This window comes from Schistocerca nitens, chromosome 3, assembly GCF_023898315.1.
Source record: "Schistocerca nitens isolate TAMUIC-IGC-003100 chromosome 3, iqSchNite1.1, whole genome shotgun sequence".
In the NCBI taxonomy this organism is placed as follows: Eukaryota; Metazoa; Arthropoda; class Insecta; order Orthoptera; family Acrididae; genus Schistocerca; species Schistocerca nitens.
This window is the reverse complement of record NC_064616.1, coordinates 860,668,766-860,812,944: the sequence shown is the minus strand read 5'-3', so window position 1 is coordinate 860,812,944 and position 144,179 is coordinate 860,668,766. Positions and strand designations below refer to the sequence as shown.

Sequence of the window (144,179 nt, the reverse complement as noted above, 5' to 3'; positions counted from 1 at the left end):
CACTGCTGCGGGCAAATTCTAAAGAATGGAGCACGTCTTCTTTACCTTCCTTTCGCCATAGTATTAATGATATTCTCTGAGTAGTAAATTTTGACTAGGATCGATAGGTATGCCTATGACCTTTCAACGTTGTTGCCCCTGATGATGCGGCTTTAAGGCTCGAAACTGGTTGTGTTTTAATAAACTACAATTTTAGCAGCTTTCAACAGAGTTCTTCCTAACATCATGCCTTTCAATTGCCCGGAATATAAAATACTTTGTGAATACATGTTGAGATAGGGGCCTATTTATCCTCTCGGTCTCATCTGCTGTTACACACAAGGAGACACTATGGGCAGTGCTGCATATACACTCCTGTAAATGGAAAAAAGAACACATTGACACCGGTGTGTCAGACCCACCATACTTGCTCCGGACACTGCGAGAGGGCTGTACAAGCAATGATCACACGCACGGCACAGCGGACACACCAGGAACCGCGGTGTTGGCCGTCGAATGGCGCTAGCTGCGCAGCATTTGTGCACCGCCGCCGTCAGTGTCAGCCAGTTTGCCGTGGCATACGGAGCTCCATCGCAGTCTTTAACACTGGTAGCATGCCGCGACAAGTGGACGTGAACCGTATGTGCAGTTGACGGACTTTGAGCGAGGGCGTATAGTGGGCATGCGGGAGGCCGGGTGGACGTACCGCCGAATTGCTCAACACGTGGGGCGTGAGGTCTCCACGGTACATCGATGTTGTCGCCAGTGGTCGGCGGAAGGTGCACGTGCCCGTCGACCTGGGACCGGACCGCAGCGACGCACGGATGCACGCCAAGACCGTAGGATCCTACGCAGTGCCGTAGGGGACCGCACCGCCACTTCCCAGCAAATTAGGGACACTGTTGCTCCTGGGGTATCGGCGAGGACCATTCGCAACCGTCTCCATGAAGCTGGGCTACGGTCCCGCACACCGTTAGGCCGTCTTCCGCTCACGCCCCAACATCGTGCAGCCCGCCTCCAGTGGTGTCGCGACAGGCGTGAATGGAGGGACGAATGGAGACGTGTCGTCTTCAGCGATGAGAGTCGCTTCTGCCTTGGTGCCAATGATGGTCGTATGCGTGTTTGGCGCCGTGCAGGTGAGCGCCACAATCAGGACTGCATACGACCGAGGCACACAGGGCCAACACCCGGCATCATGGTGTGGGGAGCGATCTCCTACACTGGCCGTACACCACTGGTGATCGTCGAGGGGACACTGAATAGTGCACGGTACATCCAAACCGTCATCGAACCCATCGTTCTACCATTCCTAGACCGGCAAGGGAACTTGCTGTTCCAACAGGACAATGCACGTCCGCATGTATCCCGTGCCACCCAACGTGCTCTAGAAGGTGTAAGTCAACTACCCTGGCCAGCAAGATCTCCGGATCTGTCCCCCATTGAGCATGTTTGGGACTGGATGAAGCGTCGTCTCACGCGGTCTGCACGTCCAGCACGAACGCTGGTCCAACTGAGGCGCCAGGTGGAAATGGCATGGCAAGCCGTTCCACAGGACTACATCCAGCATCTCTACGATCGTCTCCATGGGAGAATAGCAGCCTGCATTGCTGCGAAAGGTGGATATACACTGTACTAGTGCCGACATTGTGCATGCTCTGTTGCCTGTGTCTATGTGCCTGTGGTTCTGTCAGTGTGATCATGTGATGTATCTGACCCCAGGAATGTGTCAATAAAGTTTCCCCTTCCTGGGACAATGAATTCACGGTGTTCTTATTTCAATTTCCAGGAGTGTAGTTATCACGCATCCTGACACATCCTTCAACCTTTCTTCGCAGTGAACCCGCAATCTTTCGAATACAACTGGTTTCATCCGGACCGTGTCAGATGCATTGATCACAAGCTCATGTAAGGTCTCAACACTGCCATATGTTTGGAACAGATCAATGCAATTAAATGTCCCCATAGCCAGAAACCCAAATGGTTTAGATATGCTGAACGGAGAAGCCATGCTACCGGAGATGAAGGGTTGAGGTGAGGTGCTGTCACTCGATCCGTAGGAGTTGGAGTTGTGCAATAACCACAGTCTTTGTCTTTGTGCAAAGGTAAACGTTCTCCACTATCGCTGGTAATTCATCTCGCAGAAACCGGTTATACACCGCACCTGTTAATTCTTTTGGCTAACTGTATGGCCACTAGAGTCTGTCATCGACAATTCCTGCCCATACTAAAGCAATGTGATACCTCGCCTCCATGAGTGTTCGAGGATTTGCATCTTCCCACAGCGTCGTATTGTAGTAATTTCCTGTATTATCTTTTCTGAACAGTAAGACAACCTACAACACCTAATACTACACAGTAATCTTCACAAGTAAAATTCTCCATATTTCAGCGGGTGTTCGTTTCCGAACATATAATTATAGGCTTTTCTTCTACTTTTGACCAACAATACATCCTGCGGGAAAATTTGACATTTTTTAAACACAATGTATACACTTTAGTCCCAAACTGAAATATTGGTAATAAATCACGGAAAACAGTAAAAACCATAAAATATGAAGGAGTATCCGCCACGAACTAATTAAACAGACTCTACAACATAAAACTTTTTGTAGGAAAAGCAGATGAAAGACTGAGATTCATTCGAAAAATCGTAAGCAAATGTGACACATCCTGAGAGAACTGCCTCTCAGAATCATTGTTTGACCAACACTTGAGTTTTGCCCGTCACTCTGGAAGCCTTACCAAGTACAATTCATAGAGGAAATTGAGAAGATCCAGAAAAGAGCGGCGTGTTTCAGCACTTGTTCGCTTAGTAAGCGCGGAGCGTTACAGAGATGTTCATAAAACTACAGTGTCAGGTGCTAAAAGAGAGGCGTTGTGCGTCGCGGAAAGCCGTACTGCTGAAATTCTAAGAGCGTACGTTAACAGAAGTGTCAAGCAACACATTGCTTTCATCCATACGCAGGGGACGGACAAAAATCTACATCTACATCCATACTCCGCAAGCCACCTGACGGTATGTGGCGGGGCGTACTTTGAGTACCTCTATCGGTTCTCCCTTCTATTCCAGTCTCGTATTGTTCGTGGAAAGAAATATTGTCGGTATGCCTCTGTGTGCGCTCTAATCTCTCTGATTTTATCCTCATGGCCTCTTCGCGAGATATACGTAGGAGGGAGAAATGACCGGCCGCGGTGGTCTCGCGGTTCTAGGCGCTCAGTCCGGAACCGCGCGACTGCTACGGTCGCAGGTTCGAATCCTGCCTCGTGCATGGGTGTGTGTGATGTCCTTAGGTTAGTTAGGTTTAGGTAGTTCTACGTTCTAGAGGACTGCTGACCTCAGATGTTTAGTCCCATAGTGCTCAGAGCCATTTGAACCATTTGAGGGAGCAATATGCTGCTTCACTCCTCCGTGAAGGTACGTTCTCGAAACTTCAACAAAAGCCCGTACCGAGCTTCTGAGCGTCTCTCCTGCAGAGTCTTCCACTGGAGTTTATCTATCATCTCCGTATCGCTTTCGCGATTACTAAATGATCATGTAACGAAGCGCGCTGCTCTCCATTGGATCTTCTCTATCTCTTCTATCAACCCTATCTGGTACGCATCCCACATCGGTGAGCAGTATTCAAGCAGTGGGCGAACAAGTGTACTGTAACCTACTTCCTTCCAATGAATCTCAGTCTGGCATCTGCTTTACCGACGATCAACTTTATATGGTCATTCCATTTTAAATCACTACTAATGCCTACCCCCAGATAATTTATGGAATTAACTGCTTCCAGTTGCTGACCTGATATATTGTAGCTAAATGATAAAGGATCTTTCTTTCTGCCGGCCGCGGTGGCCGAGCGGTTCTAGGCGCTCAGTCCGGAACCGTGAGACTGCTACAGTCGCAGGTTGGAATCCTGCCTCGTGCATGGGTGTGTGTGATGTCCTTATGTTAGTTAGGTTTAAGTAGTTCTACGTTCTAGGGGACTGCTGACCTCAGATGTTAAGTCCCATAGTGCTCAGAGCCATTTGAGTCATCTTTCTTTCTATGTATTCGCAGAACATTATACAGGGTTATTACAAATGATTGAAGCGATTTCACAGCTCTACAATAACTTTATTATTTGAGATATTTTCTCAATGCTTTGCACACACACAAAAAAACTCAAAAAGTTTTTTTAGGCATTCACAAATGTTCGATATGTGCCCCTTTAGTGATTCGGGAGACATCAAACCGATAATCAAGTTCCTCCCACACTCGGCGCAGCATGCCCCCATCAATGAGTTCGAAAGCATCGTTGATGCGAGCTCGCAGTTCTGGCACGTTTCTTGGTAGAGGAGGTTTAAACACTGAATCTTTCACATAACCCCACAGAAAGAAATCGCATAGGGTTAAGTCGGGAGAGCGTGGAGGCCATGACATGAATTGCTGATCATGATCTCCACCACGACCGATCCATCGGTTTTCCAATCTCCTGTTTAAGAAATGCCGATGGAAGTGCGGTGGAGCACCATCCTGTTGAAAGATGAAGTCGGCGCTGTCGGTCTCCAGCTGTGGCATGAGCCAATTTTCCAGCATGTCCAGATACACGTGTCCTGTAACGTTTTTTTCGCAGAAGAAAAAGGGGCCGTAAACTTTAAACCGTGACATTGCGCAAAACACGTGAACTTTTGGTGAATTGCGAATTAGCTGCACGAATGCGTGAGGATTCTCTACCGCCCAGATTCGCACATTGTGTCTGTTCACTTCACCATTAAGAAAAAATGTTGCTTCATCACTGAAAACAAGTTTCGCACTGAACCCATCCTCTTCTATGAGCAGTTGCAACCGCGCCGAAAATTAAAAGCGTTTGACTTTGTCATCGGGTGTCAGGGCTTGTAGCAATTGTAAACGGTAAGGCTTCTGCTTTAGCCTTTTCCGTAAGATTTTCCAAACCGTCGGCTGTGGTACGTTTAGCTCCCTGCTTGCTTTATTCGTCGACTTCCGCGGGCTACGCGTGAAACTTGCCCGCACGCGTTCAACCGTTTCTTCGCTCACTGCAGGCCGACCCGTTGATTTCCCTTTACAGAGGCATCCAGAAGCTATAAACTGCGCATACCATCGCCGAATGGAGTTAGCAGTTGGTGGATCTTTGTTGAACTTCGTCCTGAAGTGTCGTTGCACTGTTATGACTGACTGATGTGAGTGCATTTCAAGCACGACATACGCTTTCTCGGCTCCTGTCGCCATTTTGCCTCCCTGCGCTCTCGAGCGCTCTGGCGGCAGAAACCTGAAGTGCGGCTTCAGCCGAACAAAACTTTATGAGTTTTTCTACATACTTGTAGTGTGTCGTGACCATATGTCAATGAATGGAGCTACAGTGAATTTATGAAATCGCTTCAATCATTTGTAATAGCCCTGTACTTGTCTACACTAAGATTCAATTGCCATTCCCTGCACCATGTGTCAATTCGTTGCAGATCCTCCTGCATTTCAGCACAATTTTCCATTGTTACAAACTCTCGATATACTACAGCATCATCCGCAAAAAGCCTCAGTGAACTTCCGATGTTATCCACAAGGTCATTTATGTACGAGGGCGGTTCAGAAAGTAACCTCCGATTGGTCACAGTGCGGGTTGTGGGGGGAGTAGCGACGCCATCTGTGCGTTCACGCACTCAACAGGTCAGTCGGCATCAAGCCGTGGTCGAGTGAACGTCGTACCTGCGCTAGTTTAGTTTTTGTGGCAGTTTGAAATGTGTGCTGCAATAGAAAACCCCGCCAAATGTGAAGTGCGTGCTGTCATAAGGTTTTTTACAGCCAAAGGATATTCTGCAGCAGCTATTCATCGTGAGCTTTGTGCCGTGTACGGACCAGGAGTTATGAGTGAAGGAGTTGTCCGTGAATGGGTACGTTTATTTAAAAGTGGACGAGAAAACGTTCATGATGAAGAGAGGAGTGGTAGACCGTCATTGGTGACTGACGAACTCGTTCAGACAGTTGATGCAAAAGTTCGTGAAAATCGACGTTTCTCAATGTCGGAGTTGTCTACTGGTTTTCCACAGATTTCTGGCTCGGGTCACAGCGGTTTGATGACGACGAAGAGCTCAAAGATGCGGTCACAGGCTGGCTCCAGGCACAAGCGGGTGATTTTTATGCAGAAGGAATTTCAAAGCTTGTGAAGAGATACGATAAGTGCCTCAATCGCTATGGAGACTATGTAGAAAAATAGTGCAAAGATGTAGTTGTAAGATGTATATATTAAAATATTTTTATTTAACTTGGTGTATTTTTTTAAATCAACCGGAGGTTACTTTCTGAACGGCCCTCGTATATTGTGAATAGCAACGGTCCTACGACACTCCCCTGCGGCACACCTGAAATCACTCTTACTCCGGAAGACTTCTCTCCATTGAGAATGACATGCTGCGTTCTGTTATCTAGGAACTCTTTAGTCCCATCACACAATTGGTCTGATAGTCCATAAAATATGGGATAGTCCATAAATATGGGAAAACAAAAAGCACAACACATTACCGTGCCTAATACGGCTTAGAAAACCCGCTGGCATTCAAAATAGCTTCCAGCCGTCTTGGAATGGACAAATACAGGTTTTCAAGGGAATCTTAAACCATCATTCCTTCAAAATAATGAGAAGTTCAGATAACGATGATGGAAGCGGATAGTGATCACGCATCCTTACCTCCAAAATAAACCACAAATGCTCAATGATATTGAGATCTGGTTACTGTGGTGGCCAGGGGAGATGCGGCAATTTATACACTACTGGCCATTAAAATTTCTGCACCAAGAAGAAATGCAGATGATAAACGGTTATTCATTGGACAAATATATTATACTATAACTGACATGTGATTTCATTTTCACGCAATTTGGGTGTATAGATCCTGAGAAATCAGTACCCAGAACAACCACCTCTGGCCGTAATAACGGCCTTGATACGCCTGGCCATTGAGTCAAACAGAGCTTGAATGGCGTGTGGAGGTACAGCTGCCCATGCAGCTTCAACACGATACCATAGTTCATCAAGAGTAGTGACTGGCGTATTGCGACGAGCCAGTTGCTCGCCCACCATTGACCAGACGTTTTCAATTGGTGAGAGATCTGGAGAATGTGCTGGCCAGGGCAGCAGTCGAACATTTTCTGTATCCAAAAAGGCCTGTACAGGACCTGCAACATGCGGTCGTGCATTACCCTGCTGAAATGTAGGGTGTCACAGTGATCGAATGAAGGGTAGAGCCACGGGTCGTAACACATCTGAAATATAACGTCCACTGTTCAAAGTGCCGTCAATGTGAACAATAGGTGACAGAGACGTGTAACCAATGGCACGCCATACCATCACGTAGGGTGATCCACCAGTATGGCGATGACGAATACACGCTTCTAATGTGTGTTCACCGCGATGTCGCCAAACACGACCATCATGATACTGTAAACAGAACCTGGATTCATCCGAAAAAATGACGTTTAGCCATTTGTGCAACCAGGTTCGTCGTTGAGTACACCATCGCAGGTGCTACTGTCTGTGGTGTAGCGTCAAGGGTAACCGCAGCCATGCTGCTGCAAACGTCGTCGAACTGTTGGTGCAGATGGTTGTTGTCTTGCAAACGTCCCCGTCTGGTGACTCAGGGATCGAGACGTGGCTGCACGATCCGTTACAACCATGCGGATAAGATGCCTGTCATCTCGACTGCTAGTGATACGAGGCCGTTGGGATCCAGCACGACGTTCCGTATTACCCTCTTGAACCCACCGATTCCATATTCTGCTAACAGTCATTGGATGTCGACCAACGCGAGCAACAATGCCGCGATACGATAAACCGCAATCGCGATAGGCTACAATCCGACCTTTATCAAAGTCGGAAACGTGATGGTACCTATTTCTCCTCCTTACACGAGGCATCACGACAACGTTTCACCAGGCAACGCCGGTCAACTGCTGTTTGTGTATGAGAAATCGGTTGGAAACTTTCCTCATGCCAGCACGTCGTAGGTGTCACCACCGGCGCCAACCTTGTGTAAATGCTCTGAAAAGCTAATCATTTGCATATCACAGCATCTTCTTCCTGTCGGTTAAATTTCGCGTCTGTAGCACATCATCTTCGTGGTGTAGCAATTTTAATGGCCAGTAGTGTACTTGTCCACACAGAACCAGTTCTGGACGATGCGAGCTGTGTGTACCCGGCGCCCTGACGTCTTGGAACACAGCATCAGCATTGGGAAACAGACATTGGACCCTAGGATGGACGTGATTATCCAAAATTGTCACATAATCCTTGGCAGTAATGCATCCTAGCAGAATAACCATGGGCTCATGGAATACCACGATATGGCTACCCAAATCCTCACCGCACCCCCGCCATGTTTCGCTCATGGGCCGTAAACTTCGTCAGAAGTTGGAAACAGTGTGCAACGAGACTCATCCGACCAAATGGCTTTCTTTCATTGTTCCATAGACCAGATTTTATGGCTTCAGCACCACGTTTTTCTGTTACGAGCATTTGCATCACTGACAAGTGGTTCTGGAATTCCAGCACGCCCTGCACTTCGCAGGTTATGGAGCTCCCTTCGTGTTGTTTTGGTGCTGACGGTGTTCACGTGGCCTACATTCAGTTCTACGCTGACTTTTGTAGCAGCCATCCTCTTATTTTTCATCATAATCCTCTTCAATGGGAACCGCGCGACCGCTACGGTCGCAGGTTCAAATCCTGCCTTGGGCATGGATGTGTGTGATGTCATTAGGTTAGTTGTAAGTTCTAGGGAACTAATGACCTCAGATGTTAGGTCCCATAGTGCTCAGAGCCATTTGAACCATTTTGAACCTCTTCAATGACAATCCATCATGATCACACACTTTCGTCCGCGCGTGTGTGGTATAAATCTTGAAACACGAAACTCTTCGGCTACTTTGGTTACGGAATCTCGCACCGTACGTACACCAACGATTTGCCCATGTTCGAATTTACTTATCTCCGACATAATGCATTTGCAACTACGCAGAATGATGTTCTGACCACTAGTGACACATGCAACGCATAGAGGACATCGTACAGGTGTGGTTCGTGGTCAGATACAACAGCGCAGCCTGCAGGATTGGCTGGAATCTGTACTTATGTTCAGACATGCATTTCTCGCGGTGTTTCATATTTTTGTCCAACTCCTGGTTCAAATGGTTCAAATTGCTCTGAGCACTATGGGACTTAACATCTGAGGTCATCAGTCCCCTAGAACTTAGAACTACTTAAACCTAACTAACCTAAGGACATCACACACATCCATGCCCGAGGCAGGATTAGAACCTGCGTCCCTAGCGGTCGCGCGGTTCCAGACTGAAGCGCCTAGAACCGCTCAGCCACAGCGGCCGGTTCCGGCTCCTGTATATCTCGCAAAATAACCACGACGGGAAAATCAGAATAATTCTACCTCATGCGGAATCTTACTAAGATTCCTTCTTACCACGCACCATTCATCAATTGAACACCAAAAGGATGGAGGGGCAGGGGTGTTAATTGTAGCGGAAATACCCTCCTTTACACACCGTAAGATGGCTGGTGGAGTAAGGATGTAGATGCAACTTCCCGCGAGACTTAAATGTATGCAGGATAAGTCTCGAACCCGGAACCTTGCCTTTGGCGCGCAGTTCTCCTACCGACTGTGTATCCAGGCACAACTCCTATTTTGACATCTCTTCACAAGACTTGTCCCCGGATGAAATCACATTAAAAAATGGTTCAAATGGCTCTGAGCACTATGGGACTTAATATCTGAGGTCATCAGTCCCCTAGAACTTAGAACTACTGAAAACTAACTAACCTAAGGACACCACACACATCCATGCCAGAGGCAGGATTCGAACCTGCAACCGTAGCTGTCGCGCGGTTCCAGACTGAAGCGGCTAGAACCTCTCTGCCACACCGGCCGGCAAGTCACATTCTTTATTACAGTTTGATTTTAATTTTTTCTCCTTGCTCAGAGGATTTATTCGTGAAATATATTTACTTTGAAAATGTACTTTTTCTACTAATATGACTCTGTAGTATTCATTCATTTATAAGTAAAGAAAACTGGTCAGCTGAGTTTGTTTCGTTTCTGTCTGGCGGGCAGTGTATACTAGAAGTTTCGCTTATTTAAAAAGTGGCAGCGAAGAAATCAATGTTAAAAGACAAACGAAAGCTGTTATATGATGCCCGCTAATTTTCTCAGGACCAACATACTGATTTAACTTACAAAACAGAATGAAGCTTTGTCTGGCTCTGAGCTCTATGGGACTTAACTTCTGAGGTCATCATTCCCCTAGAATTTAGAATTACTTAAACCTAACTAACCTAAGGACATCACACACATCCATGCCCGAGACAGGATTCGAAACTGCGACCGTAGCAGTCGCACGGTTCCAGACCGTAGCGCCTAGCCGGCCGCGGTGGCCGTGCGGTTCTGGCGCTGCAGTCCGGAACCGCGGGACTGCTACGGTCGCAGGTTCGAATCCTGCCTCGGGCATGGGTGTGTTTGATGTCCTTAGGTTAGTTAGGTTTAAGTAGTTCAAAGTTCTAGGGGACTTATGACCTAAGATGTTGAGTCCCATAGTGCTCAGAGCCATTTGAACCATTTTTGTAGCGCCTAGAACCGCTCGGCCACTCCGGCCGGTTATTGAAGCTTTAATTGTGGGTCAAAATTTAAAAGGAGGAATTACATAGTCCTAAATGCTATATAACAAAGTGGAAGACAGAGGTTAAATGGTGGGGCTGGTGGAATACGGGAGTTATAATGGCCAGATAAAGACACGCATAAAATAGAAAACAGCGTCAAAAACACGGAAATATTATTAATTCGACGAAAATATACTTTATTTCGTATGTATATCTGCTTAGGAAGTCGAATTTTTGTAGTAAAATTTGCGCGACTGGTGTACATGATCTGTTTTGTAGCCAGCAACTCTTCTCCCTTCGCAGCGGAAAAATGTAACTTGAGAAAACTCTAATAATATTCGCTTGAAAGAAGCAAACGAAGGAAAAAAACTGTAAGAAACTAGTGAGAGACAGAGTGGGTGGTTTCACTCTGGTACGGAGCGGCGTACGGATGACAGAAAAGAAAGTTGGAATCCGCTAACAAGGTCGTGTAAGGAAAAGCTGCCTTGCTGACGATGAGAAAGTGACAATGCGGTCTGTTACATGCTGGTACGTAAGCGCAGCTAAGTGCAGGGAGTCAGTATTGACGCCATTATGGAGGCGGAGCCAAAACTGGTGCTTGATGGTTATCATAATATTCTCCAGACGCAGGAAACACAATTTTTACTACCTGTTTACTGTCGGAAGTGTGACGTTTAGTGCTAACATTTTCTCTCATATTTTCCTCTCTTTATATTTCTTTTTCGTTTCTCTCCTGTCTATTCTCCATCTCTTATCCATCAAAATAATCGAAGATGCATCTGCAAGATGTGTATTCCACAAAAAGAAAGAAAAAAATGTACAAGCACGCTCAGTCCGCAGGCTACTGTGAGTCATATCCTCGCAGAATGGGAACTTAGTCTGATTACGATTCACATCGACTCACTTGCTTAAGCCACGACGCTGGCATATACTGAGGTGAAAAAAGTCGCGGGATACATCCCAATATCCTGTCGGACCTCTTTTTTTCTCGGCGTAGTGCAGCAACTCGACTTGGCATAGACTAAACAAGTCGTTGGAAGTCATCTGCGTAAATACTGAACAGTGCTGCCGCTGTAGCCATTAATAATTGCGAAAGTGTTGACGGTGCAGGATTTTGTGCAGGAACTGACATCTCTATTATGCCTCATAAATGTTCGATGGGATTCATTTCGAGCGATTTGGGTGGCCAAATCAAATTCAAATGGCTCCAAGCACCATGGGACTTAACATCTGATTTCATCAGTCCCTTAGACTTAGAACTACTTAAACCTAACTAACCTAAGGACAGCACACACATCCATGCCCGAGGCAGGATTCGAACCTGCGACCGTAGCAGCAGCGCGTTTCCGGAGTGAAGCGCTTAGAACCGCTCGGCCACAGCGGCCGGCGCAAGAATGTTCTTCAGACCATTCTCGAACAACTTTGGCCTGGTGCATGGTGCATTATCATCCACAAAAATTTCATCGACGTTTGGATATGAATGGCTGCAAATGGTCTCCAAGTAGCCGCACATAACCATTTCCAGTCAATTACCGGTTCAATTGGACCAAAGGACCCAGTCCTTTCCACGTGAACGCAGCCCACACCATTATGGAGCCACCACCAGCTTGCCCAGTGCTTTGTTGACAACTGGAGTCCATGGCTTCGTGGGGTCTGCAACACATTCGAACACTGCCATCAGCTCTTACCACTGAACTCGGGGCTCATCTGACCAGGCCTTGATTTTTAGTCCAAGGTCCAACCGATATTTTCACGAGCCCAGGAGATGCGATGTCGTGTTGTTAGCAAAGGCACTCGAATCGGTCGTCTGCTGCCGTAGCACATTAATGCTAAATTTCGCCGCACTGTCCTAAACGCATATCTTCCTCGTACGTCCCACATAAATTTCTGCGGTTATTTCGCGCAATGCTGCTTGTCTTTTAGCACTGACAACTCTACGGTATGCCGCTGCTCTCGGTCGTTAAGTGAAGGCCGTCGGCCACTGCGTTGTTCGTAGTGAGAGTTAATGCCTGTAATTTGATGTTCTCGGGACACTGATTACACTGTGGATTTCGGAATATTGAATTCCCTAACGACTTCCGAAGTGGAATGTCCCAGGCGTCTAGCGCCAACTACCATTCCGCGTTCAAAGTCTGTTAATTCCCATCGTAGGGGCATAATCAAATCGAAAACCTTTTCACATGAATCACCTGAGTACAAATAACAGCTCCGCTAATGCATTGTTCTTTTATACCTTGTGTACACGATACTACCGCCAATAGTATAGGTGCATATCGCTTTCCCACGACTTTTGTCGTCTCGGTGTACATCAGAAGAGAGAATTAAATGGAATCTATTTCCTTATTTCCTTTACATCACTTCCGTAAAATATCTGGGAGTATGCGTGCGGAACGATTTGAAGTGGAATGATCATATAAAATTAATTGTTGGTAAGGCGGGTACCAGGTTGAGATTCATTGGGAGAGTGCTTAGAAAATATAGTCCATCAACAAAGGAGGTGGCTTACAAAACACTCGTTCGACCTATGGCTCTGAGCACTATGGGACTCAACTGCTGTGGTCATTAGTCCCCTAGAACTTAGAACTACTTAAACCTAACTAACCTAAGGACATCACACACAACCATGCCCGGGGCAAGATTCGAACCTGCGACCGTAGCAGTCGCACGGTTCCTGACTGCGCGCCTAGAACCGCGAGACCACCGCGGCCGGCTCATTCGACCTATACTTGAGTATTGCTCATCAGTGTGGGATCCGTACCAGATCGGGTTGACGGAGGAGATAGAGAAGATCCAAAGAAGAGCGGCGCGTTTCGTCACAGGGTTATTTGGTAACCGTGATAGCGATACGGAGATGTTTAATAAACTCAAGTGGCAGACTCTGCAAGAGAGGCGCTCTGCATCGCGGTGTAGCTTGCTCGCCAGGTTTCGAGAGGGTGCGTTTCTGGATGAGGTATCGAATATATTGCTTCCCCCTACTTATACCTCCCGAGGAGATCACGGATGTAAAATTAGAGAGATTAGAGCGCGCACGGAGGCTTTCAGACAGTCGTTCTTCCCGCGAACCATACGCGACTGGAACAGGAAAGGGAGGTAATGACAGTGGCACGTAAAGTGCCCTCCGCCACACACCGTTGGGTGGCTTGCGGAGTATAAATATAGATGAATACATCCGTAAGAGTACGGGGGGGGGGGAAGAGATCTCTTCTGAGCAGCACGTTGCAAGGCATCCCAGATATGCTCAATAATGTTCATGTCTGGAGAGTCTGGTGGTCAGCAGAAGTGTTTAAACTCAGAAGAGTGTTCCTGGAGCCACTCTGTAGCAGTTCTGGACCTGTGGGATGTCACATTGTTATGCTGGAATTGCCCAAGTCTGTCGGAATGAACAATGGACATGAATGGAGGCAAGCGGTCAGACAAGATGCTTACGTACGTGTCACTTGTCAGAGTCGTATCTAGACGTATCAGGGGTCCCATATCATTCCAACTGCACACGCCCCACACCATTACAGAGCCTCCACCAGCTTGAACAGTCCCCTACTGTCATGCAGGGTCCATGAGTTCATGAGGTTGTCTCTATTCCCGTACACGTCCATACGCTCGATACAATTTGAAACGAAACTCGTCTGACCAGGCAACATGTTTCCAGTCATCAACAGTCCAGTGTCGGTGCTGACGGGCCCAAGAAAGGCGTAAACCTTTGTATTGTGCAGTCATAAATGGTATACGAGTGGACCTTCGGATCCGAAAGCTCATGTCGATGATGTTTCGTTGAATGGCTCGCACGCTGACACACGTTGATGGCCCAGCATTGAAATCTGCATCAGTTTGCGGAAGGGTTGGACTTATGTCACGTTGAACGATTCTCTTCAGTCATCGTTGTTTCCATTCTTGCTGTATCTTTTTCCGGCCGCAGCAATGTCGGAGATATGATGTTTTAACGGATTCCTGATATTCACGGTACACTCGTGAAATAATCGTACGGAAAATCCCCACTTCATCGCTACCTCGGAGATACTGTGTCCCATCGCTCGTTCGCCGGCTATAACACCACGTTCGAACTCACTTAAATCTTGATAACTTGCCATTTTAGCAGCAGTAACCGATGTAACAACTGCGCCATACACTTGTTGTCTCATATAGGCTTTGCCGACCGCAGCGCCGTATTATGCCTCTTAACATAACTCTGTATTTGAACACGCATGCGTATACCAGTTTCTTTGGCGCTTCAGTGTGTAACTGAAATGCTATTAAGAACCATTTCAGATCAATTTATCAACGACATTTCACTTCTATCATGTGCTATGCAATACTTTACTGTCTTCAGTATGTAGAGTTCAAAACGATACATGCAGATTTTCGATGTGTGTGGGGAAACAGATCTCTGTTCCAATGTGCCACTGAATACAGTGCTTTGCAGAAAAAGCAAAGCACCAATAAAGGAGGAGGAAACTAAATCAAACTTCACGGGTTGAGAAGGTATGGGATGTTGTTTCAGTGATTACAAAATCGAGTCCGCGTGTAAGTATGACGATGCACCCCCTCTGACCTGGATTCAGGGGAGGGTTCATTAAGCAGTTGTATCGTCTTCTGAAGCAAGATGGCTCAAAATTGTTGTAACTGGTGAGTCATATCCTTCATACTGCCACTTGCACAAAGTTGACTCTAAGCTGGTCCCACACTTTTTAAAGAGGACAGATCTGGGGCTCCTTTGGCCACGGAAGTACCTCAGCATCACGCAGACGGTTCATAGGGAAACGTGCCATGTCTCTAAGAGCATTGTCCTGTTGACAAATGACACCACAATACTGTCGCATCAGAGGTAACTACCGACCGGGGTGGCCGAGTGGTTCTAGGCGCTACAGTCTGGAACCGCGCGACCGCTACGGTCGAAGGTTCGAATCCTGCCTCGGGCATGGATGTGTGTGATGTCCTTAGGTTAGTTAGGTTTAAGTAGTTCTAAGTTCTAGGGGACTGATGACCTTAGAAGTTAAGTCCCATACTGCTCAGAGCCATCAGAGGTAACTCATCAGGATGCAACATGTCCGTGACGTACTGCTGTGGCATCAGAGTTCCCTAAATAACTACCACCCTTGACCTGAGGTCATACCTGATGGCTCCCCAAACTTTGATGTCAGGAGAAGCGTAGATGTGCATCTCCAGAATAGTGGAAGAAGGGCTTATCTCCACATGTCGCCACTATACTCACCAATGATGGTCATCCATGTTTTTGCAGAATCGCGATTCATCACTGAACACAAGCCGGCCGCGGTGGCCTCGCGGTTCTAGGCGCGCAGTCCGGAACCGTGCGACTGCTACGGTCGCAGGTTCGAACCCTGCCTCGGGCATGGATGTGTGTGCTGTCCTTAGGTTAGTTAGGTTTAAGTAGTTCTAAGTTCTCGGGGACTGATGACCACGGCAGTTGAGTCCCATAGTGCTCAGAGCCATTTGAACCATTTGAACTGAACACAATGCGACTCCAGTCATCAGCTGTCGGTGCTTCCCGGTCATGGCACATTCAAGAGCAACCATCTCTGCTGTAGCGTTAACAGCAGCCTACATATGTAGCGGTAATTTCCTAGTCTGGCTACTGTTAATCTCTCACCAATTGTGCAGGATATAAAGAATGTTGCAAAGAGTCCATTATTGTTTTCGGATGGCAGGCGCAGATGTGAAGGAATTTTGATGTGCACAGTATCAGTGAAACGTGGTCGATCGGAACCTTGACGATGGGTACACCTGCCGTCACTTTACTCTGCAGCCCAACATCGGGTCACTGTCATATCTGAATACCTCGCAAACCTTAATATTCAGTTACTTGACCAGGTGGCCAAGTGGAGACTCACAAGGAGGCCTCTTTCAAACTCTGTCAGGTGCTAATAACATTGTCTCTTACAAGTATATGGCATCTCCGTGTCTTTCACAGTAATCGCTCAACATCTGATACAGTCACACTCAGTAAGGACAAACCTCCTTGGGCTTGATGTAGTGCAGTCTAAGCAATCACCTGCTTTTCCTGCTGATCTGGCGTCTTCTGATGGTGATTTTGGTCCTGACAGGATGGATTTGCATCAGTAGCGGGTGCCTTCCAAGGAGTGATCATCAGATGCTGTATGTACAGCTCATGCCCTCAGGAAATCCTGCCATCACGAGGTCACCCAAAGATGAACCAGATGTCTCACGCGTCAGAAGCCGATGTTATCAAACTGCCGTGCCTTTTAATAGAAGAAACAGGCAGCCTGACGGGTACAGTCCCGCAAGAGTGGGATGCCGCTGTCCAAATGAAGCAGGCAGTTGGAGTGGTCTCGAGGGAGGTTGAAGGGCAAGACACAAGGCCCGACTTCGCACTGTCTGGAGACGCTGGGTACTGGTCGGACCAGCGTTACCCTACACAACAGCAGCATACTGCAACACCAGATAGATCAGCACCAGGCATGAGGTAACACCACAGTACACAAGAACCCTTGATGCATGGAGGCGCCCCAATGCCTTGTTGGGTTGCAAGGTTAAATGGTGATTCAGGGTAACCTTCAGTCACTTGCCCATCGTGGACCATGAGATGAGGCCCCCCATGACGGTGAGAGATGGCAAGACAAGACGCAGCACTTTGAAATGGAGGCGACAGTCTGACGACCAAGCGCCAAGAGCGTGGCAAGCGAACTGCACGTGGCTGAAAAACATCCTTACATTAATCCTCTGGGCAAACTGTGTGGTGACGTGCAAGTAGATCGCCAGCTAGACTCGCACCACCCTGGGTATGTCCGCATGTACAAGGAGTACAGCAGGGGGCCAAGCACCAATCACTGTGGTAAACCTGCACATAGAAGTCGCACTGTAGACACCCCACCATCCGTACGAACATGGAATATTCTCCCAGTGAAGTAGAAGCAGAACAGGTGCCCGTGTGATGTTGAGACCCCGGGCACAAAGGGTTTTGGGACCTCGGGCACAAATAGTTTGTACATGAGGCCATCGTGCCACACAGTAGAACATCTTGGAGGCGTGCAGGTGCACTACCCTAAGGTACTCATGACACTCCAGGACTCTCATGGCCTTTTTTTTTTCAGCCACAGCAACTGATGGGATGTTGAGCGGCCCCTCTAGAAACCGAACTGCTGATGTGGGATGAGGGCCTGAACAATGACGTGATGTAGAAGCCACCCAGTTTGCCTAACGGATTTTCTCCCATCCTACAAGCCTGTGTTATTTTTCCTTTGTTACTATCTCTAAACCATTAATCTTCTCAGTGTCCACTCTTTCTCTTTGTTGTGTGTTATTTCATCGCCTTCCAAACAACACATGCTCTGACATCCGAGCCCCACTGATGTCGGTCGAAGCTGCCTATGTTAGCAGTTCTGTGTGTTGTTTGAATGTATGTGTGCTTCTTTGCTAAAGATGGCTTTAGTCGAAAGCTATAATGTACAAAAACCTTTTCATTGTGCCTGTCGGCAACTCAACTAGTCATCTTACGGTGAGTAGCAATTTATCCTTCTCCTAATAATGATGATATTCCAACCTTGAGTCTCCAGAGTTTAACGTCTCGTCGACAGCGAAGGCATTAGAGACGGAGCACAAGCGCGAATTACGAAAGGATGAGGAAGGAAATCGACCGTACCATTCTCAAAGGAATCATCCCGGCATTTGCTTGGTGCGATTTAGTGAAATCACGGTAAAACTGAATGTGGATGGCTGGATGGTGATTTGGACCGTCTATCTTCTGAACGCGAGTCCAATGTGCTACCCACTGTACCAACTCGTTCGGTCAAGGCAGCAGTAACAAAAGTCAACCTGACATGAAGTGTACTATATACTTGGATATACACACGATTCGCACTTACTTTTATGGCTTATTGGCCTGGTGCAAACCATAACGTTGTGCTGTATGGTTTAAATTCTGCTACTGACAGTATCTCTATATTTCATTGGTTGGTTGTAGCATGGACGTATATGGTAGCTTTGTCTTTCTGGGCCTCTGATTGGTCAGAACCAAGGAACAGATACTCCTCTGAAGCTTGACGATGAGTGGTCGTGAAGTTCGTGGTCAGAGCAGAAGTGCGTTCATTGCTCAGGGTAGTTATTATTGATCCAGTGATATCAAACTTTAATTGCATTCCCATCAATGAGTTGGGTTTCTTTCAGGCATAGCCAGGAGTGGTTGTAAGCCAGGTGTGACTGTCACTGTTCTTAGCCTGAGTAGAAGTGTGCTTACTGCTCAGGATGTATAATTTTAATGCTTTATAGTTCAACAGTAAATACACTTAAGTAAGTTTGCGACTTGCGTTCCAATTAGAAGGTTGCATGGATCAGTCATTTATCCGAAGATACATCATCCTGCATTCATTTCGAAGTGTGTAGCAGGAGGTAATGACGATTGTAGCAGTAGCTGTGAAAAGTATTGCTGGATTGACACATCTTATCTTTCATTCATAGCAGATCTAAATTAATCGCAATCTGAGTTCCATCGCTATCAATTAATAAATGTTTAACGCTTGTAATAAGTAACATCAGTGATTGGTAGCATTAAGCCGTCTGATTTTCTATTAATTCCTTTTCTCTTCTGGTGGCAGTTTTGCGTGTGATATTTTCTGTAGATTAGTTGGGTCCACATAATGAGCCAGGATTGGCAGAGAGGGCCAGGGCAGTGACTCATTGTCCAGTTGCTCCCCCCCCCCCCCCCACACACACACACGCCCTGAGAATTTCGGCTCGCCTCTCAGAGGAAGATAGGGGGATCAGTCGAAGTGTCGGAGCGCGCCAGGTACACTGCCACAACCAAAGCACTATTTGCCCCGGGCATCTAGGAGTCTCACTCCGGCATTGGGATCCAGGTCTCAATTCAAATAAGCCGTATATCTTACCATGACAAGCTCCTGCGCTAGTACACAATCTTGGATTTTAGAAGTTGTGCCATACTGTCAAAACACCTTTCGAAAGAACTTTCTTTTCCACCGACAAATCGCCGTCCTGGAATGTTGTGAACGCAGAAGTCCATCATACACACCTATCTCTGCGTTATGTGACAAGTAACACAGCTGCATTGTGTTCAGGAATTCTTTTCTGTCTTTGCAAAGCGAAGTGAACACCCTCTTGCCTAAAAAGTTGTAAGAGGGCTGGTTAATATTAAAAAAGTAGCAGAGAAGGACAAGTCAGGACACTGAAGAGTGAGAGCGTAAAAAAACTTGTATAGGGTCTGCATACGTAGGAGTTAGGTGATTGATTAACATTGTAAAACATTTATTTGGTGGGGAGTTCGTTATTTTGTTAACAATAATATCGGTTGCCAGCATTTTGCAGAGCCTTTCTCATTGACAGCACTTTGCGTGATGGTATGAGGTGCCATTGGATACGCAAGGAGATCACCTTTGGTTTGCATAGGTAATTTGATCAGCAGAAATGTGTTAAAGTTAGTGATGTGCCTTATCTTCTAGATCTTGTGGCATTATCTTCCAACGCATAACATAGACTCCATGTCGGTGGTACTGTTCTGACCCACTTGATAGATTGTTTCTCTGGTCAGCATGTTCTCCAGACCTTTCACCCACTGAAAACATCCCATCGTGGGTTGGCGAGAGACTGACACGCCAACACTCAACAGCCACTACGATTCATGATCTCTGACAGTGAGTTGAAGCAGCGTGGAATCACGTGCGCGTATGTCATCCTTGTCCAGTTCGACTCGCTAACCGGCCAGGTTAGAGCCATTGTTGTTGCCAGATGTGGCAGCTCATTCTGAGAAGTATCGCACTCTTTTTACGCCCAAATCACCAACAGATATAATCGTGTGTTCTAATTACTGTGCTGTACACAAAAAATAAGTAAAATATAGCTAGTTTGCTGTCCCTGCTGGTGCTGCAATTTTATGACCAGTAGTGCACTACAACGTAAACAACTTAAAAATAGATCCACTTATCCAGTTTCGAGCAAATGGTTTCTGTAGGTCATCCTCCACTCCCAAATATTCCGAAATGAGAATCGCTCCTATCATGGATTTTTTTTAAAAGAACCGAGATCTATTATGTTAGAGTTCTCGTATATATCTTATCTTAACCACCCGAGAAAGAAATGAGAATTAAAAACAAGACATGTCGAGTCTAAAAACAAGACTTGTCGAGTCTATATGCGCATTAATCATTACCAACAAAACAAGTGACCTAACTGCAGCCCAAGGTCATACGGAGAAATACTGCTATATTTTTTCACATGTTCTCTTATTTTGTAATCTCCGCTTCTGTGCAGAGTTACGCTTATCTTACAAGTTTGTCATTAGTATGTCATCAGGGACTGAAAAAATTATTGTAGGTAATAGGAAAGTATAGTACAGCACTTGAGTATTCAACACTGAAAACTCAATGACGGAAAAAGTTAACGAGTGTTTCTTCTTGCAGGGAGACTGCGGCGACAATCTACGCCAGCTGATCGAGGAGTTGCGCAATGGCTCTCTGTGGGCTTCGAGCAGTGAGTACTTATTTTTAACAGTATTTAATGATATACAGAAGAGACAAAAAGGAGTTTTAGACGAAGATTTTATCTTATAGTCTGTGGTACTGACATACTAAACTTGCTTTCGCCCAAAAGGGCAGTACACTTATTGATGACCACCTATTACCACCGTTAACATACACAGAGTTCGTTTTGCAATAATGCGACCTGTGCTATCGAAATCTACCCATACTTAACGACAAGAAGTTATCTGTGTGAATAGCAACAACTGGAGCCATTGTTGCACAAATTCTGAATCGTAAGTCGCGACCAAGTTCGTTTTTCCTAAGGAAGTAAAATTTAGAGAACAAAAAATGACTATTCCTCTGGAAGTACAATGGGCGTTCAATAAGCAATGCAACACATATTTTTCTGAAAGCAGGTTCACTTTATTTAGGATTCCAATTTGGCTACAAAACCCTAATTTTCAACATAACCGCCGTTCAGAGCGACGGCCTTACTCCACCTTACTGGGAGGGCCTGTATGCCTGCAAGCATTTCCGCACAGATGATCCTTCGTTGCTCTTGATGGTTATCTGTTAGGCGACGAGGAATCCGGCGGGAACACACCTTTTTAGTACCCAAACTGGTGAATGAGTGTGTCAGCACGACCAACAGAGTCGCCCAATTGTGCAGCGAGGCGTTTGATTGCGATCCGGCGATCACCTCGGATGAGTGTGTCCGCACGCTCAAACATTGCAGGAGTCACAGCTGTGTGCGGCCAGCTGGTGCGCGGGAGATCGGATAGGTTTGCACGACCTTGGTCCGATAGTGACAGACGCCTCATTCAACGACTCACCGTGCTTTTGTTCACTTTCACAGAGTTTTATTCCTACCGTTCCCAGCCATGTAATTGCAACATAAATCAGTTGGAATCCTCAGGGTACCATCACGCTGACATTATTTTTATATTTTTTTTCGTCCTCAACTCAAGATATAGTGCCTTCGTTCCTAACAAGGGAACCTCCCCATCGCACCCCCCTCAGATTTAGTTGTAAGTTGGCACAGTGGATAGGCCTTGAAAAACTGAACACAGATCAATCGAGAAAACAGGAAGAAGTTGTGTGGAACTATGACGAAAATAATCAAAATATACAAACTGAGTAGTCCATGCGCAAGATAGGCAAAATCAAGGAGAGTGTGAGTACACGAGCGCCGTGGTCCCGTGGTTAGCGTAAGCAGATGCGGAACGTGGGGTCCTTGGTTCAAGTCTTCCCTTGAGTAAAAATCTTATTTTCGCAAAGTTATGATCTGTCCGTTCGTTCATTGACGTCTCTGTTCACTGTAATAAGTTTAGTGTCTGTGGTTTGCGACCGCACCGCAAAACCGTGCGATTAGTAGACGAAAGGACGTGCCTCTCCAATGGGAACCGAAAACATTTGATCGCAATGTCATAGGTCAACCAATTCCTCCACAGGAAAACACGTCTGATATCTTCTATACGACACTGGTGACGGCATGTGCGTCACATGACAGGAATATGTTGTCGACCCACCTAACTTGTACACTTGGCGAATGGGTAAAAATATTCTTCTACCTTGCCAGATTTAGGTTTTCTTATGGATGTGATAATCACTCCCAAAAAAGTGGTGAAAACATAAGACTTTGTCACATAAACTGAAAATAAAAAATTAAAATTTTCAGTTCAGGGTAGACTTGAACCAATGACCTCTCATTCCGCAGCTGCGCACGCTAACCCTGAGACCACGGCACTCCTTCATTGTGTTTTCTTTAAGTTGCCTATCTTACGCTTGGACTATTCAGTTTGTATATTTTGCTTATTTTTTTCGTAGTTCCATACAACTTCTTCCTGTTTTCTAGATTGATCTGTGTTCAGTTTTCCAAGGCCTATTCACTGTGCCAACTTATAACTAAATCTGAGGGGGGTGCGATGGGGAGGTTCCCTTGTAAGATAACATCGTTAATTTCCGAAACATCGTTGAACATCTTTTTCATTCATCGAACATGAGATTCGTTACTAACTGATTACTTCACAGCTAGTCTCCCATCATGCAACAGCTGTGAACAGTGTGAGTCCAGCTTACTGCTGGTCTTCCTAGCAGTCTATCAGCCATCACAAATGATGGTACACCGATTACCACTTATCACAGAAACAAAGATAACTAGAGAGAACACAGAATATTTTACGTGAACTTTTACTGTGTTGCTGTTGTGTCATAGCAGTTCTACGCGTAGCTAGCACATAGGGTCCAGTGGCACGGCAATCCTCTTGCGTCATTTGAACATTGTCCGGCCCCGGTAGCTGAGTGGTCAGCGTGACGGAATGTCAATCCTAAGGTCCCGGGTTCGATTCCCGGCTGGGTCGGAGATTTTCTCCGCTCAGGGACTGGGTGTTGTGTTGTCCTAGTCATCATCATTTCATCCCCATCGACGCGCGGAAGTGGCGTCAAATCGAAAGACCTGCACCAGGCGAACGGTCTACCCGACGGGAGGCCTTAGCTACACGACATTTCATTTGAATATTGTAGACAACTGCATATTTGAGAAAAGTACGGAAATAGTTTCTGTCGGATAAACGTAAGAATATATCCAGATGTAAACTGAGTCAACAAAAAGTTAATCAATCTGGATATTTAGAATGGTGGTACTAATAACGGAACAGCTTTCGTCTCCACGACTTCTCCCTCAGCATCGACTGTAAATTAAACCCTACCTACTAATCATCAAACAGAAAATCCACAATAGACTATAAATAACAGCTTTCTCACCATGGGAATTGCCCCCTCCATTATTATCCTCAGCTACTAAGCTCTGATCCAGTGCATGCTCTCTCATGATAATGCCGTCTCGTCAGATTCATAAGATTCCAATCCCTCTTCATCCACAGTGGACATCCCTGTATATCCTACACATTCAGAACACAAGACTCCAAAAACCTTATTTTTTCATTGTATGACAGGAAGGACATCCGGCCACTGCCTTTATTAACCACGCCACATACGTTAGTAACCATGCCGACCCTAGGGTGGCCGAGCGGTTCTAGGCGCTTCAGTCTGGAACCGTGAGACCGCTACAGTCGCAGGTTCGAATCCTGCCCCGGGCATGGATGTGTGTGATGTCCTTAGGCCGGCCGGAGTGGTCGAGCGGTTCTAGGCGCTTCAGTCTGGAACCGTGAGACCGCTACAGTCGCAGGTTCGAATCCTGCCCCGGGCATGGATGTGTGTGATGTCCTTAGGCCGGCCGGAGTGGTCGAGCGGTTCTAGGCGCTTCAGTCTGGAACCGTGAGACCGCTACAGTCGCAGGTTCGAATCCTGCCCCGGGCATGGATGTGTGTGATGTCCTTAGGCCGGCCGGAGTGGTCGAGCGGTTCTAGGCGCTTCAGTCTGGAACCGTGAGACCGCTACAGTCGCAGGTTCGAATCCTGCCCCGGGCATGGATGTGTGTGATGTCCTTAGGCCGGCCGGAGTGGTCGAGCGGTTCTAGGCGCTTCAGTCTGGAACCGCGCGACCGCTACGGTCGCAGGTTCGAATCTTGCCTCGGGCATGGATGTGTGTGATGTCCTTTAATTTGCAACCCTTGCATGCTTTCGCGCCAATACCTATACATTCCATCGACCCTTAGTAAACAACAGGGTGTGTTAACAAACCTGGATGCCGTTCCAAATGGGAAATACTGAGCCTGCCGATACCATCATATTGCTTTGATCAATGTCTTCACAAAAATGATGGACATGACCAGCTCATCACAATCCAGTTGCATAATTTACGCACCATAGCAATAATTGTAATTATAATAATGACATCACAACCACTGGCTTCGCTAACTCACAACAGGGCTGTCACCTTTCAGTCTAAACTGGACCTTGGGCTACGCTACAGATCAGTATGCTACCACAGCTAAGACTTCGAATTCAGTTTAGTTGGCTCATAAGACAGACCGAGGTGGCCAAGTGCTAAGACACTGGACTCGTATTCGGTAGGACGGAGATTCATATCCTCGTCTTGCCATGTAGATTCAGGTTTGCCATGATTTCCCTTAACTACTTGAAGCAAATGCACATTCGATTTCCTTCCGAAAGTGTCCCTTTCCGAGAATATGGTCCGTCTCTAATGACGTTGTATCGGCGGGACATTAAATTCCATTGTTCCTCCCTTTTGCTAACTCACAATCAAACTATTACCTTCCAACTTCATCTAAACCTCGGGCTACACAACGGATCAGTCTGTCACCACATTCTGCCTTCCAGAAAATAGTACAGAAAAAATACAATACATTGTCAGCGTTCTGTTCTATTTTTGCACAATCCTGACGTCACACGCCACAATATCATTAGCTCACTGGTCAAATCCGTCGTCCAGTATCTCTAGGCTCAAGCCATGTCCGTTATCATCATTTCCTTGGGCTTTTGTCCCACATTGGCGTAGAGTCGGTTCAAAATGGTTCAAATGGCTCTGAGCACTATGGGACTTAACTTCTGAGGTCATCAGTCCCCTGGAACTTAGAACTACTTAAACCTAACTAACCTAAGGACATCACACACATCCATGCCCGAGGCAAGATTCGAACCTGCGACCGTAGCGGTCGCGCGGTTCCAGACTGAAGAGCCTAGAACCGCGCGGCCACTCCGGCCGGCCTAAGGACATCACAGACTGAAGCGCCTAGAACCGCTCGGCCACCATAGGGTCGGCATGGTTACTAACGTATGTGGCGTGGTTAATTAAGGCAGTGGCCGCATGTCCTTCTGTCAGCACCCCGTTTCTCCCTGACAGAATATGTGTACCCCCAACTACACTGATCAACCAGAACATTATGACCACCTACCTAATAGCCGGTCTGGCCACCTTTGGCACGGACAACACAGGCGACGCGTCGTGACATGTAAGCAATGAGGCCTTGTTGGGTCGCTGAAGGGGGGTGGCACCACATCTGGACACACAAGTCACCTAATTCCCGTAATTTTCGGTGGCGGGGGAGATGAGCTCTGACGCCACGCTCAATCACATCCCAGATGTGTTCCATCGGGTTCAGATCTGGTGAGTTTTGGGGCCAGCACATCAACTGGAACTCGCCACCGTGTTGCTCGAACCACTCCATCACACACTTTGCCTTGTGACATGGTGCATTATCTTCTTGAAAAATGCCACTGCTGTCGGGAAATACACTCCTGGAAATGGAAAAAAGAACACATTGACACAGGTGTGTCAGACCCACCATACTTGCTCCGGACACTGCGAGAGGGCTGTACAAGCAATGATCACACGCACGGCACAGCGGACACACCAGGAACCGCGGTGTTGGCCGTCGAATGGCGCTAGCTGCGCAGCATTTGTGCACCGCCCCGCCCTCAGTGTCAGCCAGTTTGCCGTGGCATACGGAGCTCCATCGCAGTCTTCAACACTGGTAGCATGCCGCGACAGCGTGGACGTGAACCGTATGTGCAGTTGACGGACTTTGAGCGAGGGCGTATAGTGGGCATGCGGGAGGCCGGGTGGACGTACCGCCGAATTGCTCAACACGTGGGGCGTGAGGTCTCCACAGTACATCGATGTTGTCGCCAGTGGTCGGCGGAAGGTGCACGTGCCCGTCGACCTGGGACCGGACCGCAGCGACACACGGATGCACGCCAAGACCGTAGGATCCTGCGCAGTGCCGTAGGGGACCGCACCGCCACTTCCCAGCAAATTAGGGACACTGTTGCTCCTGGGGTATCGGCGAGGACCATTCGCAACCGTCTCCATGAAGCTGGGCTACAGTCCCGCACACCGTTAGGCCGTCTTCCGCTCACGCCCCAACATCGTGCAGCCCGCCTCCAGTGGTGTCGCGACAGGCGTGAATGGAGGGACGAATGGAGACGTGTCGTCTTCAGCGATGAGAGTCGCTTCTGCCTTGGTGCCAATGATGGTCGTATGCGTGTTTGGCGCCGTGCAGGTGAGCGCCACAATCAGGACTGCATACGACCGAGGCACACAGGGCCAACACCCGGCATCATGGTGTGGGGAGCGATCTCCTACACTGGCCGTACACCACTGGTGATCGTCGAGGGGACACTGAATAGTGCACGGTACATCCAAACCGTCATCGAACCCATCGTTCTACCATTCCTAGACCGGCAAGGGAACTTGCTGTTCCAACAGGACAATGCACGTTCGCATGTATCCCGTGTCACCCAACGTGCTCTAGAAGGTGTAAGTCAACTACCCTGGCCAGCAAGATCTCCGGATCTGTCCCCCATTGAGCATGTTTGGGACTGGATGAAGCGTCGTCTCACGCGGTCTGCACGTCCAGCACGAACGCTGGTCCAACTGAGGCGCCAGGTGGAAATGGCATGGCAAGCCGTTCCACAGGACTACATCCAGCATCTCTACGATCGTCTCCATGGGAGAATAGCAGCCTGCATTGCTGCGAAAGGTGGATATACACTGTACTAGTGCCGACATTGTGCATGCTCTGTTGCCTGTGTCTATGTGCCTGTGGTTCTGTCAGTGTGATCATGTGATGTATCTGACCCCAGGAATGTGTCAATAAAGTTTCCCCTTCCTGGGACAATGAATTCACGGTGTTCTTATTTCAATTTCCAGGAGTGTATGATCGTTATGAAGGGGTGTATGTGGTCTGCAGCCAGTGCACGATACTCCTTGGCCTTCATGGTGCCTTTCACCAGGTCCACTGGACCCATTGATGCCCATGTGAATGTTACACAGAGCATAATGGACCCTCCGCCACCTTGTCTCTGTTCCGCAGTACAGGTGTGAATGGGTTCTTCCTCTGGAAGAAGACGGATTCGCGCCCTCTCATCGGTATGATGAAGAAGGTATCACGATTCATCAGACCATGCAACGCTCTGCCACTGCACAAATTTCCAGTGCCGATGGTCACGTGCCCATTTCAGTCATAGTTGACATCGTGGTGTTAATGTTTGCACATGCATGGGTCGTCGGCTGCGGACGCCCATCTTTAGCAGTTTTCGGTGCATTGTGTGTTCAGACACACTTGTACTCTGCCTGGCCTTAAAGTCTAATGTTAGTTCCGCCACGGTTCGGCACATGTCCTCTTTTACCTGTCTGTCCAGCCCACAACGTCCGACATCTGTAATGAGGGGTAGCCACCCATCCCCACGACATCTGGACGTGGTTTCACCTTGGTTTCGTTACGTGTTGAAGACACTCACCACGGCTCTCCTGGAACACCCGAAAAGTCGTACAGTTTCCGATATGTTCCTGCCGAGCCTCCAGGCCATCACAATCTACCCTCGATCAAACTAAGATAGGTCGTGCGCCTTCCCCATCCTACACACGGACAGCACGCTCAGTGATACTACATGCACCGTGCGTGTGTCTGATTACGTCATCCATCACCAAGTGACGCCATCACCTAGACGGGTTTGTATCGACAGTAGGTCGGTGGTTATAATGTTCTGGCTAACAAGTGTATCTGTTATCCGTCTTCGAAAGTTTTCCGATATTTGCGAATCATGTAAATGAGGAGGGACTTGGGTACCAGCCCGGTATTCACCTAGTGGTATGTGGAAAACCGCCTAAAAACTACATCTAGACTGGCCGGCGTTAATCTGTCTGGCAGATTCGATCCGGAGATTCGAGTCCTACATCGAGCCTGGGTGTGTGTGTTGTTCTTAGCATAAGTTAGTTTAAGTAGTGTGTGAGTCTAGGGATCGATGAACTCAGCAGTTTGGCACCTTGCGAATTCACACACATTTGAACATTTTTTGATTCGATCCGGGGCCGGTGCACCTCTCTGTCCCGGAAGTAGCGCTTAAACACGGATAGCTATCCAGGCGAATTGTATAATCCACACCCAAATATAGAAAAATAGAGAAGTAAGCAAAATCGGGCTTGAATACGTTCTGAGAAAAGCACCCGAGATTAGCGTTGGACAATTATAACACAATTTTTTTAGGTTTTCGTGGTTACTTGTTAACTTATTGCCTGTTGACTTTTCTATTGATCTTCGGTCGACGTTTGTTTAACGACTTTCCTGACCTTTCGCCATCATGAGTGGTTGGCATTGTCAAAGGATAACACTCCACCCGCCACCAGCGATAAAGCACTAACCTTTCATAGCGCAAGGCAGTCGTGCTGGCGAAATGTCAGAAAAATCGTTAAGCAGATGTCCGTTAAAGATCCATAGACAAAAGCCAACAGAAAATACGTTAATTATAACACAGTCCTAACTATGGTCCCAGCAGTTCTCTTAATAATGGTGTTGCTACGCTGAATAGGAATGTATTGCGATAAGCACAGCAAATCGAATTCACATAAAGAATTTGAGCTTGTTACCGTCATAGATCGCATTGGTGCTTTATGTAGCAGCCAATTCCGACGTGCTTGGGGAGCCGCCGCCGATTCTAGTTGGTCACGTGCGACGCATTCACGTGTCTGGTCTGGTGTGTTAGGCGGACGCGGTGAAAGTCGCGTCTCCCACCGCCACGGTCTGGCTTTCCGGCCCAGAGGCACGTTCTGCGGCCACCGCAATCCCGCATTCCAGCGGTGCCTCAGCAATAGTCGTTTCCTAAAGGGTCCACAGAGCTGGTGCAGCCGGGAGACACTGTATGACCGTCCCAATGTATCGAGTGATCAAAAAGTCAGTATAAATTTGAAAACTGAATAAATCACGGAATAATGTAGATAGAGAGGTACAAATTGTCACACATGCTTGGAATGACACGGGGTTTTATTAGAACCAAAAAAATACAAAAGTTCAAAAAATGTCCGACAGATGGCGCTTCATCTGATGAGAATAGCAATAATTAGCATAACAAAGTAAGACAAAGCAAAGATGATGTTCTTTACAGGAAATGCTCAATATGTCCACCATCATTCCTCAACAATAGCTGTAGTCGAGGAATAATGTTGTGAACAGCACTGTAAAGCATGTCCGGAGTTATGGTGAGGCGTTGGCGTCGGATCTTGTCCTTCAGCATCCCTAGAGATGTCGGTCGATCACGATACACTTGCGACTTCAGGTAAACCCTAAGCCAATAATCGCACGGACAGAGGTCTGGGGACCTGGGAGGCCAAGCATGACGAAAGTGGCAGCTGAGCACACGATCATCACCAAACGACGCGCGCAAGAGACCTTTCACGCGTTTAGCAATACGGGGTCGAGCACCGTCCTGCATAAACATCGTACGTTCCAGCAGGTGTTTATCAGCCAGGCTGGGGATGATGCGATTCTGTAACATATCGGCGTACCTCTCACCCGTCACGGTAGCAGTTACAAAACCAGAATCACGCATTTCCTCGAAGAAAAAAGGCCCGATAACGGTAGATGTGGTAAACCCAACCCATAACGCGACCTTCTCGTCGTGCAATGGACTTTCCGCGACAGTTCTAGGATTTTCGGTAGCCAAAATTCTGCAGTTGTGGGCGTTGACAGACCCTCGGAGCGTGAAATGAACTTCTTCGGTCCACAACACGTTACTCAACCAATCGTTATCTTCCGCCATCTTTTGAAATTCCCACACCGCAAATGCCCTCCGCTTCACTAAATCGCCTGGTAACAGTTCATGATGCTGATGGATTTTGTACGGATAGCATCGGAGGGTACGCCTAAGTGGCAACCAAACAGTAGTGTATGGAATGCTAGTGCGACGTGCGACTGCACGAGCGCTGACTTCCCCGTGCATAGACGAACACGCTACAGTCTCCATTTGGAGGACGACGGTTCAATCCCGCGTCGGCCATCCTGATTTTGGTTTTCAGTGATTTCCCTAAATCACTCCAGGCAAATGCCGGGATGGTTCCTCTGAAAGGGCACGGCCGACTTCCTTCCCCATCCTTCCCTAATCCGACGAGACCGATGACAACGCTGTCTGGTCTCCTTGTCCAAATAACCAAACCAAGTCTCCATTTCTTCCCGAACTGTCTCAGCAGCATTACGCCTTGTGCTCGGTCGGCCACTACGGGCTCTATCGTCTAAACCAGGCTCATCCAAGAATTGCGCCCCGCGGTCGCAAGACAGTGTATTTCAGCGCCCCGTCCGCGACCGTGTGTCGCTAGTGTCGGCGTAGGAGAGAGAGAGAGAGAGAGCTGCAGAGCGAGTGAGACCGCGCAGCACTGCTCTGCGCTGGACTGTCCCGCGGCCTGATTTAACGTAAACAAAATATTCTATTTTAGAATTAATTTTATGTAAGAGATATAGAGTCACATTCTTACTGTTAGTAGTTACAAGTAAGTATTTTTTGTTACACTTCGTGCTACAGTTTTTTGTATCCCTTTTCAGAGTTTAGAAATAGGATCCTTAGTTTCCTGTTTTGTACGTAGTAATTTTAACTGACCTAGTTTGAAAACTTATTAAAATAGAATTAAGGTTATAAAGCTCTTTAATTCTTACAGTCAACATTGTTAAAGAAGACAATTAACATTTTACACGTTTTTCTTTTTCGAGGAAATGATTTTGTCTAGGCTTGGTACAATATTCCGTGAGACTGCTAACCTCAAAGAATTGGTCAAATTTTTATCGCCAAGGAATGAACGGTTCTTAGTTTTAGCAAGCTTTAAAAGAGAGAAAAAGTGCTCACAAATATACGTGGAACCAAACACTGAGAGAACTTTGGCCGCGTGCTTGTGCAAAAGAGGATATTTCTCTTGTGGAAGACAGCTGTAAAAGTCATCCAAAGTTTTACACATAAGGAAGCGGTCCTTTAGGCGGATATGGCACTGCAGGTCAATCAGCTCTAGTTGAAGCACTTGTGAGACGTCCTCCGCCCGAAGGGAAAACGGATGAACAAATATACACTCCTGGAAATTGAAATAAGAACACCGTGAATTCATTGTCCCAGGAAGGGGAAACTTTATTGACACATTCCTGGGGTCAGATACATCACATGATCACACTGACAGAACCACAGGCACATAGACACAGGCAACAGAGCATGCACAATGTCGGCACTAGTACAGTGTATATCCACCTTTCGCAGCAATGCAGGCTGCTATTCTCCCATGGAGACGATCGTAGAGATGCTGGATGTAGTCCTGTGGAACGGCTTGCCATGCCATTTCCACCTGGCGCCTCAGTTGGACCAGCGTTCGTGCCGGACGTGCAGACCGCGTGAGACGACGCTTCATCCAGTCCCAAACATGCTCAATGGGGGACAGATCCGGAGATCTTGCTGGCCAGGGTAGTTGACTTACACCTTCTAGAGCACGTTGGGTGGCACGGGATACATGCGGACGTGCATTGTCCTGTTGGAACAGCAAGTTCCCTTGCCGGTCTAGAATGGTAGAACGATGGGTTCGATGACGGTTTGGATGTACCGTGCACTATTAAGTGTCCCCTCGACGATCACCAGTGGTGTACGGCCAGTGTAGGAGATCGCTCCCCACACCATGATGCCGGGTATTGGCCCTGTGTGCCTCGGTCGTATGCAGTCCTGATTGTGGCGCTCACCTGCACGGCGCCAAACACGCATACGACCATCATTGGCACCAAGGCAGAAGCGACACTCATCGCTGAAGACGACACGTCTCCATTCGTCCCTCCATTCACGCCTGTCGTGACACCACTGGAGGCGGGCTGCACGATGTTGGGGCGTGAGCGGAAGACGGCCTAACGGTGTGCGGGACCGTAGCCCAGCTTCATGGAGACGGTTGCGAATGGTCCTCGCCGATACCCCAGGAGCAACAGTGTCCCTAATTTGCTGGGAAGTGGCGGTGCGGTCCCCTACGGCACTGCGTAGGATCCTACGGTCTTGGCGTGCATCCGTGTGTCGCTGCGGTCCGGTCCCAGGTCGACGGGCACGTGCACCTTCCGCCGACCACTGGCGACAACATCGATGTACTGTGGAGACCTCACGCCCCACGTGTTGAGCAATTCGGCGGTACGTCCACCCGGCCTCCCGCATGCCCACTATACGCCCTCGCTCAAAGTCCGTCAACTGCACATACGGTTCACGTCCACGCTGTCGCGGCATGCTACCAGTGTTAAAGACTGCGATGGAGCTCCGTATGCCACGGCAAACTGGCTGACACTGAGGGCGGGGCGGTGCACAAATGCTGCGCAGCTAGCGCCATTCGACGGCCAACACCGCGGTTCCTGGTGTGTCCGCTGTGCCGTGCGTGTGATCATTGCTTGTACAGCCCTCTCGCAGTGTCCGGAGCAAGTATGGTGGGTCTGACACACCGGTGTCAGTGTGTTCTTTTTTCCATTTCCAGGAGTGTATATCTATCGGCTGGCGTTCGGGCGGTCCGCACGGCCAGCTAAGCGGCACGGTTCGACCACTGCAGCAACATACGAATTGGCCCGGGGCGCTGGCTGCGAGCGATCGCGGGCGCTAGCGCCCCAGGGGCACAGTTTGGACGAGCCTCGTCTAAACAACCCTTGGCTTCGAACTTCGAAATCATTCTCGCCACAGCTGCATGTGTCAACGGACCTTTACCCGTTCGAATTCCCTTCCTATGGCGATAGGATCGTAACGCTGAAGTAGCACATTCCCCATTCTGATAATACAGCTTCACTAAAAGCGCCTTTTCAGGTAACGTCAACATGCGACTGCTGGCGCATCTGAGTCTCTCTCTCATTACAGCTCCTTCTATACACGATTGTCATGCGCAGTCACTGACGTTTTGCTGTCCAGCACCATCTGTCGGACATTTTGTGAACTTTTTTTGGTTCTAATCAAACCCCATGTCAATCCAAGCATGTGTGTCAATTTTTACCTCTCTATCTACATTACTGCGTGGTTTAAGTTTTCAAATTTATACTGACTTTTTGATCACCCGCTATCTTGTAGAGGTGAACGTGATCTCCGAGAGTGGATCCGAAATCAGACAGCTCAAGAGTGCGTTCTGCAAGTCTTAATAGTCGTAAGGATACCAAGGAAGCATTCCATTGCCCCACTGCAGCCTGTTAACGAAGGTACGAGCATATGGAATAAGTGAACAGACTGTGAGTGGCCCACGACTTCTTAAGTAATAGAACCCAGTACATTGTCCTCGACGGCGAGCGTCTATCAGAGGCAAGGATATCGTCAGGAGTGCCCCAGGAAAGTGTGATAGGATCGCTGTTGTTCTCTACATACGTAAATGATTTGCAGGACAGGTTGCTTGTTGATAATGCTGTGGCGCACGGTAATGTGCCGAAGTTGAGTGACAAGATACAAGACGACTTAGGCAAAATTTCCAGTTGGTGTTATGAATGGCAGCTAGCTGTAGATGTGGAAAAATGTAACTTAATGCGGATATGTAGGAAGAACAATCCTGCATACAGTATTACTAGTGTCCTGCTTGACACAGTCAAGTCGTTTAAGTATCTGGGGGTAACGTCGCAAAGCGATATGAAATGGAACGAGCATGTGAGAACTGTGGCAGGGAAGGCGAATGGTCGACTTCGGTTTACCGGCAGGATTTTAGGAAAGAGTGGTCCACCTGTAAAGGAGACCGCATATAGGACCCTAGTGCAGGGCTTAACAACTGGCCGGTTTTGAGCGCGAGTACTCGCATCTGCTCAGGCATGTGCTCGCGAGCAGGTGCAAGGTCGCTGAGTAGGGAGAGAGGGGAGGGAGGGGAAATGCGCGCGCACGTTTGAATAGGGCCGCAGCGTGCCTATTGAATTCGCGCCGACTGTGTAACGTTTAAAGTACTGCGATCAGCTCTTAACAGTCACTTCGCTAGTTAAGAATCATGTGATGTCGCCGTTGTGTAACCCCAACCATGCTTTCGCAGTTCAACCCCCATTGGGAGGAATTGTATCTGTTTACAGAAAAAGATGGTGTTGCAAAATGTTTTGTATGTCACAAAACGCTGAATTCTTTTACGAAATTTAATTTGCAGCGACATTATATGTCGTACCACGCGGAAGACTACGGACGTGGAAAATGTGATTGACCAGATCGTGCACAGGAAGTTATTAAATTTAAAAGGAAGCTATCTGAAGAAGATCTGGACGACGAAGAAAAATCAACTGAGGCAGCTCTCAGAGTGGGTTACAAAATTGCTTTGCTTTTAGCAAAATCCCTGCACCCCTCAACTGATGGCTATTTAATAAAAGAATGTTTGGTAGTTGTAGCGGAACATTTGTGTCCATCTCAAGTTGAACAGTATCGGATTGTGCCATTATGTAACATGACCATTATGCGTCGCATACAGGACATGGCAGACGACGTCCAGAGCCAGCTTGTAAATATCTGTAAAGATTTTATGGCGTATTCTCTAGCTCTGGACGAAAGTGTTGATATCACTGGAACAGCGCAGCTTGCCTTATTTATTAGAGGTGTTAATAGAGATCTTCAGGTGAGGGAGGAGCTCCTCGATGTAGTAGCCATCAAGAACACTACAACCGGAGGTGTTATTTTAAGTAGTGTTGAAGAAAGTGTTGAAAATATAGGATTGTCGTGGAATTCTTTAGTTTCAGTGTCTACAGATGGTAGAGGCATACACTAAGCTAATAAAATTATGTGGCACATGTACATTCTCCTCTATTTGTTTCATTTGTCGCAGTAATAATTGGTGAGTGATATCCCTGCAGGTGGCCGCGGATTTACATTGACTGGCGGCAGCTGTTGTGTGCCCCACGTGACTCTCCCCACTCTCCGCTCTGGTCCGGTAGTGGGGGTAGCGTGCTCGCGCTGCTCCGTGCTCGCACCTTGCTGCTCACAGCTTGCTCCGCGAGCACGTATGTTGTGAAGCCCTGCCCTAGTGCGACCTATTCTTGAATACTGCTCGAGTATTTGGGATCCGTACCAGGTCGGATTGAAGGAAGACAACAAAGCAATTCAGAGGGGGGCTACTAGGTTTGTTACTGGTAGGTTCGAACAACACACAAGTGTTACGGAGATGCTTCCGAAACTCAAATAGGAATCCCTGGAGTGGAGGCGGCGTTCTTTTCAAGAAATACTATTGGGAAAATTTAGAGAACCGGCATTTGAAGCTGACTGCCGAATCATTCTACTGTCACCAACATAAATTGTGCGTAAGGATCACAAAGATGAGATTAGAGAATTTAATGCTCATACGGAGGCATATTGACATTCATTTTTTTCTTCGCTATATTTGCGATTGGAACAGGAAAGGAAATGACTAGTAGTGGTTCAGTGTACCCTCAGCCACGCGCCATACGTTGGCTTGCTGGGTATCTATGTAGATGTAGAGGTAGATCAATCCATTAGCGTATGGAGCGAGGGAAAAATGACTGCTTAGTTATGCGCCCTAATCTCTCTTGTAATGTTGTAATAATCCATACACGAAATATACAAGGTAGACAATGTAACTGTCGTTCGCCGTATCTACTACAATAGATTATAAACGAGGGAGCAATACTATATAATTGTTCGTACTAGACTCTTGCGAAATATTTTCGTTTGAACGCGCTCGAACTTCCCATAATCCTTCCAACAAATATGTCTTTCAGTCATCTCCCCTAATATTTATTTCACGTGTTCATTTCTTAATATGACACCTAAATACTTAAATGATGTGATTGGCTCCAGAAACTTACCTCTAAGCCTGTTATCGAAGAACAGTTGGTTCTTTCTCGTAGTTATGCGCATTGTCTTGAATATCTCCCTTACGAAAGAGAGCAGCCTTTTATAACTGTAAGTGGAAATTATGTCATATTCTTACAGAATTTCCTTGCGATCGTCTAACGATAATAATTCAGGTGGGCAACAACATCATCAGTGAATAATCTAGTAGTACTGCTGAGCCCATCTCATATCTCGTTTACGTATATGAGCAACATCAGGGGAGATGTTATGATTCCTTGGCGCTCATTCGACGTTACCTGTCGTTTCAATTTGAACATGCGCCGTCCAGTAATGGATACTGCGCTGTTGGGTTGGGTTGTTTGGGGAAAGAGGCCAAACAGCGAGGTCATCGGCCTCATCGGATTAGGGAAGGATGGGGAAGGAAGTCGGCCGTGCCCTTTCAAAGGCATTTGGCGCTGTATTAGTCAACATTTCAGCGACATTCCACGTGTCTGTTTTGATAATCTGCATATGTATGGTCGTGTTTGGTAATTAGTGTAGTCTGGAATATTGAACGCATTTCGGAACTATATGAAAGTGCATTTTCATCTACGGTTTGAAAGGCCTCGTGTACGAATAATACAAGCGAGTTGTTTTTTCCTTAAACCGTGCCGATTTTTTGAAAGACTCTTTTTTTCCTTCAGAAACGTCGTAACACTTGAGCTCGGAAATTCTCTAGGAACCTGCAACGGACGCACGTCAGTGATGTTAGTCTGTAGACCACTACATCCATTCTAACCAGCATTCGTTTGCACTCAGGCGGTACCACTCGTTGCGAAGGTGATCGTGAACAAATATGAGTGACAAAAGGGGTTCATTTCGCAGCGTATTCAGTGTAAAAATATAACTGGAATTCCGACGTTGCCTGGTGTGTAGCCTTAATTGCTTTTCAACATCAAAGTTGCTTATGTAGATATCTCTCATTTGTGAGTCTGTAAAGCATTGAAACACCGATCTGGTAGTAGCGTCAGGGAGAGTACATTTTTAAATGCTGTATTTAATATTTTAGTATTCAAAACAGTCTCCTGTTAGGAACAGTCCATGTTCCATATAGTGAATTAAATGTCTTTTCTGCCGATGCGTGCTCGATAGTATGGGTTCAGACGCCACCCACGTGTTTCTGAGAATCATCCTGAGATAGTATCGCTCTACTATAGTGATAAACACGATTCTCGTTGACGTCTGGTTCGTTTGGTTGGTGAACCCTCTACTGTAGCTACGTTGATTGGAATTCACCCACCATGGCAGTCTGCCAACATCATAGTCGACATTCCTCACGGGTATCACTGGAACTTGGAACTCAGCAGTTTCCATGGAGGTTATTCTAAATGGTGCCACGAGTCCGCACATAATTCACACACGCAACAGAAGCACATGGACAGCGAAGGTTGCTGCATATGGGCATCCGCAATAGGCACGAGGTTCATGCACCCATGCTGACTGCTATTCATCGGCGACGAAGCACAGTATTTGCACTTCAGTACCGCAACTGGTCGTCCACTAAGTGGCGACAGGTATCCTTGTCAGATGAAACAAGTTTATGCTCCTTCAAACCAATGGTCCTTTGCGTGTACTGTGTTACACGATGGAAAGCAAATACCTTGCGACAATCGTGGCAAGGGTCTTGGCTGGAGGGCATTCCCTAGTGATTTCGTCATTCTAGAAAGCACATTAGGTCTACACAAGTATACATCTACCCTTGGGGACCACGTGCAGCCCCACATCCAGTTTGTTTTTCCTCGCCACAATGGCATATACCAGCAGGACAATGCAGACTGCTCGCAATGTATGCGCGTGGTTCGAAGAGCACCAGCATGATTTTACCGTACTCTCCTGGCCACCAAACTCCTTGGATTTAAGGCAAATTGAGGATCTGTTGGCGCCAGTGATCCTCAACCGAGAAACACAGCGTAACTGGCTATGGCACTGCAGTCGGCTTGGCTCCTCATCCCTGTCTGTACCTTCCAGAACCTTTTCCTGCACGTCTCGCAGCGGTCCGCGCCGTAAAAGATGGTTATTCAGGCATTTCACAGGTGGTCACATTAATGTGGACGATGTATAAGGCGCGCCGGTAGAAGGGCGCTTAGAGTCCGGAGCCAAGGTAGCCCCTGAGGGCCAGCAACCCATATTGCACCACACAGGATGTGGCTGTCTATGTCAAAGGCGTACCAAAAGCACCATGGTAAACACTGGCTATTTACATACAAGATAATGGAAACAGACATTCCGAACACTACTTCCTGCAGGGGGAGCTCGAGCCATGGCCTGCAGGAAGTATCATTACGCCGAAACCTGATTGGCTGGAGACAGCTATTTAGGGGCTAGGACCAGTCCCGAAGTTCAGTTCACTCCGGATACCGACCTCATGGACTTCGACTGCTGAAGATTACGCCTTCGTCTCTGAATTGGACTTTTACTAGTGTATGTGTTACCATGAACGTTTGTGGAAAATTAGAAGTGAACTTTTTGTTTGCCTCAATTAGGAGACTTTTGTTGTTCAGTCATCAACCTTGTAAACGTCTGTCCCCAGTAGCTGAATGGTCAGCATGACGGATTGTCAATCTTCTGGGCCCTGGTTCGATTCCAGGCTGGATCGGGAAATTTTGTCCGCCCAGGGACTGGGTGCTGTGCTGTTCTCATCATCATTCTATCATCCTCATCGACTGCAGGTCACTGAAGTGGCGTCAAATTGAAAGACCGTCACCCAGCGAACGGCCTGCCCAATCGGGAGGGGGGAGGGGGGTCCTACCCATACAATTAAATAAAAACCTTGTAAATGTACATAAATAAAAGTTGTGTTTGTGAAAATTGCGAATTGTCAGTCACTATACAAGTGGGTTTTGGTGTGGTGATACTTCCTGCAGGCCGTGGCTCGAGCTCCCCCTGCAGGAAGTAGTGCTCGGAATGTCTGTTTCCATTATCTTTTATGTAAATAGTCGGTGTTTACCATGATGCATTTGGTACGCCTTGGACATAGACAACCCCTTTCTCTGTCGTGTAATATGGGTTGCCGGCCCTCAGGGGCTACCTTGATTCCGGCATAATACAATCCATGTTGGGAAATGTCATTTGTGTAGGTTTCGTCTGTGTGTGTATTTGGCAAATCGGACAATAGGGGATTCGAAGGGTTTGTGCTGTGTGTACAGATAGATAATGTACAATAAATGGAGTGACAATACAATAAATGAAACGGTTGCCTGCAAAATCGACGAGAAAAGAAACCTGTGGTACACACTAGCTAGAAGAAGAGAAAGAGAGGTTGATAAGACATACATTACAACATCGGGGTGTAACTTCCATGGAGCTAGAGGGAGACTTAAAGGACACAAATTGTAGAGGAAGACAGGGACTGGAATATACACAGCAAATAACTGAAGACGTTGGCTATAAGTGCCACTCTGAGGTGAAGAGATTGGGACAGGGGAGAAAATCTTGGCTAGCCGCACGGCGAGCAGAATTAAACTAATTAGTAGATTCTTATTATTTATTTATTCCTTTAACTTCTTATGTGGAGCATAGGCCTGTAACAAAGGATCGCCGTCTTGTTCTGTCTTCTGCCAGTATTTTCACTTCTTCCCATCCTATTCCTTGCTGTAGAGTAATGACCAATAAATAAAGAAGTCGTATCGCAGATAAGAAGGGTCGCGAATACATTTGGATGACACTGTGCATGCCTGAGTCATTCCTAGATTAGAAGGGGGGGGGGCGGGCCACAGTCAGCGCGAGACAGAGAGTAATTGAATGTTTTCCGTTTCGTCGTTTCAAGTTGGAAGGACATGCAAGATCAACCACTCAGTGCCAGAAGACATTCTCAACCAAAACGCCGCCTACCTGGCGGGAGAATTAGCTCAAGCCTCTGGGACACGATTTCCCACTCATCGGGAGGTCGCTTTGTATGCTCGGCGACCCAACAGATGCATTCGCCTCAGAAAGAGGTACCATGTAAGAGTTCGGTTATAGTGATGTATTGCCCATCCTAGATACATCAGGCAAAAGGGAGGGAGGGGGTAGCCGCCTGGTCATGGACGATTCGCGGGTTATCCTGAAGAGTGATTTTCACTTATTTTCATCTGGCGCGCACACAGGTCACGTTGTAAGTCTTCCGTAATTTGAGGAACGGTTACATATGGCGGCACTGCTGTTGTCCACTGACCATTGTTCTCTATATAAGGATTACATACTCAACTGTGTCTATTAAGGATATTATGACTGCTGCGGTCCGTAGTGGTCTGTGCGACTTTCCGATGGTGCATAGGGGACTTGGTCTATCTGAAGGATGCAAATGTCAGCCCATAGAGGGCTGCAGCTTGACGACTTCCTATGTTTAGAATGGCTAGCTCGCTCCGATGACATAAATTTGACTGAACGTTAATGCGACGCCCAAGGCCGAAGGACTGCAGCTTCAACATCGTCATCAAGGACTTCCGCAGACCACCTAACGAAACTTGCTCAGCTTTGGGACACGTTGCTGCTTGCCACTCGGAATGACCTGGTCCAGTGTAATGGAAGCCATTGTGAGTCCCGTATTGCCATGGAACTGCAACAGAAATCTTCGTTACGTTCTGTGTGCCACCAGCGGAGGGACAGCTTAACGCGGTACACACACATACTCACTCATATACAACTATACTCCTCAAGCCACAATGCAGTGTGTAACGGAGGCTGCTCATACCAGCATCAGCGATTTTTTTTATCTTATTCCATTAGTGTGCTAAGTGAGGGAAAAATTACTGTATGACTGTGCATGCGACATAGTTGCTCCAATTTTCATGATCCCTACGCGAGATATACAATAGTGGCTCCAGAATTTGCGCACAGTTGTTTTCGAATATTAGTTCTCTAAATTGAATCAGGAGAGCTCTAAAAACAATTACGTCCCTTTTCTTGCAAAGTCTCCCATTTAAGTTTTCCGAGCATCTCTGTTACACTTTCGTATAGACTACATCGATCCTACAGTGAAGCTAATGCCCCAGTCTTCTCCCAGTTATGCTCTTCCTCTTTTTGTTTCTCAGTCAGTCACGCCACTTTGTTTCCTCCGTCTACGTTGCTTGTGTGAATGGCGGAGAAAAAAATTACGTAAGTCACCGTTGACATTGATTATGTAATCTTCCGAGTCGCGAGGCAGCGTGATATTGGTCTTCAAATTTCTTCACTGCCCGACGTTTCGATCCCCTCCCTGAATAGTCTTCAAGGTTTCACTGGTGTCCTTGGATGTCTGAAACCTTATAAATGGCTATTTTCCTGCCCTTTATTGAATAATTGTAGTTACTGAGAAAAATCTTACTGCTGCTATTAGTCGACTGTCATCATTGGGTAGCCTGCCGTGGTGGCCGAGCGGTTCTAGGCGCGTCAGTCCGGAACCGCGCGACTGCTACGGTCGCAGGTTCGAATCCTGCCTCGGGCATGGATGTGTGTGATGTCCTTAGGTTAGTTGGGTTTACGTAGTTCTAAGTTCTAGGGGACTGATGACCTCAGATGTTAAGTTCCATAGTGCTCAGAGCCATTTTGAACCATCATTGGGTAAATATTGAAAACAGATACTGACAAAGAGGAAGAATTCAAAATATTATTGCTGTTGTGTCGCCTCGGTTGTTTCCTGGTAGTTGTTCACGTTCCTCGCACGCCGTGGCTGGATGTTCACTTTCAGGATAGCAGGTAGCCGCAAAGAATAAAACCTGTAACCACCAACACAATTGAAATTGTATTCATTCTTCGATATTTCGACTGCTTCATGGACTTTCCTTCTATCCCTGACTATCACGTATATGTTCGTACAATGTGTAATGTGGCTGTCAGATTATTTATTCTTAGTGCTCCTTTATCACTTATTTTACCTTTCGTCTTAAACGTCTGTAGCGTTCGTGCTCTTTAGCGCGTTCTTTATCTGTCCCACCAGTTTCTGCGATAAACATGGTGTTAAAGAAAAGTATGCATTTTGGAGCCCATGTTCGCTGGACATTTCGCTCTTGTTTTAGTCAGAACTAGCATCTCTAAAAATATTGAGACTTTATTTTTAACGCCCTATATATCTTGCCACAACTACGCTTCACTTCATATACTCCTGCAGTGTTGGCCGAAAATCGTAGTCCTTAGACCATTCTTCCGAAGGACTCTGCCTATGCAGTTCAAAAATGGTTCAAATGGTTCTGAGCACTATGGGACTTAACTGCTGAGGTCATCAGTCTCTAGAACTTAGAACTACTTAAACCTAACTAACCTAAGAACATCACACACATCCATGCCCGAGGCAGGATTCGAACCTGCGACCGTAGCGGTCGCGCGGTTCCAGACTGTAGCGCCTAGAACCGCTCGGCCACCCCCGCCGGCGCCTATGCCGTCAGTTACGCTAGACGCAAGGTTAACCTTAGGCAATTCACAGGAGGAGTCTCATTCTGAAACTTCGTGGCAGATGAAAACTGTATGCCGGACTAGGAATGAAGTGAGAATGAGCGCTTGCCCGCAAAAGCCAAAGGTTCCAGATTCGAGTCTGGAGTCGGCACACTGTTTTAATCTACTAGGAAATTTCAATGCAGCACACACTCCACTGCAGAGTGAAGGTTCATTCTGGATCCTCGTTCTTCTTCGCTTCGTTTGAAGACTGTATTAATGGAAACGTCATCTAAGCTACTGGCCTTCAGTGTCTCCCTATGGACTCTAGCTCTTATCGCAAGCTCTTACTTTCACTGATGGGAAGTGCACTCGAAGATGGTGTGTTCAGACTTAAGGGGCTCCGGAACGCCCTATACTTGCAATGTTAAAATAACGCTTATAAATTACATCTTTCCTCACGAAGTATTTGAGGTAGGAAGTTGAACTTTTTACAGATTATTTATTGGAATATGGGCTACAACTTAACACAGGGATTTTACAAAATTTTAGTTCAGTTATTAAAGATGATTTTTTTTTCAATTGTAATGAAAATTCACAACATTTTTTTGCAATTTTTTATTTATATATTCAAAAATATACAGTTTTTTGGAAAAAGGCTGTGTTAAATTATGCAGAAGGTACTGTGTAACATTTACTGGAAGTTTGAAGCAAATATGTTTGGAAGATCCTTAGAAAACATGTAATTAGTATGAGAAAATAAAAGTTTTGGGAATCGAGCGACAAAGATTGGATTAACTTTTTAGTGCATTCCAGGTCCATAGGATGGATTATCTTCATCCTCTGCAAACTCCTCCTCCAGCTTCCTCTTGTTCCTCCTCCTGTTTACTCTTGCTTGTATTTCTAGACTCTTTACAGCCCTGTCTGCAGCCCGAAGGCGTTCCTTGTCTAAAGCAAGCATCGCTCGTACCATGTTAGAACCTATCTTCATTCCCATATTTCTAAATACCTTGCACCTTACAATGTTGCCATCATTGAAAGTCGCAACAGCATCATACACACCAAAGTGAAGTGTTTCTATTCCAACAAATACAGTCTTGGGGATTCTCGACCATATAACACTATTTACACTTTCATTGGGGTTTTGAGTTTTTCCGTGAATACACTTTTTCAACAGTTCAGGTGCTGCTAAGTCTCTGAAAATAGGTTTTATCACCTCCATTATTGCATGAGGCAGACTATGCTTATGAGTGTACACTTCACCAGTTAGCAATCCTTTGTTATATTTACACCAACTGTCTTCTTCCTTGGGACACAAGCTATGTTGGGGATTTTCATCGGTTGAAGAAGTATGAAAAAAAAAAGCCCAAACAGCCTTCTTCATTTCGTCGACACTTTGTGTATTTTGCCTAATAGCCATTCCATAATAGTTCTGTATTTTGTCAATTACACTGTCAGTTAACCTTCCCTTCCCATCCAACCCTTTACCATCACTGAGTTTTTGTTTTTTGTACGAAGCTTTCAGTAGCCGAAGTCTTGTTCCCATTCGCTTCTGTACGTGTCCAATACACTCAAATTTCTGCACTACAACATCATCACCATAGGGCTTCAGTCCTTGAACATGTTTGAAACTTTTAGAATCACCGTCACCAAGGTAATTAACATATCGCACTTTATCACACGCCTCAGAACGCTGGAATATACTGGCAACACCAGCCACTTCCATTCCACCACTACTGCCACTATAGTTAGCTTTGCAATTATTTTCATGTGTACCTTTATTTTTTTCTGGACATCTACAATACTTTGATATTACTGCTACATCTAAGACTTTCCCTGTATACATACTGGTGGCAGATACTACACCATGAAGAGATGTGTGTCCCCGTTTATGCCAGGTACCATCGAACGCTGCAGTCAAATCTCTGTTACCATTATTTTCCATTTGACAGCAGTTTAACAGCGCCACAGTGGGTCACGCCCATGTAGAACACATTTCAAAAAAAATTTAAAAATAGTTGTAGTCTTCGGAATTGAATAAATTATATATCTACACTCCTGGAAATTGAAATAAGAACACCGTGAATTCATTGTCCCAGGAAGGGGAAACTTTATTGACACATTCCTGGGGTCAGATACATCACATGATCACACTGACAGAACCACAGGCACATAGACACAGGCAACAGAGCATGCACAATGTCGGCACTAGTACAGTGTATATCCACCTTTCGCAGCAATGCAGGCTGCTATTCTCCCATGGAGACGATCGTAGAGATGCTGGATGTAGTCCTGTGGAACGGCTTGCCATGCCATTTCCACCTGGCGCCTCAGTTGGACCAGCGTTCGTGCTGGACGTGCAGACCGCGTGAGACGACGCTTCATCCAGTCCCAAACATGCTCAATGGGGGACAGATCCGGAGATCTTGCTGGCCAGGGTAGTTGACGTACACCTTCTAGAGCACGTTGGGTGGCACGGGATACATGCGGACGTGCATTGTCCTGTTGGAACAGCAAGTTCCCTTGCCGGTCTAGGAATGGTAGAACGATGGGTTCGATGACGGTTTGGATGTACCGTGCACTATTCAGTGTCCCCTCGACGATCACCAGTGGTGTACGGCCAGTGTAGGAGATCGCTCTCCACACCATGATGCCGGGTGTTGGCCCTGTGTGCCTCGGTCGTATGCAGTCCTGATTGTGGCGCTCACCTGCACGGCGCCAAACACGCATACGACCATCATTGGCACCAAGGCAGAAGCGACTCTCATCGCTGAAGACGACACGTCTCCATTCGTCCCTCCATTCACGCCTGTCGCGACACCACTGGAGGCGGGCTGCACGATGTTGGGGCGTGAGCGGAAGACGGCCTAACGGTGTGCGGGACCGTAGCCCAGCTTCATGGAGACGGTTGTGAATGGTCCTCGCCGATACCCCAGGAGCAACAGTGTCCCTAATTTGCTGGGAAGTGGCGGTGAGGTCCCCTACGGCACTGCGTAGGATCCTACGGTCTTGGCGTGCATCCGTGCGTCGCTGTGGTCCGGTCCCAGGTCGACGGGCACGTGCACCTTCCGCCGACCACTGGCGACAACATCGATGTACTGTGGAGACCTCACGCCCCACGTGTTGAGCAATTCGGCGGTACGTCCACCCGGCCTCCCGCATGCCCACTATACGCCCTCGCTCAAAGTCCGTCAACTGCACATACGGTTCACGTCCACGCTGTCGCGGCATGCTACCAGTGTTAAAGACTGCGATGGAGCTCCGTATGCCACGGCAAACTGGCTGACACTGACGGCGGCGGTGCACAAATGCTGCGCAGCGGTTCCTGGTGTGTCCGCTGTGCCGTGCGTGTGATCATTGCTTGTACAGCCCTCTCGCAGTGTCCGGAGCAAGTATGGTGGGTCTGACACACCGGTGTCAATGTGTTCTTTTTTCCATTTCCAGGAGTGTATTAAAAGGTAATAGTCTGCAGATTCAGAAAACGCAAAAAAGTAAAAATTGAACTTTTCATGATTTTGAGCCTTTCCGGATTCCCTTAAGAGCATTTTGCTTCTGGGATGGGTGGTGGTGGTGGTGGTGGTGGTGGGGTAGTGGCTGTATTGGTGGAGAAACAATTGTCCGTTGAGGCACGGAACACCACGCTAGGAAAAAGTCAATGTTTAATGAGAGGAGCAGCCTATGAGCTTCGGGACGTGCTGACGGCGACCGCGTGTTTTGCAGTGGTGGACGCGAGCGGTCGCTACTCGTCGCAGTTCCTATTCGGCAACGACCTGTGGCTGGGCTCGCAGACGCTGTGCGACGAGACTGCCCCCAGCGCGCCGTGGCCAGTCACCTTCTATGTGGCGCGCCTCCGTCTACGTCTCTCCCCCGCGCTGACGCCACAGGTAAGCAACTTTTCAGTCACGCGACCGCTCCTTATGTCATTAACTATTCTGAGGACTTCCAGCTCCATACCTACCACAACGTGCGCTACCTTTCAGTCGTCATTTTTGAGTGTTCGTAACAAGTTCTCCCTCCTCTCACAGAAGTCATCATGGACCCTTTCTCGTTCAGAGGGATATAAAGGCCTCCTGAGTTTTCCTTCCGTTACGGTCTTCAGCTATACGCACATGTTTTCTGCTGGCACTGAAAAGTTCTTTTTGTCCGTCGACGCACTCTTGGCGATGAACGGCGCACGAGACAAATAACACGCGCCTTGAGTAGAAGGGCAATGGGCATTTAGGGCACAGAATGCACTCCAGCCGTATGGTACCGTGGGTACGGTGTGCTTGCGGAACAGTACAGATGTATCCGCTTGTGGAGGTCTGACGAGGACGGCCGGAACCTTAACGACAAGTATGCCTGCCCCAAAGTTTGCATGCAGGTAACACTAGGTCAACGTCACATCAGAATGTCCCACAAATCCTGATACTGCCCGATTCGACCAGCCGGCTGAATGGAGACCCAGAGTGAAGCTCATTTCAAATTGTCAGATGCTGATAATGCTGTCTCATATGAGTAGACGGCATCTCCGTGTCATTCACAGTGTAAGTTGGCTGTTTAGGTTTTTTATATTGGTAACGCCACGTAGCGCTCTGTATGAAAATCACTGGCTGTGCTGTGTGCAGTCTGTGGCTGGTTTGCATTGTTGTTGGCCATTGTAGTGTTGGGCAGTTGGCTGTTAACAGCGCGTAGCGTTGCGCAGTTGGAGGTGAACCGCCAGCAGTGGTGGATGTGGGGAAGTGAGATGGCGGATTTTTGAGAATGGACAATCTGGAGGTGTGTCCATCAGAAACAGTACATTTGTAATAATGGATGTCATGAACTGCTATATATATTATGACTATTAAGGTAAATACATTGTTTGTTCTCTATTAAAATCTTTCATTTGCTAACTATGCCTATCAGTAGTTAGTGCCTTCAGTAGTTTGAATCTTTTATTTAGCTGGCAGTAGTGGCGCTCCCTGTATTGCAGTAGTTAGAGTAACGAAGATTTTTGTGAGGTAAGTGATTTGTGAAAGGTATAGGTTAATGTTTGTCAGGGCCATTCTTTTGTAGGGATTATTGAAAGTCAGACTGCCTTGCGCTAAAAAAATATTGTGTGTCAGTTTAAGCACAGTCATATATAATTTTTCTAAGGGGACGTTTCAACAGTGATCAGTCAACATCTGACCCTGTCCACGTCTCTTATAAACCCTACCAGGCATGGTAACAACACTAACCACGAGCAACACTTACGCACTATGGTGGCCGTTCAAACTGTCACAGAGAATTGCAACTCTAATTATTTACATATCCGACGATGGCATGTGCGTGTACCAAGTTACAACGACATTCAATCATGTCTTTTGGGTGCTTCAGTCTTTTTGTCAGGCTATGTACCGGGTGATCAAAAAGTAAGTATAAATTTGAAAACTTAATAAATCATGGAATGCCGGCCGCGGTGGCCGAGCGGTTCTAGGCGCTTCAGTCCGGAACCGCGCGACTGCTACGGTCGCAGGTTCGAATCCTGCCTCGGGCATGGATGTGAGTGATGTCCTTAGGTTAGTTAGGTTTAAGTATTTCTAAGTTCTAGGGGACTGATGACCTCAGACGTTAAGTCCCATAGTGCTCAGAGCCATTAGAACCAAACCACGGAATAATGTAGATAGAGAGGTAAAAATTGACACACATGCTTGGAATGACATGGGGTTTTATTAGAACAAAAAAAAAACAAGTTCACAAAATGTCCGACAGATGGCGCTGGACAGCAAAACGTCAGTGACTGAGCATGACAATCGTGTATGAAAGGAGCTGTAACGAGAGAGAGAATCAGATGCGCCAGCAGTCGCAGCATGTTGACGTTACCTGAAAAGGCGTTTTTGTGAAGCTGTATTATCAGAATGGGGAATGTGCTAGTTCAGCGTTACGATCCTATCGCCATAGGAAAGGGATTCGAACGGATAAAGGTCCGTTGACAAATGCAGCTGTGGCGAGAATGATTTCGAAGTTCGAAGCCACGGGTTGTTTAGACGACAGACCCCGTAGTGGCCGACCGAGCACTAGGCGTAATGCTGCTGAGACAATTCAGGAAGAAATGGAGACTGTAGCGGATTCGTCTATGCACGGGGAAGTCAGCGCTAGTGCAGTCGCACGTCGCACCGGCATTCCATACACTACTGTTTGGTTGGCACTTAGGCGTACCCTCCGATGCTATCCGTACAAAATCCATCGGCATCATGAACTGGAACCTGGCGATTTAGTGAAGCGGAGGGCATTTGCGGTGTGGGCGTCTCAAAAGATGGCGGAAGATGACGACTGGTTGAGTAACGTGTTGTGGACCGACGAAGCTCATTTTACGCTCAGAGGGTCTGTCAATGCCCACAACTGCAGAATTTGGGCTACCGAAAATCCTAAAACTGTCGTGGAAACTCCATTGCACAACGAGAAAGTCACGGTATGGGTAGGATTTACCACAACTACCGTTATCGGGCCTTTTTTCTACGAGGAAATGCGTGATTCTGGTTTTGTAACTGCTACCGTGACGGGTGAGAGGTACGCCGATATGTTACAGAATCGCATCATCCCCAGCCTGGCTGATAAACACCTGCTGGAACGTACGATGTTTATGCAGGATGGCGCTCCACCCCATATTGCTAGACGCGTGAAAGGTCTCTTGCGCGCGTCGTTTGGTGATGATCGTGTGCTCAGCCGCCACTTTCGTCATGCTTGGCCTCCCAGGTCCCCAGACCTCTGTCCGTGCGATTATTGGCTTTGGGTTTACCTGAAGTCGCAAGTGTATCGTGATCGACCGACACCTCTAGGGATGCTGAAAGACAACATCCGACGCCAATGCCTCACCATAACTCCGAACATGCTTTACAGTGCTGTTCACAACATTATTCCTCGACTACAGCTATTGTTGAGGAATGATGTTGGACATATTGAGCATTTCCTGTAAAGAACATCATCTTTGCTTTGTCTTACTTTGTTATGCTAATTATCGCTATTCTGATCAGATGAAGCGCCATCTGTCGGACATTTTTTGAACTTTTGTATTTTTTTGGTTCTAATAAAACCCCGTGTCATTCCAAGCATGTGCGTCAATTTGTACCTCTCTATCTACTTTATTCCGTGATTTATTCAGTTTTCAAATTTATACTGACTTTTTGATCACCCAGTATATTGTAACCAGTAAAAACCCTATAACACTACTATCGGGCACCGAGGAAATTACCACAACATCTCTTTATTTATCTCATTAAGAGTAAATTATTGTGTTCTGCCTCGTAGAAAGTCGAGAATCCAGTATAAAATGCGGTCCGATACTCGGTAAGCTCGTATTTTGTTAACTAAATGACAGTGGGTAGCTGCCTGAGTGTAGAGGTGCTGTGTGGTATCGTGTCTGAGGCGAGTGTGGCGTGCGCAGACTCGCACCGTGCTGCTGGGCGTCTGCGTGCCGGCGTCCTGCGGGACTCAGCAGGTGTCGCGGCTGCTGGAGGCGGCGGGGGCGGCGGGGGCGGCTGGCGCGGGCCGCGAGCTGAGCGTGGTGCGCGTGCGCCCCGTGCCCGGCGGCTATCGCGTGCTCGCCGACCCCAGGCTGCACATCATCTGGTAAGCATCACTTGAGCAGAATGAGATTTTCACTCTGCAGCGGAGTGTGTGCTGATATGAAACTTCCTGGCAGATTAAAACTGTGTGCCGGACCGAGACTCGAACTCGGGACCTTTGCCTTTCGCGGGCAAGTGCTCTACCAACTGAGCCACCCAAGCACGACTCACACCCGGCCGTCACAGCTTTACTTCTGCCAGTATCTCGTCTCCTACCTTCCAAACATCACAGAAGCTCTCCTGCGAACATTGCAGAACTAGCACTCCTGGAAGAAAGGATATTGCGGAGACATGGCTTAGCCACAGCCTGGGGGATGTTTCCAGAATGAGATTTTCACTCTGCAGCGGAGTGTGCGCTGATATGAAACTTCCCGGCAGATTAAAACTGTGCGCCGGACCGAGACTCGAGCTGGGGACCTTTGCCTTTCGCCAGAAGAGCTTCTGCGTAGTCTGGAAGGTAGGAGACGAGGTACTGGCCGAATTAAAGCTGTGAGGACGGGTCGTGAGTCGTGCTTGGGTAGCTCAGTTGGTAGAGCACTTGCCCGCGAAAGGCAAAGGTCCCTAGTTAGAGTCCCAGTCCGACACACAGTTTTAATCTGCCATGAAGTTTCATCACTTAAGCAGTTTCTCTGCTCCCAGAGTTTATTCGATGCTCTCTTACGGAATATGAATCTAAGTTTAAGTGCCATACCATCCAGCACGTGTGTAAGAGTTCAGCAGATCGCAAATACGTGAAACCGCTTTAAATATCGAGCTCATAGGGATGCCGTCATACCTTACTTGGGAACAAATTGCTTACTACTACTTTCGGTACTACGTCGTCATCTAGGGATATTTGGCTTATGGCAATAGTACAGGCGCTTTCCCTACGGCACATACGGAAGGCTCAGGTCTACTCTTTGAATAAACACCTTCGCTGAGAGAAGAATGGTACGGCATTGTTATCTGGGCCATCCCGAGCGATTCATCGAACAATCCATCGAAATTTTTTTTTTTTGTGCCTCACACTGTGGCCCCTTGCTACGAAGTATGACGTGTCTCTTAAGTGTATCCACCGGATGCAACTGACTGTAGTGGGCGTGTGGTGTCATGTTTGTGTTTTTTGATGAAGAGAGAAGGGGAGACATTGAAACACAGTGGTGGTGCATGTCGGGTGGTTATTATTTAAGTGCAGCTACTTACAGCGGTCCAGTGTGGGCTGTAATTATCGTATGGCAGCGAAATTCGGTAGATATGCTAATGCATTAATGTGGAACCGATTCACACAGGAGGAAAAAAAGTTCCTATTTTGGCCACCAGGTGCAAATTTGGCGCTGTATAGCATCTCGTCGCCCTCTCCAATGTTCATATTGAACAAATTGTGTAAGCGGTGGTTAACAATAAAACCAACATTATGCCTTTCTCACTTGTTTGATATTGTCCGCCCACGTCCCGTTTCTAATCCACTGCATATGAAATCATTTCTATACGTCTTTCTTGGATTTTCAACGCCAGATTTGCATCTGGTGGCCAAAATCGGAACTAATTTTTTTCCATAGTAAATTAGTTCCACATTAAGACATTAGAAAATCTACTAAGTTTCGCTGCGATACGATAATTACAGCCCACACTGGATCTCTGTGAGTAGCTGCACTTTAATTATAACCGCCTGGTCCTTTACTCCTTTTGAGTAGCAGCAAGGAGGCCGTCTGGGGATCTTACTGATGAATGGTTCAAATGGCTCTGAGCACTATGGGACTTAACATCTGTGGTCATCAGTCCCCTAGAACTTAGAACTACTTAAACCTAACTAACCTAAGGACATGACACACATCCATGCCCGAGGCAGGATTCGAACCTGCGACCGTAGCGGTCACGCGCTTCCAGACTGAAGCGCCTAGAACCGCACGGCCACACCGGCCGGCTTACTGATGAATCTCCATCAACAGTGTCACATGCACTCACTTCATGAGACTCTGTGAAAATGTTTGAAATTTAATCAAGGATACTGGCGCCGCCGCCCGGAGTGGTCGTGCGGTTCTAGGCGCTACAGTCTGGAGCCGAGCGACCGCTACGGTCGCAGATTCTAATCCTGCCTTTGGCATGGATGTGTGTGATGTCCTTAGGTTAGTTAGATTTAATTAGTTCTAAGTTGTAGGCGACTGATGACCTCAGAAGTTAAGTCGCATAGTGCTCAGAGCCATTTTTTGATATTGGCGCCGAGTCTTGTGGTCAAGAACTTCACGCCACCACCTCACCTTCCCCTGCCAGACAAATGTTGACAGTGAAAGTTTCGTCCACCTCAGGATTCGAACTGACTTGCCTTCGAGTCGAGAGCTACTGCACAGGCGTGCGCCAGCGACCATGGGATGGAGGCAGGTAGCACGTCACTGAAATTATCATATTAAGAAAACCTTTTGTATACCTTCTAGCTTTAAGTGCGTGACTATGACATTTCTATTACGTTTTCTTATGCAGACTGGCATTACTGATCCTTTGTTCACAACTCGTGGTCTAGTGGTTGACGTTGCTGCCTCGGAATCACCGGGTCCCAGGTTCGATTCCTGGGCAGAGTGGGGATTGTTTCCTCCCGGGGACTGGGAGTTTGTGTTGTCCTCATCATTTCATCAACATTCAGAAAAATGGCGAGACTGGAGAGTGCAAAGATTGGGAATTTGTACAGGCGCTGATAACCAAGGCGCTGAGCGCCCCACAAACCAAAATCATCATCATCATTTCTGACTCTGTAGGCGCAGCTTGAAGTGCAGGAAATTTTTAGTTAACTGCTTAGTTTCAGATCGTTCTTTCAGAACATCTTATTTTAGCAGTTTCTGCTTATTCACGCTCAGTATGTTTGCTAGATAGCACCCTCTAGCCCATTTACGTGCCATGACGTACAAAAAAGCAGAGCTTCTCACTGAATGAAGAGGTGGCAGAAAGATGTTAAAGTAAACTTTTGATTGAAAATTGCCTGACCTGATGACAACCTTTTATATCTTCGCCAGGCAGATACCTAGTAATGGAAACATTTGACTCCTGTCATTCCGTGATGCTGATATGGAGTTCATAGACAACGACACACTGCTAAACATTAAAATTACGACACCAGGAAAAAATTTTACTTATTTTGTGTGTACAGTATAGTGTGCACGACACATGACTAACTTTGTAGGCGATTTTGGGAATATTCTGGGTGCGAAATTTAACACAGAGCTGCCATCTTTGGTAGCAACAAGACTCTAACACAGCTGGACATCGAGTCGAGCTGAGCTTGGAAGATAGATATGGGAATGTCATTCTGTGCTGCTTCTCTCTATGGCTGAGTTAGTCAGTCGTTGTGGCACATGAGTGGTAGCAACCCACGAACAGATATTTTTAGTGGGTGAGGTATTGAGAAAGTTCTGACAGTGCAACAATAGAACACTGTCTGCATTAAGGAGCGTTAGGACAGCACGACCAACAAGCAGTCTTGCGTTATCTTGTTGGAAGATAATGTCAGAGACGCGTTGTAGACAGGTCACAGCCACCTGCCTGAACACGTCAGAAATGAATGTTGCTGCTGTCGAGCTACGCGAAACAGAGATGAAACTGTTGGGTACCCAATGGCACAACATACCGTCACACGAGGTACTGGTCCCATATAATGGTGATGGATGAAATCTGGCGACGTTCGTTCTCGTCGAAGCACCCACACATTCGTACATTTTGTCACTGCACGCAGAACTGAGACTCGTCTGTAAAGACGACGTGGTGCCACGGTTGTGTCCAGTGTTGGACACAACACTTTCAGTGTGCCTGCCTCTGCCATCGAATCAAGGAAGCTGCAACAACGGTCACTGGGTAAAAATCCATTACGCCCGATACAAAGGACACCATTTCGAAATTCAAATGATAACCTTTCTTATAGTTATGAAATACCTAGTGTTTATTCCACTTTCTCGTCGAATTAGTTGGCAACATATTTGGGGGGACGGTGGTTAAAATCTCTGCCCTGCCATCCAGATTCTGGTTTTCTATCGTTTCCCTGAACTCCTTAAGGCAAATGATGGAGGATTCCTTTGAAAAGTCCTTCTGTCTGTTCGGTACAAATTTAAACTAACTTCGCGATCAGCTAGAGACTTGAAATTTTAATCATAGCTCAGAACTGGATGGCAATGTAATAATGAGGCACTTTCTTGTCGGACTGTTCGGTGGGGGTGGGGTGGGAGAGGGGGTGAAAAAAGGGTTGGTAACGCCTGACTTCTAGATGGCCCTGGAGTGTTGGCATGGCATGTTGAGTGAGCAGTATTGGGAAGTGTTCCAGGCGATATGTGACTAGACAGGCGTGGCTGAGCAGAGAAATGGGAGAAAAGTAGATGGACCAGAGAGGCGAAGGAGATGTGTGCATTATATGTGACCTACGCTTTCGTGGGTGAAGCAGTCGGTAAAATGTGTATATATTTACTTCAATAAAAAATACGATCCCATCAAAATGTTTAAAATCTATTGAGAAATTTCACACAAAAGACTAAAAAACGAAGAATAATTATTTAAAGAAAAGTAAATTTATAGTAGAACATGTTTTTTTAAATTGGACTAAAATTTTAAAAAATATCTCTTAGCTCTATACAGATCCCTAACTCCATACACATAGTCCAAAAAATTTGGTATTGTGAATTTTTATTCGTTATGACAATATTTGTAAGTTTTATAACGAAAAACGTGGGGTGCATGTAGTAGATAATAGCTAGGAGGTGAACTAATCATGCCTCAATTATACCTTGCATGTGCCTCACATTTTTTGTTATAAATATTACAAATATTGTCATATATATTAAAATTTGACAGTTAAACATTTCCAGGTCTATCTAATAGGGTTAAGAATCCGTATGAAAGTAGGAGAAATTATTTTATACTTTTTAGTTCGATTTAAAAATAACCTAATCTTTCCCCAATTCGAGTTTGCGCTCTCTCTAATGACCTCGTTGTCGCTTGGCTGTTGAATCGTAATCTTCCTTTCACTTCAAAAAGCGTTTTATTAAATTAAAACAATTTCAAAATGTAATTCAATTTCATACTTCCAAATCTTGATATATTTTGTTAAATAATGACAGACGGAAATGAAAATCTCATTTTAGAATTAGCTGTAAAATAGTTGAAAACTTGTTATATAATTAGCCCTTAATACCTTATATACGGCACCGACAGTGTTCTGCACACATATCTAACGTAAGAGTAGCCTTTACTAACACTTTGTTTTAAATTTAATTTTGTAAAAAAGTACATAACACTTATACCGGAACATGATGAGGAATTTAACTTAACGAAATCCGACAGCCATGAAAAAGTACCACCATACGCAAAGACGTGGACAGAAAAGACTGCCGGCCGGAGTGGCCGAGTGGTTGCACGGTAGCTCAGCGTGTTCAGTCAGAGAGCTCTGTAATAAGAAAACTGAGTGGAAGGCTCAACAAAACGAACTTGACCGGATGTCATGTGACGTCCGCAACGACCAAACACATCGATCAACAACGAACAAAATGAAAAAAAAGCGGTTCTAGGCGCTTCAGTCTGGAACCGCGCGACCGCTACAGTCGCAGGTTCGAATCCTGCCTCGGGCATGGATGTGTGTGATGTCCTTAGGTTAGTTAGGTTTAAGTAGTTCTAAGTTCTAGGGGACAGATGACCTCAGATGTTAAGTCCCATAGTGCTCAGAGCCATTTGAACCATTTTGAACAGAAAAGAGTAGATCGATACACGCCAGGTATAAAAACCAGGGTGGCGCAGTGGGTCAGACACTGGACTTGTATTCTGATGGTACAGGGTTCAAATCTCAGTTCAGTCATCCTAATTTAGTTTTCCTTTAGTGCCTACAAATAGCTTTCTGGGAATTCCAGGATGATTCCACTAATAAAATCATACCCTACCCCCTCACGGTAAAAACTGAGCTTGTTTGCCAACTTGATATTGGCTTTTGTCGAGTTCGCTAGATATTACTATAACTTTTCCGCTAGAATTTCCTCATAGGTAACTACACCATCTGTAAAAGACCCGAGATTGTAATTAGTACCAGCAGTCTTCTTTAGATGTTTAATTAGTTTGCTCTGTGGTATCTTTAGGCTTTTTTATGTTAATTACATTAGTATTAAATGTAACAGTTTTCATCTCATGAGAACAATCGACATGTCACCTTTGCAGTTCAAGACTATGTGTTCTCCCATATCAAACAAAAGGATGGTTGGTAGGTTGGTTTTTGGGGGAAGAGACCAAACAGCGAGGTCATCTGTCTCATCGGATTAGGGAAGGAAGTCGACCGTGCCCTTTCAGAGGAACCATCCCGGCATTTGCCTGGAGCGATTTAGGGAAGTCACGGAAAACCTAAATCAGGATGGCCGGACGCGGGATTGAACCGTCGTCCTCCCGAATGCGAGTCCAGTGTGCTAACCACTGCGCCACCTCGCTCGGTCAAAAGGATAGAAAATGTATTGAACTTCACGCACTGAAAACATAAGCAGCCATATCTCTGTTCTTGCTAGGTGACAAGCTGTTGCAGGGTCGCTAAAAGCCGTAAATAATTAGCTACGCTGGTGGCACCACGCAATTTGAATACAGGAGCTTCCGACGTGTTTACACGGTTCGTTGCCAGATGCAGGGAAGGACCAATCTCCTCTTCTGTGTCACGGTGTATACTCAAAGTTTCATTTCTGCATCAACATCTGTCCTCTAAAAGCCACCTTCTGGAGTGTGGCGATGGGTACTTTGCGTACCACTGTTACTTCTCCCTATTCTTATTCCAGCCGTTTCAGCCGCGAATGGTTCGCGGGAAGAGTGATTACTGGTAAGCCTCCGAGTGAGCTCTACTCGCTCCAATTTTACCTTCCTGGTCTTTTCACGTGATGTACAAGGATTGTACAAAAATATGGAATCACCGCGAGAAATGAATGCACTGAACATAAACGCAGATGCTTCCCAAACCGGCAGGTTGTGTTGTTGTATTTGGCCACGAACTGCACCTGTCCAAAGTTTTCAATATTTAGTTAATGTGAGCCGTCGTTCTGACAGTCTTCTGTGTAGTTATTAGTGCATTACGCCTAAGATAAATGAATCCGAACGTTGACAACTTGCCGGTGCTGCTAAGCTGAGTGCTTCCGTAACGAAAGTAGTCAAAGTGTTTGGTGTTTCAACAGGCACCATATCGAAAATTTAGACAGCGTACAGGGAATGTGAAAAAACACTTTCCGCTAAGTCACAACGGAGACGATGGTGTGTGTTGCGTGGCCGGGACAGACGGTCATTGAAGATGATTGTGACGAAAAATAAGAGGACGACAGCTGCGAAAGTCACTACAGAAATGAACGTCGCACTCGCGAACTCCGTCACCACCAAAACAATACGAAGGGCGCTCCATAAGCATGGAACTGCAGGGCAAGCTGGGACTCCAAAACGACACTGCACTGACGCAAATTCCCATAACAGGAAATCGTGGTGCCAAGTCCATAAAACCGGGAACATGGGTCAATGGAAGAAAGTAATTTGACTGGATGAGTCTTATTTCACGCTGTTTCCAACTTCTGGCCGAGTTTATGTCCCAAGAGTGAAACAATGCTGCGGTTCGGTGCTAATTTGAGCAGCCATATCGTGGTCTTCCATGAGCCCCATAGTTACTCTGCAAGGTCTCTTTACTGCCAAGGATTATGTGACCATTTTGGCTGATCAGATCCACCACATGTTACAATATTTGTTGCCTACAGTGATGCTGTGTTCCAAGATGACCAGGTATCTGTTCAAACAACTCGCATCCTCCAGGACTGGTTTTGTGTGCACGAGGATGCATTGTTGTATCTGCCCTGGCTACTATACTCACAATATCTCAATATCATTGAGCCTTTGTAGTCTCCTTTGGAGAGAATGGTGCGTTATCGCTGTCTGTGATCGCGATCCGCCTCCATCATTTTTACCTGAAGTTGCCATTAGTTTACAGGAAGAATAAAATAAGAGCCCCTTGAAAACCGAACAGGGGCTGTATTTATCGATTCCGCGGCTGGAAACTGTTTTGAATGCCAACGGGCTTCCGACACCCTATTAGGCGTGGTAATGTGTTGTGTTTTTACTATTTCCATATTTTTGTCCACCCTGTACGTAGGAGAAAGATATATATTGGTTGATTTTTATACGAACGTACGATCTCGGAATTTTAAATGGAGTTGGCTGAGCATCTCCGTGATGCTTTCGCTCTTGCTAAATGGAGGTGTAAAGAAACGCGCTGCTTTTCTCTGGATTTTCTCTACTTCCTCTGTGGATCCTATCTGGTGCGGCACCCCCACTGATGTGGCAATATTCAAGTGCTGGTCGAAAGAGGGTTTTGTAAGCTACTTCCTTTGTGGGTGGACTGCATTTCCCGAGGATTCTTACAATGAATCTCACCGAACGAGATAGCGCAGTGGTTAGCACACTGGACTCGCATGCGAGAGGACGACGGTTCAAACCCGCGTTCGGCCATCCTGAGATAGGTTTTCCGTGATTTCCCTAAATCAATTCAGGCAAATGCCGGGATGGTTCCTTTGAAAGGGCACGGCCTATTTCCTTCCCCACCCTTTCCTAATCCGATGGGACCCATGACTCGCTGTTTGGTCCCCTCCCGCAAATCAACCCACCAATCAATGAATCTGTTTGATATCACCTTGCCTTTGATTAGTTTTATATGGATGCTTCAGTTTAAATCGTTCCATACACATACTCCCTCATATTTTATGGATATGACTGCTTCCTTTGATACTTCTTCAATCGTGTAATCATATAATAATGGGTATTCTGCTTATTTATCGGGAATACGTTACATTTGTTTATATTGAGGATCAATTGCACCAGGCATCAGTATTCAATAGGTCTTCCTGCATTTCGCTACAATTTTCCAGCGATTCTCTAGGTTGCAAAAGGGCCCTGACTAAGGAATTTATTGCTAGCGCACTCGAGCAGATGTAATTTCGATGGATTGCTCACGCGCTGCCTGCGATATGTAAGCTATAAGAGAATCTCAGACCAGAGAGCAGTGTTGGCTACAGTAAGAGCAGTGTCAGTAGGAGTAGGTAGTAGCTAGCAGTCTGGTGTATGGAGTTGGCTGGGCCGGTCGTGGGGAGCGATGGCGGTGCCTGAAAGATGTAGTATAAGGTAAAAACAGCCGCCCGCATATGTAGTTTGTTAAACAAAATTTGTACTATTGTCATATCAAGTCCCATGTAAATATTTCAAAAATTTTTTTAATAATAATCCTTTTTATATAATTAACTTTTTGACAATAATTCATCTGAATTTAAAGAATTGGCTAATTTCTCCAATCCATGATCATCCCGATTGTCGTAAAGAAAAATCAGTTGTTTCTTTCTATACATGACAAATCTAGTGGCCAGCATTGCACTGGGCTGTGCCAGAAAAATTTCTTATAGGAGCAGATATATACGCGTTATCCGGCGACTTCACTGAGGTAAGAATTTTCGACTTATTCAGAATGATCTTTCAGGGCCATGACGCAGCACTGCTGACGTCCAAATTTACCAGTTTAGATTCGCAGTCAGTTAATTATTGAAAGGTTATATATGAGCCACAATTTTTTTATTGGGAAGTAAGTCACGTTATTATTGCGAGGTTACGGAATAATAAACTGTTGCGAGGTTACACTGAATGTGAATGTTATTCATATAACTATTTTTACTGTTGGGAGGTTACAAGGTCATTTATATATACTGTGAAAAGTAATGATCCTGTAACACGCCAAGCTACTTTTACGTCTGAAGATTGCTCTCCATTGAGAATGACGATGTTTGCTTGTTTCTTTATTCGCGACATGTATAAACGAAAACGGAGGTTTTTCAAATAGTGTTTACGTGACTGGTTTGTGACGGTGCCTTGGTGTGTCCGCAGGGGCGTGGCTGCGGTGCTGTTGGTGCTGATGGCGGCGGGCACGGTGTACGACCAGGTGCTGCGCTGGCGCCGCCCGCCGGCTGACAAGGCGGCCGCATCCGACCCCGCACCTGCCGGTAACTAAACTCACCCTTCTCACCTGAGGCTTTCCCTACCCTGTGACACAACAAACTCAAACAAGTAAATGGTGCAAACCACACACATCTTTCCTGTCGTCATATAGCGTGTCGTTTTTTCTGCGTAGTTCCTCACCAGTTAAAAAATCAGTTTGTTATTTTGTCGAAATCAGACATTATGGAAAACGTGTCTGTAATGAGAACTATAAGGATTATAGCTTAAATACAGCAGTCATCCACAAGTGTGATATAAGCAGTTTATTTACATTTGCCCATTACCCGTTCTGGATTTTTAGTGCTCCAACATCAGTTTGGTCTTACAAGCTTTCATGCTTTGGCCTCTCTTTCTAATCGTTAATTCTACGATACCCTAAGAGAAATAAAACATTTTTGTTTAAAATACGGTAAACGAATAGGAAACATTTGTAATTTAATAAAACATACGGAAAATGGTGTTACAGTCGACATAATTTTTAATAATTTTTAAAATTGATATAATGTGGTGAAAATTTACGTGGTGTATGTTCCTGAGCTACGCCTTCGTCGAATATTTCTCTTTTACTTTTTTTAAATTTCACTGTGTTATATGTGTCTTATGTATGTGTTGAGAAATTCATTCATAACGCTAATTCGTGAGATAGTCAGTGCACAAAGGCAAGCGACCTTAATATTTACAAAAAGTTAAAAAAATTCACAAAATCTTGTAACACTACTAGTTTTGGCTGTTCATACGACCATCTTCAGATCGATTATAAAATCAAGCTTAGTGACAGCTGGTAAAATGAAGCTAGGATACAATGTCTGCACATCACAGTGCATTCTCGTTCAAGAGTCTAATGGTTCAAATGGCTCTGAGCACTATGGGACTTAACATCTATGGTCATCAGTCCCCTAGAACTTAGAACTACTTAAACCTAACTAACCTAAGGACATCACACAACACCCAGTCATCACGAGGCAGAGAAAATCCCTGACCCCGCCGGGAATCGAACCCGGGAACCCGGGCGCGGGAAGCGAGAATGCTACCGCACGACCATGAGCTGCGGACTCAAGAGTCTATCTCAATAAAATAATATAAAGCAGTAAGCATTCAAGTCCATCCGTAAAACGTCAATCGTTAGTAAACAACATTTTTCATACAACACCGTCACACAAGTAAATTGTCAACTATAAAAATACTACGAAGAGGTATGCAAGTAGTTCTAGTAATAAATGACCCATTCTGAGTTGTAGTGTGCCTAAGATTTTGAATGTGTCAGTCACTACTAGGCCTACCTGCATACATGTACATACTATTTTTATGGGTGACAATTTACTTAATCGACGACGTATGCAAAATGTTGCAAATGATGGTCTTGAATACTTAACCGCTTTATCTCACTGGCAGAGCCAAAATTTTAATGATATGCACTGTTGTATGTGAATGCACTGAGATATACAGACCTTGTCCCAGCCTCGTTTTACCAGCTGACACTACGCTTGATTTTAAAATTGATCTGAAGATGGTTGTATGAGCAACCGAAACTAGTCATCATGTACTGTAGTTTTGTTTGCGATCTCGAGTATTATCAGACTGTGTGAAAAAAAAATTCTTGGAAATCAGTAATAATTGTCTTAATAAGTATCATTCTGAGAACAGAATATGTTGGGCCTTGAAATTCATGATTTATTTCCATTGATCATCAATGTACATTCTCCAAGTAGTTATCACACTGTCTACACGCTACACCTTCTATTACCTTAGACACGACTGGTCACAATTTTTGTGAACATATGTTACTGTATTTGGTAATTTCAGATTGACTGCCAAGGTGAAATTACATTCTATAAAAATAAAAAATAAAGCACACACATAGCGACATCGTTAATGAAGCTGTCTGTACTCCATGACTAGATTTTTAAATATTTCTCAATGCCTTTCAGGAAAATGTTCAATGCTGCTTCTCGCATTTTCTGCGCGCATAAACGGCCAAAAAATTTTGAAATGTGAAGGATCAGACGAAGCTCTGGGATGTGTTCACGGGATGCGTTTCCTAAGCTTGGCTTGGGTCATCATGGTACATACTTACCTGCAGGTTTTCTCTATTGCAGGTTAGTAAACAATAATTTGTCAATTTTTCAATATAGAAGATGAATTCAAGGTGCCAAGTGGAAGTTTTAACTTACCTAGTTTCACTTGTTGACTTCAGTTTACTGGAAAACAACGGTATATTTAACTCTTTCGTCTACTGAATGTTAAACAGTGACTCTTCATATTTCAGAAAACAAGACTCTTCGGAGTGTCACTGAGAGAAGCATCATGTACCAAACTATCAGCAACGCAACATTTTCCGTGGATACGTTTTTCTTCATCAGGTAAGGACATTGTAAACTCAGAATTATGTTTCGGAAGTTGTGCCAAACCTAGACAAAAATTTAAACCATATTTTTAACAGTGTACTACACTTAAGCACGTCAATGAACTAATTTTAATTGTTATTTTAATGGAATCACGAAGCAAAACAGGTTGTTGTAGTCTGCAGTTCGATAAGTGATTTTATGTCGCTGTCCACGCTAGTCTATCCTGTACAAGTTTATTCATCTCATTCTACAACTGTTATCCACCACACTTCCGTCAGCTTCCTGTTGAACAATTCTTTGATATCTGAGGATGAGTTCTGTTGACTTATCCCTTCTTGTAGTCACGTTGTGCCAGTAAAGTTCTTTTGTTCCCGACACGATTCACTACTTATTAAATGATTTCTCGATGTACCCATCAAATCTTCAACATTCTTCAGTAGCAGAATTACCAGGACCCCCTATTTTCTTCTTGTACGCAATGTTTATCTTCCACGTTTCACTTCCACGTGAGGCTACACTCCAAGCGAATAATTTAAGAAAAGGCTTCCTGACGTTTGAATTTATATCCTGTATCATCAAAATTTTCTATTTCAGATTTTATCGTTTCATTCGTAAGTTAACTCCCCAACATCACGTGACTTAATCAGGCTACATTCCTGTGGTTTACTTATGTTCATCATATAGCTTGTTTGAAGACGTTATCCATTCTATTCAATTCATTTTACCTCCTTTGCCGTCTCTGGCGGAATTACGATGCCATCGGCAAACTTTAAAGTTTTTCTTCTTCCCCCTGAACTTCGACTCTTTTTCAAAATTCCTCTTTACGTGTCTTTATTGCTTGCTCTAACAAAGACTGAAAAACTGAGGGATAGGCTAGAACCATTTCTCACTCCTCAACTGCTGTCTCCATTTCCTGTATTGGACTCTTAGAGCTGCTCTCTGGCTTCTATACAAACCTTAGATAAAGATTTGGTCCCAATATTTTATCCCTGATAACTTCATAATTTCGTTCAAGATAATTCCGATGGTTAGTATTGCCTCACGTGTTCCTAGATCGCTCCAGAAACCAAATGTAACAATGTAAACATTCCAGAGTTAGCGATGGTATGACTGGGATATACGTTCGTACATATCATCGGTGGAATTACGATGCAAACAGCACTCGGACATTCCTGGTTTTTCTTTTTCATACTTTTCCCAATTATAAATGGACTCACACGGAAACCACTACACTCTCTTCAACAAAACCGCGCCAAATACTTATTTCGAAGATGGTGTAAGTAGTAGTAGTGACACTGCATGTTAACAGAAAGAATTTTGCTGTTGTATCAGGCTGAAGTCTGGTTTCATTGATCTCTCCACGCTTCTCCATCTTGTTGATGTATTTTCATACAAGAAAGAAATCTTAAATAACAATCTATCTGATAAAACGCGCACGGAAATTACCTATGTATCACAGTTACGATAATGACATGCATTTGACGGTCAACCGTCTCTCGTTGTCTGCTGCGCTTCGGAGCTGTGTCCCTGACGCTTGTGATAGGTCTAACGTAATTCAGCTGAGCCAGCCGCGTACCTGAGCTGACCCCTCAAGGCCTCCGGACTTCCTCTTTTTATTGGAGACTTTCTCCCAGGTAATTGCTTGGCCCGCTGCTATCGAATTCCACGTGCCTGCCCTCTTTAGGGGCTTCTCACTTCCTGAAAGCAAGGTCCCCCTCCCTTTCAGCGGAGTACACACACGATCTGTATCCCTTTGGTTTCACCACTGTCTTGTTACGGGATTACTACAGCTGTTGCCGCAACCCGGGTCTCGTGACGCCATAGTTCTTCCTCGTTTTTATTAGTTTCTGTTTAACCGAGGGACTTGCCGCAGTGGTTGCGTGGCACCACGGTCTGGTGCAAGTCTCTCAATTAGACGTCACTTGGGCGACTTGGGTGTCCTTAAAACCAACGGCACCCAGTTTTCCCCAGACGGTCACCCATCCAAGTATTAGCCGAGCCCAACGTTGCTTATCTTCAGTGATTGGGAGGGAACCGGTGTTACCAACATGGCAAAGCCGGTGGCAGTGCAGTGGTTAAGAGCCGTCCGTAATCACTCCGTCGTCATTCCAATTTCTGTTTCATCCGACTCCTTTCTAACACTCAAAGATAAGGATGCTCATCGTATTCCTCTCCTCCGTTCTTCGGGAGATTCTCGTTGCACTATCGTCACTGGCTATAATGCGTGGCTCAGGACAATGCATCTTTTTCTATTTTCAGATGATGCAAGTGTCACTCTGAGAGACGGGTGATATGTCGTATATGATTTAGCAAATAGGGTAGTGGACAATATTAGCTTTGATGCCGGCCGCTGTGGACGAGCGGTTCTAGGCGCTTCAGTCCGGAACCGCGCTGCTGCTCCGGTCGCAGGTTCGAATCCTGCCTCGGGCATGGCTGTGTGTGATGTCCTTAGGTTAGTTAGGTTTAAGTAGGTTCTAGGAGACTGGTGACCTCAGATGTTAAGTCCCATAGTGCTTAGGGCCATTTGAACCACTTTTTAGCTCTTGACTTACAGAAAACAGATTGACGATTAACTTTCTGATTTGAAACTCTTGTGCAAGCGAAGTTTTATTGTTGAGACTATCGTGACCACTTGTTGACGATTTCGCTGTTGGCTTCTATCTCTCGACGTTGGTTGAACACAACACCAACCACCAGTTCTAGTGAAACGCCAGGAAATCGTTAAATAAACGTCGACCGAAGATTCCGAGGCAGAAGCCAATACGAAATTTTATTGGCACCAAGTAATCAAGTAACCAGTGAGGTCAAACATTTTCAATTATTCGTTCTGGAGATAGAGGGAAACATTCTTGCACGTATCATATTCAGGTTCTTGTGCAGAAACTAAGTGCTGCTATCTTTACTCTGACACTGACACGAATATGATGGTGTGCTCTCATAATTCAGTTCTTTTATATCGTATGGCTTACCTCTATGCATTCACAATGAATATTCTTATCCCAGAAAGAGACAATATGAACGATGTGAAATGTGTATTCGTGTTGTTAATGCAGGGCGTTGTTCAAACGTCTCGGAATTTAAACTTTGCTATTCCTGAACAATTCCTTCCTCGTAGTTAATAGCACTCGCTAAAAATGGAGTGACAACTTAACTCAGTCAAGACTGGAAAAAAAAGACTTGGATAACATTTCTTTAACCACTGCACAGAAAGATGTGCATTATTCATTATCAACAGGATTCTACTGTGGTGTCACCGCCAGACACCACACTTGCTAAGTGGTAGCTTTAAATCGGCCGCGGTCCATTAGTACATGTCGGACCCGCGTGTCGCCACTGACAGTGATCGCAGACCGAGCGCCACAAGGATGGATTAAAGTTAAGTATTCCAGGAGCTACGTACTTTTCTTTATAGCATTCATTACGTATCCTGTTTCAGACCTATCTACTAGCCTGCGTGAGTTAACGCGTGCCTTTCGGCTACTTCCGAGTGGCGTGGCTGTCTTGTTACGCCACAACATCTACCATTCTAAGAAAACTGAAAGATTAGAAGTGATAACCCCAGAGTTTGAAATGCAAGTTGAAAAGTTTCCTTGTCTGTTATGTACAAGTTCCCTTGCGCTGTAATGTATTATTTATTGCATTCACGTCGGGCCTTCTGATCTATTAGTAAAGTCCATGCCTGGAAACCACGAAGTCGAGGGCTCGAATCTCGATCGAACCACGGTCCGAGCTTGTGCTCCGTCTCTACTGACATTGATATGTTAGACCCGACTCTTCCGTTTTTCGTTTCCCCGGTAAGATTACTGGTGTAGTTTCGGACTAGCAAGTCGTTGAAATGGCGTCCAATTGAAACACTTGCATCAGACTGTTTGGCTACAAGAAATTATTATTATTGTATGCACTATTGTAAATATTTTTGTGTTTTTGTTCAATTTTTATATTATTCTTTTCTGGTTTTTAAAGTTTCTTAACATTTATTTGTGAGTTATGTATTGATTCGTTACGTGATCAATTAGATTTGGGTCGCATGGTCTTACGGAACCTGCTGAGTAAGTTTAACGATGTGTTACGAATATTCTTACTGGATCTTCATGGGCCTACGAGGCAGGAGACTATTCTTCACTCTTATATCCACGTTGAAAGAAAACTCCAGGTGTTATGCATGTAAAATTAAATTTCTTTTTCGGACAATGCAAGTTGAGATTCTTCATCATTTCTGTGGCTTTATTTGATATGGAACTGACTACACTCTTAACAAATTGAGTTACAGATCGTTGCTGTCATGGACAGACACAGAGACACAGACAGAGAGAGAGAGAGAGAGAGAGAGAGAGAGAGAGAGAGCGAGAGAGAGAGAGAGGGGGGGGGGGGGGGGTTCCTGGCGCCATCCCTTTCGCCAATGGAATAATTCGACCCCATGTGTGACTGGAATGTCATTAGATTTTATACTGGTGGTAGATCGCACGACGGATAAGACACACGATATCAGTACATTTGATTGTGGCCAAATCGTGGATGCCCGATGGATGCGATGTCAGAGATCGTCCAGTTACTAGGTTTTCTACAAGACGCCGTGTTGAGAGTGTACAATGTACACCTCAATTCGGGAAAAACCACTGCCACCAGTCAACTGCTGTGAGCAACATTGTCTAGAAGACAGGGCTCGCCACAGCCTAGTGAGATTTTTATCGTTGTATAAACGTGATACGACGGTGTTAGCCACCCGCTAACTCAGTCCTGGATAACTCTGTCCAAAAAGCAGCGATAACATCCACAACCTCTCTACCGCTATTGGGTACAGAAGCTACCAGTACAGAAGCTACGAGCCCATTGGTGCTTCTCTGCTCACTCCACGTCACAGAACACAGAGATTAACACGGGTGCGGGAACACTGCCATTGGCCGATTGAAGCTTGCAAAGAGGTTACCTACCCTGATGAATCGGGTGCATCCTGATACATGCCGACTGCAAGGAATGAGAAGACAAAAACCTCGGAATCTTGTGTTTGGAATACACTGCTGGTCACTGAAATTTCAGCATCAAGGAGATGGCATGCAACAGACGTGAAATTAGTACCAAGTGTACTACATATTTGAATGTGCAAGTAGTTAGCACTTCAGCGCAGTCGCACCAAAAATAGGCGGGAGTAACGCCATCTACATTCTGCACATAAAGAAAGGCTATGCTGAAGTTTTCTCACTCAGAAATCACATTCAGCTGCTGATTTTTTTGTGAGAAAATTGTGTTATATCTGATGTAAGACGAAGAAATGTCTAGCAGTCCGTGTCGGGATTCAACAGCGGCAGGATCGTGGCCTCTGGAGATTGCCGTTTACTGTTCCGTGATACTGCTGCTAGCGTTAGTCAGGATCCCATGACAGTCATGTGAACATAGAAACAATAGATTCGCGAGAGCCATATTCGATGTATCGCAGGATCTCAGCGAGCCTGTGGGTCTAGAGCCCGAGAGGACAGACATATTGTTCGCTCGGCCGTGCAGGATTGTACAGCCAAGTCAAGTGCTTTGAGTCAAGAAATGGGCTTGTTCGCACCATGACAAGTGCCCACAATGACTGAGCGACGATGTATGGAGCACCAAAGACTGTCAACACAGGTACCATTGTTGCTGCTTCCATTGACGTGACAGCAGAGAAAGGGGCGCTGACAGTGGTACACCCAACGACTACTCTGAACACATGAGAGGCACCACGTCCTGTTCTCAGACGAATTACGGCTCTGTGTGCAGCATCACAATGGGCGTATCTGTGTTCCTAGGTCCCCAGGAGAACTAACGCTGTCAGATTTCATTTGTCATCGCCATACGTGCCCACCACCTGGAGTGATAGTACAGGTGTCATTAGATACTCGGCATGATCACTTCTGGTTCGCAAAGCTTGTAGTTTGGACAGCAGGCTTTACATTTCTGCGTGTTAATGTCGGTGACTGTGTTCTATAAGGACAAACTTCTTGTTGGCCGCTCTGTTCTTGCCCACCTCGGTACAAAGTATTTTCGACCGTTTCCCTGGCCAACACGTTCTCCTGATCTCTAACCCACTGAAAACATCTGGTCATGGGTTACCGAGAGACTGGCATGCCAGTCATTACTCTGGAAAAGATTTGAAGTGTCACTGAATGACGTACCCGTATCTGTGATCCAACCTCTGTTCGACACGTTCCACAACTGGACTAAGGCCGTTGTTCCTGACAGAGGTGACACTGTGTGTAATAAATTTTTCACTTTGTGTATACCCAAACTACCTAAGAATTTAATCACATTTTCTTCTCATAACTGACCATTCGTTATTTGCTATTCTTCATGGTAATAGAATTTTAAATTTTGGCAGATGGGTGACACTGCAGCGAGAAGTGTGCAGTACAGCCAAAAACCGAACGCAAGCTGATTATCGTGCCAGTTCAAATGGCTCTGAGCACTATGCGACTTAACTTCTGGGGTCATCAGTCCCCTAGAACTTAGAACTAATTAAACCTAACTAACCTACGGACATCACACACATCCATGCCCGAGGCAGGATTCGAACCTGCGACCGGAGCGGTCGCTCGGCTCCAGACTGTAGCGCCTAGAACCGCACGGCCACTACGGCCGGCTATCGTGCCAGTGTGTGTTGAAATTCGAACAGATTGCCATGATCTCTCTTGTTTTGAGAGATGGTGAATTATCGCGTGGAGACGTTTCAATGAGTGTCTAATCACGACAAGACTAATCCGTAAAATAACAGATAGAACACAGTGGGCTTTAATGTGAATCTTATGTTAATATATGGGGGATGTACATGCTCGTACGTACGTCCTTCCCACTTAACCAGAGAAGTATCTCTTATTTGAAAGCTGCACTGATAGAAGTCTTGCTTGGTTGCCATGAACTACTGCTGTCCCCTCAACAAAGCCACGAACTTTTCCGTTCCCCACCTTCTGCAAAAATGAGCTACTGGTCTATCTCTAACGACTTCACAAAAACGTGTTCAGCGCACGCCTGAAACATGATCAGTGTCTCTCCATCACTATTCATATTTCTACCAGGAAAAGAAAGAACATTCCATCAGCACACGGTAAGTTTGAGGCTGTTCACTGGTGCCGGCCGAAGTGGCCGTGCGGTTCTAGCGCTGCAGTCTGGAGCTGCGAGACCGCTACGGTCGCAGGTTCGAATCCTGCCTCGGGCATGGATGTGTGTGATGTCCTTTGGTTGGTTAGGTTTAACTAGTTCTAAGTTCTAGCGGACTAATGACCTCAGAAGTTGAGTCCCATAGTGCTCAGAGCCATTTGAACCATTTGTTCACTGGTGAAAACCACTCACTGGGCAATCCATTTTCAAAGATTCCTATCACTTACTAATAACGTTATTAAATCTGGGTTAAACCTCAGTTGCGACTGCAACTGCGGGTGCACTTTATATCGGAATAAATGCAATGAAAAATGTTTGTAGAAACAGTCATTTAACTCCAGTTGCAACAACAAAAATTTAATAGTTTCTTTTCTTTTTCAGTGGTCTGCTGGTAACTTTCTTATTCCTCAGGTCAGCCGCTTCCAAAGACAATGAAACCAAGACGAGGGCTCCAGCCACTATAAAATCAGGAGTGCTGCAATTTTTCAAGCTCGTATTCTATCGTTTCATTAGGTAAGGGAAGGCTACGCCAACAATAGGTTAAAAATATTTCCACTGTTTTCACTTTGTCTTGAAACAAACTTCTCTGAATTTTAATAACCGTGCACGCACAATAGCACACATTTCAAAAGCAAATAGCAACCTGATAACCTAATCACCATTCAAATGCGAAAGAGCCTTTACACGTGCTGAATAAAGATCGTGGGAGTCAAAAAACGGAAACCAAAACAGTATTTGTAGAATCGACATTGAAGTGTTTACATGATCAACGAGAAATGATATTGACAAAAAGGTTCATTGTGTACTTTAGTGTCCGACATGCTATTTTACGAGGCAGCAAGGGCGCAGAGAGGAACACGTGCAGATTTCTTTTCCAGGCGACGGAAGTTGGTTCCTCCTCTCAGTTCTCAGAATTCTTTATGAAAAATCTACTTAAATTTTGATGCTACTTTCACTGTCATTGTCTTAAAACGATTTATTTCTACCTTGGGGCACAATATTCTAGTTCTGCGTCTTTCTGTTAATGTATTTCAATGATTTTTGATTTTGTTTCGTACTAGTCTTTACAATTAATACGCTTTTTCTTTATTATGGCAGGTTAACTCCGGTGTACCTTTATGTGTTAGGCTTGGTAGAACTGAGTATGAAGTGGCTGAATAACAAATCAGTATTTGAGCCCAACGTGTTCGACCACATTAATTGTGAAAACTTCTGGTGGCGCAACGCTCTTTATATAAACAGCTTATTCCCCAGGAAAGAAATGGTAAGTACTACCCGTGTAACTTTCCTTAATGTATCTCAGCCGCAGCTATTTTTTTTTTCTCCATTATGGCCAACGAGGGACAATGTCCAAATTCCAAATCCTTGCTATTTTTTTAAATCTAATATCCTTACGTCTTTTCACCGCGTTTCGTTTTCCTTTCCTCAGACCACCTGGTGCCTGTTTTCTTCGCACTTATATCTTAGAATCCTTCAAATTTTAACATTTTCTTCCTTCTTTCTGTTGCTTCTTCTTTTTCGTATTGTTTATTTTTAAATCCTATTTAACCTCTCGAATCTCTCTTGTTAACTTATTGTACGAAGATCTACTCTAAGACTTGTGTTGTTAACCTAGTGTCGTTCATTATTTATAAATAGTGGCACACTTACTTTTCAAAACTTATTTATTCGTATACAGGGCGAGTCACTAACTATTGTCACCTGGAATAACTCCGAAAGTATGATAGTAGCTGAAAAGTTTTTGGGACAAATGTTGCATGGAAAAACGGGGGCCATAATATGACATTGGTTTTTTGTTGCTAGGTGGGGTCGTGTTGGAGATATGAAGGTCAACTCTGTTTATTTTTTTATGGGATGCTATAGTTTGGTACTTATTTTCTGATAGCGGTTATCGAGACAAATCCAGTGATGTGTAACAGTAAGGTCTTTGAAGATCAACGAAGGTCAAAAAGATGGCATGAACGTCCATTTAGAGAAGGTGTTCGAAGTTATGACCATTGGTATCAATGTAGTGCTGCAATCTTCTTATCCTGTATTGAGTGGTATTCCTTATCACTTCGGCACGTATCGAAGCACATGCTCTTACAATATTCTCTCTCGTATATCGTGCAAATAGTAAATATTCGCCACATACGACTTATCCATCCAACGTGCCATTGACAAATAAGCACCATTCGACGGTTTCGCAATACAACACTTATAGGAACTAGTATCGTCGAATAAAACGAATGTGAATGATGTATTCCTTCGAAGAACAAGTCGATATACTTCTCATTTACGGAGAATGCCAACGAAATTCAGTGAGAGCTAGAGACTTATACGCTGAAAGATATCCTCAACGTACTCACCCTACACGTCGTACATTTAAATATGTGTATGATAAATTGAGAACAACTGGATCTTTAACGCATCGGAAACATACCCGGCAAAGGAAAGTTACTAACGAATAAACGGAAATTAGTACTTTTGCCACTGTGGTTCGAGATCCTTGTGTTAGTTCGCGTCAAATCGCAAGGGAATCTGGCACGAACCAGAGTAGTGTTGTTCGTGTTCTGCATCGCCATAAATATCATCCTTACCATACCAGTTTCCACCAAGGATTAACTGGTACGGATTGTATGCGTCGCATTGAATTCTGCCGATGGGCTCAACTTCAGATTCACAGGGATGACACATTACTTAATTTGATTTTATTTACTGACGAGGCTACATTCACGAAACATGGAAATGTTAATTTGCATAACCTGCATTATTGGGCGTCTGAAAATCCATGTTGGCTGCGGCAAGTTGCACACCAAAAACCGTGGTCGGTGAATGTATAGAGTGGGATTCTGGAGGACGGAATTATAGGCACCTATTTCATCGAAGGAAATCTTAATGGTAGGAAGTACACCAAATTCCTGCAGGAAACATTATATATGTTATTGGAAGAAATACCTTTTTGGAACAAGGAACAGAATGTGGTATCAACACGATAGGTGTCTGGCACATTTTTTGCTAATGGCTAGAAATGATTTGCAGAGACAAACCCCAAATCGTTGGATTGGACGCGGAGGAAATGTGTCGTGGCCGGCTCGTTCGCCAGACTTGACGTCTCTGGATTTTTTCTTATGGGGATTCGTAAAAGACATTGTTTATAAAGATGTTCCAACTACACCTGAAGTAAAGCGACAGAGAATTGTCAGAACAAGTGCTTCGATAAGTGCTGATGTGATAAAGAATACCACTCAATCCATGATAAAAAGATTTCAGCACTGCATTGGTACCAATGGTCATCACTTCGAACACCTTCTGTAAATGGGCGTTCATGCCACCTTTTTGACCTTGTTGACCTTCAAAGACCTTACTGTTACACATCATTGGATTTGTCTCGATAGCCGCTATCAGAAAATAATACCAAACTATAGCATCCCAAGTACCAAACTATAGCATCCCAATCAAAGTTGACCTACATATCTCTGAAGCGATCCCACCCAGCAACAAAAATTCAACGTCATATTACGGTCCCCGTGGTCCCATGTAACTTTTGTCCCACAAACTTCTCAGCTTCTATCATACTATCGGAGTTATTCTTGGTGGTAATACTTACGGACTCACCCTGTATAGTTTCGTAATGTCGCTTAAGAGTTGGATTCGCAAAATATAGGCCATTTCGGACGCCACTGCTAATTTTATCGTGCTGTGAACTTCCTCCCAGCCGTTTTCTTCTCACACATTATTTGCAATCACATACGTCCTTATCAGCATTTCATATGCAGTACTGATAGTCCCGTGCTGAAGAAACATTTTCAGACCAGTCTATGAGGAGATCATAATCGTCACAAGAAATACTCGTAGCGAGTAGGTTGCTCTTCCAATTATTTGAGAGTCCGGTGTTTACCGTACAGACATATGCAAGAGGTACTCAATTTTCCGCAATTGTGACAGTTGGTTCCAGGTTGGTCTCAGTACTTCGTTTTCTACGCTACCTCTCATCAATTGCTAGTTTTTGCCTGTTTCCTCCAAAAAGAAGTTTCCCGCGGTGGACTACTGATCTGTAGGATGTACGGTCAAGGGCAGAGATCTCCCAGTTGTTAACATTAATATGACGCCTCTCCATGTTAGCCTTAATTGCATCCTTAAATCGTTTTCTCTGACCTCCCACACAGCCGTTGCCCACAGGTAGCTCAGAGTAAAACACTTGTTAGGAAATGTGATCACTGAGCATGCAGACTACATGTCCTGCTATTCGCAACTGGCATCTTAAAACCATCGCTCGTGTACTGATTGTGTATGCCTCCTCAAGTAGGTTAATATTTGTGTGTCTGTCTTGCCATGTTACATCCAGAATCCCCTCAGGCATCTCTAGTTATATTGTCCCAGTATTTAAGATGCCATCTGTAACATGTCCAGGATTCAGATCCATAAATCAGTGTGGGAATTACAACTGAAAATTATACGAGGATCTTTGTTGCAACATTAAGGTCATGATTTTCAAACACTAGGGATCATAATATGCAAAAGGGCTCTCCAGCACGGTTAATTCAGCACTGAATTTCCGAATCATTAGATGCACTTGATGAGAATATGCTGCCAAGATAAAGAAATGTGTTAACTACTTGAAGACTCACTCTTCCGATGGTGACACTGGTATTTCCCATTTCTCCCGACATGGAAAATGATGAAGAATCTGTGTTTTAGTGATATTCAGTGTGAGACTAATTTTTATGCATGCTGTGGAGAAGGCATTCAGGATTAATCCTAGTTCTAAATCGTGGTAAGTTAAAACTGCGTTGTCATCAGCGTACCGTAACTCAGCTGCAGAAAGTTTCAGGACCCTTGCTTTTAGACGGCTCAAATTAAAGTTTCCCATACATCTTGTAAGTTAATTGTATTCCTGCAAGAATATCATCTACAATTGACTGTATAACCGCAACAACATGGTAAGAAAACAGTGTAGGAACAATCATACATCTTTGCTGAATAACGGCACTGATATGGAATGGCTCACCAAAAATTCATTGCCAATGACAGGTCCTATCCTATCTGTGTAGAGCGATTACAAGGTGGCAATAAATTTCTGTGGGAAACCACACAGAGCTGAAATTTTCCATAAAGATTCACAGTTTATTGATTCACATCCCTTAATGAGGTCAATAAAGGTCGTGCAAAGAGGTATATTTTGTTCCTTGCATTTCGTATGGAGCTGGACGATATAACGATGAGCTTGCGAGTGCAAACATCGGTAGTGACCACATCAACATGAAATATCTGTAACAGTTATTACGTATTAAATAATATCGTAGGGATTTCAGGATGATGTTAGGCTTCAGTTGCGGGGGTTAGACAAAAATATGGAAACACCACAAGAAATACATCCTGCAGATGTTAGCCAAGCCTTCAGGTTGCGCTTGACCATCACCTGCGCAATGTCCTCAGTACATTGAAAGTGTCAGTCGTGATCAGAATATTGTTCTGTGTAGTTGTGAGTGCATTATATCGGCGCTCACTAAATTCGAACGTGGGCAAATTATTGCTGCTCGAATGGTGGGTGCTTTCGTAAACAAGGTAGCCGAAGTGTTTGGTGTTTGAAGAGGCACAGTATCGAAGATCTGTACCGCATAGAAGAGAAAGGGGAGGAAGACATCATGCGCTAACTCACAACGTGGACGAAAGTGTGTGTTGAGTAATAGTAACAGACGGTCATTGAAGAGGACTATACAGAAAAATAAGAGGACGTCAGCTGCAAAAGTCACTGCAGAATTGAATGTCGCACTCGCGAACCCTGTCAGCACCAAATCAACAAAAAATGGTTCAAATGGCTCTAAGCACTATGGGACTTAACAGCTGAGGTCATCAGTCCTCTAGACTTAGAACTACTTAAACCTAACTAACCTAAGGAGATCACACATATTCATGCCCCAGGCAGGATTCGAACCTGCGACCGCAGCAGCAGCGCGGTTCCGGACTGAAGCACCAAGAAGTGCTCGGCCACAGCGACCGGCACCAAAACAACACGAAGGGAGCTACACTAGCAAGGAACTGCAGCGCGAGGTGGAAGTCCAAAATCACACATCAGTGATGAAATGCCCGATTCAGGAAAACGTGGTGTCGAAGCCATAAAACATGCACTACGAAGAAATGGAAGAAAGTCATATGGTTGGATGACTTCTTTTTCACAATGTTTCCAACTTCTGGCAGTGTGTACGACACAAGAGTGAAACATGGCGGAGGTTGGGTGATGTTTTGAGCGGTGTTATCGTGGTATTACATAGGCCCCATGAGAACTCTGCAAGGTTGCCTTACTCCGAAGGATTATGTGAACATTTTGACTGATCAGATCCATCCCAAAGTTCAGTATTTGTTCTCCAATGGTGATGCTATGTTCCAAGACGTCAGGCCTCTTGTTCACACAGCTTGCGGGGTTTTGTGAGCGCGAGGATGAATTGTCGCATCTGTCCTGGCCACCAGTCATCAAATCAGGATCCTATACAGTCTTTGTGGTCTACTTTGGAGAGAAAGATGCGTGGCCGCTACCCATCTCCATAATGGTTATCTAAACTTGTCACTATTTTGCAGAAAAATGATATAAGATCCCCTTAAAAACCGCACAGGACCTGTATTTATCCATTCCGAGACTACTGGAAGCTGTTTTGAATGCCAACGGGTTTCTTACACCGTATCTGGCATGGTAATGTATTGTGTTCTTGGTATTTCCATATTTTTGTCTAGCCCCTGTATACATGCTTGTTGATTGTCAAAAAACTAAGAAGGTGTCCTTCGTTTTAATAGTGGTTTAATTTTATTTTTGACACATTGTTATTTGTGAATACGTACTAATGCTGATAATCATTCATAATGCTAACGCAGAGCTAAAATTACCTATGTAAATATGGTTTGTAGAACCACTGGCAAATTTCCCAGTAATTTTAATAAATTTAAATAAAATCTAATTTTAATTTTTAATTTTAATAAAAATTTTATAATTTTAATTTTAATAAAAATTTTAATAAAAGTAAAATTTTAATAAAAATTCACCAAAATATTTTATACACCTATATGTTAGAAGTTAAAAATTGAATTATCTCATGTTCATTTACTTAACAGAGTTAGCTTTCATGTGTTGCATCTAATACCTAATAACAAAGCTGTCTCTTTACATCAAATTAATTTACCCTGGTTTAATCTGTAGGTATGCCATGCTTCCTATCAGTCCAAAGGACAAATTAAATTATCCGTAGAGGCATTTCAGATTAATAGTATTTAGTTAACACACTCCTAATTTGAGAATCAGATTATCAAATGCTATGTTCTCATTATTTCAGTGTATGCTGTGGAGCTGGTACATGGCAAATGACACACAGTTTTATGTACTTGGAATTTTATTACTTCTCATATCTACCAGGTAAGTTCAGAAAGAAAACATCTCCTACACAGGTACTGTTTTAAGTATAAACGCATGCGCATTACTGTGTGTGTGTGTGTGTGTGTGTGTGTGTCATAATTTCTTATTCAGTTGTTCTATTTATTGGCCCTAATATCCCTCTCATGTAAAAAGTGTACGAATGTGTGGTGTCTGCTCTTTAGGTCATGTCCGAAAGAACAGACACCACTTATTCGTATAGTTGTTTCACCTAGGTGGGCAATGGACCCACCTTCTTCAGTGTGGATGCACAAGTACGACCGACCTCCTACGGAAATCTCAGAGCAGCGAGCATGGAGGAAATGGACAGGGACTACGTATAGGTGGCGATTAGTGGGAATGTGTGTCGCCATGAGGCGTGCCAAGATTGTCCGTGAAGTTGCGATAACACTGTGTCCCGGATGGCGCAGTGGTTAACGCACCTGTCTAGTCAACAAGAGATACCGGGTTCGAATAACGATCTGGTACACATTTTCACTCGTCGCCGCTGATTCCGCGTAATGTCCTGATGCAGCTGACATCAGTAAGCCCTTCCCTTTCCCCCCCGTCCAACTTCAATTTACATGAAAAGTTATAATTGTTGCCGTACTGTCTTAATTATTTAACACGTTATTCGTGAAGCAATATATTCCGTAGCCTATGGTATCAGTCCCCCCATGAACCATGGACCTTGCCGTCGGTGAGGTGGCATCCGTGCCTCAGCGATATAGATAGCTGTACCGTAGGTGCAACCACAACGGACAGGTATCTGTTGATAGGTCAGACAAACTTGTGGTTCCTGAAGAGGGGCAGCAGCGTTTGATTAGTTGCAGGGGCAACAGTCTGGATGATTGACTGATCGGGTCTGGTAACATCAACCATAACGGCGGTGGTGTTCTGGTACTGCAGACGACCGAGGGCACACAGCTCAACTGTAAGGTTAAACGATGATCACGTCCTCTTGGATAAAATATTCCGGACCTAAAACAGTCCCCCATTAGGATCTCCTGGCAGGTACTACGCAGGAGGATGTCGTCATCAGGAGAAAAAAAAAAAAACTAGCGCCCAAAGGATCGGAGCGTGGAATGTTAGATCCTTTAATCGGGCGGGTAGACTAGAAAACTGTAAAGGGAAATGGATAGGTTGATGTTACATGTAGTGGGAATCAGTGAAGGTAGGTGCCAGGAGGAACAGGACTTCTGATCAGGTGAATACAAGTTTGTAGGGTAATGCAGGAGTGGGTTTAAAAAAATAGGAATGTGAGTAAGCTACTATGAACACTAAGTAAACGCATTACCGTAGCCGCGATAGACACGAAGCCCACGCCTACCACAGCATTACAAGTTTATATGCCAACTAGCTCCGGAGATGATGAAGAGACTGAAGAAATGTATGATGAGATAAAAGAAATTATTCAGATAGTTAAAGCAGACGAAACTTTAATTGTGATGGGGGACTGGAATTCGATAGCAGGAAGAGGTAGAGAAGGAAAAATAGTGGGTGCATATGGACTGGGGGAATGAAATGAAAGAGGATGCCGGCTGGTAGGATTTTGCACAAGGCATAATTTAATTATCGCTAACACTTGGTTTAAGAATCGTAAACTGGAGTAGTATACGTGGAAGAGACGTAGAGACACCGGAAGGTTTCAGATTGATTATATAATGGTAAGACAGAGATTTAGGAACAATATTTTAAATTGTAAGGTATTTCCAGGGGCAGATGTGGACTCGGACCACAATTTATTGGTTATGATCTGTAGATCAAAATTGAATAAACTGGGGAAATGTAGGAAATTATAGAGATGGGGCCTGGATAAGTTGAAAGAACCAAAGGTTGAGAGTTTCAGAGGAAGGATTAGGGGACGGTTGACTAGAACAGGTCAAAGGAATACAGTAAAAGACGAGTGGGTAGCCTTGAGAGATGAAATAGTGAAAGCAGCAGAGGACCAAATAGCTAAAATGACAAGGCCTAATAGAAATCCTTGGATTGCACAAGAGATACTGAATTTAATTGATGAAAGGAGAAAATACAAAAATGTAGCAAATAAAGCAGGCTAAAAGGAATAGAGACGTTTAGAAAATGACACTTACAAGAAGTGCAAATTGGCTAAGCAGAAATGGCTAGAGGACAAATGTAAAGGCCGACCGGAGTGGCCGAGCGGTTCTAGGCGCTACAGTCTGGAGCAGCGCGACCGCTACGGTCGCAGGTTCGAATCCTGCCTCGGGCATGGATGTGTGTGATGTCCTTAGGTTAGTTAGGTTTAAGTAGTTCTAAGTTCTAGGGGACTGATGACCTCAGAAGTTAAGTCCCATAGTGCTCAGAACCATTTTTTGACAAATGTAAGGATTTAGAACCATATTTCACCAGGGGAAACATAGATACCGCCTATATAAAAATTAAAGAGGCCTTTGGAGAAAAGAGAAGCATTTGTATGAATAAAGAGATCAGATGGAAAACTAGTTCTAAACAAAGAAGGAAAAGCTGAAAGGTGTAAGGGATATGTAGAGGGTCTATACATGCGAGATGAACTTTTAGCTCCGGACACTGCGAGAGGGCTGTACAAGCAATGATCACACGCACGGCACAGCGGACACACCAGGAACCGCGGTGTTGGCCGTCGAATGGCGCTAGCTGCGCAGCATTTGTGCACCGCCGCCGTCAGTGTCAGCCAGTTTGCCGTGGCATACGGAGCTCCATCGCAGTCTTTAACACTGGTAGCATGCCGCGACAGCGTGGACGTGAACCGTATGTGCAGTTGACGGACTTTGAGCGAGGGCGTATAGTGGGCATGCGGGAGGCCGGGTGGACGTACCGCCGAATTGCTCAACACGTGGGGCGTGAGGTCTCCACAGTACATCGATGTTGTCGCCAGTGGTCGGCGGAAGGTGCACGTGCCCGTCGACCTGGGACCGGACCGCAGCGACGCACGGATGCACGCCAAGACCGTAGGATCCTACGCAGTGCCGTAGGGGACCGCACCGCCACTTCCCAGCAAATTAGGGACACTGTTGCTCCTGGGGTATCGGCGAGGACCATTCGCAACCGTCTCCATGAAGCTGGGCTACGGTCCCGCACACCGTTAGGCCGTCTTCCGCTCACGCCCCAACATCGTGCAGCCCGCCTCCAGTGGTGTCGCGACAGGCGTGAATGGAGGGACGAATGGAGACGTGTCGTCTTCAGCGATGAGAGTCGCTTCTGCCTTGGTGCCAATGATGGTCGTATGCGTGTTTGGCGCCGTGCAGGTGAGCGCCACAATCAGGACTGCATACGACCGAGGCACACAGGGCCAACACCCGGCATCATGGTGTGGGGAGCGATCTCCTACACTGGCCGTACACCACTGGTGATCGTCGAGGGGACACTGAATAGTGCACGGTACATCCAAACCGTCATCGAACCCATCGTTCTACCATTCCTAGACCGGCAAGGGAACTTGCTGTTCCAACAGGACAATGCACGTCCGCATGTATCCCGTGCCACCCAACGTGCTCTAGAAGGTGTAAGTCAACTACCCTGGCCAGCAAGATCTCCGGATCTGTCCCCCATTGAGCATGTTTGGGACTGGATGAAGCGTCGTCTCACGCGGTCTGCACGACCAGCACGAACGCTGGTCCAACTGAGGCGCCAGGTGGAAATGGCATGGCAAGCCGTTCCACAGGACTACATCCAGCATCTCTACGATCGTCTCCATGGGAGAATAGCAGCCCGCATTGCTCCGAAAGGTGGATATACACTGTACTAGTGCCGACATTGTGCATGCTCTGTTGCCTGTGTCTATGTGCCTGTGGTTCTGTCAGTGTGATCATGTGATGTATCTGACCCCAGGAATGTGTCAATAAAGCTTCCCCTTCCTGGGACAATGAATTCACGGTGTTCTTATTTCAATTTCCAGGAGTGTAGAAAAGAAGATGGTCGCAGATGAAGATCAGATAGGAGATATGATATTAAGAGAAGAATGTTGACAGGGCTTTGAAAGATATATGTCGAAACAAGGGGCCAGAAGTATACGATAGTCTTTGGAGAGCCAACAATGACAAAACTTTTCCATCTAGTGTGCAAGATGTGTGAGACAGGCGAGATACCGTCAGAACTCAAGAAGAATGTAATAATTGCAATTAAAAAAAACTGTTTTTGACAGTCGTGAAAATTACCGAACTATCATTTTAATAAGTCATTGTTGCAAAATACTAACACGAATTCTTTACAGTATCCTGTCTCAGGGTATATTAGTTTAGATTTCAGAGGAAGTTAGAACATGTGAGGCAATGCTGACCCTAGGGCATTATTTTAGAATATAGGTTAAGGAAAGGCAAACGTACGGTTATAGCGTTTGTAGACTTAGAGAAAGCTTTTGACAATCTTGACTGTAATAATCTCTTTGAAATTCTGACGGTAGCAGGCCTAAAATACAGAGGGCAAAATGCTATCTACAACTTTTACAGACACCAGACGGCAGTTATAGGGGTCGAGGAGCATAAACGGCAGCAGTGGCTGCTATTTCTTTGCAACTTCTGAATCAGGAAATAACTTACTTTTAGTCTTGACTTGAATAGCTGTGGTGATGTTTAATTCCCTGATATACAGATGTAACTTCAGAGGAAGTAAATAAATTTTCTTCTTGTGAATATTTTTTCACAAAAAATCTAGAAACTAATGGCTTCGCAATCTTGTTTTTCAGACATAACTTATGCTTTTTTTAGCATTCCGAATGCACAATTCCCTTCGTATTTCACTTAAACATCGGTTCTTCATACTTTACATTCAGCGATGAAGTCATCTCGTTTTTTTAAAAAACAAGCACTAATCGGAGGATCGTTCAAACAAGTTTCGTCAAAGCTTGTATGATAGTTCTTGACTTTTCCCTTTCTCGGTGGTGTCTGCGTTTGGCTTTCTGAACCCGACGTAATGCTTCACTAAGAATATAACAGCAATAATATTTAAACGTTAATGCTTACAATACAAAATGCGTTCAGCTTCAGCCACATCTGGTCAATAATTAATTACACGATCAAGGTAGAGGGAGATGCAGAATTACTATCGATTCAGAACTGCCAACCGAGAAACTCGCGTACGCGTCTCATACCAATCAGTGGCAATGGTGTAAATTTCATATGGGAGAGTGCACGTTGGGGGCAATGGGATTCAGGTGACGGTGACGTGCAATGTTCCAAATGATTTCGAAATGCCCTGAGGGAACTTCGGGACCAGCCGCCAAGACAAACTCAGTGAACTGTGGGTATTTTTTTGGCGCGGCCGACGGCTACGCGATGAAAAAATTCGGAAGATTTTAGTTGCATTCCTGGAGCTGAGAGATTTTAAAAAATAATCGCTTTTTTCAGGAGAATCCCGGAAATGCGGAAGGTTGGTACCAGTAGCAGCATACAGTGTCGCTCCAGCCTACTGCACTCGGAGCTTGTCCGGTATAGCACTTAAGTACACTCCTGGAAATTGAAATAAGAACACCGTGAATTCATTGTCCCAGGAAGGGGAAACTTTATTGACACATTCCTGGGGTCAGATACATCACATGATCACACTGACAGAACCACAGGCACATAGACACAGGCAACAGAGCATGCACAATGTCGGCACTAGTACAGTGTATATCTACCTTTCGCAGCAATGCAGGCTGCTATTCTCCCATGGAGACGATCGTAGAGATGCTGGATGTAGTCCTGTGGAAGGGCTTGCCATGCCATTTCCACCTGGCGCCTCAGTTGGACCAGCGTTCGTGCCGGACGTGCAGACCGCGTGAGACGACGCTTCATCCAGTCCCAAACATGCTCAATGGGGGACAGATACGGAGATCTTGCTGGCCAGGGTAGTTGACTTACACCTTTTAGAGCACGTTGGGTGGCACGGGATACATGCGGACGTGCATTGTCCTGTTGGAACAGCAAGTTCCCTTGCCGGTCTAGGAATGGTAGAACGATGGGTTCGATGACGGTTTGGATGTACCGTGCACTATTCAGTGTCCCCTCGACGATCACCAGTGGTGTACGGCCAGTGTGGGAAGGAGATCGCTCCCCACACCATGATGCCGGGTGTTGGCCCTGTGTGCCTCGGTCGTATGCAGTCCTGATTGTGGCGCTCACCTGCACGGCGCCAAACACGCATACGACCATCATTGGCACCAAGGCAGAGGCGACTCTCATCGCTGAAGCCGACACGTCTCCATTCGTCCCTCCATTCACGCCTGTCGCGACACCACTGGAGGCGGGCTGCACGATGTTGGGGCGTGAGCGGAAGACGGCCTAACGGTGTGCGGGACCGTAGCCCAGCTTCATGGAGACGGTTGCGAATGGTCCTCGCCGATACCCCAGGAGCAACAGTGTCCCTAATTTGCTGGGAAGTGGCGGTGCGGTCCCCTACGGCACTGCGTAGGATCCTACGGTCTTGGCGTGCATCCGTGCGTCGCTGCGGTCCGGTCCCAGGTCGACGGGCACGTGCACCTTCCGCCGACCACTGGCGACAACATCGATGTACTGTGGAGACCTCACGCCCCACGTGTTGAGCAATTCGGCGGTACGTCCACCCGGCCTCCCGCATGCCCACTATACGCCCTCGCTCAAAGTCCGTCAACTGCACATACGGTTCACGTCCACGCTGTCGCGGCATGCTACCAGTGTTAAAGACTGCGATGGAGCTCCGTATGCCACGGCAAACTGGCTGACACTGACGGCGGCGGTGCACAAATGCTGCGCAGCTAGCGCCATTCGACGGCCAACACCGCGGTTCCTGGTGTGTCCGCTGTGCCGTGCGTGTGATCATTGCTTGTACAGCCCTCTCGCAGTGTCCGGAGCAAGTATGGTGGGTCTGACACACCGGTGTCAATGTGTTCTTTTTTCCATTTCCAGGAGTGTATTTAGACTACCAGGATGTAGCGACCGCAGTACTATCTAATACATATGTGGCCATCGCAGTGAGACAGATTGAAGCAAATCGGAGCTGACGCAAGGGCGTACGCGTTCCCGTTTCAGCCTGCAACATACGACGTAAATCATCGATACAAACATATCCACACACGTGGCATTGCTCCAGCACTGAATTATCACTATGCACATAGCTGTACTGTCCGTTGCAGCAATGCAGGCAAGAGTGTGGTTATCCCTTGCTTTTTTTACCTTGACTGACTGGCACCTGCTCGTCGCTGATATCCTTCAAGTTATGGATTCCACATCTGCATCACTGTGGTGGTGGTATATCCATTACGAACCAGAAGTCAACATACACTAAACCTGTTTCCCAGAGTCCACTTATTCTGCTCCTTTTGAACCCAGTTATTTACTGATATTGCGCGCTTTGATGTCGAAGAGGCATACTGTAACTTGATTTATACGTTTCGAGTGTGCGATCAGATATTTCCAGTCAGACAAGCGTGATCGATGCTGTATCTACGAATATGCCATGCCTCCGCAGTCAATCTCTTACACTGGATTCCAATCTACAGATCCTCCGAACTTAAATTAACTTAATTAGAATTATATTAATACCTTCAGCTGCTGACGGGCGTTGATATATATCAACGGGGACAGGAGATAAATGTGTGCCCCGACCGTGACCCGAACCTGGGATCCCCTGCTTACATAGCAGACGCTCTGTCCATCTGAGTCACGGAGGGCCTCCCGCGAGACCCACATTTTCACCTTGTATGTCCACACACTACATTCGTAGTGTCCCACCCCAACACACTCATTACTCGTGGAAGACATTCTTACCAAGTCCCGTAACAGTTTGGGGAATATGTGTGCATATGCACAGAAGAAGAAGGTCATGGCCGGTATTGCCAGAATTATATACTTATGTGGATATGGTGTCTGTTTTTTCGGACATGTCCGAAAGAACAGACACCATATCCATATAAGTATATAAATTAACTTAGGCCATCCTTTCTGGGTCTTTCAACTTTCACAAACATTAGGGAAGAAAGAAAAGTTTGTGCTGTATCAAAGTTTCTTACCTTGAACACTGAGAAAGTATTTCACGTTTTTAATAAGATTAAATTAGATATACTGTTCGATTCCCAGACCCATAGGGTATAGGATGTTGAACATGTCACAAAAACAAAAATACATAAATCATATGTACAAACGCCTGCTTCCGTAGTCGAGGCACGCCCGCGTGTGGGTGGCACTCGACGCGGAGATAAGCAGGTTCGAATCCTGGTAGTCGAAAATTGTCACTATCAGTATTTGGAGAGCAAAGGAGGAGAAGTGGGGGAATACGTTCCTGACCACCAGTCTCTGTGCCAACTTCCTGGATTAAATATCAAACCTCTCTGCAGTCTCTCATGAAGTGAGGGCATGTGATATTCTTATTAGTGATTCGTCTTTCGTATGGGGACGCTAATCTCAGCGACCCCGTTGGTGCTATTCGAGAGAAGTAGGCTATGTGCCGGCACAAGGTCTCACCCTTAGCCGGCCGCTGTGGCCGAGCGGTTCTAGGCGCTTCAGTCCGGAACTGCGCTGCTGCTACGGTCGCAGGTTCGAATCCTGCCTCGTGCATGGATGTGTGTGATGTCCTTAGGTTAGTTAGGTTTAAGTAGTTCTAAGTTGTAGGGGACTGATGACCTCAGATGTTAAGTCCCATAGTGCTTAGAGCCATTTGAACCATTTTTGGTGTCACCCTTCCTCTTCCCTTCATCCAGAACAACACATACCCAACACTACCTTGGACAAACACTCATCACAGCCATCCATACGACACTGATACACATTTGACACTTCATAATAGCTCGAAAGAAGCTACTGGCAAACCACCTCGACTAGGACTTTGCCTTGAAAGGCGATGCAGCATTCCTGCATCTTCTCTCCTACGCTCATTCCCTGAGTATGGGACTACTATACCAATGTCTCTTCCGCATGTTCTAAGAGAGATAGTTCTCAATGGTGTAGAAAAAATAAGAAACTTTGTACATCTATTCCATTTACACGTTAATTAAGAGCTTACCACACCGAGCGAGGTGGCACAGTGTTAGCACACTGGACTCGCATTCGGGAGGACGAAGGTTCAATCCCGCGTCCAACCATCCTGATTTAGGTTTTCCATGATTTCCCTAAATCGCCCCAGGCAAATGCTGGGATGGTTCCTTTCAAAGGGCACGGCCGACTTCCTTTCCTAATCCGATGAAACCGATGACCTCGCTGTTTGGTCTCTTCCCCAAAAACAACCCAACCCAAGCTTACCAAGAAATTTAAAAGTATACGTAGTGGAAGTGCATATGATAATTCTGAGCATTGTCAAGAGCAGAAACAGTTTGCGTGACTTACACAGACAAACCGCGTTACTGCACTGAGGTTAGTTGATAATACGTACATCAATTCATTCTGTTAATAATTTCACGGACTGAGTAGGAGGAGATGACTACTGAAGTCCTTTGAAATACTAACTCTTCGAAAATAGGGATTATATGTTGTAAAAAAACGCGCAGTTTAAGCTGACGTATAACGATGAACTAGAATATAAATTAAATGGTGTGCAACATAAACAGCAATATCCTATAGACGACATTTTTGTAATATAAAACGTGTACGTAAAAATGTTGCAAATATTTATTCTATTGTACACTATGTGATCAAAAGTACCCGGACACCCCCAAAAACATAAGTTTTTCATGTTAGGTGCATTGTAGTGCCACCTACTGCCATGTACTCCATATCAGCGACCTCAGTAGTCATTAGACATCGTGAGAGAGCAGAAGAGCGCTTCGCGGAACTCACGGACTTCGAACGTGGTCAAGTGATTGGGTGTCACTTGTATCATACGTTTGTACGCGAGATTTCAACACTCCTAAACATCCCTAGGTCCACTGTTTCCGATCTGATTGTGGTGTCACCGCCAGACACCACACTTGCTAGGTGGTAGCCTTTAAATCGGCCGCGGTCCGGTAGTATACGTCGGACCCGCGTGTCGCCACTATCAGCGATTGCAGACCGAGCGCCACCACACGGCAGGTCTAGAGAGACGTCCTAGCACTCGCCCCAGTTGTACAGCAGACTTTGCCAGAGATGGATCAATGACAAATACGCTCTCATTTGCCGAGACGAAAGTTAGCATAGCCTTCAGCTACGTCATTTGCTACGACCTAGCAAGGCGCCATTACCAGTTTATATTGAGATTGTAATTATGTATCATCAAGAGCGATGTTCTCCAATTATGGATTAAAGTTAAGTATTCCAAGAACTACGTTCTTTATTTTATAGACTCAACTCCTTTAACTGTTCCAGACCTCACGCCAGCCTGCGTGAGCTTAAACGCGTACATTTCGGCCTCCTCTAGCAACACGGTGTTGGCTCTTCTGCCAACACATCACTGATAGTGAAGTGGAAACGTAAAAGGACACGTGCAGCATAAAAGCGTACAGGCCGACATCGTCTGTTGCCTGACAGAGGGCGCCGACATTTGAACAGGGTCGTAATGTGTAATAGGCAGATATCTATCCAGACCATCACACAGGAATTCCAAACTGCGTCAGGATCCACTGCAAGAACAATGACAGTAAGGCAGGGTGAGAAAACTTGGATTTCTTGGTCGAGCGGCTGCTCATAAGCCACACATCACGCCAGTAAATGCCAAATTACGCCTCGCTTGGTTTAAGGAGCGTAAACATTGGACGATTGAACAGTGGAAAAACGTTGTGTGGAGTGACGAATCACTGTACACAATGTGGCGATCAGATGGCAGGGTGTGGGTATGGCTAATGCCCGGCGAACGTCGTCTGCCAACGTGTGTAGTGCCAACAGTAAAATTCGGAGGCGGTGGTGTTATTGTGTGGTCGTGTTTTTCATGGAATGGGCTTGCACCCCTCGTTGTTTTGCGTGGCATTATCACAGCACTGGCATACATTCATGTTTTAAGCACCTTCTTGCCTCTCACTGTTGAAGAGCAATTCTCGGATGGCGACTGCATCTTTCAACACGATCGAGCACCTGTTCATAATGCACGGCCTGTGGCAGAGTGGTTACACGACAATTACATCCTTGTAATGGACTGGCCTGAACAGAGTCCTGACTTGAATCCTATAGAACACCTTTGGGTTGTTTTGGAAGGCCGACTTCGTGCCAGGCCTCACCGACCGACATCGATACCTCTCCTCAGTGGGGCACACCATAAAGAATGGACTGCCATTCCCTAAGAAACCTTCTAGCACCTGGTTGAACGTATGCCTGCGAGAGTGGAAGCCGTCATCAAGGCTAAGGGTGGGCCAACACCATATTGAATTCCAGCGTTACCGGTGGAGGCCGCCACGAACTTGTAAGTAATTTTCAGCCAGGTGTCCGGATACTTTTGTTCACATAGTGTACATGTATTTATTGAATCCAAGAAAATTAATATAAAATAAAGCAAGCGCTGATTTTCGTATGTAGCAGAAATTCGAAACTCTTGTCTCTGTTTACAAATACTTGCATTAGAAGAATATAATCTTAATTAATGCAGCGAAGCAGTATGGCTGAATTAAGAATTTTTGTTTTAGGTTCTTCAGAACTGCGTGCGTAGCTTGGGCTGCCCTGCTGCTGTGTTCTTGGTCGACCACTGCGTTTATCTCGGTCCAGTACGAGTACAAAGCCAGGTACTTACCTGTCTTCTACATGTTAAAAAGATTATAGATGTTGCTCATGTTTCCTTACTTCACAAATCTTTTTATGTGACTTCCAAGAGTGATGATTTGAGGCGCGACAGTGATATGTTACCTCAATAACCTCTCTCATTTCCGGCTTCTTGTGTTCTGGAATCACAATAATTGGTCAAAATGACAAGGAAGGATGGAACATAAAATGTATGTGTGCGTCTCTTATATAAGATTGATTTGTGCAAACCGCATCGTGATCCAACCTATGGATCACGAGATACTGGATTTCGGTTTTGATTAAGCCCTGCAGTCAGATTTTGCTATACTGTACTTCAGTTTTGATTAAGCACTGCAATCAGATTTCGCTGTAGCACGTCACAGCTGAAGTTGCCCAGTCAACGAAGACCAAGAAAGGTCAATAGGGGATAATTTCGTGTAGTCACAAAGTTTTGCACAGTGATAGCAGGGAGTGTTATGAACAACAGACTAAAAACTCCTGACCTGTGGGGAGTGGCCGTGCGGAGGGGACATTTAAAGATCATTTTTTTTTTAATTCTTCTTGAATAACTCGAAAACCGCGGCTTCTAGAGAAAATATTTTCCAGTACAGTGTTAAACTACATTAACTTTCCTACGAAAAAGGTAATACTCATTTTTTTCTGTAGGAGCATTATAAGATTATTAAAAATAGTGTTTTAATGACATAAAGCCGGCCGGAGTGGCCGTGCGGTTCTAGGCGCTACAGTGTGGAACCGAGCGACCGCTACGGTCGCAGGTTCGAATCCTGCCTCGGGCATGGATGTGTGTGATGTCCTTAGGTTAGTTAGGTTTAATTAGTTCTAAGTTCTAGGCGACTGATGACCTCAGAAGTTAAGTCGCATAGTGCTCAGAGCCATTTGAACCATCGACATAAAATTGAGGTTTATTGTTAAATGAAGTGGGTTAAGAACAAATATTAAATTATGAACCACATCTAAGTGCAGTATAACTGTATTAAGGGATAAACTGTGTCCTGGACTGTGACAGCCTGAAGGGAGAACGGGAGTGGGTGGTGGTGGAGAGGATAGACGCGTGAGGTAAGGCAGGTCGCCGTATTGCGGTCATACACTTCCCTCCTCTGTAGATCTGAAGAGCGAGCAAGCGAGTCCTCAATTTCATTACTCCGCTAAAGGGTGTGGCGCGTAAATCCGGACAAATGAAACGTTTTTAAAATCAAATTTAGTAAAACAAGATACAAATGAGAATGAAAATCTTTTTACATATAAGTAGTGGTATCTTTCAAGAGTAACATTACTCGATGTAACCCCTGTCAACCGCAATGGCCGCCTCCAATCATGTCTTGAAGCGATCGCACACACTCTTTAAAACAGTGCTACCCATATTCGCCAACGCTGCTTCGATAGCGGTGTTTACAGATGCGGCATTAGGGTGGCTCATCTTATTGGTAACTCTTTCGACTACACACCAAACATAGTAGTTGAGGGGGTTCAAGTACAGGCTGCCAGAACTCCTTTGACCAGAACATGTCAACGTTATCCGAGAACCAGTGGCTAAATGGCTCGAATGAGGTCTTCCTCTACCATATGACGCGTTGTCCGCTCCTGGCATTCAATACTGACACCTGTTTCCTCAGCGATTGTCCAGAGTCCTCCGAAATCAGCGCCTGAGCCTTTTCGATGACTGCCCCAGTTCGTGACATGCGTTTCCTTGAATGAGGTTTCTCGCCAGGGTAGAAGAACCTTCCCCAGACTTCTCCGAAGCTTTGTACTTGCCCACAATATCGTAAACAGTTGATCTCGGGTACCTGAAGAATCGAACTATGAGGGTTGCCCAGAAAGAAAGAACCGCATTTTTTTCTTCAACAATTCTTTATTGAACATAATGAGAATACCACACGAAAGCATGGTGTTTCATCTACGCATCATGTTCTTCCACGTAATCTCCATCCCATTCTATGGCCCTCCTCCAGCGCGAAACAAGGGCGTGTATGCCCTGTCGGTACCAATCCTTGTCTTGGTGGCGGAGCCAGTGTTCATTGTGTGAACTTCCTTTGCTGATTGACAGATGCAGCTGTAACTGCAAGGTCGTAGCCGTCCGGGGTGGCCGAGCGGTTCTAGGCGCTACAGTCTGGAACCGCGCGACCGCTACGGTCGCGGGTTCGAATCCTGACTCGGGCATAGATGTGTGTGATGTCCTTAGGTTAGTTAGGTTTAAGTAGTTCTAAGTTCTAGGGGACTGATGACCTTAGAAGTTAAGTCCCATAGTGCTCAGAGCCATTTGAACCATTTTGAGCAAGGTCGTAATGCGTCCGTCCTCGCGAATGACAACAACAGCTCGCTACAACATGTCAGGTGTAATAGCCGTGGATGGTCTCCCCGACTGCTGCAAATCGTGGAGCTCCGCCAAACCACCTTATGATGACCTCACCCTCCAGTGACAAACTATACTTCTGTCGACAGCAGATGTTCCATAGACTTTTCACAAGCGTTTGTGAGTATTCGCCACAGTTTCTTTCTCTGCAGTGAAAAATTCAATGACGGCACGTTGCTTGTAACGTACTTCTACAGACGCCATTTTGAAACTGTCCTGCAGCTACGCTATCTGTCGAAAGTGACGGAAACTTAGCGCTCTCACTCAAGAGACTTCAAATAATATATACGTTACGTTTCGCATTCGTAGCATTGTTTTTGACTGAGAAACAAAATGCGGTGCATTACTTTCCGGGCAACCCTCATATTTTAGTGGGCTAACGCCCAGGACGAAAACTTCCGATAACTGCGGCTCTTCGGTTGTAGTCTGTACTTGTCCGTATCATCTCGGCCATTTTGAGGTTCTGATTGTTTACTAGATACCTATGGCTTTCAAGAGCACTAATCGCGACCTCCGGCGGAACTGCGATGTGGAGGGAAACTCAAATTGAAATTTGTTCGGATTTAAGAGCCGCATCCTGCACCAGATGTAGAAGTATGAGACCGGAATTTGGTTGCAATAATCACACATCTGTATTTTGAAATCGATAAAAAATATTTTATTCAGAATAATCTCCATTGCTATTTATTCATTTCTCCCACCTCTCCTGCAGGCTATGTACGTCAAGCCGAAAAAACAGTTCTTCTTTTGAAGCGAACCAGTTAGCATACATTTTCATACGAATTAAAGTGTTATTCAGCGAGAGCGTGTCCCAGTGATGCAAATAGATGATAATCGGACGGAGCCAAGGCTGCAGAATAAGCCGCATGCCCTAGCATTTCCCAACTGAACGCCTCGATCGCGTCCCTGACTTTGTGTTGCGTTTTTCCGTACTCCGGTCGTTTTTCACGTAATGTACGACATAAATCTATCATTTACTGTTGGTAGCGATCAGTGCTCATAATAAAAGGCACCCTTATGATCCCACCAAACACAGAGGATTGTCTTCTTTCCAAAGAGATTTGGTCATGCAGTGAATGTCGATGGTGTGCCTGGATTCACCCATGATTTATGACGCTTAGGATTCTCAGAATATATCAGTTTTTCATCACCTGTCACTATTCGGCGAAGATACTACTTTCTTTTGTATCTGGCGAGCAGCATTTCACAAGTGGTTTTTCGATTTGCTTGCTGTGTTTCTTCAGTTCATGCGAAACCCATTTTACCGTGCGACTGCTACGGTCGTAGGTTCGAATCCTGCCTCGGGCATGGATGTGTGTGATGTCCTTAGGTTAGTTCGGTTTAAGTAGTTCTAAGTTCTAGGGGACTAATGACCACAGCAGTTGCGTCCCATAGTGCTCAGAGCCATTTGAACCATTTTTTCGAAACCCATTTTCCCACTTTCTGCACCTTTCCCGTTGCTTTCAACCGTCCAGAAACGGCTTTCTGTGTTACATTCAATAGTTCCGCGAGTTCCTGTTGAATTTGACTATTATCTTCACGCAGTAAGGCCTGCAATTCGTTGTCTTCTAACTTTCTCGGTGGTTTCCCTCGCTCGTAGTATCTCACGTCAAAATCACCACTTTTGAATTTTTTGAATCATCCGGAACACTTTGTTTTCCCAAGAGCATAATTGCCGAAAGCGTCGACAAGTATTCGATGCGATTCTGCAGCAGTTGTCTTCAAATGATAACAGAAAACCAATGCTGTCCGCAAATCGTAGTTCGTAGTCACAAAACTCGACATGTTTACGGGCTTAAAACACATACCGATGTATGGAACTTCGGTTACTGTTTGCTGACATTCGTCCTCCGGGGGCTGAACCGCACAATAACCCTGAAAGAGTGGTTCAGTGTGGGGCGGCGGAGACGTGGACTGCGATAGTCGTCGTGAGGTTATGGACCACTGCGGCTGCGGCTGCGGCGGGGACGAAGCGTCTCCGTCGTTTCTAGGCCCCCAGTTAACATACAATATAAGACAATCAGATGTAGCCTCCACCACTCACCGTCAAACGGGAAATTGATGAAGTTGTAGATGTAGATAATCTGTTGTAATGCATTACTTGATTTATGTTGAAATATTTGAAATTCCATAACAACATAGATGATCTAGTTCTGTTACAGAGGGAGCAAATTTAAGCTCTGGGTCTCTTAAGATGTTGGGAGAACTGGGGCTAGGATAGTGCAGTTGATACCCTTCATGCTGTATTGAAGCCGTTCAGAATGGAGACAATGAAATCAAAATTGTCGGATACATTTGACCAGTGTGTTTCGCTTGGGACAGGTTCTTCAATGTGGTAGACAGTTTAGTGGAAAAGAAACACGTCCGGTTGTCTATACGCTTCGTCGCCCGTAATTCATAAGACGAGCTGGGGAAAGGTGGATATAACTTTGTGAAACATCCTGTAGTCGCATTTTGTGACGTAGTGGTGTAGAAACATTGGGGACGCGCCTGGTCGCTCTTCAGTCTACAGACCTACAAATGAGGGAAATAGATGAATACAATCCGGCAACCTGCCACGCGTCTATCCTCCCTCCCTCCCTCCCTCCTTTCCATACCCTCTCCACCCTATACAACACCACAACACAATTTATCCCTTATACGGTTCTACTGCATATACATGAGTACCACTTCATTTAATAATAAACATTAAGTTTATACCACTGAAACACTATGTTTAATAATCTTTGATTTTTCCATCCCCAGCAACTTGGAAGCTTTTAGTCCTAGAGAAAATATGAATAGGACCCTTTTTGTAGGAAAGCTAATGTAGTTTAAGATCTTGGTTAGAAGCCGCATTTCTCGAGTTATTAAAGAAAAACATTAAAAAGTGACACTTCAACGCCCCCTCCCTCCCTCCCCCCTCCCACCCCCACACTCATACTCCTCCGACCAGAATTTTTAATAGGCTATGTTGTACATGTCACCACCTCCTATCATTGTAAAAAAATTGCGACTACACGAATTTTTTTTCTCCTAATTTTCCTTCGTTGACTGGACTAAAGACAACCATTGTCGAGTGACGGTCAACTGAACATTCGAGAACGCGCAAGTCATCATGGCGGGGGTCGAAGCATGGCGTCGGAAAATTTCTGCAGCGCTGGCGTAAGGATACGACGAGATAGAACTCAAAGTTAGATGCAGTTTGTGGGGCAGACGCCCCATAGCAACAATCAGGTGGACCCATCCCAAGACCTGAAGCCAGGGAAAATAAAAATAGTCCATCTGAAGAGCCAGCATGAGGGTAAAATTATTTGAACTGGCATTCAAAAAGAATCTCCACTGGAGGAACCAATGTAGAACTCTGTGTTATTAGAAGCGAAATTAGTAAAGTGGATGGTCTGACATCACAGAAGCCCGAAAAGTTATAAATGGTGGATGACATACCAAATGCTGCAATGCAATAAGCCATCATTTTTCTCAGTAGGAAGTACATAAAACTTTGTATGCCCACAATGACATCAGTTCTAAGAGATAACAGCTGCAAATGGTCTTCAAGTTTCCGAACATAACCATTTGCAATCAGAGGATCCAGTCCATTCCATGTAAACACAGCCCACACCATTATGGAGCCACAACGAGCTTGCGCAGTGCCTTGTTGACAACTTCGGTCCATGGCTTTGTGGGATCCTCGCCACACTCGAAACCTACCATCAGCTCTTACCAACGGATATCATGACTCTTCTGATCAGGCCACAGTTTTCCAATCGTCTAGGATCCAAGCGATACGGTCACGAGCCCAGGAGAAGTGCTGCGAGCAGTGTCATGCTGTTAGCAAAGGCAATCGCGTCGATCGTGTGCTGGCGTAGCCCATTAACGCCAAATTTCGCCTATCTGTCCTAACCCGTACGTTCGTCGGACGTCCCAGATTGATTTCTGCGGTTATTTCACGCTGTGTTGCTTGTCTGTTAGCACTGACAACTTAATGCAAACGCCGTTGCTGTCACTCGTTAAGTGAAGGCCGCCGGCCACTGTGTTATCTGTGCTGAGAGGTAATGCCAGAAATTTGGTATTCTCGGCACATTCTTGACAGTGTGTATCTTGAAATATTGAATTTCCTAACGATTTCCGAAAGAGAATGTCCAAAGTTTCTAGCCTCAACTACCATTCCGCGTTCAACAGGTCCGTTAATTTCCGTTGTGCGGCCATAATCACGTCGGAAACTTTATCACATGAATCATGTGAGTACAAATGACAGCCCCGCCACTGCACTGCCCTTTTATACCTTGTGTTCGCGCTACTCCCGCCATGACTTTTATCACCACAGTGTAAAACGACTCCAATCTTTATGAAATGGTATCGTGCACGTTCTGCTTGCAAAACAACCATCTTTCATGAAGTTACCTGTGGAGGTTCGCCCCAATATACTATAGGGTTCAAGTGTTAAGAAACGCTTGCATATTTCGTTAAGAGAATGTCTAAGAAATACAGAACAAGATAAAGCTTAATATCAAGAAATCAGCATACAATGGAGCTCAAAACACCGAATTAGAAAAGTTCTGTAACCAAAAATGTACTCTATAATGGTTACAAACATGAAAATCTCTTCCACTAAATAAAACAAAACATTTCAAATGGGCGCTGCTCGATGACATGATTCGAGAGCACTATTCGCGATCCTGAGAAACAGCTATGCAAGGATCTGGAAAAGTCTTTAATAGCTACTAATACCATACAATTCGTCTTCCTAAGGCACAAGGGCGTCCATACTAGGGGCAAGCCCCGAAACCCCCCCACTTAGCTCGTAATGAAAGGAAAAAGTACAGTGCAGTTAGGTTTCCAGAATGAGACTTTCACTCTGCAGCGCAGTGTGTGCTGATATAAAACTTCCTGGCAGATTAAAACTGTGTGCCAGACTGAGACTCGAACTCGGGACATTTGTCTTTCGCAGGCAAGTGCTCTACCACCTGAGCTACCCAAGCACAACTCACGCCCCATCCTCACAGCTTTACTTCTGCCAGTACCTCGTCTCCTACCTTCCAAACTTTACAGAAGCTCTCCTGCGAACCAGTAATTAATGATCCTACTTTTAAATTGGGAGCTGCTTAACAATAGTTAATTAAATGTAAAACAAATAAAACTCAAATTCTATTTAGATTTTTTACTAAAATAAAAAATGATGAGTCAATGAGAATGTTGGTTCTGCCAATTCCAAATGCTTCTTTTTTTAATATGTATTCTGTTTGTTGTCAGCTAATGCACATCGCAAGTCACACACAATGTTCATCCAGCTCTACATGTCTCTTCTGATTGCTACCATAGTCAAAATATGAAAGTCTACTTTAACACCTGTAGATTGTGGCATAGAGAATCACTATTCTTACAAGTTCATCCAATAGTAAAAGCTTCTAGCCATTGATAATTCATCAAAATAATACAGTTCTTTTTTTACAAAATCCATTTTTAATTTATTGTCTTTGTGAAGTTCAAGAAATTGTAATTTTGCTTGACATTTACCATCCTAAAACATTCCCTTACTAACCAAAAATTATCTTAGAACCCAGACATGTACTTGTCAATTTTCCAGTCAGGAAAACAGTTTCTGTTAGTCTATTAGGGGATAGAGTTGTAGCCTTCCTTAGTACACTTTTCAGATTTTCACCTCTAGCCAGCCATCCCTGTAATGGAAGTTTAATATATTTTCTTATACCATGTTTATATGATGACATTTAATTTTTATCTACTGCAGTCTTTTTCTAAAATTACAAAAAATACTTTAAGAAATTAAGGTTTCCTAAGGGTGAAAACATGTTCTAAGGTCATGTACCTAGGAACATACAGGGTGTTTCAAAAATGACCGGTATATTTGAAACGGCAATAAAAACTAAACGAGCAGCGATAGAAATACACCGTTTGTTGCAATATGCTTGGGACAACAGTATATTTTCAGGCAGACAAACTTTCGAAATTACAGTAGTTACAATTTTCAACAACAGATGGCGCTGCGGTCTGGGAAACTCTATAGTACGATATTTTCCACATATCCACCATGCGTAGCAATAATATGGCGTAGTCTCTGAATGAAATTACCCGAAACCTTTGACAACGTGTCTGGCGGAATGGCTTCACATGCAGATGAGATGTACTGCTTCAGCTGTTCAATTGTTTCTGGATTCTGGCGGTACACCTGGTCTTTCAAGTGCCCCCACAGAAAGAAGTCACAGGGGTTCATGTCTGGCGAATAGGGAGGCCAATCCACGCCGCCTCCTGTATGTTTCGGATAGCCCAAAGCAATCACACGATCATCGAAATATTCATTCAGGAAATTAAAGACGTCGGCCGTGCGATGTGGCCGGGCACCATCTTGCATAGACCACGAAGTGTTCGCAGTGTCGTCTAAGGCAGTTTGTACCGCCACAAATTCACGAAGAATGTCCAGATAGCGTGATGCAGTAATCATTTCGGATCTGAAAAATGGGCCAATGATTCCTTTGGAAGACATGGCGGCCCAGACCGTTACTTTTTGAGTATGCAGGGACGATGGGACTGCAACATGGGGCTTTTCGGTTCCCCATATGCACCAGTTCTGTTTATTGACGAAGCCATCCAGGTAAAAATAAGCTTCGTCAGTAAACCAAATGCTGCCCACATGCATATAGCCGTCATCAATCCTGTGCACTATATCGTTAGCGAATGTCTCTCGTGCAGCAATGGTAGCGGCGCTGAGGGGTTGCCGCGTTTGAATTTTGTATGGATAGAGGTGTAAACTCTGGCGCATGAGACGATATGTGGACGTTGGCATCATTTGGACCGCAGCTGCAACACGGCGAACGGAAACCCGAGGCCGCTGTTGGATCACCTGCTGCACTAGCTGCGCGTTGCCCTCTGTGGTTGCCGTACGCGGTCGCCCTACCTTTCCAGCACGTTCATCCGTAACGTTCCCAGTCCGTTGAAATTTTTCAAACAGATCCTTTATTGTATCGCTTTTCGGTCCTTTGGTTACATTAAACCTCCGTTGAAAACTTCGTCTTGTTGCAACAACACTGTGTTCTAGGCGGTGGAATTCCAACACCAGAAAAATCCTCTGTTCTAAGGAATAAACCATGTTGTCTACAGCACACTTGCACGTTGTGAACAGCACACGCTTACAGCAGAAAGACGACGTACAGAATGGCGCACCCACAGACTGCGTTGTCTTCTATATCTTTCACATCACATGCAGCGCCATCTGTTGTTGAAAATTGTAACTACTGTAATTTCAAAAGTTTGTCCGCCTGAAAATGTACTGTTGTCCCAAGCATATTGCAACAAACGGTGTATTTCTATCGCTGCTCGTTTAGTTTTTATTGCCGTTTCAAATATACCGGTCATTTTTGAAACACTCTGTATATTTGACTGAAGTTTTAGCTATTGCAATCAAGAAAACCTTGTCAATACATATTTAATAGTTTATCTGTATTTTTATACTCTTCTACATACCAGTAATCAGTAAATGAAATCAAACTAAGCAGAAGTATTATCCAAACTAGTTAAGATTTAAATACATTTTGAAATGCATGCTATTGGAAACTTACACAAATTTTCATTTTCAAGGCAGGTAAAATTGTTCAGGTATTACAGAAACTCAGTTCATTTGCACGTATCATATGTGTAATGGTAAAATACCTCCTGTTTCACGGCACAAGATGTTGTTTGCCCAGCAGAGTATGCCTTAACTGTCCACAGGTTACATAAAAAGTTCTAAAAATATACAACATTTTACTCATCATAAAATTCTGTACCAGTATGTGGAGAATTAAAATATATACCAAATAACTTTAATATTTTATATAGCACTTACATTTGTAGAACATGAAATACAACTGCTGCACAAAACACACCCTCATTTGCAACAACAACAAAAACTTTAGAAAATGGCAGAAACTGCTTATAGCGACCTCTAGTGTGCATTCCTTTGTGCAATTCTAAAATCAGTCAGTAGACTAAAGTAAGGACCAAAAAACATTATGTGTTCCTACGTGCACTATCCTCTAGGTACAACACTTTCCCCTCCTAATGACAAATGATGACTACAATCCTGGATGTATAGCAAATATAAACACAAGTGTAAAAATAGCCAACTGTGCCTTTAGTAAATTGAATAAGTTTTCAAAAGAAGCTCCAATGTTATGAAACTGAAAGTTTACAATCAGTGTTTATTACCAGTTTTGACTTATATCAGTGATAAATTGATTTTTTTATATGAAAACCATTCATAAATTAGGGGTTTCTATGTGAACAGTTGAGAAATGTGTGTTGAAAAATATCAACAGAGAGGGAAAACAGATTAACAGATTAGAGAACAGACTTGTGAGGATGATTTAATTATGACTGTAATGAAATAATGTAGAGATGGGTTCTACTTCTAGCTGGAGAGATAGGTGACAAAGTCCAAAGGAAACTCTTTACTGGGTTTCAAGAAATGAGAAAAGGCTGAGAATACAACCTAATGGATGATGAATGATATGACAATCAAGTTATAAAATACACAAGAGTGAGAATGGATGTGTATTTCTGATTTTAGTGTTCCAACTTAGTGTGACAGTAATTAGTCAGAACTTTATGTCACATAAACTTGATTCTCCATACCCTTTTATCAAGCAGTATGCTTGGTTTCTTAAACTACTTTGTTAAAATAATTTTAAATATATTGTAAGGAACAGACTGGGCCATTGTTGGGAGTCTGTTGAAAAACCTGAGGCCAAGATATTTGTGTCTGTTAAGAACCTTAGCTAGCCTACTGTTGGGTAAATCAATTTTAGCAGATATTTTTCTACAGCCTAATCAATTTACCATCCAGTTTTTGTGTTTTACTTGTGTATTCATAAATTAGGGGTTTCTATGTGAACAGTTGAGAAATGTGTGTTGAAAAATATCAACAGAGAGGGAAAACAGATTAACAGATTAGAGAACAGACTTGTGAGGATGATTTAATTACGACTGTAATGAAATAATGTAGAGATGGGTTCTACTTCTAGCTGGAGAGATAGGTGACAAAGTCCAAAGGAAACTCTTTACTGGGTTTCAAGAAATGAGAAAAGGCTGAGAATACAACCTAATGGATGATGAATGATATGACAATCAAGTTATAAAATACACAAGAGTGAGAATGGATGTGTATTTCTGATTTTAGTGTTCCAACTTAGTGTGACAGTAATTAGTCAGAACTTTATGTCACATAAACTTGATTCTCCATACCCTTTTATCAAGCAGTATGCTTGGTTTCTTAAACTACTTTGTTAAAATAATTTTAAATATATTGTAAGGAACAGACTGGGCCATTGTTGGGAGTCTGTTGAAAAACCTGAGGCCAAGATATTTGTGTCTGTTAAGAACCTTAGCTAGCCTACTGTTGGGTAAATCAATTTTAGCAGATATTTTTCTACAGCCTAATCAATTTACCATCCAGTTTTTGTGTTTTACTTGTGTATTAACATCCTAAGGTTAAAAGTGCTTAAATAGTCTTTAACACAGAGGAGCCAACTATACATATAGAGGGTACAGACCACCATAATAATAATCTCTTTGAAATGATCTTTACATATCTCTTATGAGTCTGTTAATATAACAAATGATATATTTTTTTCTGTGCCTGGTTAGTGACATTTATATTTCTGTTAAATTTTCCCTCAGCATTCAAGAACCATTTGCTCTGTTTGATCAACTTTATGACAAACCATGGACAAGGATTGGCCCATATCTAGTTGGAATGGCAACAGGATGGATTCTACTCAAAATAAAATGTGTCATCAGGATACCTTTGGTAAGTAGGAGACAAAAATATTTATTTACCTTTATTTCTGTAACATAATCAGAAATAGCTCAATTTGCACTACTTCTGTAGCTTATTCAGAAACATCTGAATTTACACCCTATAAGCAACATTCAAAAATACAAATTGTTAGTGATTTAAAATCTGCACAATAAGCATATGATCTGCTTTATTCAGGGGGAATTATCATACATCAACAGATTTTCCCAGAAGTGGATAATAACTAAAGTAAAAAGGAATCTACATTTAAATTAACAACTCCAGGGATGGGGAAAGGTATTATGAATATATCTTCAGAAATAGTTAGCCTCTCTTCATCACCTAAGCAAAGGACTTGTACACATGAAGACTGAGAATCAAATCCTCATCCGCACATCCTTAAGGAGGTCTCGCATAATTTCAGACACAGGTGAATGCCCAGATTGTAGTTCTACAATGTCGTGACTGGTTCCCTTACTCAGCTGAACTAACACTCCACCTCTGAAGGATTCAATGTTGATGGTGTGTCATTGAGTGAGCTTCCTTGGCTCCATTATCAGTTTGTTACACTTAAATGTCCAAACACATCTTTTTTATATCTACAGTGAAAATTTTCCTGTAAATAATACCTTATGAACAACATGTTTGCAAAGCATGTATCCATTGGAATTCAGGTACAATTCTGCAGTTTCAAATTCACATGACAGAAGAAAATAATCATAATTATTTGACGTCACTGTCATTTTGAAATGGCTGGCTTTGTCTCACTGCTGTCTTAAATTTTGAAAGTATGAACCTGTACTACAATACAGAGACAGCCCTAATACTTTGAAAGCTTTTCTTACTTTTGGCCTCAGGAAAGCAAGTAATGGAAAACTGAAGTCTGGAGCTCTTCTTGTTCAGGGTGAGAACAGCTTCAGCACAAGGTCAGTGGAGGTGCCTGGCAGAAATAACCTGAGAAGCAGATAATATAAACTGAGAAAACATTTTGCACCACATACACTCCTGCTCATTAAAATTGCAACACTGTGAAATGGTGATCCTAAAAGGGTTGTTCACATCATCCTACAGGTGAACTGTTGTTCTCCTTTTCCGTAAAGTTTCTGATGTTTTCCAATATCAGTATTTAAATTATTTTAGATCTGAAATATCTCTTTATTTTACACAAATTAGTAATACCACTTTCCTCTCTTGACAGTTAGTGCTGCATGTGCAAGATTTGGTTTATCAAAAAAATTAAAAATTAAAAAAAAATGCATAGCTTGTCTGAACCTCATGCTGTCACAATCCAGTACATATTCTAGTTTACAAAATGAAGTTTAATTCACAGCTATGGTAAATATAACTGAATCTTTTTCACTTTTCAGATGTGTGTTTTCATGGGATGGGTTGCATCACTGCTTTGCCTTATCAGTTTAGTGTATGGGCTTCCCCTATCCAAGCTGGAAGTCTATGCATCAGCTTCTTATGTATCTCTTGGACACACTGCCTGGTGCCTAGCTCTTGCATGGATCACAATAGCCTGTTGTGCTGGCTATGGAGGTAAGCTGGACACTGAATGTTTTAAATATATTTGCTAGTCATAAAGAATATTTTTGCCAGAGAGCATGATAGAGGATATGATAAACATAGCCATCTATATAACTGCCTAAGGCATGACATGGGCCAATAGTTCCTTTCTGTGAAAATGGAATACTTCCCTTTCTGTATGTATTCTCCTATATATTCTACAACAAAATCTTCTGTACAGTTCAATGCATATCCTTAAAAATGTTTGGCAATTATTGGTAGAATTATGCAGAGCCTAAACACACTTGTGAGCATGCTTTCACCCTGATAACACAAGTGACACAATATGTCATGGAGTTTGCAAGAGTGCTGGTCCAGGTTTACAAAAAAGGCAACACTGCCAATATTTAAACTGTAGTCAGATTTTTAATTTCACATACTCACACACAGTGACCAGTTTTCATCTCATATTGTCAATACATTCTCAGAAAATAAGGTCAGTTACTTACATAGACTCTATGGATCTGATCTATTTACATGTGTGACACTATTAATAACAGTTCTTTTAAACGAAATTGCATAACTAGCTGCAACTTGACTGCTTAACAAAGACTCAATTTGACAGTAACTTAGCAGTGACTGTTCAGAGAACATGACTCAAGACAAGGATACTACTGACAGAATTGTACTGTGGGTTAACACTGATTGACTCAGGCACTGTCCATGGTGTTTATTTGAAGACTCATGTAGGAAAGTTTTTACAAAATGTTAAAATACAAATCAATTTGATACTTAATAATGACATGAAAGATAAGAATTGTAGGTGACACATGCATTCATGAGGCAATGAATTTTTTTGCCTAATTATTACTTGCATATTCTTTAAATGACATTAAATTTAGGTTCTACTTTTATAAGTAGATTTCCAGGTGTAGACATTTCTCCCACATTTTCTAATAAAGGCCAATCAAATCAATCTAGGAACCAAAATTCATGCTTTACACATCTCTTTAATTGACACATTTTTCCAGTAATAGTAAACATTTTTAGAAAAAGAAAATTTAGGGCTACAATTGTAACATTGGATTTTTGAAAGGGTTGCTTTGTACTATTTGGACAATCTATGTTTCATATGATAACATCCTCTTTGAGTGGAAATATTGCCTAAAGTACCAAATTTTGAAAGAAGACATAATACACTCCTGGAAATTGAAATAAGAACACCGTGAATTCATTGTCCCAGGAAGGGGAAACTTTATTGACACATTCCTGGGGTCAGATACATCACATGATCACACTGACAGAACCACAGGCACATAGACACAGGCAACAGAGCATGCACAATGTCGGCACTAGTACAGTGTATATCCACCTTTCGCAGCAATGCAGGCTGCTATTCTCCCATGGAGACGATCGTAGAGATGCTGGATGTAGTCCTGTGGAACGGCTTGCCATGCCATTTCCACCTGGCACCTCAGTTGGACCAGCGTTCGTGCTGGACGTGCAGACCGCGTGAGACGACGCTTCATCCAGTCCCAAACATGCTCAGGGACAGATCCGGAGATCTTGCTGGCCACGGTAGTTGACTTACACCTTCTAGAGCACATTGGGTGGCACGGGATACATGCGGACGTGCATTGTCCTGTTGGAACAGCAAGTTCCCTTGCCGGTCTAGGAATGGTAGAACGATGGGTTCGATGACGGTTTGGATGTACCGTGCACTATTCAGTGTCCCCTCGACGATCACCAGTGGTGTACGGCCAGTGTGGGAAGGAGATCGCTCCCCACACCATGATGCCGGGTGTTGGCCCTGTGTGCCTCGGTCGTATGCAGTCCTGATTGTGGCGCTCACCTGCACGGCGCCAAACACGCATACGACCATCATTGGCACCAAGGCAGAAGCGACTCTCATCGCTGAAGACGACACGTCTCCATTCGTCCCTCCATTCACGCCTGTCGCGACACCACTGGAGACAGGCTGCACGATGTTGGGGCGTGAGCCGAAGACAGCCTAACGGTGTGCGGGACCATAGCCCAGCTTCATGGAGACGGTTGCGAATGGTCCTCGCCGATACCCCAGGAGCAACAGTGTCCCTAATTTGCTGGGAAGTGGCGGTGCGGTCCCCTACGGCACTGCGTAGGATCCTACGGTCTTGGCGTGCATCCGTGCATCGCTGCGGTCCGGTCCCAGGTCGACGGGCACGTGCACCTTCCGCCGACCACTGGCGACAACATCGATGTACTGTGGAGACCTCACGCCCCACGTGTTGAGCAATTCGGCGGTACGTCCACCCGGCCTCCCGCATGCCCACTATATGCCCTCGCTCAAAGTGCGTCAACTGCACATACAGTTCACGTCCACGCTGTCGCGGCATGCTACCAGTGTTAAAGACTGCGATGGAGCTCCGTATGCCACGGCAAACTGGCTGACACTGACGGCGGCGGTGCACAAATGCTGCGCAGCTAGCGCCATTCGACGGCCAACACCGCGGTTCCTGGTGTGTCCGCTGTGCCGTGCGTGTGATCATTGCTTGTACAGCCTTCTCGCAGTGTCCGGAGCAAGTATGGTGGGTCTGACACACTGGTGTCAATGTGTTCTTTTTTCCATTTCCAGGAGTGTATTTCTTTTATAGAAGAAGAATGGAATTTGAAACAGAAGTAATCAATCCTGGGAAAAAGAGACAGAGAGAGAGAGAGAGAACCACTTATTAGTGAAGTCAGATTTTTGAATAGTTTCTTAAATAAAATATTCCTGTACAGAATATTTATCTCTTGGCCATTAATTAATACAAACTGTCCTCTGAACAATAAGGATTTGAAGGATACTGTTTGCAAAAGAATCTGGTCTTTTGTGTAAATACCCTATATAGGGCAGATAAGAAAACAAAAGAAAAAGAAATAGTTTTCTTGTTAGGTGAGACATAAGAGCAAGTGAAGCTATTTCGTTTTGTTTCATTTCAAGTTTCTGCTCATTACTTGTACACTGCAGGTCATTAAAATTAAATTTTTACATGATTAGGGGTTCATAGGGAGAACAATTTGGTACAAAAAGCTACTAATTATGGCAGAGACAACAAAACTAACTTGGCTGGACATAGATTTGTGTGATTTTGGATGAAAGACATAGGTACTGTACATCATTCCATGCTGCTTTAGATCTGTGCTAAGGCTCATCAATCACAATGGTTGGTAGTAATGGTGTGCTAGTCTCTTGACAACTTAACATCAGGTGTTTTGAGAAGGAGACAGGTCTGAAGAACATATTGGCCACGGCAACAATAGAGCATATTCTGTATTATGGTAGGACATGACAGGACTTGGAGCATGCAGTCTTGCATTATTTTACTGAAAGATTATGTCACGGAGACCTCAAAAATGATTACAGCCACTGACATGAAAATTCATAAATGTAACACCCACTCTCCAAACACAATCTAGATGAACTGGAACTGATTGTGACATTGATGCTTGGTGCACCACTGTTGGTGCACCTCTCTGCTGCTGTGTTAAGGGAAGCTACAACACTGGTCACTGTTTACTCAGTCTCTATGTAGAGAGCTGGTATTGTAGTTGTGATTGATATTTTGCAGTAACAACATAATAAAAAGTATCTGTTAAATTGAAAAATGAATGGTGCTTGGTTTCTAAATAGCCACTGGTGTGCAAAGGAAAGCATTGGTAGAACCTGTTGACATTTATATATTATTAATAATATCAAATAATGTGAGTGTTACATGAAATGTGACTTCTGCATATCTTCAGTGCAGTAACTTGATTACTTTAAATAAGCATTGTAAACTGATTTTCCATATGATGATGGACTTCTTAAATGAAAGTATGTTTAAGACTTTTTGACCTTTCCACATCTATGGGGACCATTTCACTTAAGATCTGTGGAAGGGACACCAGCAAATCACAAATTTTCATTGTTTCAAAATTAAAAATGAAGAAAAAATTACCTTATGATGAGCAGACTTAGAGGAGTATATTTATGTAATTATGAGTGTTGTTAGTTGTCAAAAATCAAGGAAAAGCTGGAAGACCCTGAGGAATTGTTAATCACCTAATCAGAAAGGTTCTTCTTGCAAGACACATATTGGCTCATTCTATGCCAAGTGTGAATGTTTTGTCTCTATTGAAGATCTCTAGATCAAGTGTGAGTTAAGTTTAGTCTCTTGTTACTGCCGATCAATGTTGATGAGAAGAGAGAAAAAGAGAAGGAAAGCCAGGCTCCAGCTGCCACTTGTGACACATCAGGATAGTAGCAAGTTACATAGCTCACTTTTTTGTATGCTTTTGCAATTTAATTCTCAAGTTACCAGTAGTAAGATGGATAAGGTGTATGCATGCTGTGTGCAAATGCTGGAGGAGTTATTAAAGTTCATGAACAGGTGAAAATTGTATTGGCCATGATCAGCCATCTGCAGGCTGCTACCTTGGGGTGTAGTGTTGATGCAGAATCTGGCATGTTGCATGAGACACCTCAGGTATCATTTTTTTGCCCATGGGCTCTGCTAATGAGGAACCTTAAGTGTACCTGATAGGAGAGATTTGCCTCCTCCATAGGGTGAGTAGTGGGTTTTAATACGTTCACGTCACTTGAGGTGAAGAGTCAATGTGGAGACTGACCATCTGGCCTCCATAATTGACCCAGAGAGTGGACAGTTGGTCACTACTTCAGCATGGTCTGAACGGGCACACAGGGGAGGGATTTACTAGTTATCAGGAGGTCCAATGTTAGGCATGTTATGGAACTCCTAGGAAAATAGCATCCAGAGCAGAAAAGAAATCCAATTTACCCTCAGTATGTCTGCTGGGTGGAGGAAGGCTCATTTGAGACGTGAGAGAGGCCCTGCCTGCAGTTACGAAGTACGCAGGATGTGATCATGTGCTGGCCGAACGGTTCTAGGCACTACAGTCTGGAACCGCGCGACTGCTACGGTCGCAGGTTTGTATCCTGCCTCGGGCATGGATGTGTGTGATGTCCTTAGGTTAGTTAGGTTTAAGTAGTTCTAAGTTCTAGGGGACTGATGACCTCAGAAGTTAAGTCCCATCGTGCTCAGAGCCATTTGAACCATTTTGTGATCACATGCAAGTTGTGGTTGTGGCTCATGTCAGCACCAATAATACCAATCACTTAGGTTCTAAGGCCTTGCTCAATACATACAGGTGCTCACAATCTGTAGTATCATACCAAGATTTGATCAGGGACCTTTCTGGACCTTTTTCTTGGAGTTGGGTGAAGAGTTTCAACCAGAAGCTCCATTGATTCTCCAGAATGAGATTTTCACTCTGCAGCGGAGTGTGCGCTGATATGAAACTTCCTGGCAGATTAAAACTGTGTGGCCGACCGAGACTCGAACTCGGGACCTTTGCCTTTCGCGGGCAAGTGCTCTACCAACTGAGCTACCGAAGTTTGGAAGGTAGGAGACGAGGTACTGGCAGAAGTAAAGCTGTGAGTACCGGGCGTGAGTCGTGCTTCGGTAGCTCAGTTGGTAGAGCACTTGCCCGCGAAAGGCAAAGGTCCCGAGTTCGAGTCTCGGTCGGCCACACAGTTTTAATCTGCCAGGAAGTTCCATTGATTCTGTTATGGTCTTGGCTGCAGATTCCTGGACCTGCATTATGAAGTGAAGAACTGTAGAATTCCCTTTGATAGGTCAGATGTGCACTACACACAGGAAGCAGGTACTTGGGTACTGTCATGCACATGGGAGTTTTTTAGGCTAGGCAATAGTTTGAGATCCTCTTATGAATGCTTACCAAGTGATATGTAGAGAGCAAAATCAGATTGTATAGAAAGTAAAGGCACATCAGCTATCAAAATATTAACAGTAAATTGCTGAATCATTCATAGCAAAGTTACTGAATTACTGCCCTCCATGAAAGTTACTGCTCTCAAATTATTCTCAGAACCAAGAGCTAGATGAAACTTGAAATAGAAAGATCTGAAATATTTAACAAGGCATGGAATAGATATTGGGAACACAGGTTCACTACAGCTGACAAAAATATTGTCTTTATTGAGACTGGAATTGAGTCTGTGAAGTTATTTTGATATAAGTAACCAGCCTAGGTGAACTCAAGTTAATCATCAGATGCTTTTAATGACCACCTGATTCTGCTGTAAGAGTTGTCATTCAAATGAAGCCTACATTCAGTAGTGCAGAAATACCCAAATCATGCAATATTAGTTAGAGGTGACTTTAACCTGCCGAGTGTAGACTTGCACATCTATGGATTCATTGCACGTGCTATTAATGGACAGTCTTGTGAAGTAGGCCTGACCACAGTTTCCAAAAACTGTCTTCAGCAGTTAGTTTGACGACCCACACAAAATAGAAATATTTTAAACCTTGTAGCTACAAAGAGACCTGACCTTATTGACAGTTTCAGTACAGAAATAGGAATTAGTGATCGTAATGTCATCACAGTGATGATGCTTACTAAATTTAATGAATTCATCAAAAAGCCTTGGAGAGTACTTATGCTGGGAAGAGTAGTAAGCAGCTGTTAACATCCTACTTAGACACTGAGTGGAAACCATTGAGGTCCACTACAAAGGACACAGAAGAATTATGGTCAAGTTTAAACTGATTGTTAATCACACAGGTTCACTGATAAAGTTGATTAAGGACAGGAAAGAGACATTGTAGTTCAATAACAAAATTCAGAAAATGCCCAGGAAGCAGAAGTTGTTGCACTCTCAGTTCAAAAATGAATGTGGAAATGTTGATAGGCAAAAGTTAGAAGGAATTCATGCCTCTGTAAAAAGATCAATCCACAAAGTATACAACAACTTCTGCCATCATACCTTAGCAAAAGATCTTGCTGAGGATCTGACAAAATTTTGTTCCTATGTAAAATCACAGAGCAGGTCAAAGTTTGCTATCCAGTCACTCATCAACTAGTCTGGTGTGGCTATATGAAACAGCAAAATGAAAAATGAAGTTTTAAATTTCACATTTAAAAAAATTATTCATCCAGGAGGATTGTACAGATATACCATCACACAGACTCTGATACTGAGGAAACAGAAATAACTATCCCTGGCACTGAGAAGCAACTGAAACAGTTGAAAACAAGTAAGTCTCCAGATCTGGACAGAATACCAGTTTGGTTTTACAGAGAGTACTCTATGGCATTGACCCCTTACTTAGCTTGCATTTTTAGTGAATCTCTCACCCAGTGCAAAGTCCGAAGTGACTTTAAAAGTGCAGGTGGCTTCTGCAAATAAGAAGAGTAAAAGAGCAAATCCACGAAATTACAGGCTCATGTCATTAACATCAGTATGTTGCAAAATTTGTGAACATAAACATATTTCAAATACAATAAATTTCCTTGAGACAGAAAATTTTCTGTCTACTGAGATCATCATCCTTGAAAAACTCAGCTTCAACTTTTCTTGCACAATATCCTGCAAACCATGGATGAGGGGTAGCATGCAGATTCCATATTCCTAGATTTCTGGAAAGTGTTTGATGTGGTGTCTCTAGGCAGACTTTTAATGAACATCTGAGCACATGGAATACATTCCAAGATATGTGAATGTTTCAAAGACTTTTTACATAATAGAACCCTTTATATTGCCTTCAATAGCAAGTGTTCATCAGAGCCAAGCATACCATCAGCAGTGCCCCAGGGAAATGTGGTAAGACTACTCTTATTCTCTACATTCATAAATGATCTGATGAATGGGGTGAGCAGCAATCTGTGACTATTTGTTGATGATGCTGTAGTATGTGGGAAAGTATCATCACTAGATGACTGTAAAAGGATACAGGTCAACTTAGACAGAATTTCTATTTGGTGTGATGAAGAGTAGCTTGTTCTAAATGTAGAAAAATGTTAGTTAATGCAGATGAGTAATTTAGTGTCTGTGGCCAAGGTGTCCAACATGTGACAAATGAAATGCACAGGTAGCAGTAACAATTGTTTGTGTATTACTAAGAAATGGAACTCAGTACAAAGTTTCTGGGATGAGTGTCCACACGACTTGATTACAAACTGAAAAGTCAATACTTTATGTTGCCTGGAAGGTACTCACAATTATGATATCCATGAAAGCCATAGTCAGTGGTGGGCTGATTGGGTGGTAGTGGACAATTAGCAATAAGGTCCAACAAGGCTCTGGGCTTGTAGATGGTTCAGACAGGACAAGTTATTTCATGTAGAAAAGTTGTGCCTGTGCCACATAATGGTGAGGCTGGCACCCCCCAATACCATGGATGCTGTGTGAGGCTTGCTTGAAAATGGCCTGTCTAGTTGTGTTGATGTCTGCTGTGTACATGTGGTCTCCTGGGGTATTGCTACTAACACCAGGTCTGCATTTACACGCAGCACACGCCTGCAAGAGTGGCGGCTGCCTGGTGAGATTGGAGCCCACCATATACAATACATAGGAAAAACAATCCTGTAATGCTGCTTGACACCGTCACATAGATTAAATATCTAAACATAATGTTGCAAAGTCGTATGAAATGGATTGAGCACATAAGGTTGGTAATAGGGATGGCAAATGGTCAACTTTAGTTTATTGGGAGAGTTTTAGAAAAGAGCACCTCATCTACAAAGAGACCACATATAAAACACTTGTGTTAACCATTCTTGAGCACTGCTCAAGTGTTTGGGATCCCACCAGGATGGGTTAAACGAAGACATTGTAGCAATTCAGAGGTGTACTGCTAGATTTGTTAATGGTAGATTTGACCAATATGTGAATATTAAGGAGATGCATCATGAACTCAAATGGGAATCCCTCAAGGAAAGACCACATTCTTTTTGTGAAACACTGCTGATAAAGTTTATAAAACATTCATTCACAGCTGACTGCAGATCAAATCTGCTGCCACCAATGTACATTTTGAATAAGGACTGCGAATATAGGAGAAATTATGTAAGAGAAATTAGAGCTCATTTAGAGCCATAAAGATAGTTGTTTTTTCCATTGCTACATTTTTGAGTGAAACATAAAAAGGAAATGACTAGTAGTTACATGGTACCTCCTGCCTTACACCATATGGTGGCCTGTGGAGTATGTATGTAGATGTAGATGTAGCTGAAGGCATCAGCATCCATCTAATGGATGAATCATCATCAACTGCATCATTTATCCTCACTGCTTTAGGTACTGGGATTTAAACCAGGAGACTTGTTCAGTGCTTGTTGACAAGAAACCATATCTTTTACTCTTCCTGGTCCAATGCTGATGGTGGAGATCTTTTTCAGTATTGAAATTTTAACCAGCTACCACCAGCTAAAGCATCACCACACTAGGTTGTGTAATTGTTTAGGACTGGAAACTTTTTTCCCCTCAAAGTTATATGCCCTTTTAAATTCTTATTTTAAACATTATTCTTCCTTTAAAATAGCCAACAAATCAGATGGTATCTATAAAGTTGATCACAATATCAATACTAAAAAAAATTTTGACATACATTTGTATTACAGTTATGTTTCAGTGTATGATTTTTCTTCCTAAAAATATAATACATTGTACAAACATTATCTTTGTTGTAGTTGCAGTAATCATACATCAAATGTTTAAACCACAGGTGCTGTGAATTCACTCCTGTCATTTCGTGCGCTGTATCCACTGAGCAGATTGACGTATTGCGCATACCTGGTGCATCCACTGATAATGTTCCTGACAAGCTTCCAGATGGATGGTCCTTTGCATATTCATAATGGCCTTGTGGTAAGTAGAAGAGGGACACTGTGTAAAACGGAACTGAGTATGTTTTATTAATAATTTATCTTGATTTCACTGTAGCTGCATGGTGAAACATTGCTATATATGCTGAAGCACCAAAGAAACTGGTATACGTATGTGTGTTCAAATGCAGAGATGTGTAAACAAGCAGAATATGGTACTGTGGTCATCAACCCCTATATAAGACAACAAGTGTCTGTTGCAGTTGTTAGATCAGTTACTGCTGCTACAATGGCAGGTTACCAAGATTTAAGTGAGTTTGAATGCGGTGATAAAGTCGGTGCATGAGTGATGGGACTCAGCATCTCCAAGGTAACAATGAAGTGGGGATTTTCCAGTGCAACCCTTTCACGAGTGTATCATGAATATCAGGAATCTGATAAAAAATCAAATTTCCAACATTACTGTGGCTGGAAAAAGATCCTGCAAGAAAGGGACCAACGTCGACTGAAGAGAATTGTTCAATGTGACAGAAGTGCAGCCTTTCTGCAGATTGCTGCAGATTTCAATGCTAGGCCATCAACAGGTGTCAGTGTGTGAATCATTCAACAAAACATCATCAATATGGGCTTTTGGAGCCAAAGGCCTACTTGAGTACCCTTGCTTTATGCCTCACCTGGGCCTGTTGACACTGACATTGGACTATTGGTGACTGGAAACATGTTATCTGGTTAGACGAGTCTCATTTCAAATTGTATTGAGCAGATGGATGTGTATGTGTATGGAGACAACCTCATGAATCCATGGACCCTGCATGTCATCAGGGGACTATTCAAGTTGGTGGAGGCTCTGTTATGCTATGGGATGTGTGCAATTGGAGTAATATGGGACCCCTGATATGTCTTAGATACAACTCTGATAAGTGACATGTACAAGCATTCTGTCTGATCACCTGCATCCATTCATGTCTGTTGTGCAGTCTGACAGACTTGGGCAATTCCAGTAGGACAATGTGACAACCCACACATCCAGAATTGCTACAGAATGGCTCCAGGAATACTCTTCTGAGTTTAAATGTTTCCACTGGCCACCAAACTCCCCAGACATGAACATTATTGAGTATATCTGGGATTCTTTGGCTCTTCAGTGTAGAAAAACACACTTATTTGCCACTAGCAACCTAGGCTAGTAACTGGAAATCTATGTCACAGAAGTAAATAATTAATGAAACAAGTGGCAAATAAGTGTGTCTTTTCCACAGTTCATTAAATTATATTTCATTTGCTTATCTTATTTGGTAACTTACACAGTGTAGTCAGTACAAATACAAAAAAGAATTTCGTATCCAACAGCATGTAAAATTATTTATCAAATTCAAGAATTTACCTACCTTGTTTTGCTCCTATAGAGAAAACAAACCCTACTTTACAAAATATACTGACATTACAATATAGGAACATGCACTATCATTGCCATTGTTAGTATTTGTTTAATTTAATTTAATTCAGTTAATTTCGAATAGGTCATAAGGGAAGGTGTTCTCAACAAAGAATATTTATGACTTCACAGAGCTTTACTAAGCACGGTCCTATTGGAGGTGGAATGTCTTTGTCTTCTTTTGACCTCAGAAATGTCTTACCCAGCCTGTTAAAGCAGTACTTACTGTTTAACATGGACTCTGAGCTGCAGTATGGCTTGGTAATTTTATATCAACAAATCTTTACCATTGATGCAAGCCATGATAAGTGGCAGGAAAAATTTCTAGGATTGACTGAGGACCCAACATCAGAATGTGTTAGATATGTTATCTGACACCCACTTAGCCAATGAGCTGCACTAAGTAGTTAAAAACTTAAGTAACAGAAATCTTTGGTTGCATACAGCTTAAAAAGAAAACTGCTTAAACTTATGGACACACTTTTTTTACTTTGCAGTTCATTCAGATTTTAATACTGCTGGCTATGTAATAAATTGTAATAGGAATCACATAGTTTTAGGCTGATAACTGATTATTTAAGACAAAATCAAAGTGTGTGATATTATGCAATCAAACACAGTTTCCTAAGGATATGTATCTCTTCTGTCGTTTTCATTGTTGTCTGCATTTGTTAGCAGATTATCACAATTTTATTTTTGTACTAAGGATAGTGTAATGCTAAAATCCTATTTTTGCAAGCAGCTAGGTTCAAATACTAATCCACCTACTTAAAAGTAGGTTTTGTACATAAATCATTATTGATGGATGTTAAAAGCTTATTTCCCTTTAAGGTAAGGGGGTGAGTTAGGAGGTAAAGCTTTTCATATCACAGAGAACTCAACCACTTGCAAGATATAGGTTTTATGAACATATAGTTCCTGAGATGGTGGAAATCCAGCACTGTTAGTCCCATCAGAGTATTATGGATGTTTTAGTGACCACTTTTCAGAATACCATGAATTTTAACAAATGTGTTATTTTAGCAAAAAGAATCAAACTTAAGCTCCGCTTACACACTTACATTCAGTTCCAGCACCATACCATATCATAATATACCATACAATACCATATCAAAGCATGTTTTGTTGTTTTTAGGGTGTGACCTTATGTTCCCAATTTTAGGAAGTCAAACAATAGAAAATCTGGAATGGAATAACAACAATATGAATTACGATAGATTGCTACTCATTGTGTGGAGGAGGAATTGAGCTACTGACAAACACATTTAAAAGCAGATTTTTGGATATTATTCACCAATCTCTGATAAGGTGATGAAACACTCACACACGCATCGATACACACACAACTCTCTCTCTCTCTCTCTCTCTCTCTCTCTCTCTCTCTCTCACTCACTCACACACACACACACACACACACACACACACACACACACACACACACACACACACACACACACACAGCTGTTGTTTCTAGTTACTGCGGCAATGTGAGAGAGTTGTGAGATTTTCTCAGTGTGTGTGTGTGCTTTGCTTCTCCTTGTGATGAAGGATAGCTGAATAATATGCAATAGTCTACTTTTAAATGTGGTAAGTAGCAATTTATCCTAATTTGTATTGTTATTCAAAACTATGGAGTGTCCGATATGTTGATGGTATGAACACATTGCTGTATATGGCAAGAGCTAAGCAACCTGTTGTAAATGTGATAAAACTGTGCATAATGTAACTGCCAATCACCCGTTGATGAGGAAAAAGTACAATTTATGGAAGTCATCAAATGAATCCACTGTTCCAAAGCTAAAATATTTATCAGCCTACCTAACTATTTATCTACCACCATCATCTAACAATTTTCTGAATGTACATCTTGTGAACAGCAGAATCTGGAGCAAACACAAATTGCTACTTATGTATCTGCAAAGGTAAAAGTTAGTTACAGATAAGCAACAGACACTGAGCATACCCATATTTCTTTTGACTATATACAATTCGGAAAAAAGTTTCAAATTATAAAATGTTTGTGATAAAAACAACCAGTTAAAAATTTGTAGAATCTGGGTAAAATCCATAACACAATACCACATTAGCCCTGCCTGATGCATCTGATTGATCTTCCAAGAGAGTAACAGGATTTTGAGATCTGACAGTCGCAAATCAAAAGTCCTCCATCCACTGTAGGCTCCCCTACTTGATGTAAGGAAAAGGTAAAAGACAAAGAAACAACTCAATGACAAAACTGTCTAAGCTAAAGAGCTCCGTGAAAGGATTCAAAGTCCATACCAGTATGGAGTAACAAACTTTCAGCACAGCTCTGTGTTTCTATACACAAGAGACATTTTGTGATGTATGAAGCCATTGTGTTACGAGGTTATGAGGCTGCAGCATATTCTGCCAGGATGTCTCATTGTAGTAGGACCAACAATGAAGTTATTATCTTTGTAATTAGCATATGGGACTTCACGCATCTGTAACATTGCACATTCTATTCCTTTTTTACTTGTTTCCTTTTTTAACAATCAAAGAACCTCTTCATAGAGACCATTTCTCCTTTTAGGGAATTTTAACATTAACATTAACTATGACATTAACGGAGTGCTATATTATCCGACTTTCACTTATCTCAGCTGTCAAGCTGTTGACAGTCATAGGCTGCTGGAGGAATTATGTTTCCTGAATATTGATGATAACAGGCACTTCAGTGCTAAAACAAATTCATTCTTAATCATTGTCCTTGTGCACTGTTCCCTTGCCCACTCAGATTCAGGTTAGCAGGAAGCAGTTTAGTGGTTGATGAATTAATCAGGTTACCAGTATCGAAGCCTTCTGGGCTCCAAGAATAAACACATGGCAAATAAACTAAGAAAGAAAGAAGAGATTGTGGCAAATGTTTATCAGTTGTTAAACTGGTTCCAAAGTGGAATGGTAACACACCAGTGTAAATTCCAGTAAATGTGCAAGATCAACAGTAACTGTTACAACTGTAAAATGCGTGTCTCCAAATTGCATCCAGAAACATCACCTCAAACACAAGAAACTTTAGTTGCATCCAGTACAGGTTTAGAAGATATCATTCTTCCCTCAACAACCTGAACTTGCTAGAGATGGCTATAAAATAGGATTTTCTACATAGACTGTGCTTTTCAATTTTATGAAGCTCTGTGATGCTATTTGGAATCATGAAATCATCAGACAGCTTCAAAGAATGTGTTTCCAGTAATGTCTTCTATCTCCATATAATCCTTCCTCCCATTTAAATTCTTGATATAACTGTCAAACCTGTTACACCGTCATTTCAAGTGTCACTACGTTCACATCAGCTTTTAAAGTAATGTTCTGTACAGAATATTCTGTACAGCTGTATCCATTACTTGCTCTTTGTAGGTGCCATCTTAGCTCATGATTTATGAACTAAAGAGGGTTAGATATATCACTGGCTTTGGATTTCCTTTTAAAAAGTTATGTATGTGAACAGTTATAATTCTCATCATGTTTTTAACATACCTGAACTTTGTGTTTTACCTTTATCAGGATACAGAATTAGCTACATCCCAGACTACATTTTTAAATCAATGCTTTTCTCAATATTTTAAGGGGTCTTTGAAGTCCACACAATGACATGAGGCAATGCAATAAAGTTTTGTGGGAATGTGCACAGTTCTATCTTCATTCATCATTAGTTACAACAATGTGAACCTCTGCAACCCAGTCTACAGGGGCAGCTCAGATGGATGGTATTGTCATACGACAATTATTGGAAAAAGCAGTGACGCTGGCTGTCTCCATATCTGCAGGCTCCTCCAGGTATTTTGCCTGAAAAACAACTCCTCCACTGTAGCTATGAAATAGATTTATTGAGGTGGCAGCTGCCAACGAAGAGAAACATGCTGTGTATACCACTAAGTATATTCTGAAACAAACTCTTCAAAAGCATATATTGTGAACACCCCTTTACAGCAGTAGTTTATGTAATATTACAACAGAGTTCTTCTTCAGTGTCAAAATTCAGAGCCTCCATTCACCACAGCTTTATAAACTAAAGTGGGTTTTTGAAAACATAGAGCTCAGTAATAAGAAAATAATCCACTCATCATGTTGTAGTATATGTTCACATTACACAATAAAAAGGTTATATTGTTTACAGTACTTCAGCTACTTAATAAAATTTAGAGTGCAAAACTGAATGAGTAGGTTTTTCTTAAGTCCACCATCTAGAATGACAAAAACTCTCCTAAGTTCAGACACAACATGGTTTCTGAGTCAGAGTACAATGAACAAACTAGAAACATGGTTCCAACTGAATGGATTAAGATTGAACATCCCCAAAACCCACATGCTCCAGTTCAGAACAAAACAGTCAAAGCCCCAAGAAATTAAAATATTTCATAAAAATCAGGATATAGAAGAAGTAGATTCTGTGAAGTTTTTAGGGTTAAACCTAGATAAAAATTTAAATTGGAATAAACATGTTGACTACCTGTTAAACAAATTATGTAGCTTTGCATTTGCTATGCAAATATTAGCTGGTGCAACAGACATGAATACAAGGAAAATTGCATACCACAGCTACTTTCAATCAGTTGTAAGGTATGGTATTATTTTTTGGGGAAATTCAAGCAATATATTGCACATACTAAAGTTACAGAAAAGAATAATAAGGAACATGTGTACTGTCCATCCAAGGACATCATGCCACCCACTATTTGAAAAACAACAGCTATTAACAGTTCCCTCCTTATACATCTATGATATTATCATCTTTCTACATAGCAATTTAGAGTTATTCGAGAAAACCTGTTTCAATCACACGTATAACATGAGAAAAAAAGACAATTTTATGCTTCCCACTCATTGCTTAAACCTATATGCGCAGTCTCCTCAGTATATGGCAATGAAAATTCATAGCAAGCTAAAAGGACAGAATGTTCTGAGTATGAACCTAGAAACACTGAAAACAAAGCTATATGATATACTTGTCAAACGCTGCTACTACACTGCTGAGGAGTTCATGAAGGATGAACTGAATATTTGAGCAGGATAAATTTACATATAGTCTTGTGTGTAAATGTAGCTGTCCTTCACAAAAGGGATGAAAGAAAAATAAAAGTTTATATTAATGTTAAAATTCTTTGTACCAATTAGGCCTAAGTAGTGTTATCCATTTTTTTGATGTGTCTCCTGTACACTAATCATATGATTAGAAATTGTATATGTTATGAGACGAATAAAACACTATTCACCTCCCACATTACATTAACCTGACTCTGGGATAACCTCCCATATTACATTAGAAAACTAAATAACAACTCCAGCTTCAGAAGACAGACAATGTCATATCTATTAAAACAATAATAGTGATTACCATTGTCTTTTTACACTCTCATAATCCTTGTACTTCCTTCTTTCCAACCTGATCTTGCTCGTTTCCCAGTATTCCTGGCCGATGCAGTCTCCTTAAATTTACTTTCCCCAGAACTCTCTATAACAGAAAAAAATCTGCTCTGTCCACTTAAAAATTCTTCTTATATTGATTATTGTCATCATCATTATTATTATTGTTATTATTATTATTATTATTATTATTATTATTATTATTATTATGACTACTATTATCACTATTAGCGTCAGTAGCTGCAGCAGTACAAGAAATGCCAGTATTAACATTGTTAGTTTATAATCAGTATAATTTACTCACACCACTACTTCAGACACTCAAGCCATCTTAATACTAGTTGTCATAGTAAAATTGTTATTTCTAAGGTAACAGGAAGTAATCTCATGCCAAGATATGATCTTCAAAAGTATTACCACAAATAAGACTGAGTCAAAGAATTTTCGACTAAATAAACCCAGTATGCTAGACTCGATGCTGAATGTTCAAGAGAATGAAAGTAACTTCTGATGTGCTTCAAGGAAATGTAACAGGATTACTTACATTAGCAGTACCAGTGCACATAAATGATTTATCAGATACGATTAGCAGTATTAGATTATTTGTGGATAATGCTATTGTCTACAGAAAAGAGTTGTCACTGGATAAGGCAAGAAAATTCAGAACTACATGGACAATTTGGTGTAATGAATGTCAGATCTTGAAATGTAGGTAAACACATCATAATGTTGATGGCAAATGGAAATAACCCAGTAGCATCAGACTGCAAAATTAGTGGTAAACTTTTGGAGCTTGTTGCGTTGTTTAAATATTACAGGGTAATACTACAAAGAAATAAATGTGACAAACATTTAAAACCAGTAGTATCAGAGATGAATGGTAAACATACATTAATGGAGTGGGTTCTTGGGAAGTGCAATGTGTGTGTAAAGGAAATGGCATAAAGCACTGATACAACCATTTTTGAAGTACTGCACCAGCATTTGGAGTCCTTATGAAGTAGGTAGCACAGCAGCCATCACACAAATCCATAGATATGCTGTAAAGATCATAACAGGTAGGTTAAATCAATACAAAAGTCTAATAAAAATGCTCAGGGAACCAAAAAATTAAAATATTTTCAAGGAAGGTGATCTAATTGACAAAATTTAGAAAACCAGTGATCCAGGGAGACTGTGTAACAATTATTCTACCTCCATTGTACATTTCATATGATGATCATGAGAAAAAGATAACACGAAGTAGGTTGTGCACCAAGGCATATAGACAGCCATTTTTCCTTCACTCTATATACAAATGGAATAAGACAGAAAAATTGCAAATATTTGTATGAAGTATTATACACCATGAACTGCACAGTGACTTTCAGAGTATAAATATAGATGTAAATGTAAACCTTCTGCAGGTACGTGAAGTATGTAAATTTTCCATGTTACCCTACCATAGTGTCATCCGCGCAGTATTACCATGATGGAAATATTATTTCATGTATGCTAAAAATCAGTAACTTATAAAAAAAGGTGTATGCTATTGACAGTACTGGCAAATGCCTGCAGATATCCACTTATATATCAAGATCATGGATATTTATTCTGTCAGAATAAGTCAAGTGAATTTAAACAGTGCATTATTCGAAATCTATCTATAAGATAGATTCCACAGGTACTGTACCTGCCTAAGTACAATGCCACTGTCAAGCTGAGAAGTTAGGGGAGTACTACACCCAGTCAATACTTTTGTAGTCCCAAAAAATTAAATGATACATGCCAAGCAATTATAAACTGTACTGCATGAGACAATATTATTGAAATCTGTATAAAAAACCAGTTGTTATTCAGAAGCTGTTGTTGTGGACATTAGTCTGAAGACTGGTTTGATGAAGCTTTTTGTGCTAATTTATCCTTATCAAGCCTCTGTATAACTACTGCATTCTGCATCTATTTGCCACAGTAGTCAAATCTCTATCACTCTCTGCAATTTTTATCCTCCTCCCTCCCCTGCATTACCCAACTGATGACCCCTTGATACCTCAGAATGTGTCCTAGAAGCTAACCCCTTCTTTCACTTGAGTTTTACCATAAATTTATTTTCTCTCCAATGTTCCTTTCAAACTATGGACAGCCTCTGGTTCTCGCTGCTTATCAAGGTTCCATATGTTTAATTTCCTACATCTGTGCTATTTCTTCAGTTTTAATTTGCAGTTAGGCCAGACAGTGTGCTATTTTTTAACTGGTCATTGCAACTGAGTCACATTCTACACTAATGTGTTTTGTGGTATTTTCTGAAGTTGTCCATGTATCCTCAAGATTCTCATGCCAAAAGAATTTGCAGTTTCTCATGTGCATCATTCAGAGAAGCAAGTTAAGATGATATAGAACCTCTTGGCCCATAAGGTAGCACAAAGAAATGTTATTCCACTGAGTACCTCAGCAGGTAAGAAGTGAGCCTGCAGATGAAGCAGTTAAGAATGCATTATCAGATGTAGTGTAGCACAGTGTGCCTTTTCCCACCATGGTTTTACTTTGCAGTAGAGCTGGGGTGGCCAAGAATTATGCTCGTGAACCATGCTCGGGCTTGCATGCCATAGTGCTCAGCTTGGCTGCACACTGTACCTACTGCCATGACACTGTCTGAGCTTGAGGAGGGGAAGAAAGGGAAACTGTGAATGCACTGAATTTGAAAGGCAATTCAGTCACCCTGCATGTGACTAAGTTTCATATTTTATATCTCTCAACAAAATAGATCACAAACAGAACTAAGTTTCAGTATTATTTAATTATTTTTGACATGCTGAAGATGTAATGTAATTTTTACCTGGTACAAACTGTCAATATATGTTGTTGACTGAAAATGCAAATGGTCTCAGAAATGACTCAGAAACTGATGTAAGACTTTAAATGTCATCAAAATGTTTAGAAAACTATCCTTGTAATTTTTCAGTGCCATACTTAATTCTTAAAACCTCACGTTTTCTTTGATGCCAGTGAGTTTAGGGAACTGGACTGTGTTTTTTGTCAGAGTTTGTTCCTTCTGAAAGACAATTTTCTTTTCAAATGCATCCCCATCAAATTAAGAACAAGTTCTTCTTACCTTGCAATGTCTTTCTGTGAGCAGTGAACAGTCAAGACCATTAAAATTCAAGCTCTACAATGCATTCCAGATGTTCTAATTTTCATTCCTGCTCTCCTTTATACATGATAAATTCAATGACAGTGAGTTTTAAATTTAAAAATTTTTTCCAGGCATGCTCTTTGCCTTAACTAATATTCTTTTCAGTAATATATAAAGTCTTCGCACTCTTTGTTCAATTTCATTAAAACTGTTGCAATGTCATTTCATACCAAATTTGTGGTACCTGTGGACTGTGTGACTGCAAAATATACAGGGTAAGTCACTAACTATTGCCACCTAGAATAACTCCGAAAGTATGATAGTAGCTGAAAGGTTTGTGGGACAAATGTTGCGTGGAGCAACGGGGGCAATAATATGACACTGGTTTTTTGTTGCTAGATGGGGACCCCACCTAGCAACAAAAAACCAATGTCATATTATGGCCCCCTTTGTCCCATGCAACTTTTGTCCCACAGACTTTTCAGCTACTGTCATACTTTCGCAGTTATTCTTGGTGGCAATAGTTAGTGACTCACCCTGTATACTGAGAATTTTCATCCCCCTTTTCTGTCATTCTCATTCATATTAAAGGATGTGATAATAGATTGCTACACTGCCTCTTTTTATGCAAACAGCCACTGGACATGTGAATATCCTTTACACCATGAACAAATAGGGATGCATAAACAGTAGTGACACAACAATTACACTGAACTGAGCAATTCCCTTTAAGGCAGCATCCTCCTCTGCAACAATAGTATACTCCAGTGTACAATACTTGAAACATGCAGGTTTCTGAATACTTCATTAAATAGAATCTGTTTTGTATTGTGACAATAGGATAAAATTTACTCCAGGGGCTGATTTGTGTCCTGCTTTATCAGCCAATGAGATTATCTCTTTTCTTTAACAGTTAGGTAGGAGATTTTAGTAGTTTCTTTATGTAATCAGCTAGTCAAATTTCATGACATAATGTTTTAGCTCCTGTCCCAAGTTTGTATTTTAAACCAAAAACCATGTTAACATATCAATTTTTATGTGATCCACTATAAATATGTTAATGTGCCTGAGAGAAAGAAGGCTAATTTTAACAAAAATTTTCCTACCAGTATTTGTGTTTTAGATACGTTAATCATATTTGTCTCAAAATGGTTTAGTCAGAGCCCCAACAACTACTCTGTTGGGCATCATCATCATCATCATCATCATCATCATCATCATCATCATCATCCAAACTGTCAATAGTGATTTACTACTCAAAAGCTTTGTTGAATAGTAATAAATCCCGATCCTCCATTAACTTGCTATCAAAGGATAATAATCTTTGATGAAACAGCAGTAACTGTTGCTACAGACCTTCTTTCTGTTGTATGCTATACAGACTAACCATCTCAGTAGATAAATCAAAATGCCTGTCAGTCTTGCAAAATATTGCTAGAGTTATCTTATGGCTAATGTGAATTATATGAACATATTACTATAACACAAGAAAGTTGCTATAAGAAATTAGATTATAATAGAAACTAATATTTTTATCTGGGACTCAGGTGTGCCTCTTAAGGTTTGTCAGGCACATTTCTCTCATTTTCTCTAGTTTTTGAATCGATATTTGCAATTTGTAGATGGAATGAGCCCAAAAAAATACTTTGCATTTGTTTTGTGCATTTCCCTTAGTGAACAGAAAATTGTAGTTTGCTTCTCATTACTAACAAAGGTTTTAAAAATGATATATATATTGTGTGTGTGTGTGTGTGTGTGTGGGGGGGGGGGGGGGGGGTTATAATACTGCTGCATGACAGCAGCAGACAATGTGATGTGGGCTGGTACATAAGAAATGACAAGTCGGGCAAAGAAGACATGGCAAATACATGTTAACCAATGTTTTGGTGTCTATTGTTGTCATCAACTGTATTAGAGACAGACTGACATCAAGCCTTCCATTCATAGTACTAACACTGTCCAGTGCTGTGTCACTTTAAATATATATTTGTAGACTGGCCAGGTATTTCAGTTACCATATCCTCATTTACCCCATCTCAAGTCTCACTATGCTGTTTGTCTGCTACTGCTTGTAGCAAGTGCAACTCAGCTGCTGCTAGTGTACATGTTATTCTTCATGTTTTACTGTCACTGTTAATATGGCTCAATAAACTGAATATCAAACCAGATTAATTTTACCACTTTAATGCATGGACATATAAAATATTACATACTTTTGTTTGTTTCTTTCTTTTAAAAAAAGTAAATCCATATTTTCCACTGTCATTTGGTATTGTATGAAACATGTGATGTGCAGTATCTTTTTGAGCTGAAGTCATCTATACATTGCAAACATGAAATTTCAAATATTTAACAAAATAATCACAAAAAAAAAAGTACTGAAGTATTGAAACTTCCTGGCAGATTAAAACTGTGTGCCCGACCGAGACTCGAACTTGGGACCTTTGCCTTTCGCGGGCAAGTGCTCTACCATCTGAGCTACCGAAGCACGACTCACGCCCCGTACTCACAGCTTTACTTCTGCCAGTATCTCGTCTCCTACCTTCCAAACTTTACAGAAGCTCTCCTGCGAAACCTTGCAGAACTAGCACTCCTGAAGTATTATTTGAAACAGCATGTTACACCTGTGATTTGACTACTATTATATCTCTGTAAAAAACAGTTATAACGTATTCTCTAAGATGAGATGTTGATGGGGATACAAAACTACAGGTAAATATAAATCTGATGAGTTTAACTTGAGAAGCATATCTGCACAAATTAAAGTGGACTTTCTGTCAATTTGATTCATCTCTGATACATTGTTCTCATTTATATTATGTAATATTGTTCCAGTTGCTCCATACATTACATGAATTCAATAATATTTCCAGTTATTCCTTTTTTTTACACAGAAAGTCATTCTAATTGATAATCACTTGCCTTAATCATTTCTCTCATATGTCTAAAATACTTTGTTTTCTGATAAAAGAATCATTTAAAGGAGTACAAATATTACAGTACAATTAATCTAAAAGAGATACCCTTTTTATTTTATTTTATTTTATTTTATTTTTTTTTTTTTCATGTTCTGATGATCCACATTGTGAATATACATCACAGGTTATGGAACATACACTCCTGGAAATGGAAAAAAGAACACATTGACACCGGTGTGTCGGACCCACCATACTTGCTCCGGACACTGCGAGAGGGCTGTACAAGCAATGATCACACGCACGGCACAGCGGACACACCAGGAACCGCGGTGTTGGCCGTCGAATGGCGCTAGCTGCGCAGCATTTGTGCACCGCCGCCGTCAGTGTCAGCCAGTTTGCCGTGGCATACGGAGCTCCATCGCAGTCTTTAACACTGGTAGCATGCCGCGACAGCGTGGACGTGAACCGTATGTGCAGTTGACGGACTTTGAGCGAGGGCGTATAGTGGGCATGCGGGAGGCCGGGTGGACGTACCGCCGAATTGCTCAACACGTGGGGCGTGAGGTCTCCACAGTACATCGATGTTGTCGCCAGTGGTCGGCGGAAGGTGCACGTGCCCGTCGACCTGGGACCGGACCGCAGCGACGCACGGATGCACGCCAAGACCGTAGGATCCTACGAAGTGCCGTAGGGGACCGCACCGCCACCTCCCAGCAAATTAGGGACACTGTTGCTCCTGGGGTATCGGCGAGGACCATTCGCAACCATCCCCATGAAGCTGGGCTACGGTCCCGCACACCGTTAGGCTGTCTTCCGCTCATGCCCCAACATCGTGCAGCCCGCCTCCAGTGGTGTCGCGACAGGCGTGAATGGAGGGACGAATGGAGACGTGTCGTCTTCAGCGATGAGAGTCGCTTCTGCCTTGGTGCCAATGATGGTCGTATGCGTGTTTGGCGCCGTGCAGGTGAGCGCCACAATCAGGACTGCATACGACCGAGGCACACAGGGCCAACACCCGGCATCATGGTGTGGGGAGCGATCTCCTACACTGGCTGTACACCACTGGTGATCGTCGAGGGGACACTGAATAGTGCACGGTACATCCAAACCGTCATCAAACCCATCGTTCTACCATTCCTAGACCGGCAAGGGAACTTGCTGTTCCAACAGGACAATGCACGTCCGCATGTATCCCGTGCCACCCAACGTGCTCTAGAAGGTGTAAGTCAACTACCCTGGCCAGCAAGATCTCAGGATCTGTCCCCCATTGAGCATGTTTGGGACTGGATGAAGCGTCGTCTCACGCGGTCTGCACGTCCAGCACGAACGCTGGTCCAACTGAGGTGCCAGGTGGAAATGGCATGGCAAGCCGTTCCACAGGACTACATCCAGCATCTCTACGATCGTCTCCATGGGAGAATAGCAGCCTGCATTGCTGCGAAAGGTGGATATACACTGTACTAGTGCCGACATTGTGCATGCTCTGTTGCCTGTGTCTATGTGCCTGTGGTTCTGTCAGTGTGATCATGTGATGTATCTGACCCCAGGAATGTGTCAATAAAGTTTCCCCTTCCTGGGACAATGAATTCACGGTGTTCTTATTTCAATTTCCAGGAGTGTATTAGTTTTACAAATTTGTTGTGGTATTACATAAAGAGTTCCAATGTGTTACATATTAAAGTATCTACAGCTTAGGTTCTATTACACAAAAATAAATTTAGCAGTTAAATAAACATTACAGAAAAAATAAATATCACAGAAAATACACTCCTGGAAATTGAAATAAGAACACCGTGAATTCATTGTCCCAGGAAGGGGAAACTTTATTGACACATTCCTGGGGTCAGGTACATCACATGATCACACTGACAGAACCACAGGCACATAGACACAGGCAACAGAGCATGCACAATGTCGGCACTAGTACAGTGTATATCCACCTTTCGCAGCAATGCAGGCTGCCATTCTCCCATGGAGACGATCACAGAGATGCTGGATGTAGTCCTGTGGAACGGCTTGCCATGCCATTTCCACCTGGCGCCTCAGTTGGACCAGCGTTCGTGCTGGACGTGCAGACCGCATGAGACGACGCTTCATCCAGTCCCAAACATGCTCAATGGGGGACAGATCCGGAGATCTTGCTGGCCAGGGTAGTTGACGTACACCTTCTAGAGCACGTTGGGTGGCACGGGATACATGAGGACGTGCATTGTCCTGTTGGAACAGCAAGTTCCCTTGCCGGTCTAGGAATGGTAGAACGATGGGTTCGATGACGGTTTGGATGTACCGTGCACTATTCAGTGTCCCCTCGATGATCACCAGTGGTGTACGGCCAGTGCAGGAGATCGCTCCCCAAATCATGATGCCGGGTGTTGGCCCTGTGTGCCTCGGTCGTATGCAGTCCTGATTGTGGCGCTCACCTGCACGGCGCCAAACACGCATACGACCATCATTGGCACCAAGGCAGAAGCGACTCTCATCGCTGAAGACGACACGTCTCCATTCGTCCCTCCATTCACGCCTGTCGCGACACCACTGGAGGCGGGCTGCACGATGTTGGGGCATGAGCGGAAGACGGCCTAACGGTGTGCGGGACCGTAGCCCAGCTTGATGGAGACGGTTGCGAATGGTCCTCGCCGATACCCCAGGAGCAACAATGTCCCTAATTTGCTGGGAAGTGGCGGTGCGGTCCCCTACGGCACTGCGTAGGATCCTACGGTCTTGGCGTGCATCCGTGCGTCGCTGCGGTCCGGTCCCAGGTCGACGGGCACGTGCACCTTCCGCCAACCACATCGATGTACTGTGGAGACCTCACGCCCCACGTATTGAGCAATTCGGCGGTACGTCCACCCGGCCTCCCGCATGCCCACTATACGCCCTCGCTCAAAGTCCGTCAACTGCACATACGGTTCACGTCCACGCTGTCGCGGCATGCTACCAGTGTTAAAGACTGCGATGGAGCTCCGTATGCCACGGCAAACTGGCTGACACTGACGGCGGCGGTGCACAAATGCTGCGCAGCTAGCGCCATTCGACGGCCAACACCGCGGTTCCTGGTGTGTCCGCTGTGCCGTGCGTGTGATCATTGCTTGTACAGCCCTCTCGCAGTGTCCGGAGCAAGTATGGTGGGTCTGACACACCGGTGTCAATGTGTTCTTTTTTCCATTTCCAGGAGTGTATATTACTCAAAAATAAATGTTTACTGTCATAAATAGAAAGGATCACAGTGGTAAATCTATATTCATCAAAATAACTTTATGAACAGCTACAACACAAATTAACATCACTAACTGTCTTCATAATGAACTTGAGTAGGCTACATTTCATAAAGGCCTCATTGTTTTCCAACATTTGTACTATTGCCATAAAATTAGAGTTATACATTTAGACTTATAATGCTATTTCTCAGTTATCAGGAAAACTTGTAGAGTACCTGTATTTCATCCTATTTCAGTGTGATAAAACACACACACACACACACACACACACACACACACACAAATAGTAAATAAATGTTGACAGCTAAGATATGTGTCAGTTGTCCAGTTTATTACATCACTAGAAGCCTAATTATGATTATTTCTGCTTATTTTTGCAATTCTCCTAATGCAGTATTTAATGTTGCAGGTTGTCTTGTATCTTGGAAATGTAGTGGCAGCATTCCTCCTAGCATTTGTCATATCTCTAATGCTAGAATCTCCAATTGTCAATATTCTAAAATTAGGAATGCAAACAAGAAAAAGGGACAGCTGAAAGACAGCATAAATATATTGATAAATTCTTCTCGGTTATCAGCTGAGTGGTGGCGTCATCTTGTCACAACATTTCAATGAGTTTCATACCCATCATCTTCTGGTGAGAAGACTTCATCAGTGGAATACTCCAAGAAAGACTGCAATCGCATATAGCATAAATATGTTGTTTTCAACAATATTCCATGATTTTATTGTTGTGGAATGATCAGTTGAAAATGAATATTTTCATTTTGCTAGGAGTGTAACATGTTCCATTTAAAGACACATATTTTAAGTTATTTATACTATGCATTTATATGAGTTTTTCAACATGTTTAAATCAAAGGTGAAACAAAGCTGAAAATTCTTTTATGCAGTATTCTAGCATTCCTGACACCATATGCTGTTAAATGTGCTTATTTGGAAAACATACTGTTGGAACCAGTGACATATTGAGAGTTCCATTTGCAAAGAGGTGAAAGATACTTGTATTACGTCACAATTCATTGCAGAATACCGGATATTTTCATCTCTGATGTTTAAAAGGTGGTTGTACTCCTTAAAGACATCACAATAAAAAAAGACTGTAGATTTTGATGGCAGCATCAGCAGTGTGCAAAAATTTATTGTGTTAAGTAAGAATGCAGTTTCTGCCAGTTACATGTATAAAGGGTATATGCATGTGAGTTGAAGTCAGAAAGTATTTTTGCCTCTGTAGGCAATATAAATGTATGACTACATCAATATCATATGTAATCTGCTTATGTTGCAGTGGGCTCATTATAATTTTTTTTTTTAAAAATTGATACGAAATTGTGCATCTATCTTTTGTGAATATTAATGAATCTGCTGTGAAAAAAATAAAATGAGAAATAAACTTGTGTTCTAATAAGAAAGGGTAGATAAATATCTCATCACTTGGTATTCATCAATTACCTTAACTGTTGTGCAGGGTTAAAAATGTCCTCATAGTAACAGATCTCAACTTACATGTGTAAAAACATCAGTGAACCTTTTGCACTGATTTTCTTTTTAAATTAAATTAATCACATTGAATCCGTCTCACAGAGAATAGGCTCTGTGATGTGGTAAAAGTCAAATATATATATTTGATTTTATGTAAAGTCCACCTCTATAGCCAAGTGATCAGTGCAGCTAACTGCCTTATGTGGAACCCTGGTTCGATTCCCAGTACTGCCAGGGATTATTTGTGTGTGTGTGGGGGGGGGGGGGGGAGGGGGGGGGGAGAAAGAAGTGGTACAGGGTGCACACGCCCTTGTGAGACCAACTTAGGAGCTACTCGATTGATTAGTAACAGCTCTAAGGTCAAGAAACCTGGCAATGACTGGGAGAGGGGTGTACTGACCACATGCCCCTCCATACTGCAACTGATGATGCCACTGGCAGAGGATGACACAGCAGTCAGACACAATTGGCTCATCTGGGGCCAGAACACAAACACTCTTTCTTGAAAAGCAATACAATGAAATTACTTCTCATTACCAAAGGCTATTAAATTAACTGCTAATTCTTATTATAATATAATCTAGAAGAGTAAATTTAACAGTTTTTGTTAAGATACTCCTCAGAAAAGTAAAATGAGTTTTCCGATGGAAAGTTCCGTACTTCAGTCATAACTCGTCACTTTGTCTACATGGCATTTAATGTACTATGTCAGCTTGTTGGAAACATCTGATCCATACATATGTCTCCTTTCCCTATTAATGTTAACTTCTTGAAGTCTTTAGAATTAGGTTTTGTTCCTAGAGATATTTTTTTACAAAGCAGGAATATTTGTAATTTTTGTACATGCTTTTTTAATTCCTGTGTGCTAACATGCACAGTTATTATTAAGTCACAATTAAACAGCAATAGAACAAGTAATAGTTCACTAATCCTGAATGAGATGGCTCAGTGAGAGCAATCAAACTTGATGGTTGCAAAATAATAGCATAAGATTCATAACTCCTCACAACGCCATTATCAGCACACCAATTCATAGTTCATATAACAATCCAGAATCCAATGCAGCAGAGAGATAAGTGGAGTGGGGATGCACAATAGCAAGTCACTCAACCACTTATTTCATGTTCAGATCTCCAATCATGTTTTGTAGTGGGCCACAGAAGGATGTTGTACCTTTTGAATCATTAAACCATGGGACACCAACAGCTGCCTGCTGGCTGTTAGATAATGTTATCACACTGATGTGAGTGGTTCTTGGGTGTGGGCAGAGGCAGCCTGACATGCCACACAGCAATGTGATATGGGCTGGATTTATGTGGACCATATTGTAGGTTGTCTCCAAGGAACAGAATTTAGAATCTGCAAATGTGTACCTCTAATGCAATGTAAGCTATGCACAATATCTAAAACACCCACACATCTTCTGTATCATCCATCTTCAAAGTATCATGTAAATTGAAGTGCTTATAGTGAAAACTGAGAAACAGGTTTACTTGTGATAACTGAATTAATATTAGGCAAACACTGAACAATAGTATAGTTGCTAATCTAAATCATAGAGATCAAAGTAGATAAAATGTGTTAGGTCATTACAATCCAGCCAGTTAAGGGGGTGGTAATCTATTTTGTATGAACTAATTTGAATCTATTACCATCAGCTGCAGTATTGTAATTGAAGTAACAGATTTTATATATATATATATATATATATATATATATATATATATATATATATATATATATATATATATATATATATATATATATATATATAATCTAGCATCTGACCAGCTGAGCTATGACTTCTCCACATCTTTACAGTCCTTATGGGTGAATTTTATCCTTCCACAGGTGGGTAGTGACCTAAGAGGAAAATGGCTACAATGGTGTTATCATTATCAAGTTTTTGTGATTCGCTCATAACCCATATTTTAATATTTATTCCATATTTTTATATATTCTCCATATTTTTCCACATTTTGTGTGTAAATGCACAAGAATATTTGTGCTCTTATTGCTTACCCTACTAGATTTCTTTAGCATCCAATAGTGATTCAAATTCCCCCACCCAGCCAGGAAATCTGCAAATTCTCTGCGAGATCACTTATTCCTCTTCTTCTGAATGGCCACCCAGGATGCTTACTGCCAGAGCCAACCCTAATATACACTAAAACACACACATGCATTGCGGATAACACTACTGCTTGCCTGATAGTCTTCTCTTTGCACACAGTTTGTTGTTAGGTGGTCATACATCTCAATTTTTTTTTAAAAAACGCCAGTCTAGTCTTGCGTTATATCCACATGCATATAGCCACATCCAGAAGGTGAAAATCATCTACATGGAGCTGATGCGCTGATGCTATATTCCAAGCACTTGATCCATTAGAATATGCATTTTAATGCTGGGCAATTCTGCTTAATACGACATAGCAACAGGTTTTTTTATATATCCTCAAAATGGTTTCCAGCACTACCCTGCTAAATTTTTTGCTGATATGCATATTGCTCCTATGTATCTAGCGCCTACATTAACAACTTATGGTTTTTGCAGCAAAGTTTGATTACTCCCTCCATATTAATAAAGATATCCTGTATTTCCGTTGCATATCCATTTTTTCCCTTTTTTGATATTTTATATTCTTCTTCGCAGATGGATCTCTTAGGACCACGCGTAATCAACATTTGTTGGCCTTCCTTTTCGCCCAGTATTCCTTCATAAACAACGAATGGGCTAGCTTTCGTTGCGTAGACCATGTATGTCGGTTGGTTTTTCTCTCTTCTTCCTCAAAACCCCGTGTGTTTGTGATTTTTCTGATTTCATTCCTATCATGTAGGTCTTTTTCCGTCTGTTTGTACCAGTTCGGTCTTGTGGTTTTGTTCTTTAAAAATGTATGGATTTTGTGCGTTAACCTGTTTGAGTCCATTCTTTCTAAGTGCCCCATGAATTGGATTCTTCTCATGCGCATTGTGTCTGCTATTTTGGAGATATTTTTATATATTTCTGCATTGGGTTTTGGATAATGTACCCCATCTTTAGTTCTTGGTCCTAGGATTTTCCTCATTATCTTATGTTCTTTCACTTCTAATTCCTCTTTTAGTGTTCTGTGTTGAAGGTTTAGTGTCTCAGATGCGTAGAGAGCTTCGGGTCTAATTACTGTTGTGTAGTGTCGTATTTTGCAGTTCCACGAGAGACTCTTTTTGTTGTAAATGTTTTTTGTTAACTGAAACGCCGTCTCCATTTTCTGGACTCTTGATCTGACAGATTTCTTTTCATTACAATTTTCTGCAATCCATTCACCTAAATATTTAAATTCTTTTACTCGAGAGATGTAGTTATTACCAATTTTGAGATCATAAGGTGCATCTTTGACGTCAGTCATAAATTTTGTTTTTTCAAATGAAATTTGTAATCCTATTTTAGCTGCCTGTTCTTGTAATAATTCTAGCTGTTTCTGTGCATCAGTAATGTCTTGTGCGATCAGTGCCATGTCATCAGCAAATGCTAAACAGTGTAATTCTATGCCCTTATGTCTTGGTCCCAGTCTGTGTGCTGGCGCACCTGCTTTTTTCCATTCTCTAACAACTTTTTCAAGAGCACAATTGAAGAGCACTGGGGACAGTACATCCCCTTGTCGTACTCCTGTGTCTATTTCAAATTCTGTGCTCAATTCTCCCATAAATTTTACTTTGGATTTGGTCTCCATGAGTGTTTCTTTTATGATGTTTGTTGTCTTTTGATGTAGTCCAAATTCTGCTAATACTTCAAAAAGGGATTCTCGGTCTATACTGTCATATGCTTTTTTAAAGTCGACAAACATGATGACATAACTTTTGTTTGAAGTACTATGTAAATATTTCATTGAGTTTTTCAAGTTAAGGATCTGTTCTACACAAGATCGACCTTTTCTGAACCCACCTTGGTATTCGCCTAGTTTTGAATCCAGCTGAGGTTCTTCGTGGTTTAGCAGGGCATTAGACAGAATTTTGTATGTTATTGACAATAAAGAGATTCCACGATAGTTGTTGGGGTCTGTTTTACTTCCTTTTTTGTACAGAGGATGTATGATTGCAGCCTTCCAATCTGTGGGGATTTTTTCAGTTTTCCAGATATAATGTATAATTTCTTTGAGTTTTGCAATAAGATTTTCTCCTGCATTTTTCCATAATTCTGCGATGATTTGGTATTCTCCTGATGCTTTGTTATTTTTCAGTGACTGAATTATCTCTTTAATCTCTTGTAAACTTGGTGGCTTTGAGTCTGGGTTTCGTTGTGTACGATGGAACTCAAATTTTTCTGCAGGCTTTTCACAATTCAGTAATTTAGAAAAGTATTTTGCAAGAATTTCACAGTTTTCGGTGTTGGTATGAGCAATTTCCCCATGGTCATTTTTGAACTGGAGTGATGGAGGAGAGTACTTTGTTAATTTTTGTTTGAATACTCTGTAGAAATTTCGGGAATTGTTTTTCTTGAAATCATTTTCTATGTCTTGCAATTTTTTGTCTTCGTGTTGTTTACAGACTGTTCGTATTGCTTTTGTGACTGTTTTCCTGGTATCTTTGAGATCTTCCAGGGTCTTTTGATTTTTGTTGCACAACCAATTTTGCCACGCCTGTTGTCTGAGATTTATCAGTTGGTCACACTCATCTGTCCACCATGGGTGTTTACGTGTGCTTGTTTGCGGTGCTACAGTTTCAGCTGCATTTAAAAGTCCTGCTTGCAGTTGTTGCCAATTTTGTGGTTTTAAATATTGCGTTTCTTTTGTAAATTGTTCATTGCCATTTATCTTTTGTACATCATATTTACGGTGTGGAGATTTCTTAGTGAATTTTCTTTTTTCTGGAATGACATCTAGGGAGAATTTTGTTGGGTAATGGTCAGAATCTAGGTCTAGTCCATTAAGGACTTTAAGTTTCATGATTTCTACTGTATTTACGCGGGAGATCATTATATGATCCAACTGATATTCACCTAGTAATGGATTAGGTGAGATCCAAGTTTTCGTTTTCGAGGCTCTTTGCTTGAAAAATGTTGATTTGAAAAATAGGTCATGGTTTTTGCAGATTTCAATGAGTCGCATGCCATTCCGGTTGGTCTGTGTATGCCCTGACCATTTACCTACCCAATATCGATATTTCTTTTCTTTACCGATTTGTGCATTGAAATTGCCCATAAGGATTTTGACATGGTTATTTGGGATTTTTTGGAGAATATTATCTAATTGGTTCCAGAATTCTTCTACTTCTTCTATTTTGTTTTTGTTAGTGATGTTAGTTGGTGCATGTCCGTTGATTAGGGTGTATATCTTATTAGCTGATTTTATTGTCATCGTGGAGAGCCGACCCAAGTAAGATTTGAAAGTTGCGACTGAATCAAGTATTGATGTATCTACTATAAATCCAGTTCCAAATTGTGGACAATTTGCCATGACTCGTTTTCCAGGTTTTCCTTTGTATATCCTGTATCCTTCCGAATCAAAAGGATTTTCATCTTTATATCGTGATTCCTGAAATGCAATAATTTTGATTTTACGTTCTCTGGATTTGTCCAGGATGTTTTTTAGTTTTCCCATTTTTAAGAGAGAATTTACATTAAATGTCATTAGCCAAATTCTAGATTTTGGTTTGATTTTCTTATTACGGGGTTTTGAGGTACTCCGATTTACCTCCATGCACACTTCTGTGGTCTCCCCAGAATCCGAATAGACCACTTGCGGTTTTTCAACCGTGGGATTTGACCCACTGGGGTAATTTGTCTTTGAAGGTGCTGTATCCATGTTGATTTAATTGGACTGGGTTTGTGACTGAAATTGAGATTCAGTCTGGTTAAGCTCAGAGTTCCACTTCTGAGTTTTATAGATTAGCCGCCACTAACATGTGGAACAGACGCTGTAGGGTTACTGCCACTAACCTGTGGAACCGTCGTGCCCTTTGTCCAAATAACCTTGGACGATAGCTTTTATAGTATCCCAAAAAGCAAGGTTGCCTCTTCTGCCAGTTCCGCCGTACCGATGATCTTCATCTCCGCCTTCACTGCCGTTGAGGTCTTCACCGTGTCCCTGGCAAGGGGCCCTCACGAGGTACTATCACCCGGGCCAGGTGAACCAAGGTTTTTTTTTTTATGAGGTGTTACTCCTCCCCCTCCTCCTTTTTCAACCAGGCTTGGGACCGGCTATATATATTTTATATATTTTTCATATTTTTCCATATTTTCCATATTTTTCCCATATTCTGTGTGTAAATGCACAAGAATATTTGTGCTCTTAATGCTTTCCTTACCAGATTTCTTTAGCATTCAACAGTGATTTGGATTCCACCACCAAGTCAGAAGTAATCTACAAAAGTGTCTTCAAGCTCACTTGTTCTTCTTTATCCGAATGTCAATGCAGAAAAAAAAAAAAAAAAAAAATTCTCGCCAACACACAATGTTAACTGCCAAAGCCAACCCTTACATACATTAAAACACACATGGATTAGAGTGGGCACAGAATGCTAACTTTAGTTATCTTAAATACCGCTTCTTGTTTACTGATTCTTACAAAATATGCCTCCACTGCCAGCTACCAACAATGACATCCCCTTGTACTTTCTCATATTTTGAAAACACTGAATACTATCCAACTTCAGCTGTCTAAGCTATGTAGAGTGGCTATTGTTCATAAGCAAATTGCATTTCAAAATAATGAGGGGGCATATATGCCTTAAAAGACTGTAGTTTCAATGGAACATTTTTGCTGGAGGGAACTAGTACCAAAGAGCAACACACTACTAAAAAAGGGGGCTCACAGGTGTATTGTAGATGATCTCTTGGTGGAATTATATATTAGGCATCTGATTCCATTGCCCTGCTGGAATACATGCTATTCTTCATAAGCAAGTTGCATTTGAAAATCAGGAAGTGGTGTATATGCTGTAGAAAGCTGTGCTGACTGTATACCATGGAGAATATCCTACTGTATTATGTAAAAACTATCTGTACCAAGAAAAGATTATAAACTATGCTCTGTCTGCCTATAGTTTTAATTCTGTAGCTATAATCTAGGAGGAGATTGTTAACACTGACAATATAGGTCTTATACACAAGTGCTATATTTGTGCTAGTGATATAACACACATCAAAATTCTATATAGAGATACAAAAAACCTAAATTGCTCATTAAGGGCGGCAGATTCAAAAGGCTCAACACACTTCTGTGGTCCACTGCAAAACTAGATTGTGGCCTGAACATCAAAGATGTGGTTAAGTGACAGGCTATTACATGTACCCGCTACATGCGTATTTTGGCAATAGCATCATCAAGGCTTAATAGAATCTATACCACAATGGGAATTGATGCATAAGGTTATATCATCCCTATCAGCTTTTCCAACCACCACACTGTAATCACTGAAGTAAAAGCTCTACCTCATCCAAAACTAAATGGTAGTTGGCAGGAGGCATAATGCTGCGTGGCTGTACTGACCTACAAATCTTTGAACATGACACACTCACTGGTCACTGTCACTGTTCTCCTTTCCCATGTGCGTCTTTTCAGAGCTGCATTCAGCCGTGATGTAATTTTATGGGTGACAATGGTCGATTTTTTTTTTTTCCCCGGAAGGAGACCAGACAGCGAGGTCATCAGTCTCATCGGATTAGGGAAGGACGGGGAAGGAAGTCGGCCGTGCCCTTTGAAAGGAGCCATCCCGACATTTGCCTGGAGCGATTTAGGGAAATCACAGAAAACCCAAATCAGGATGGCCGGACGCGGGATTGAACCGTCGTCCTCCCAAATGCGAGTCCAGTGTTTAACCACTGCGCCACCTCGCTCGATGACAATGGTCGACCTCATCAAACAGTGAAAATGGAAGAGCTCTTGGAAAGAGAGGATACTCAGTGAATGGACTGGCCTGCCTGTTCTCCCAACTTAAATCCCATCGAGCACATGCATGATACACTGGGGAGACATACTGCAGCACATCCACATGCACTAACAGCCATCCAATATCGTCAAGTGCACTGGTGAAGAAATACAATGTTCTACCTCAAGTACTCCTTACCAACCTTGTTGCCAGTGTGGAAACATGTTTCAGGGCATGGAGTGGAGCCCATAGTGATCACACATCGTTAGTAATGGCCAGGGGATCATCACGAAGTGCAGTGACTTCAGTACAATTATTTTATTTGAATGAAAGTGTCATTTCTGTTCGTCTCACTGTATCTTTCTTTAAGTTAACTTCTGTACTATACTGTGCTGTACTGTACTATACCATAGCAGTTCTTTCTATGTATGATCCAACTTTCAACAGGCTATGTTATTTGCCAGTGACACATCATGCAAAAGTTTCTTTTGTCCTTAAGATTTGCACACCGGTGTATCTTACGGTTATCACTGTTTCCATTGATTTATTGGCAATAGTATAATTGAACAATAATGTGTCTTTATGCCGAATTACGCAAAATGTGTGATATGTTATATTTATGATTAGGGTCAACTCCTAGTCTCAAATGTAAGTTGATCCTCTGTAACTTCACTACAGCTTTTTGACACAGCAACTTTTCAATATACAACAGCATCAGCCACAAATAGCCTCATGGAACTATCCATGTCATCCACTAGATCATTTACACAAACTAGTCAACATTGGAAGAATCCTCAGAAAATTTAATCCATGCACACGTGAGGCAAAACCCTCATTCGACCAATACTTTGATATTGTTTGTCTTGGGGGATCCGTACCAGAGGAGATACAATTAATCCAGCAAAGAGCAGCATGTTTCTTTACAGGTTCAATTAGTGGACACAAAAGAATCACAGAGATGCTAAGCCAACTACAATTTACAGCTCTGAGGGTGTATCTTCCTAGAAGAGTCAACCAATATATTGCTTCTTCTTACATTCGAGCGGGGAGGGGGGGGGGCAGAAGGGGGGAGGGGAGGGGAGACACAAAAATATGGAAACAACAAATTACCATACCCAATTTGGTATAGGAAATCAGATGGTATTCAAAACAGTTTCCAGTCATTTCAGAACAGGTAAATACAGGTTATGCATGGTTTTCAAGGGATTTTTCCTGGAAAATAGTGACATGTTCATGTAGCGATCGTGGAGATGGATAGCGATCATGCACCCTTCTTTCCAGAGTAGACCTTGAAGTCTCAATAACATTGAGATCTGATGATTGTGGTGGACAGGCAAGTGTGATGATTCAACCTCGTGCTCACAAAACCAGTTCCTGGACTATGCAAGCTGTGTGCACAGGGGCCCTGCCACCTTTGAACACAGCATCACCACTGGCGAAGAACACCTGACCATGAGATATACCTGATCAGCCAAAATGCTTACATAATCATTGACAGTCATGCGACCTTGAAATGTAACCATGTGACCCTTGGACTATCATAATACGGCTGCCCAAAACATCACTGAACCACCATCATGTTTCAATTTTCAGACATAAACTCAGCCAGAAGTTGGAAACAGCGTAAAACAAGACTCATCTAACCAAACAACTTTCTTCTATTGCTCCATAGTCTAGTTTTTGTGGCATGTTTTTCAGTTACAGGCATTTGCATCAGTAATGAGTGGTTTTAGAATTCCAGCTTGCCCTGCAATTGTCCACTTAGGGAGATCCTTTGTACCATTTTGGTGCTGACAGGGTTCGCGTGTGTGATATTTAGCTCTGTAGTGACTTTTTCAGCTGTTGTTCTCTTATTTTGTGTCACAATTCTCTTCAATGGCTGTCTGTCACGACCACTCAACACGCATTTTCACCTGTGTTATGACTTAGCAGATGATGTTTTTCAACTTTCACTGTATGCCATATAACTCATTGAGACGGGGACTCTTGAAACACCAAGCACTTTGGTTATCTTGGTTATGGAAGCGCCAACAATATGAGCACCAACAGTTTTCTCACATTAGGATTCACTTAGCTCCAACTTAATGCACTCACTATTATACAGAACACTGTTCTAACAATGGTGACATTTGTAAAATATTGAGGACATTGCACAGGTGCCATTGGTAGTCAGATACAACAGCACAACCTGCACTCTTAACTAGCATCTGCATTTACATTCATGGATGCATTTCTCATGGTGTTTCTATATATTTGTCAATCCTTGTATAATTGGTGAAGAATAATGGCTCTATAACCATCCCTTGGCATATTCTCAAAGTTGCTTTTAATCTCTGACCATGTCATCCTGTCATGACTGACATGTTGAGTTCCATCTGCTAGGATGTAGGAAGACCTGAATTCAGATTCTAATAGTCTGTAGCTCATCTTTATTTCATTAAGCAATAGCAAGGAACTGTATCGAATGCCCTTCAGAAGTTACGGAACACTACAACAGCCTGGTGTCTTGTCTATGTGAAATGTGGCAATGTGCTGTCTTAACACTGTGCACATTCCTCAAGTTGATAATTAAACAAATTAACCAACTAAGCATAATAATTAACAAAAGTTATTCGTTTGAAAACATGTTAATTGGTGCAGTATTTTATAACACTAACAATGGTGAAAATTGTCTGTGATTGGAGTATACATAGTAGAGATATTCAAGTTATAATTCAGCGAGACTGTCAGAATTTACTCGGAGGTGGCTGGAGCATGACAAGACCAGATGGCCCATTCAGAGGCAGACATGGCCAGTGTCTCCCAATGTTTCCAGTCACCATGCAAAGCCAGTAGGCTCTGGAAAGAAAATGAGCAAGTGTAGGAATACTGAAAAAAACCCTGAAGTCAAAGTTAAGACATAATTTACAGGGATGTAATACTCAGGACAGCGGGGTGACACACCAATGTTAGCGAGATGCAGCTCAACACCAGAACTGATGCACATGTGTTGAGTGTAGCACTGGTATGATTGCACAATTAGCTTTGCTGGCACACATACTATGCTAGTAAGGTTGTCTAAGTCAAGTCACACAGGCAGTGAACATTATGATTGTGTTTCAAATATATTTCTGCTGGCAACAAACTGCTGAGACTTAGACACAAGTAATTAATGAGCAAAACTAATGGCATAGGCAATGTATCACTCCTGTGTGTGTGTGTGTGTGTGTGTGTGTGTGTGTGTGTGTGTGTAGGTAGGTAGGTTGAGCACTGCATACTGGCCTGCTGTTAACTACTCAAGTGTTGTGATGTAGTCGTTGCTGATGATCCTTTGGTCATGATTCACAAGTTATAGGTTTTGTTGACTTGGAGAGTATATAATTAATTATTTCAGGTTTTGAAAGTATCCTGACAAGGTGTGATAAGTCCCACATGGCAAAGAGTATGGACCACACATCCCCAACACAGATTAGCTGTGTTGTTGCGGCATTGGTCACATGTAGCTGGGCACTGGACAGATTGACCCTGGGTGGAGTGACCATCAGGGGTCCTTGCAGCTGAGCTGTGGTCAGTACATAATGACAGTAAGACAAGCAGCACAGCGGGTGGCTACACACAGATGGTTGCAATGAAAGCTACGCAAACTCAAATAAATCAGGGTAATGAAGCAACAAAGTATCATGTATTCTCAGAAATGACAAGACTGAAAACAGAAGTAAAATGTGACATTGATGAACAGTTTACAAAATATATGTTGCAATTAGAACAGCAGGTGAAGACACAACTGAAAAAAATATTTGTTAAGGTAGTTTCTGATATTGTTGAGATGTGCAACAATTGTGAGGAATGCCACAAAGAATCAGTATCACAAATTTCAAAAAGTTTGAAAGGGAATGAGACTGGTTATCACACCTTCATGGCAGCAATAGAATTACACAAACACAGTATGAACCTAAAATTAATGACGAGTTAACTAGCTTATGTAATAATGTAAGTTTGGAGCAGAATAATAATTTTAAGGGGCATCTTACAGACATGACTCAGGGCCTGGCTACAGAGCGAACAGGGACTGAATTGTTTAAAGAGAACAAGTTGTGCATAATCAGACAGCAGTTGTGCAACTGGTTAAAAATGAACAAGCAATCTTGAAGTTGTCAAGAAAGAGGGTGCAAGCCTCATCTGGTACTTCAGCAGACACAGCATTCATTTGCTGTAGGAAATCCAATTACTTTGATCCATATGGAATTGTGCACCCAAAATTGAATTCCTGGATGTGTTAACTATATTCTGGTCTGAGCAAGAACAAATTTCCTATGTTATAGGACATTTATGAGGGGACGCAGTTCAACGGGCTAATGAGATGTCCAGTATTTTTACTGATCTATCAGGGTTTAAGGACATATTATTAAAAGAGTACTTATCTGAGGAAAGTCAAAGGGAGTTGTTAGTGGATTTCCAGAGTGGTAGCAAATATCAAGCAGATCATGGGATCATGAGGGAATTTCTGTGGAAGTGAATTAAATATCTTAACTCAGGTGTGGCTATCAAATTGTCCACCATGGGCATAGAATGAATATTCTTTGGGAATTAGTAGCTGTGCCTACAGATAATTACAGGCATTATGTGAGGTTCCTGGAATGAGTGGAACACTTGCGTGATACACAAGGCAGCCAGCAAAACGTGCCACCACAGAGGGGAGGCCAGTACGGCTTATGCATGGCAGCAAGCACTCATGTAATGTGCAGCTGGCCTGCAAGGATGCAGTACTGACAGGTAATTCAGCACCAAAACATTGGCCTACAACCCTGTAAACTAACACCTACTGCAACAGTGTCCAACAGTGGATTGTCAGTTAGGGTTTATTATTCCATATTCTCTCAGATTCAGTTGATGCAGTTTTCTTGTGTTCAGCACCAAGACAATTTTTAGATTTATAATAAAATTTAATCTCAACATGAGAGGATATTGGAAATGTTACATACAGACCTCTGGACTTATGGATGGGCAGAGCAAGCTGTGTTTCACAATATCTCTGTTTGCGGAATTCATGAGTTTGCCTATAAAGGAAATATTTTAAATCTAGAGACAGCTAGGGAAATGAGTTATGAGAGGTCATTCAAAGGAGCAAGATTGTGCACTGTTTAAGACCCTGGACTCGCAGGGTGAGCTTCAAATCTCCATCCAGACATCCTGATTTATGTTTTTCATGATTATTACTTTATGCTCCTAGATTTTCTTTCGGAAATAAATAATATGAATAATAATTTAGCAAGTTATAATAAAACTAAATCCCTAATACAATTTTTACCAGTTTGTAGCTACAAAGACAGCTTTGTCAATGCATAATGAAAGGTCCTGGCTGGTACTTGTTGTATTCAAGTTTTGTTACTAGGAGAGAGTCTTCAGTTTGTTGCAGTCCACGGTCACATTCTTTCCCATGCAGGTATCCCCATTTAGCAAGCTATATTTTACATCTTAAAACCCACACCCTTAGTCTATTATGGGTCTTATAACAAGAAATAATAAATGAGGCAGAAAATTATAATTTTTTAGGTGTGTATATTGATTAAAACTTAAAGTGGAAAAACATATAGTAGATCTGCTATAACGTTTAGATTTGTCATAAAAATTATTATCAAACATATTTTCATTAACTGGTGTCTTGTGGATGCCAATTGCCTTGCCACAGTGGTAACACCAGTTTCTGTCAGGTCACCGAAGTTAAGTGCTGTCGGGCTTGACTAGCATGTGGATGGGTGACCGTCCAGGGCTGCCAATTACTGTTGGCAAGTGGGGTGCACTCAGCCCTTGTGAGGCCAATTGAGGAGCTAGTTGATTGAGAGGTAGTGGCACCAGTCATGAAAACTGACAACGGCTGGGAGAGTGATGTGTTGCCCTCATGCATCTCCATGTATAGTAACACCTAAGGGCCGAGGATGACACAGTGGCTGTCAGTACTGTTGGGCCTTCAAGGCCTGTTTGGGATGTGTGTGTCTTTTTTTTTTCATTTAGGCAAAAAGTATTCATTGCACCAAATAAAGTAATTACAATCACATTTGGCATTCACCCAAGTATGTCTTGCAGGCATTTCTTTAAGCGGCTGGGAGTAATAACCACAGCCTCTCAGTTTATTTATTCACTTATGAAATGAGTTTGACAGTAACAGAGATATTCACAAGTAGAACACTACAAGAAAAGCTGATCTCCAATAGCATTTAATGTATCTAATTTTGGCATGGAAAGAACTGAAATATGGAGTTATAAAACTATATGATAATGTATGCATGGAAATAAAATGTCTGACTGACAGCAGAAGTATTTTGAAATTAAGATTAGTGATGTTTCTCTTCAACAACTCCTTCCACACCATAAACAGAAATAATTAGTCACTTTTACAGAAAAGTATTGTAAATGACTACCATGTAGCCATATAAATATATAAATTATTTTATATGGATATATCCCCCCCTCTCCTCCAATCAGAGCCCAAAAATATACTGGCCATTAAAATGAAACAGCCAGTCACAGTCCAGTATTTTACCAGCCATTAGAGTGAAACAGCTCTATCAGTAAGTAGCCACCATTTTGGCCATGTTCAAAAGTATCTGAAAAACCTATATTATTTATCAAAAATAAACACCTAAAATTCTGCCTCATTGGTAATTTTAATATCACAC

At 43.4% G+C, this 144,179-nt stretch overlaps 1 protein-coding gene across 1 annotated transcript; it reads left to right on the top strand.

Moving 5' to 3' along the window:
- The first annotated feature begins 46,415 nt into the window (after window positions 1-46,415).
- Window positions 46,416-128,886, top strand: LOC126249453 (nose resistant to fluoxetine protein 6-like). The gene is made up of 13 exons (XM_049951106.1): window positions 46,416-46,742; window positions 50,246-50,430; window positions 60,303-60,418; window positions 62,342-62,509; window positions 62,680-62,773; window positions 70,259-70,390; window positions 70,976-71,141; window positions 77,182-77,261; window positions 88,735-88,830; window positions 100,851-100,980; window positions 102,336-102,510; window positions 112,029-112,171; window positions 128,609-128,886. The coding sequence occupies exons 1-13, from the start codon at window positions 46,416-46,418 to the stop codon at window positions 128,732-128,734; spliced, it is 1,938 nt and encodes a 645-aa protein (XP_049807063.1). The 3' UTR covers window positions 128,735-128,886.
- Window positions 128,887-144,179: the final 15,293 nt, after the last annotated feature.

Excerpts from the sequence above, each read along its gene's own strand:
- LOC126249453 (XM_049951106.1), top strand. The coding sequence starts at position 46,416 with ATGGGTGGTGGTGGTGGTGGTGGTGGTGGGGTAGTGGCTGTATTGGTG. Across the intron at positions 70,391-70,975 it reads GTATTCTATCGTTTCATTAG|GTTAACTCCGGTGTACCTTT; the intron begins GTAAGGGAAGGC and ends TTATTATGGCAG. Across the intron at positions 100,981-102,335 it reads GTGTCATCAGGATACCTTTG|ATGTGTGTTTTCATGGGATG; the intron begins GTAAGTAGGAGA and ends TTCACTTTTCAG.